Below are 144,179 nucleotides of genomic sequence, written 5' to 3'. Positions count from 1 at the left end.
TGACTCTGACACTATGTCTATAAGTCAAAGTATCATTATTGTTACAGGATAAATCATCTGACTGTGATAGATTGATTCTGACAACTATGTCTATGGGTCACATTATCATCATTGTTACAGGATAAATCGTCTGACTGTGATAGATTGACTCTGACATCATGTCTATAGGTGACAGTATCATTACCGTTACAGGATAAATCATCTGACTGTGATTGATTGACTCTGACACTATGTCTATTGGCCACAGTACCACTAGTGGTACAGGATAAATCATCTGACTGTGACAGATTTACTCTGACGCCATTTCTATTGGTCAAGGTATCATTACTGTTATAGGATAAATCATCTGACTGTGATAGATTGACTCTGACACCATGTCTATAGGTCACAGTATCATTATTGTTACAGGATAAATCATATGACTGTGATAGATTAACTCTGACATCATGTCTATAGGTCACATTATCATTATTATTACAGGAGATATCATCTCACTGTAATAGATTGACTCTGACACTATGTCTATTGACCACAGTACCATTGGTGGTACAGGATAAATCATCTGACTGTAATAGGTTTACTCTGACGCCATTTCTTTTGGTCAAGGCATCATTATTGTTACAGGATAAATCATCGGACTGTGATAGATTGACTCTGACACCATGTCTATAGGTCACAGTATCATTATTTTTCCGGGATAAATCATCTGACTGTGATAGATTGCCTCTTACACCATGTCTATAGGTCACAGTATCATAATTATTACGGGATAAATCATCTGACTGTGATAAATTGACTCTGACACTATGTCTATAGGCCACAGTACCATTATTGCTACAGAATAAATCACCTGACTGTGATCGATTGACTATGACACCATGTCTATAGGCCACAGTACCATTTTTTATAAAGGATAAATCATCTGACTGTGATAGATTGACTCTGACAATATGTCTATAGGTCAAAGTATTATTATTGTTACAGGAAAAATCATCTGACTGTGATAGACTGATTCTTACACTATGTCTATAACTCACAGTATCATCATTGTTACAGGATAAATCATCTGACTGTGATAGATTGATTCTGACACTATGTCTATAGGTCACAGTATCATCATTGTTACAGGATATATCATCTGACTATGATAAATTGACTCTGACACCATGTCTATATGTCACAGTATCATTATTGTTACGGGATAAATAATCTGACTGTGATAGATTGACTCCGACACCATTTCTATTGGTCAAGGTATCATTATTGTTACAGGATAAATCATCTGACTGTGATAGATTGACTCTGACACCATGTCTATAGGTCATAGTATCATTATTGTTACGGGATAAATATTCTGACTGTGATAGGTTGACTCTGACACCATGTCTATAGGTCACAGTATCATTATTATTACGGGATAAATCAACTGACAGATATGTCTGTGTCATTTTGTCTTTTGTGGATGGTTGTGTCATTGGCAATCATACCACATCTTCTTTTTTATATAATGCTTCTTACCCCTAAACTCATTTTACAGTTCTAAAGTTATGTCCCTTTATAACATTATATGGTAGCAGGGGCATCGTGCTCCATTAGTACTTGAATTGAGATCATTTTTGGAAAAAGGGAAAGGGGAGGTGAAAACAAATGTGGGGGGGGGGGGGTTAAATTTTTTTCAGAAATTAAAAAAGAAAATTTTTTCCAATTTTTATACGACCGCAAAAATTGAAAATGTTTTGGTCGTATATTGGTATCACGTTGGCGTCGTCGTTCGAATACTTTTAGTTTTCGCACTCTAACTTTAGTAAAAGTGAATAGAAATCTATGAAATTTTAACACAAGGTTTATGACCACAAAAGGAAGGTTGGGATTGATTTTGGGAGTTTAGGTCCCAACATTTAAGGAATTAGGGGCCAAAAAGGGCCCAAATAAGCATTTTCTTGGTTTTCGCACTATAACTTAAGTTTAAGTTAATAGAAATCTATGAAATTTTGACACAAGGTTTATGACCACAAAAGAAAGGTTGGGATTGATTTTGGCGTCGTCGTCCGAATACTTTTAGTTTTCGCACTCTAACTTTAGTAAAAGTGAATAGAAATCTATGAAATTTTAACACAAGGTTTATGACCACAAAAGGAAGGTTGGGATTGATTTTGGGAGTTTAGGTCCCAACATTTAAGGAATTAGGGGCCAAAAAGGGCCCAAATAAGCATTTTCTTGGTTTTCGCACTATAACTTAAGTTTAAGTTAATAGAAATCTATGAAATTTTGACACAAGGTTTATGACCACAAAAGAAAGGTTGGAATTGATTTTGGGAGTTTTAGTTCCAACTGTTTAGGAATTAGGGGCCAAAAAAGGGCCCAAATAAGCATTACTCTTGGTTTTCGCACAATAACTTTAGTATAAGTAAATAGAAATCAATGAAATTTAAACACAAGGTTTATGACCACGAAAGGAAGGTTGGGATTGATTGTGGGATCTGAAATCTGAACAGTTTAGGAATTAGGGGCCAAAAAGGGGCCCAAATAAGCATTATTCTTGGTTTTCTCACCATAACTTTAGTATAAGTAAATAGAAATCTATGAAATTTAAACACAAGGTTTATGACCATAAAAGGAAGGTTGGGTTTGATTTTGGGAGTTTTGGTACCAACAGTTTAGGAATTAGGGGCCCAAAGGGTCCAAAATTAAACTTTGTTTGATTTCATCAAAAATTCAGTAATTGGGGTTCTTTGTAAAGCCGAATCTAACTGTGTATGTAGATTCTTAATTTTTGGTCCAGTTTTCAAATTGGTGTACATTAAGGTCCAGAGGGTCCAAAATTAAACTTAGTTTGATTTTAACAAAAATTGAATCCTTGGGGTTCTTTGATATGCTGAATCTAAAAATGTACTTAGATTTTTGTCGAGCCTGCAACTTTTGTTGCAGAAAGCTCGACATAGGGATAGTGATCCGGCGGCGGCTACGGCGGCGGCGGCGGTGTTAGCTCACTTCTTAAAAGCTTTATATTTCAGAAGGTGGAAGACCTGGATGCTTCATACTTTGTATATAGATGCTTCATGTTATGAAGTTTCCGTCAGTCACATGTCCAATGTCCTTGACCTCATTTTCATGGTTCAGTGACCACTTGAAAAAAAAGTTCAAATTTTTTGTAATGTTGAATTCTCTCTTATTTTAAGTAATAGGATAACTATATTTGGTATGTGCGTACCTTGCAAGGTCCTCATGTCTGTCAGAAAGTTTTCACTTGACCTCGACCTCATTTCATGGATCAGTGATCAATGTTAAGTTTTGGTGGTCAAGTCCATATCTCAGATACTATAAGCAATAGGGCTAGTATATTCGGTGTATGGAAGGACTGTAAGGTGTATATGTCCAACTGGCAGGTGTCATCTGACCTTGACCTCATTTTCATGGTTCAGTTATTATAGTTAAATTTTTGTGTTTTGGTCTGTTTTTCTCATACTATATGCAATAGGTCTACTATATTTGTTGCATGGAATGATGGTAAGGTGTTCATGTCTAGCGGGCAGATGTCATCTGACCTTGACCTCATTTTCATGGTTCAGTGGTCAAAGTTAAGTTTTTGAGTTTTGGTCTTTTTATCTAATACTGTATGCCAATCATAGGTCAACTATATTTGGTGTATGGAAATATTTTATGATCTTTATGTCAGTCGCGCAGGTTTTATTTGACGGTGACCTCATTTTCACGGTTCATTGCACAGTGTTAAGTTTTTGTGTTTTGGTCTATTTTTCTTAAACTATAAGTAATGAGTCAACTATATATGTAGTATAGAAGCATTGTTAGCTGTACATGTCTGCCTGGCATGGTTCATCTGACCTTGACCTCATTTTCAAGGTTCATTGGTCTTTGTTTAGTTATCTTGGTTAATGTTAAGTTTATGAGACAGTTGTAATAAAACTAAGCTTTATACTTAGGACTATCAACATAATATCAATGATTAGTATAGAAGGCGAGACATTTCAGCGTGTGCACTCTTGTTGATTATTGGCCCAGTTTTCAAGTTGGTCCAAATCGGGGTCCTAAATTAAACTTTGTTTGATTTCATAAAAAAATGAATAATTGGGGTTCTTTGATATGCCAAATCTAACTGTGTATGTAGATTTTTAATTTTTAGTCCCGTTTTCAAATTGGTCTACATTAAAGTCCAAAGGGTCCAAAATTAAACTAAGTTTGATTTTAACAAAAATTTAATTATTGCCCAAGAGAAAATAAATCTGGAATTCCACTGGAATCCCGGCTGGAACTTTGATGGGATTCCAAGTGGGATCCCACCTAATTCCACCGGGATAAAATTTCGAGAATCCCGCCCAAAATCCGGGAATTCCGATGCAAATCCCGGTTGAAATGTACTGGGATCCCACTGGGATATTGTGGGATTTCAATTGGGATCCCACTGGGATAAAATTTCGGGATTCCCGCTAAAGAAGCGGGATCCCGATGTAAATGTACTGGGAGAAAATTTCGAGATTCCCGTTAAAAGAAGCGGGATCCCGATGTAAATCCCAGTGGAAATATACTGGGATTCCCGGAAAAAAAAAGTGGGATCCCAAAAATAAATCCCTGCAGGATATACATGCACCAATTAAAATTGCACTGCCACTGGGATTCCTGGGTTATTTATGCAAAAGGATACATGTCATGTTCTCCCTTCTGTTAATTAATTTGCTGTCTCTGTACTTCCAACTAGTATTGCTGAGTAAATTATGGTAACTGGAATATCTGCATGCAATCTGTTCCGTTGGCAGCTCCATTTAAAAATATCATTTAATCCCCTAAAAGTATCAAAAAAATCCACAAAGAATCATTTGTTCAATACGTTTTGAAGCAACAAATTCAATAGAAATATTATTGCATGTTTATACAATAGCAAATAATTATGAAGTCTTGGAAGGCTATTTTAATTTTTTTGGCAAATTAATTACCCTCCCCCTTTTTAGCTTACCTGGCCTAAAAGGCCAAGTGAGCTTTTCTCATCACTTGGCGTCCGGCGTCCGTCGTCGTCCGTCGTCCGTCGTCGTCGTTAACTTTTACAAAAATCTTCTCCTCTGAAACTACTGGGCCAAATTAAACCAAACTTGGCCACAATCATCATTGGGGTATCTAGTTTAAAAAATGTGTCCGGTGACCCGGCCAACCATACAAGATGGCCGCCATGGCTAAAAATAGAACATAGGGGTAAAATGCAGTTTTTGGCTTATAACACAAAAAACAAAGCATTTAGAGCAAATCTGACGGGGTAGAATTGTTAAACAGGTGAAGATCTATCTGCCCTGAAATTTTCAGATGAATCGGATAACCTGTTGTTGGGTTGCTGCCCCTGAATTAGTAATTTTAAGGAAATTTTGCTGTTTTTGGTTATTATCTTGAATATTATTATAGATAGAGATAAACAGTAAACAGCAATAATGTTCAACAAAGTAAGATTTACAAATAAGTCAACATGACTGAAATGGTCAGTTGACCCCTTTAAGAGTTATTGCCCTTTATAGTCAATTTTTAACCATTTTTCGTAAATCTTAGTAATATTTTACAAAAATCTTCTCCTCTGAAACTACTGGGCCAAATTAATCCAAACTTGGCCACAATCATCTTTTGGGTTAGTAGTTTGAAAAATGTGTCCGGTGACCCGGCCATCAAACCAAGATGGCCGCCATGGCTAAAAATAGAACATGGGGTAAAATGCAGTTTTTGGCTTATAACTCAAAACCCAAAGCATTTAGAGCAAATCTGACAAGGGGTAAAATTGTTTATCGGTTCAAGATCTATCTGTCCTGAAATTTTCAGATGAATCAGACAACCCGTTGTTGGGTTGCTGGCCCTGAATTAGTAATTTTAAGGAAATTTTGCTCTTTTTGGTTATTATCTTGAATATTATTATAGATAGAGATAAACTATAAACAGCAATAATGTTCAGCAAAGTAAGATTTACAAATAAGTCAACATGACTGAAATGGTCAGTTGACCCCTTTAGGAGTTATTGCCCTTTATAGCCATTTTTCAACCATTTTTCGTAAAGATTAGTAATCTTTTACAAAAATCTTCTCCTCTGAAACTACTGGGCCAAATTAATCCAAACTTGGCCACAATCATCTCTTGGGTTAGTAGTTAGAAAAATGTGTCCGGTGACCCGACCATCCAACCAAGATGGCCGCCATGGCTAAAAATAGAACATGGGGTAAAATGCAGTTTTTGGCTTATAACTCAAAACCCAAAGCATTTAAAGCAAATCTGACAAGCGGTAAAATTGTTAATCAGGTCAACATTTATCAGCTCTGAAATTTTTAGATGAATCGGACAACCCGTTGTTGGGTTGCTGACCCTGAATTGTTAGTTTTAAGGAAATTTTGCTGTTTTTGGTCATTATCTTGAATGTTGTTATTGATAGAGATAAACTGTAAACAACAATAATGTTCAGCAAAGTAAGATTTACAAATAAGTCAACATGACCGGAATGGTCAATTGACCCCTTTAGGAGTTATTGTTCTTTATAGTCAATTTTTAACAATTTTTAACAATTTTCATAAAATTTGTAAATTTTTACTGACATTTTCCACTGAAACTAATGGGCCAAGTTCATTATAGATAGAGATAATTTTAAGCAGCAAGAATGTTCAGTAAAGTAAGATGTACAAACACATCACCATCACCAAACACAATTTTGTCATGAATCCATCTGCTTCCTTTAATATTCACATAGACCAAGGTGAGCGACACAGGCTCTTTAGAGCCTCTAGTTTCATAAATTGTCATCCTGCCTTTTTAGCTCACCTGGCCCGAAGGGCCAAGTGAGCTTTTCTCATCACTTGGCGTCTGGCGTCCGTCGTCCGGCGTCGTTAACTTTTACAAAAATCTTCTCCTCTGAAACTACTGGGCCAAATTAAACCAAACTTGGCCACAATCATTATTTGGGTATCTAGTTTAAAAAATATGTGGCGTGACCCGGCCAACCAACCAAGATGGCCGCCACAGCTAAAAATAGAACATAGGGGTAAAATGCAGTTTTTTGCTTATGATTTACTTAATGAATGGCTATTAATTATTTTGAATTTATTGAACCATAAAACTAATTTTTGACTCTTCACATTGAATAATCCGCAAAGCGGATTATGTAAAATGTGAAGAGTCAAAAATTAGTTTTATGGTTCAATAAAATCAAAATAAATTATTGCCATTCATTATAAATAAATTTCTATCAAAAATAAGGCTCAAAGAACTTTTTTTATTATTTATATTAACAATAACAACGTACACACAAGTTGGCGTATGAATATACAACGTCAGAGTGGGCGTGTCGCAATAAAAAATGACAACATTGAAAATAAAACTAATAATTTTAGCCAATCAGAAGACAGTAAATACACCAAATTTATTTATAAAATTTTAATCTGCTAACCGAGTCCCTGTGATTTAGAGCTGGGAACAGTATATCTAACATATATATTCCTGTTTAAAGTAAACAAACGCTATCTAATTTTGATGGTCAAACATAGAGTAGCCTCATTAAAAGTCTAGATGTCAGCAGTGTTTAATAAACCGGGTGTGAATCAAACACTTTTAAAGTGGGGTGGGGGTAAAGCAAGCCAACATTTGAAGATACTATCAAATAGGTTATTTGTTTCCCATATTTAAAGTTCTTTAAAAGGGGGTGCTTCCTGTCCCCTCCATCCCATAAAAACTAACCCGCCTTGCCAAACAAACTATTAGATGTAATTCATGTAAATATAGCTGTACAGTGGAGCCTATAGAAAGTTGACCATTTCATAACCAAAAATCAACATATTTTTGGAAAATGACGCTTCAGCGGCATTGTTCCGATACCATTGACCAGAACAACAGGAAGTCGATTATTGCCTCCGCCTACCGCACTCGGTTTCATATTTACTATTTTACACACTAACTGGTATCTGCTTGTATTTCGCTACACTTGAACAAAGTGTTGTAGTTGGAAGGGAACCAGTTTACATACTTTGTTTTATTTACAACAAAAATGTTGACCTGTCTATAGAAAGGCTTGTATAGTCCGCGGGTTTATTCTCCAAAATTGGACCTTCCAGAGAGGGTGCGGACTATAGAGTACAATAAGCAAGACATAAGAGAACAAGTTCAATTTCGCGGCGAGGTGGTTGTTTTCGTTCCGCCATCATTGATATTGTAGAGGGCGCTCTCATCATTTTTCAAACTAATAATTTTAACTCATCCATATTAATAAGTTATTTCTATTTAATATCAAATTAAAACTGATTAATATAAAAACTAAACCTTTCATTACAAATTTCTCGTTTGTTTTCAATGCATTTGAAATCAACTGGTATCTGCTAGATTGAAACGATCCAAACATAGTAAAAAAGACAACCGTAAACCAGCTTAGAATTTGTAAACTACAAAACGTAATCGGTTATTGTTCATTCCGTTTTGGTGTTTCATACCGACTTGTGTGGTTTGTATAAGCTTAAGACCCTTCAAACATTAATGTGATAGGTATAATAAAGACCGTTTTACAAGAGGATGGAACTGTTTTACTTTCAAAGTCGTATTATAGTGATATCTGTTATGTACGGATTCGACTTTCAACGGTTAATTTCTTCTTTAACACGTGCTTTTTAAACTTCCTGTTTAAACATCGCAAGTTTCAGAATTGTTTTTTAAGTGAATTAAACTTATTTTAACAATCATGACGCGTTTAAGAATCATTTTTACGCAGTTTCTACTTCTGTTTGATGATGGAAAACAGCTTTTCTCAAGAAAATACGGCAAACGATCGCAGAGGATTTGAAATGTACAAGTCAAATCGGCACCTGGTTAAATCGGCATCTAGTCAAATCGGCACCTATTTAAAGTCAATTCGGCATCCAATAATATTTGTAATAATATTTTCTATTCAATTGATAAAATAGTTCAGAAAAATAAATATATACAAAATGTACATGAACCCCCAAAAATGTGAAAGTTAATATTTTTGGACAATCCCTTCCTTAGGTATTTAACTCTTTTTGCTTAAATACTGAACAAAATTCTGGCAACCCCTTTCTTATTTTTACTCTTTTTGCTGAAAATACTGTTAAAAATATATGTTTAACATGGGTGACGAATTGACTATATCAGGTGTCGATTTAACCAGGTGCCGATTTGACTATACCGGGTGCGAATTTAACCAGGTGCCGGTTTGACTAGAATTCTTTGAAAACAGTAACAAAAAGATTATTTGCCTAACATTTTGTGGGGAGAAGGGGGTTCGGAATATGTACCAGTGAGAAATATACAAGCCTTTCTACGGTATTTATTTGTACAATTCAGGTAGTCTTGACCTATTCATTTGTCTTTAAAAAAAAACAGCCAGTTGTCATCTTCACTTCACACACACACATATACACATATCAATTATATGCTTACGAGACATGCTGCATTGTTAAACTAATTACGGTATGTGAAAATCAATACTTGCATAAAAATTATACCAATATTAGAGACAGTGGCGTCATTTTTCCTCAGAGCTTTCAGCTCTTTGATTAAACTTTATTTGTTGGTTCTGGGAGAGAATCTTGGTCAATTTAAAATATAGGACAACAGAGTTGGTGTATGTGGGTTCGATTCCCACCTTAAGCAATCATTTATTTCAGCTGGTGCAAAGTGGGCAGTTTAGCTTAGTGGCCCCACACTGACTTTGTTGTTTCTATCAAAAAATTCAGGCGGCCGCGGCCAGGTCTTGACATTTTTTTCTTTTGAATTCCTAAACAACAAAACCATGGTATAATTGTGAAAATTATACCATGGATAGCTATGGTATAATTTTCGGTTATTGAGATTTATACTCGGGTTGCACTCCCATAAGTTACATTGTACAGCTATATGTTTATGATTAGATATTATAGGGAGATGTGATATGAGTGCCAATGAGACAACTCTCCATCCAAATAACAATTTATAGAAGTAGAACATAATGGGCCAAAGAATGGTCTTTAACATGGAGCCTTGGCTCACACCGAACTGTATTTGCTTATCTAGAGCGGAAATTATTCACAGCTTGATTTGACTTCTTGACTTGCAGTTATAAACCCTAAACTGGTCCGGCATTTCATCTATGGCTTCACATGTACAACAATCCCTACGGCTATGCTTTTTGTCCATACTCGGTACAAATGATTGGCAATTGCATAAAGTTGCATTGACTTAAAGACCCAGGTGGTTTAATTTATGAAACTTGATGGGGTAGACCGACTTTTCAATCCCCCTTCTTTAATTCATAAAAAAATCCTACCGTTAGCCTTTGTCCATACCAGGTAAGAATGATAGGCAATTGCCCAAGGTTGCCCGGACCCGCAGACCCAGGTTGTTAAAAATTATAGAATGCTTTAATTGATGTCCAAAGTTAGGGTAAGGTGACCCTACCACCTCCGTTCTTGAGTTCATTAAAGATTTTCTACGGCTAAGCTTTTGTCCACGCTAGGTACAAATGATAGGCATAAGCATAAAGTTGCCTGATCTTTAGACTCAGGTGTTTAAAGTTATGGAACTTTTTTTTGATTGAGGTCTAAATTTTGATATGGGCTGACTTTTTTATCCCCCTTCTGTAATTTATTAAAACAATCCTCACGGCTAAGCTGGTGTTCAAAAGTTGCCTGGACCTTAAGAACCAGGTGTTTAAAGTTATGGAACTTTTTTTTATTGAGGTCCGAATTTGATGTCGGCTGACCTTTACATCCCTTTTCTTTAATTTATTAAAACATTCCCTACGGCTAAGCTTTTGTCTAACTAGGTACAAATGATTGGCTATTTCCTTATGTTGCCTGGACCCAAATAGTTATCAAAGTTACCAGGATTAAAATTTAGTACGCCAGACGCGCGTTTCTTCTACATAAGACTCATCAGTGACGCTCATATCAAAATAGTTATAAAGCCAAACAAAAACAAAGTTGAAGAGCATTGAGAATCCAAAATTCCAAAAAAGTTGTGCCGAATACAGCTAAGGTAATCTATGCCTGGGATAAGAAAATCCTTAGTTTTTCGAAAAATTCAAAGTTTTGTAAACAAGAAATTTATAAAAATGACCACATAATTGATATTCATGTCAACACCGAACTGCTGACTACTGGGCTGGTGATACCCTCGGGGACGAAACGTCCAACAGCAGAGGCATCGACCCAGTGGTGTAAATAGTTATCAAAGTTACCAGGAGACCCAGGTAAATGAAGTTATATAACTTTTTTGATAATGTCCAAATTTTAGGTCGGCTGACTTTTCCAACCCCGTTCTTTAATTCATAAAAAATTCCCTATGGAAAGCTTTTGTACACACTTGGTACTTATGATAGGCAATTTCTTAAAGTGACCAGGAGTGAAGACCTAAGTGGGTATTCATATGGAACTTTTTTGATTGAGGTCCAAAGTTGGTAGGGTGGCCCTACTACCTCCCTTCTTTCCTTCATTAAAAATTCCCTATGACAAAGCTTCTGTGTACAGTGATAAATAGTTTTACAAATAATAGGCAACTGCCTTAGGTTGCCTGAACCCAAAGACCCAGGTGCGTAAAAGTATGGAATTTTTTGAATTGAGCTCCAAAGTTGGGGCAGGGTATCCCTACCACTTCCCTTCTTATAAATTAAAGAAGGGGATGGAAAAATCACCCTATCATAACTTTGGACCTTAATTAAAAAGTTTCATGACTTTATCCGCCCGCGTGCAGTCAAGCTTATGATAACCTTTTATCCACACATGGTACCAATAATAGCCAATTGCCTATGGTTGCTTTGTCCGAACCCCCAGGTGGTAAAAGGTGGGACTATTTTAATTTAGGTCCAAAGTTATGGGTGACACCACCTCATCTATTCTGCAATTCATGAAAAAAATCCCTACGGGAAAGGTTTTGTCCACACTTAGTTCAAATGATAGGAATTTTGTTTAAGGTTGTCTGGACCCAAAGACCAAGGTGGGTAAGGTTTATAAACGTTTTTGATTGAGGTTAAAAGTTTAGGTAGTGTGCCCCTACCACTTCCCTCCTTTAATTTATCAAAAGTTCCCTACGGCAAAGCTTTTGTCAACAATAAGTACAGAGGTTGTTTGGACCCAACGACCAAGATGGGTAAAGTGTTTTAACGTTTTTAATTGTGGTGCCAATTTGGGGTAGGGTGACCCTACCACTTCCCCTCTTTAATTTATAAAAAAAATCCCTGTGGCTAAGGTTTTGTCCACATAAGGTACAACTGATAGGTTATTGCATAAGGTTGCATGAACCAAAAGACCCAAAAGCCACTGGTTTATATTGCCTATGACTCATAAATGGGATTTTCTGTCTTTGTTTTTTCCTGTAAAAACCTTGTTTTCTTTAATCCCGTGCAAAAACTTTGTTTTTTTCAATAAATTATAAAAAATTTAGGTACGGCATGACGTACGAACGAAAACTATTGGTACGGCAGCTGGCTGCTACGCCCCTGTAAATCCAAACTATAGAGACGCAGGTTAATTTGTGAAAATACAGGGAATTTTTGTGACACTATTTGTGCAATTTCGTAAGAAACCAATTCGTTTTAAATTGGTTGCCAAAAAAACGCTTCTTGCAAAATAGAAAAATAAAATTCTTTTGGAAAATGATACGGGATATAATTTGCTGAAAATACATAGTACAAGCAGTCTTTGAAAATCAGGCAGAAAATGATTTTTGAAATGGAATTAACATAGTAGAATAATACAATTGTCTGGTTATTTTGGCACACAACTTTTCCACTTTTGGAATATTATTGGGCTGTACATAAAATATGGTTCTTGAAGCTTGTAAAAATAGATTGCCGATACTGTAATCTTAAAAATATAGTTTACACAGGACAGCAACATCGGAATGAGGAAAAAGTTAACAAAGGCCTGTCATTTTGGGATGTCAACACTTAATGCGCATCCGTTGGGATGAAATAAAATTATATCTCTCAGACCCTGTTACAACAATAAACGAATAATCGCATAATTATTTCAATAATTGTCGAAGGTAAACCAAGAAAAGCGCTCCGATCGCCAAAACGAAATGAAAGAGATATGTTTGTTTGATATATTTCTTCAAATGCAGAAACAAACTGAAAACACGTAAACATATTAATATCATTATGGTTCATGTTAATTTACACTTGGTTGTACAGGGATGGGTGTGTTTTGTTGTTGAGTTGGACATGATTTACAATTGAGATTTCTCAACTATATTCCACTATGATCTTTAATATAAATATATATACCAAAAGTACGCATATTCAGAGCACAGAGTCTGACTTCTTCCTTCTACAGTGTACAATTTCAAGGTGGAATTTTTATATGCACCAAGTGTTACCTATAGAGGATGCATGTATGTTCTCAGATTTTTTTTATTATATCATTTTTCACGAAAGACAGAATGTTAATTGAACTTAAATTTAATACATACAATTTGCAAGGTTTGTCTGCAACTATGCACACTACCCAAACGTTTACATCATATACAGAGAATATACTACATTAAAACATGTATTATTTTATCTTTCACTTTTACAACTGATGGGATGTTTTTTGTAACCTTTTTGATGGCTGCATTAGATCTATAAATGTGTGGTTTTTTTTGACACAATAATTTCAAAATGTATTGTATGGTCCTGAACATGCCTGAAATATTTGCCACCGGACATTTTGCAACCTCAAATCAACAATTCAAATTGTACTTGAAAATCACTGTTCATCCAATGAAATTTTGAAAGCTGAATCTCAGATCCACCCTGTTAGTTGGAAATAAAACTAAATCAGTTAGAATTGATAGGAAATTTACGAAACCAGACAGGGGAAATAAAAAAAAACGTTACTCTATATTAAGTAATGTCATCCTTTTTCTGCCAAATTCTATGCATATCGGTCAACTTTGAAGCAATTTATCTAAAAAATATATAAGGATGGTGACATGTGTCGCCATACATGCACAGGCTCACAATAAAATCCTGGAATTGTTAGTTTTTTTAATTCTTTCTCCATATATAAGAGATCATAATGAATTAGTGAAAAGATTCGGAATATTTTATGATTTGCATAGTTTGTTCTTATGCTGTGCTGTAACAAAACTGTCCCAGCTGTTTACAAGCATGTTAAACGCCACAATATATTGCATGTGCCTGCTCCAACTCAGGAGCATGTAGTTCAGTGGTTGTCGTTTGTTGATGTCTTTTATATGTGTTTTTCGTAATTCATGTTGTTTTAAAATAGGCTATTGTAGCCGATAATACCGTATCTTTTTTTTCATTGTTGAAGATTATATGGTTGCTTTTATATAATTGCTCACATCCTCTACATTTGAACTTTGTGGGATAGTTCACAGGGGCTTGTTTAGTGGGTCAGACGAGGTTTTACTGTCAATGGCGATCGCTATCCTATACTAAACAAGCCCCTGTGGATAGTTGACTCATTTGCATTAATACCAAATCTCCTTATTAAAAGTTGAGGGGTGTGTGTATTTCTTTGGAAAATTTCAATGTTTTTCTCACAGGTCACCCAGTTTGAATAGAATATTTTGACATTTTACTGTGCTCTTGGATTTAAGTTAAGAGTCAACCAAAGCTCACAGCCTGTTGGTGGGTAGTTGATGACTATATGGTAAGCTCTGGATGTCTTTTTGAGTATTGCATACGGTGATTTGGTGATGTCTTCATGCCATGCATTGTCCCATTACTTTATATAGACAGCTTATCAGTCAACCTGATTTATCAAAATTGCTCTCCTCGCCTTTTGTATAGTCAGACGAAAAACAAGATATAAACTGACTTAGCTTGGTATAAACATGTTTATTTAATATACTCATATAAATATAAAAAAGAAGATGTGGTATGATTGTCAATGAGACAACTTTGCACAAGAGACCAAAATAACACAGAAATTATCAACTATAGGTCATCGTACGGCCTTCAACAATGAGCAAAGCCCATACCGCATAGTCAGTTATAAAAGGCCCCGAAATGACAATGTAAAACAATTCAAACAAGAAAACTAACGGCCTTCTTTATGCACAAAAATTGAACGAAAAACAAAAATGTAACACATAAAAAAATGTAAAAAAAAATATTTTAATAAATGTTGAAAATATTATTGTGTTTGTGAGTGGAAAACTACTTAAAATTGTAGAAATATTCAAAAGTAGCTCTCGCGTTTTGTTCTGCGGCTACGTTAACGGAACACCAATCAAGTAATCGATCTTTATGACTATGGCTTCAATATTCAATGGTATAAAATATCATGTTCTGCTTGTCGTAGACTCAAAAAGACTTCAAGTTGGAATAGATCTACGAAGACTAAAGAAAGTTCATGTGTGGTTTGGCATTGTACATGCCCACGACACCGATGTCCAGATATTGTTCGGAAGATGTTTTGAGAAGTAACGATGCTACCGGACATGTAAAATTAAACTGTTACAGTATATTACAGAACACAAAACTGGCTATCTTTGCTGTAAATACAAGTTAAAACCGGACATGGTTTACATTAAAGCTAAAAATCCCAATCCCACGGCATCAAATAATTTAAAAAAAAAACATATGATACTACCATATACCTCTAGTAGGCAGTAAAAGTGCTATATGTACGTTTTGTTTGGGTCTAGCCCAAGAATAAGTAAGTTCAAGTCTTTTTAGAACGTTATCGGAAGGACATACTAATACAAAAACTTGTACCAGTGTTATATGAACGTTATCGGAAGGACCTACTCCTACAAAAACTTAGTAAATGAATGTTTTGGAAGAACATATTCCCACAAAAATTGAGTACCAGAGTTATATGAACGTTATCGGAAGGACATTTCATACAAAAACTTTGTACTAGTGTTATATGAATATTATCGGAAGGACATACTCCTACAAAAACTTAGTATCAGTGTTAAATGAATGTATCCGAAGGACATACTCCTACCAAAATTGAGTACCAGTGTTATATGAACGTTATCGGAAGGTCATCACATGTATGAATTTTCGCATACCACACTTGTAAAGATCATAACATTCATGATTTCTCGTGTATCTATTGTCACTTAATCCTTCACTCAACACATGTGTCACACATTATTTTGGTACCGTCAATTTTATATTTCAAACTGTCTAACTATATTGATTTCTATTATGTACATTTCGTTTACAGCATGCATATTTAATGTATTCAATACTAAGAATGATCTAGAAAGTCGCTATGAATTTACATGTCCGAAATATTTGTTTACATCTGAAACATGTAAGATTATAAATTTCTATTTGTCAATAACCTTTTAAACTGTAAGCTAATCCAAACATCTTACAAGTTCGTTATGCAACTTTTATACGGTCATATCAAATACACACTTAATTTAATTTACCGATAGATTGATCACCTATCGTAACTCTCTTTGATAAACGTAATCAATCTGTTATCTAATTTCTGTTGACGAAATGACCATTACAAACTGTGTTGCAATAGCAACTTCTATTTGGTATTTAAAGAAAGATAAATTTGTATATAAGGACTCCGTTTGGATATGCCAACGAGAGCACATGAACTGCGTTCGGATTTTCCATCGCAATCATATACATTGTTTTTGGTTTAAATTAACTAAGTTGTAACACTGATACTTTATATTTGGACTTTATTAAATGAATTTGGACTTTACCAATTTGTTTATGTTTACTGTATTGAACTGCCGACTTGTGTGTAAATAAAGAGCAAGTACCCCGCATTGTGAATCGTTCCCAAAGACGGAATCCCACTCGAAGCCATTTGGCAATATTTATCTGGAAAGGTACAAAATCTGTCTTCATACATGTACACCACTTTTGTAAATTTCATGAATTCTCGTGTGCCTATAAAAGTGACTTTTTTCACTAAATTATTTACCGATACAGGTAAATGTGCATGCAATTATTCATCACAAGTATGGGTTATAATGTCTTTACGATAATAACCGTCGGAACTAAAGCTTGTACCCATACGTCACATTTTAGGTCTTCTTTTATCAGTATATGTTTTTGTATGTCTCAGACAATTACTGATTCTGCCAACTCTTTTTCAAAATATCACATCTTATATTTCCAAGTATGGATTTTCATGTGTTTATTACGATTGCTTTTGTGACCAAATGCTTTACCACATACATCACATCTGTAAGGTTTTTCGCCAGTATGTGTTATCATGTGTGTACGACAAGAACTGCTTTGGCCAAATTCTTTCCACAAATATAACATGCGTAAGGTTTTTCGCCAGTATGTTTTTGCATGTGTACATTATAGTTGCTCTTGGTACTAAATTCTTTACCACATTCATCACATTTGTAAGGTTTTTCACCAGTATGTGTTCTCATGTGAATTAGACAATTATCTTTTTTGCAAAACTTTTTTTCACAAATATCACATTTGTAAGGTTTTTCGCCAGTATGTGTTCTCATGTGAGTTAGACAATTACTTTTTCTGCGAAACTGTTTTCCACAGACATCACATCTGTAAGGTTGTTCACCAGTATGCTTTCTCATGTGAATTCGAAAGGCGCTTTCTCGTTGAAACTCTTAATCACAAAAAACACATTTAAAATGTTTTCCCCCAGTATGAATTCTCATGTGTTCATTATAGTTGCTTTTCTGACCAAATTCCTTATCACATACATCACATTTGTAAGGTTTTTCGCTAGCATGTGTTCTCATGTGAATTTGATAAATATTTTTTTGGCAAAATTCCTTTCCACAAATATCACATTTGTAAGGTTTTCCACCAGTATGGATTTTCTTGTGTATATTATAATTGCCTTTATGACCAAATACTTTTCCACATTTATCACATTCGTAAGGTGTTTCGCCAGTATGGATTTTCTTGTGAACTTTACAGTTGCTGTTTTGGACAAATCCTTTTCCACAAATATCACATTTGTAAGGTTTTTCGCCAGTATGGATTTTCTTGTGTATATTATAATTGCCTTTGCTACTAAATTCTTTACCACATACATCACATCTGTAATGTTTTTCGCCAGTATGTGTTATCATGTGTGTACGACAAGAACTGCTTTGGCCAAATTCTTTTCCACAAATATAACATGCGTAAGGTTTTTCGCCAGTATGTTTTTGCATGTGTACATTATAGTTGCTCTTGGTACTAAATTCTTTACCACATTCATCACATTTGTAAGGTTTTTCACCAGTATGTGTTCTCATGTGAATTAAACAATTATCTTTTTTGCAAAACTTTTTTTCACAAATATCACATTTGTAAGGTTTTTCGCCAGTATGTGTTCTCATGTGAGTTAGACAATTACTTTTTCTGCGAAACTGTTTTCCACAGACATCACATCTGTAAGGTTGTTCACCAGTATGCTTTCTCATGTGAATTCGACAGGCGCTTTCTCGTTGAAACTCTTGATCACAAAAAACACATTTAAAATGTTTTTCCCTAGTATGAATTCTCATGTGTTCATTATAGTTGCCTTTCTGACCAAATTCCTTATCACATACATCACATTTGTAAGGTTTTTCGCTAGCATGTGTTCTCATGTGAATTTGATAAATATTTTTTTGGCAAAATTCCTTTCCACAAATATCACATTTGTAAGGTTTTCCACCAGTATGGATTTTCTTGTGTATATTATAATTGCCTTTATGACCAAATACTTTTCCACATTTATCACATTTGTAAGGTGTTTCGCCAGTATGGATTTTCTTGTGAACTTTACAGTTACTGTTTTGGACAAATCCTTTTCCACAAATATCACATTTGTAAGGTTTTTCGCCAGTATGGATTTTCTTGTGTACATTATAATTGCCTTTGCTACTAAATTCTTTACAACATTCATCACATTTGTAAGGTTGTTTACCAGTAAGATTTTTCATTTGACGTAGACAAGAACTTTTTCGGTGAAACTCTTTGTCTGCAGTAGCCTCTTTACTGGACATAACTAAGTGTTACAGTCTGTTCACAGATGTGTTTTTTATCTACAACATACAAATACCAATTTATTTAAAGATGGTAGGTAAACTATGTTATAATTACAACTATAAGCAGTATGTATTGTGTACATACATTTGTACTAGAAGTCTGATTTTTTTCATTTATCCCTGTTCAGGAGCACCTGAGAGCACCGCGTTTTTTTTTTTGTGGGATTGGTTTCCCTTGATGGACCGCTGTTTATCTTGTCGTCGTTTCGTAGTTTTCCAATGCTCGCCGACTCGCTTTCGACTTTATTGAGAGTGAATGTTTCTTTGTCATCATTGGTCTCTCTTTTAACAAATAAACTAGAATATTGTGGATACCTTTTTTTTTTTTTTTTTACAAAAACAGATTATGTCATTACTTTTGTTTGAGTACCTCTTAAAAAACTTTGTGACAACATACTGGGAACATAATTTCAATGTTCCAGGAATGTCCCTCACAACATAAAGGTACAAAACTTTGATAATGGGACGAAAAAGATAAAAAAAGAAAAAAAGAAAAAAAAAAAGATTATCAAAAAAGTATTAGGCCTAAGATCTTGCATGCCAGACGCGGGTTACATCTTCATAAGACTCTCAGTGATGCTCGAATAGAAAAAAGTTAAATAGCCAAATCAAGTATAAATTAGAAGAGGGTCAATAATTTTTCACAGATTTTTCCAAAATACGACTACGGTAAATAGTTTTGCTTGAGTTAAAAAAATCTTTAGGATTTACAAGAATTCAGAATTACGCCAACTGTAAGTTTAAAAATATGACTATGTTTACATTTACACTGTGTCTAAACCACACCGACAAAATTTGTTCGGACTCGATGGTATCTAACATCGGGCACAATGACGGAACATCAATAGACAGAAGAAAGATAGATTTCTCCTTATTTTCTTATTTTTTTTCATGATATCAAAGAATATATATACATATACAACTATTTTCTATTGTGATATGCAATATTTTCTACAACTGTTCTATATTAACGGAGAAATAAGTAAAAATGCATGTCAAAATGACGAATTGAGTGAACCTTGCCTCGAAATTGTTTAATTTCTCGTTAAATTGTTCATTTTGTACGGAAAGAAAGGTACGGGAAGATAGATACTGACACAGAGATTGCAAAACTAGTCATTATGAGCATCTCAATACTTGTATTTCTGTGTATGGAACGAAAGAAATGGGTCATGTCAAAATAGAACTGGCCGGTTTCGTCAATGTTTACCACCCGGTTTCGTCATAGATTTCACAATGCATAACCCGGTTTGGTCAAATAAAAAGAATCATAATCGCATTACATTATAATTAATTGATTATTTAACTTCAGAGTTGAAAAGGAGTTTTGTGGGTCGTTGGAAAACAACTTCTTTCACCGGACAACGGCTTATTTTTTATATGAGTCTCAGATTCAAATAAATAAGAAGCAAACACTTGAATTCCTACTCTCATAGAACACAAATATTTTTATTTTACTTTGCATTCCGAAATTTTTTAGCAGGAGATTGAGGTTAAAGCTCTCTAAATATGCGTTTTCTATATGAGTTATGGGAAAATATTTTGAACAAGTTTAAACTTGAAATTAAAGTTTACGGTCTTAAAAATCGAAACACACAATTGATATGTGATTTTCTCGCACAAAAGGATGGGCACCTTTATAAGTAATCTAATCATTCTATGTATGTAATCTTTTCTATCATCGTTAAAAAATAAATCTTCTAAAGGATAAACGTTGATATTAAGACAAATGTATATGCATGCATAATCGAATAGAAAATGAATGTAGGATTACAACTACCATGCATTAAAATAAAATTTATTTATCACTAATTGTAACTATACTGCTATGTACAAATTAGTATAATGGTCTCAGGTCATCGACAAAATTCAATAATAATTATTTTGTTAACATTACTAAAAAAAACCGGGTCTGTACTGTCGCCATTGTGTTATGATGATCGTACACTGACGTTGGTCAATATATTTGACAATATATACGGACAGACGGATTCAGTTTATTTCAAAGTGGACGTTATTCGAACAGCTTTTACATACTGTCGAGTTGAACAATATTTTGATTATTTTTTGCTTTACAAAACCGTTAAATACATGAATCAATATAGTTTTGGCAACCAAAGCCGGTGGGGTCGGGGGCGTGCAACCTATACGTCTTCCAGATTCGCCACTTATCTTATAAAGTGTATACCGAATTGAAATATTGTAAGAAATGAGAAAACAGGGACACCCGGGAAATCGGATTATGTGAGTTGGATTATGCTTATTATAAACATTCTCCTTGATATTTGTAAACAAGCGAGACATAGTGATTCGAATTCATAGCGTTTTGAACTATTTGTATAAAGCTGCATATGTCAAAAGTTAGAAGGTTTGACTGGAACATATACAAGTATGGTACACAGATCTGACGATTTCTTTCTTGTTTATAATAAACATAATCCAACTCACATAATCCGATTTCGCGGATGTCCCTGTTTTCTTATTTCTTACAATATTTTAATTCGGTATACACTTTATGAGATAAGTGACGAATTTCAAGTTCTTTTTTTCGATTTCTATACATTTTTTTCAAATATATATAAAAGTTATATAGCAAAAATGATAAGGAAGACAAAATATACAAATAAGTCGACTTGGCCGACATCCTAATAAAACTTATTGACCTTTAATTACGAGTCTTTTTTTCCATTTCTTTGCGTTTTTACACTCCCGTTACAATTTTGACAGGACGTATTATTGTATACATCCGTCTGTCCGTCTGTCCGCCCACCTGTCCGTCCGTCCTTTCATCCGTCCGTTCCTCCATCTATCAGTCGTTCGGTCCGTCCGTCCGTGTATCAATCCGTCTATCCGTCTGTCCAGCATAAACATGTCGCACCGTAACTTGAGGACAGCTTATCTTATTTCTTAAAATTTAACATAGTTATTTCTTATAATGGTCAAACGATCTGTAAACCTTTTAGTGAAAATCAAATTAAATCTTTTTGAGTTACAGGAAATGTAAGTGAAACAGGAATGTGGGTTTTTTAACATGTCGCGCCATATCTCAAAAACGAAGTATTATAACTACATCAAACTTTACATACTTCTTAGTTATATAAATCTTTTAAACTTCTGTTTACTTTTTGGTGATGTTTAAAATTTTGGTTTAATAGTGCTTGATTTTTTTTTGGTAAAACAAAAGGGGGGTCACTTATTGTGATGTATCTCAAAACATATTTATGATTATTGTTTACATTTTACTCACTTCTTATTAATATTAATCCGTTAAGATCTCTGTACTTTTTGGTGATGATTCAAACTTTTATTTTAGAGTTATTGAGTTTTTTGTAAAAATAGAGGTTTTCACATGGTGCGCCCTATCTCAGAAACTATTTCTGATTATTGCATACAACTTCACTCATAAGACGACGGGCGTATCATGCGGTCATGGCGCAGCTGTTTATTGCCAATTATGATACAAAATTCCCCTCTTTGACAAATTTAAAATTAGTTTGAAGTTAAGTGAAATAAGGGATACACCTTTCATTTGGGGAAAAATGTGTATTACCATAATAACCTATGCCCAAACGTGCCCGTTTAAAATAGATTTTAACACGCGAAGTTTACTTTACAATAAATATATATTTAAATTCTCGAAAGAAAATGTTCAGATCCGTGTTAACGCTGCTTTTAATTAATTTGTTTGTTTAAAAAAAAAAAAAAAAAAAAAGGTGATATATATATAGACGAAACCGGGTGATTGCATAGTAAACAACATTGACGAAACCGGTTTATTTTAATTTGACATGACCCTTTTCTTTCGTTCCATACACAGAAATACAAGTATTGAGATGCTTATAATAACTAAATTTGCAATCTTCGGGTCAGTATCTATCTTCCCGTACCTTTCTTTCCGTACAAAATGAACAATTTAACGAGAAATTAAACAATTTCGAGGCAAGGTTCACTCAATTCGTCATTTTGACATGCATTTTTACTTATTTCTCCGTTAATATAGAACAGTTGTAGAAAATATTGCATATCACAATAGAAAATAGTTGTATATGTATATATATTCTTTGATATCATGAAAAAAATAAGAAAATAAGAAGAAATCTATCTTTCTTCTGTCTATTGATGTTCCGTCATTGTGCCCGATGTTAGATACCATCGAGTCCGAACAAATTTTGCCGGTGTGGTTTAGACACAGTGATTTATATCAGTGATATATCATGATAACGCAGAAATGTTGACTACGTAGCATGTAATAACCTCGGGGAGTTAACTTCAACCAGCAGATGCATTGACCCGATTGATGCGGGAAAAAAAATAATAAAATTTATTTCATATCGGTTGAGAATCAGATTCTCTTATTGGATTAAAAGGGGTCACATGACATTCATTATTCTTCAGTAATAAATTCCATCTGTCATTAACAGAAAAAACGGACCAGAAAACCGGTCGTTAACGAACTTTTACATGATAATGACCGATGGGGCGTGGTTTCCGTCTGATAATGACCGTTGGGGCGTGGTTTCCGTCTGATAATGACTGTTGGGGCGTGATTTCTCTGTTAATGACCGGTGGGGCGTGGTTTCTCTGTTTAGAGAGATGTACCTTTAACTTAAAACTTGTACTTTATTCTTCCATAGATATAAGCTTATTGACCCTTTAAATAAACTTATTCTAAATGTTAGCAATTCATCTCTGTATTTGAATATTGGTTTTATGTCCCATTTATGCCATTATGTTTTCTGGTCTGTGCGTCAGTCCGTCTGTTCGTTTGTCCGTCCATTCGTTCGTCCCGCTTCAGGTTAAAGATTTTTGATCCAGGTAGGTTAAAGATTATGGTCGAGAAGTTTTTCATGAAGTTGAAGTCCAATCAGCTTGAAACTTAGTACCAATGTTCCTTGTGATATGATCTTTTTAATGCCAAATTAGAGATTATACCCCATTTTCACGGTCCACTTAACATGAAAATGATAGTGCAGATGGGGCATCCGTTGACTTAGGACACAACATTTTGTTATTGGTATAAATATAGATTTTGTTACCGTAAATTAATAGCAGACTAGACATATGCACTTTAATGGATCTACCATCTGTCGACGCATGTATCTTGGCGTTGAACAAGGTAATGGTTTTCTCTAACTGTTTATATGACGTCTTTCCACTGCATCCATCCATTGTATGTTGGATGTGATTGATAATTTAGTCTTGATGCACGATTTTTTTTATTGGCTTTGAACTAGCTGTCACTGACTGCGAGTCTTCTCAGATATGTACTTTTTGTTGTTGGAATGTACAAGTACCATGTCAGGTCCATGTGTTTTGTTATATGTATTTAGCCTTTTTCAACACAATTTTATAAAATTGAGAATGGACATATAGTTCGTTCATATGCTATGCTGTTACATCACTGTCCGAATTAAGGATAGGGTTGAGATTCCGCTAACATGTTTAACCCCGCCACATTTTGTATATATTTGTCTGTACCAAGTTAGGAGCCTGTAATTTAGTTGTCGTTTGTTGCTGTGTTAAACATTTGTTTTTCGTTCAGTTGTTTTTACATTAATATACATGTAGTTTTGTCGTTTGGTTTCATATTTGTGATTTTGGGGTCTTTCAAAGCCGACAATGCGGTATGGGCTTTGCGTATTGTTGAAGGCTTTACAGTGACCTATAAAGATCTGTTAATTTCTGTGTCATTTGTTCTTTTGTGCAGAGTTGTTTAATTGGCAATCATACCACATCTGTGTTTTTCTGCTTGTTTATTTTAAATATGATGGCATACAAACCATCAAAGTTTGAAAGATATTTGTCAAACAGTTTCACAGCATTCGCGTTCAAAACGCCTTGGGCAGTTGGAGTGACGGATAGATACTGTTACTATATATATATATCTATATTCAATAACATTTCAGCACAGGCACTTGTTTCTGTCAATATGTGGTTTACTATCCATACCCGTACTAAAAAATCACTCGATTTTTAATTTTAGTACGGGTATGGATAGTAAACCCCATTTGTTTTTACTTGCTCTTGATGTAAACGTGTTATATTGGTCCTTATGGTATTTTGCTTAAGGTATATAATTTGATTCTTTTGTGGCCAAGAAACGTGACCGTCACGCGTTCGGCTAAAATAGAAAATAAGGATAACATGCAGTTTTTGACTTATATTTCAGAAACTAAAGTAGTTATAGTAAAATTGATAAGGAGTCAAATTATTCAACAGGTCGGCACTAATTCTGAAAAATCCGAAAACCCAATGTTGGGTTACTGCCCCTGAAATGCACAGTAACTTGTTTCTGTCAATATAGGGTTTACTATCCATACCCGTACTAAAAATCACGAGTTTTAGGGCCTTTATTGTACCTTTTTCTTCCTCAATTGGAGATATAACCCAGAGCCCAGAGGTAGATTAAAGGGTGAGCAGGGTTTTATTTCTAAAAAAAATGGTTGAATATAGAGGAAACGCAGGCGGATCAATCCATTTTAAAAAAGGGTTCCTAACCCAGGACAAAAAGGGGGGATTGTATAGGGAACAAAAAATCTTACCCCTTTTGAATCCGCCACTGTGGAATCACTGAAGAATGAGAAGAGCGGGCCCTTACTTTATGAAAATTTCTAAATCTACGCTAAATAAGCTTTTTTGTCAACAAATCATCTCGCCAACAATTACAACTAGATGCATTTACTACCTATCTATTATATCTATTATACTGACAATGAACAAATAATACAAATAAAATTCTATTTGGAAGTCTCATACCTTGATAAACTCGTAACATAGTACAAGTGACGTATTTGATCACGTGAGATTCATTGCTAGAAAAAAATACCTTTTAAATTAACTAAGAAAGTTGGTTTTATATAATTTAAACAAAAAATTAAGGTATTTTACACTTTATCTATTTCATAAATAAAAAGCAAGATATACATGTTTAATTGAGATATATATGATTAAAGACCGTACACTTAAGTTATAGTTTGAAGCAAGCGCATAGGTCATCATATATATACGTCTTCAAATTTCGAAGTGTCGGCATTTTACTAAAATAAACGCAATTGAGTTAATTTTTGGTGCATCTGAAAGATACTGTAAAAGCCTTTAAGAATAATACCGTAATTCAATGAACAAATAAGTTTTTCATAGAAAAATATAATATGTTTGTAGGAAATGCATACTTAAACCCCATGCCTACTTTGGTGAATATATATACTTTTCAATTAACCGGAAACTGTTCATGAGAGAAATGTAAAAATAGTTTTGATGAAACCTTTTCAAATTACGTCAACGAATAAATATCAGGAAATAAGTTAAAACTCAAATGAAACTAAAGCAATTGATATGTTTGTACAATTCAATTGTATCTTACCTCTATATCCATAAGTTGTGTCTTTGTTTATTCACTTTGAAAAAAACACACAGATTTGTCAAATTCTGGAAATTCTGGAAAACCCAAAAATAATTGTGAGGCTGTTTATTTTATTACGTCATGTAGAAATTATGCGTATAAATATGTGACAACTTAACGAATCGAATATGTATGTTGTTTATACAGAGCAAACGCCACATTTATTTTTACTATACATACAATTCTTACTTTAAGTTAACAATATAAATTTTAGAACTGTATTTTCTTCAATTTAAGAACCTTGCTAAACTGCAAAAAAAGATATGTTTTAGGAAAACAAAGTTCTCAATCCCAACTTCGAAGATATTTATAAATATCTTAATTTTGGACTAATTGGTATTTTTTGCAATTTATTTAAATGTTATGATAATGTACTTCAAAGGTTAGTTTTATTTATAGACGAGTTTAAAAAATGCAGAAAAATATAAGCTCTCTAAATATAAAAAATTCGTATATTATATTCCCGTGAAGCAATTAAAATAAGAAAAACAAAACGTGAACCTCGTTGGCAGTTTAACTGTCGGTCTGGTATATTTCGTCCCTCTTTTTTTGATCTATTAATATATAGATATCCATGATTTATCCTCATTCTGTACATGGGATTTGGAAAACTGACATGTATTCTTTTAACTTTGGACCTCAATCAAAATATTTCCATAGCTTAACTCACCTGGGTCTTTAGGTCCAGGAAACCTTATGCAATTGCCTATCTTTTGTACCTAATGTGGATAAAAGCTTAGCCGTAGGGAGTTTTGTATGAATTAAAAAAGTGAATGGAAAAATCAGCCTACCCCACCTTTGGACATCAATTAAAAAAGTTCCTTGAATTTACCCACCCGGGTCTTAAAGTCCAGAAAACCTTAAGCAATTGCCTATCTTTTGTACCAAAGGTGGACAAAACCTTTGTCGTCGGGAATTTTAAATGAATGAAAGAAGGGAGTCGCTATGGACACCCTACCCCAACTTTGGACCTCAATTGAAAAACGTTCCATAACTTAACCCACCCGGGTCTTTTGGTTCATGCAACCTTATGCAATAACCTATCAGTTGTACCTTATGTGGACAAAACCTTTGCCACAGGGATTTTTTTTATAAATTAAAGAGGGGAAGTGGTAGGGTCACCCTATCCCAAATTGGCACCTCTATTAAAAACGTTAAAACACTTTACCCATCTTGGTCGTTGGGTCCAAACAACCTCTGTACTTATTGTTGACAAAAGCTTTGCCGTAGGGAACTTTTGATAAATTAAAGGAGGGAGGTGGTAGGGGCACACTACCTAAACTTTTAACCTCAATCAAAAACGTTTATAAACCTTACCCACCTTGGTCTTTGGGTCCAGACAACCTTAAACAAAATTCCTATCATTTGAACTAAGTGTGGACAAAACCTTTCCCGTAGGGATTTTTTTCATGAATTGCAGAATAGATGAGGTGGTGTCACCCTACCATAACTATTGTGTATTAAAGGGCATGAGTGGGGTGTTAGATGTATATATTATATATGAAGGTGTGATAGATACAATAGAATCATTATTACAAAGATATGATGTCTGTATGTATTATATAGTTGATTGTGTATGACTAGAATGTCACAAATGCCTGACTAGGGTGTTACAAGGGCATGCCTGGGGTGTTAGATGAAGACATTATAAATGAAGGTGTGATAGATAGTTGAGTGTGTACGACTAGGATGTCAGAAATGCCTGACTAGGGTGTTACAAGGGCATGACTTGGGTGTTAGATGAAGACATTATAAATGAAGGTGTGATAGATACAATAGAATCATTATTACAAAGATATGATGTCTGTATGTGTTATATAGTTGATTGTTTATGACTAGAATGTCACAAATGCCTGACTAGGGTGCTATGAGGGCATGACTGGGGTGTTACATGAAGACATTATAAATGAAGGTGTGATAGATACAATAGAATAATTATTACAAAGATATGATGTCTGTATGTATTATATAATTCATTGTGTATGACTAGGATGTCACAAATGCCTTACTAGGGTGTTACAAGGGCATGACTTGGGTGTTAGATGAAGACATTATAAATGAAGGTGTGATAGATACAATAGAATAATTATTACAAAGATATGATGTCTGTATGTGTTATATAGTTGATTGTTTATGACTAGAATGTCACAAATGCCTGACTAGGGTGCTATGAGGGCATGACTGGGGTGTTAGATGAAGACATTATAAATGAAGGTGTGATAGATACAATAGAACAATTATTACAAAGATATGATGTCTGTATGTATTATAAAGTTGATTGTGTATGACTAGGATGTCACAAATGCCAGACTAGGGTGTTTCAAGGGCATGACTGGGGTGTTAGATGAAGACATTATAAATGAAGGTGTGATAGATACAATAGAACAGTTATTAAAAAGATTTGATGTCTGTATGTACTGTATAGTTGATTGTGTATGACTGGGATGTCCCAAATGCCTGACTAGGGTGTTATGAGGGCATGATTGGGGTGTTAGATGTAGACCTTATATATGTAGGTGTGATAGATACGATAGAACTATTATTACAAAGATGTGATGTCTGTGTGTATTATGTAGTTGATTGTGTATGACTGGGATGTCCCAAATGCCCGACTAGGGTGCTATGAGGGCATGACTGGGGTGTTAGATGAAGACATTATAAATTAAGGTGTGATAGATACAATAGAACAATTATTACAAAGATATGATGTCTATGTATTATATAGTTGATTGTGTATGACTGGGATGTCCCAAATGCCTGACTAGGTTACTATGAGGACATGACTGGGGTGTTAGATGAAGACATTATAAATGAAGGTGTGATAGATACAATACAATAATTATTACAAAGATTTGATGTCTATGTATTATATAGTTCATTGTGTACGACTAGGATGTCACAAATGCCTGAGTAGGGTGTTACAAGGGCATGACTAGGAGGTTAGATAGGACATTGTAAATAAAGGTGTGATAGATACAATAGAACAATTCTTACAAAGATATGATGTCTGTATGTATTATAAAGTTGATTGTGTATGACTAGGATGTCACAAATGCCAGACTAAGGTGTTTCAATGGCATGACTGGGGTGTTAGATGAAGACATTATAAATGAAGGTGTGATAGATACAATAGAATAATTATTACAAAGATATGATGTCTGTATGTATTATATAGTTGATTGTGTATGACTAGGATGTCACAAATGCCTGACTAGGGTGTTACAAGGGCATGACTGGGGTGTTAGATGAAGACATTATGAATGAAGGTGTGATGGATACAATAGAACAATTATTACTAAGATATGATGTCTGTATTTATAATATAGTTGATTGTGTATGACTGGGATGTCCCAAATGCCTGACTAGGGTGCTATGAGGGCATGACTGGAGTGTTAGATGTAGACCTTATATATGTAGGTGTGATAGATACAATAGAACAATTATTACAAAGATATGATGTCTCTGTATGTATAATATAGTTGATGGTGTATGACTAGAATGTCACAAATGCATGACTAGGGTGTTATGAGGGCATGACTGGAGTGATAGATGTAGACCTTATATATGTAGGTGTGATAGATACAATAGAACAATTATTACAAAGATATGATGTCTGTATATATTATAAAGTTGATTGTGTATGACTAGGATGTCACAAATGCCAGACTAGGATGTTACAAGGGCATGACTGGGGTGTTAGATGAAGACATTATAAATGAAGGTGTGATAGTTACAATAGAACAATTATTACAAAGATATGATGTCTGTATGTATTGTATAGTTGATTGTGTATGACTAGGATGTCCCAAATGCCTGACTAGGGTGCTATGTGGGCATGACTGGGGTGTTAGATGTAGACCTCATACATGTAGGTGTGATAGATACAATAGAACAATTATAACAAAGATATGTTGTCTGTATGTATTTTAAAGTTGATTGTGTATGACTAGGATGTCCCAAATGCCAGACTAGGGTGTTACAAGGGCATGACTGGGGTGTTAGATAGGACATTATATATAAAGGTGTGATAGATACAATAGAACAATTATTACAAAGATATGATGTATGTATGTATTATATAGTTGATTGTGTATGACTAGGATGTCATAAATGCCAGACTTGGGTGTTACAAGGGCATGACTGGGGTGTTAGATAGGACATTATATATAAAGGTGTGATAGATACAATAGAACAATTATTACAAAGATATGATGTCTGTATGTATTATATAGTTGATTGTGTATGACTAGGATGTCACAAATGCCAGACTAGGGTGTAACAAGGGCATGACTGGGGTGTTAGATGAAGACATTATGAATGAAGGTGTGATAGATACAATAAAATAATTATTACAAAGATATGATGTCTGTATGTATTTTAAAGTTGATTGTGTATGACTAGGATGTTACCAATGCCAGACTAGGGTGTTACAAGGGCATGCCTGGGGTGTTAGAGGTAGACCTTATACATGTAGGTGTGATAGATACAATAGAACAATTATTACAAAGATATGATGTCTGTATGTATTATATAGTTGATTGTGTATGACTGGGATGTCCCAAATGCCTGATTAGGGTGCTATGAGGGCATGACTGTGGTGTTGGATGAAGACATTATAAATGAAGGTGTGATAGATACAATAGAACAATTCTTACAAAGATATGATGTCTGTATGTATTATAAAGTTGATTGTGTATGACTAGGATGTCACAAATGCCAGACTAAGGTGTTTCAATGGCATGACTGGGGTGTTAGATGAAGACATTATAAATGAAGGTGTGATAGATACAATAGAATAATTATTACAAAGATATGATGTCTGTATGTATTATATAGTTGATTGTGTATGACTAGGATGTCACAAATGCCTGACTAGGGTGTTACAAGGGCATGACTGGGGTGTTAGATGAAGACATTATGAATGAAGGTGTGATGGATACAATAGAACAATTATTACTAAGATATGATGTCTGTATTTATAATATAGTTGATTGTGTATGACTGGGATGTCCCAAATGCCTGACTAGGGTGCTATGAGGGCATGACTGGAGTGTTAGATGTAGACCTTATATATGTAGGTGTGATAGATACAATAGAACAATTATTACAAAGATATGATGTCTCTGTATGTATAATATAGTTGATGGTGTATGACTAGAATGTCACAAATGCATGACTAGGGTGTTATGAGGGCATGACTGGAGTGATAGATGTAGACCTTATATATGTAGGTGTGATAGATACAATAGAACAATTATTACAAAGATATGATGTCTGTATATATTATAAAGTTGATTGTGTATGACTAGGATGTCACAAATGCCAGACTAGGATGTTACAAGGGCATGACTGGGGTGTTAGATGAAGACATTATAAATGAAGGTGTGATAGTTACAATAGAACAATTATTACAAAGATATGATGTCTGTATGTATTGTATAGTTGATTGTGTATGACTAGGATGTCCCAAATGCCTGACTAGGGTGCTATGTGGGCATGACTGGGGTGTTAGATGTAGACCTCATACATGTAGGTGTGATAGATACAATAGAACAATTATAACAAAGATATGTTGTCTGTATGTATTTTAAAGTTGATTGTGTATGACTAGGATGTCCCAAATGCCAGACTAGGGTGTTACAAGGGCATGACTGGGGTGTTAGATAGGACATTATATATAAAGGTGTGATAGATACAATAGAACAATTATTACAAAGATATGATGTATGTATGTATTATATAGTTGATTGTGTATGACTAGGATGTCATAAATGCCAGACTTGGGTGTTACAAGGGCATGACTGGGGTGTTAGATAGGACATTATATATAAAGGTGTGATAGATACAATAGAACAATTATTACAAAGATATGATGTCTGTATGTATTATATAGTTGATTGTGTATGACTAGGATGTCACAAATGCCAGACTAGGGTGTAACAAGGGCATGACTGGGGTGTTAGATGAAGACATTATGAATGAAGGTGTGATAGATACAATAAAATAATTATTACAAAGATATGATGTCTGTATGTATTTTAAAGTTGATTGTGTATTACTAGGATGTTACCAATGCCAGACTAGGGTGTTACAAGGGCATGCCTGGGGTGTTAGAGGTAGACCTTATACATGTAGGTGTGATAGATACAATAGAACAATTATTACAAAGATATGATGTCTGTATGTATTATATAGTTGATTGTGTATGACTGGGATGTCCCAAATGCCTGATTAGGGTGCTATGAGGGCATGACTGTGGTGTTGGATGAAGACATTATAAATGAAGGTGTGATAGATACAATAGAACAATTATTACAAAGATATGATGTCTGTATGTATTGTATAGTTGATTGCGTATGACTAGGATGTCCCAAATGCCTGATTAGGCTGCTATGAGGGCATGACTGGGGTGTTAGATGTAGTCATTATATATGTAGGTGTGATAGATACAATAGAACATTTATTACAAAGATATGATGTCTGTATGTATTATATAGTTGATTGTGTATGACTGGGATGTCCCAAATGCCTGACTAGGGTGTTACAAGGGCATGTAGTTGAGTGTGTACGACTAGGATGTCACAAATGCCTGACTAGGGTGTTACAAAGGCATGACTGGGGTGTTAGATGAAGACATTATAAATGAAGGTGTGATAGATAGTTGAATGTGTACGACTAGGGTGTCACAAATGCCTGACTAGGGTGTTACAAGGGCATGACTGGGGTGTTAGATAAAGACATTATCAATGAAGGTGTAATAGATACAATAGAACAATTATTACATAGATATGATGTCTGTATGTTTTATAAAGTTGATTGTGTATGACTAGGATGTAACAAATGCGAGACTATGGTGTTAGAATGGCATGACTTGGGTGTTAGATGAAGACATTATAAATGAAGGTGTGATAGATACAATAGAATCATTATTACAAAGATATGATGTCTGTATGTATTATATAGTTGATTTTGTATGACTAGAATGTCACAAATGCCTTACTAGGGTGCTATGAGGGCATGACTGGGGTGTTAGATGAAGACATTATAAATGAAGGTGTGATGTCTCTGTATGTATAATATAGTTGATGGTGTTTGACTAGAATGTCACAAATGCCTGACTAGGGTGTTAAGAGGGCATGACTGGAGTGTTAGATGTAGACCTTATATATGTATGTGTGATAGATACAATAGAACAATTATTACAAAGATATAATGTCTGTAAGTATTATAAAGTTGATTGTGTATGACTAGGATGTCACAAATGCCAGACTAGGATGTTACAAGGGCATGACTGGGGTGTTAGATGAAGAAATTATAAATGAAGGTGTGATAGTTGCAATAGAACAATTATCACAAAGATATGATGTCTGTATGTATAATATAGTTGATTGTGTATGACTAGGATGTCCCAAATGCCTGACTAGGGTGCTATGTGGGCATGACTGGGGTGTTAGATGTAGACCTTATACATGTAGGTGTGATAGATACAATAGAACAATTATAACAAAGATATGTTGTCTGTATGTATTATATAGTTGATTGTGTATGACTAGAATGTCATAAATGCCTTACTAGGGTGTTACAAGGGCATGACATGGGTGTTAGATAGGACATAATATATAAAGGTGTGATAGATACAATAGAACAATTATTACAAAGATATGATGTGTGTATGTATTATATAGTTGATTGCGTATGACTAGGATGTCACAAATGCCAGACTATGCTGTAACAAGGGCATGACTGGGGTGTTAGATGAAGACATTATAAATGAAGGTGTGATAGATACAATAGAATAATTATTACAAAGATATGATGTCTGTATGTATTATAAAGTTGATTGTGTATGACTAGGATGTCACCAATGCCAGACTAGGGTTTTACAAGGGCATGACTGGGGTGTTAGAGGTAGACCTTATACATGTCGGTGTGATAGATACAATAGCACAATTATTACAAAGATATGATGTCTGTATGTATCATATAGTTGATTGTGTATGACTGGGATGTCCCAAATGCCTGAGTAGGGTGCTATGAGGGCATGACTGTGGTGTTGGATGAAGACATTATAAATGAAGGTGTGATAGATACAATAGAACAATTATTACAAAGATATGATGTCTGTATGTATTGTATAGTTGATTGCGTATGACTAGGATGTCCCAAATGCCTGATTAGGGTGCTATGAGGGCATGACTGGGGTGTTAGATGTAGTCATTATATGTGTAGGTGTGATAGATACAATAGAACAATTATTACAAAGATATGATGTCTGTATGTATTATATAGTTGATTGTGTATGACTGGGATGTCCCAAATGCCTGACTAGGGTGTTACAAGGGCATGTAGTTGAGTGTGTACGACTAGGATATCACAAATGCCTGACTAGGGTGTTACAAAGGCATGACTGGGGTGTTAGATGAAGACATTATAAATGAAGGTGTGATAGATAGATAGTTGAGTGTGTACGACTAGGATGTCGAAAATGCCTGACTAGGGTGTTACAAGGGCATGACTGGGGTGTTAGATGAAGACATTATCAATGAAGGTGTGATAGATACAATAGAACAATTATTACAAAGATATGATGTCTGTATGTATTATATAGTTGATTGTGTATGACTAGGATGTCACAAACGCCAGACTAGGATGTTACAAGGGCATGACTGGGGTGTTAGATGAAGATATTATAAATGAAGATGTGATAGATACAATAGAACAATTATTACAAAGATATGATGTCTATGTATTATAAAGTTGATTGTGTATGACTAGGATGTCACAAATGCCTGACTAGGGTGTTACAAGGGCATGACTGGAGTGTTGGATGAAGACATTATAAATGAAGGTGTGATAGATACAATAGAACAATTATTACAAAGATATGATGTCTGTATGTATTATATAGTTGATTGTGTATGACTAGGATGTCACAAATGCCTGACTAGGGTGTTACAAGGGCATGACTGGGGTGTTAGATGAAGATATTATAAATGAAGGTGTGATGGATACAATAGAACAATTATTACCAAGATATGATGTCTGTATGTATTATAAAGTTGATTGTGTATGACTGGGATGTCCCAAATGCCTGACTAGGGTGCTATGAGGGCATGACTGGGGTGTTAGATGAAGACATTATAAATGAAGGTGTGATAGATACAATAGAACAATTATTACAAAGATATGATGTCTGTATGTATTATATAGTTGATTGTGTATGACTAGGATGTCACAAATGCCTGACTAGGGTGTTACAAGGGCATGACTGGGGTGTTAGATGAAGATATTATAAATGAAGGTGTGATGGATACAATAGAACAATTATTACCAAGATATGATGTCTGTATGTATTATATAGTTGATTGTGTATGACTGGGATGTCCAAAATGCCTGACTAAGGTGCTATGAGGGCATGACTGGGGTGTTAGATGAAGACATTATAAATGAAGGTGTGATAGATACAATAGAACAATTATTACAAAGATATGATGTCTGTATGTATTAAGTTGATTGTGTATGACTAGGATGTCACAAACGAACGAATAATTAACAGGATATCAGTGTAGCGATGAAACGGGTACATATGCGCTAATATGGGTTTTTCAACTCAGAGAACACATAATTACCACCAGAGACATGAACACAATTAAAAAACGATTTATTTCAAGGTGCAACGTAAATCACGCGTATTAAAAGCGATTAAGGAACGAATAAGTAACAGGATATAAACCGAGCGGGTCATTTCATCTCTAAGAACACATTTCATCTATAAGAACACATTGTTATCACCAGAGACATGGACACAATTGAAAATCCTTTTCTAAAAGGTGCAACGTACAACAAACGTATTATAAGTGAATAGGTACCGAATAGGTAACAGGGTATTAACCGAGAGCTGGAATGGTACATGCACGCTAATAGTGTCATTTCATCTCTAAGAACACATTGTTACCACCAGAGATATGATTACAATTTAAAAACGATTTATTTCAAGGTGCAACGTATACCCCGCGCATTAAAAGCGAATAAGGAACGAATAAGTAACAGGGTATTATCCGAGCGCTGGAACGAGTACACACGCGCTAATAGGGGTATTTCATCTATAAGAACACATTATTACAACCAGAGATATGAACTTAATTGAAAATCCTTTTCTAAAAGGTGAAACGTACATCAAACGTATTATAAGTGAATAGGTAACGAATAGGTAACAGGGTATTAACCTAGCGCTGGAACGGGTACATGCACGCTAATAGGGTCATTTCATCTCTAAAAACACATTGTTAACACCAGAGACATGGACACAATTGAAAATCCTTTTCTAAAAGGTGAAACGTACAACAAACGTATTAAAAGTGAATAGGTAACGAATAGGGAACAAGGTATTAACCGAGCGCTGGAACGGGTACATACGAGCTAATATGATAATTTCATCTCTAAGAACACATTGTTACCACCAGAGACATGAACACAATTAAAAAACGATTTATTTTAAAGTGCAACGTATACCCTGCGCATTAAAAGCAAATAAGGAACGAATAAGTAACAGGGTATTAGTTGAGCGCTGAAACGGGTACATATATTCTATAAGGGTAATTTCACCTCTAAGAACCGACAGTTACCACCAGAGACACAAAAATATTTCTTTTTTTTAAAGTGTAACGCATAAAACACGTTTTAAAAGCGAATAAGGAATGAATAAGTAACAGGGTATCAGTGTAGCGGTGAAACGGGTACATATGCGCTAATAGGGGATTTTTAACTCAGAGAACACATAATTACCACCAGAGACATGAAAGCAATCGATAATCGATTTATTTCAAGTTGCAACGTATACCACGTGTATTAAAAGCGAATAAGGAACGAATAAGTAACAGGGTATCAGTCGAGCGCTGAAACGGGTACATATGTTCTATTTCACCTCTAAGAACCGAAAGTTACCACCAGAGACACAAAAATATTTCTTTTTTTAAAGTGAAACGCATAACACACGTTTTATAAGCGAATAAGGAACGAATAAGTAACGGGGTATCGGTGTAGCGGTGAAACGGGTACATATGCGCTAATAGGGGATTTTTAACTGGCATGAAAATACGGATTTTTTGTGTTATTAAAATTTGCTGTTACAAAATATTATAAATTATTATAAATTAAGGAATGTATCTCCCTCATGCAAAGCTCTGATTCCTTTCACGGGTTTGGCTATACTTTTTGGACCTTTTGGATTATAGCTCTTCATCTTTTATATAAGCTTTGGATTTCAAAATTTTGGCCACGAGCATCACTGAAGAGACATGTATTGTCGAAATGCGCATCTGGTGCAAGAAAATTCACTTTTAATAAACCGACAGTTACCACCAGAGACACAAAAATATTTCTTTTTTAAAGTGAAACGCATAACACACGTTTTAAAAGCGAATAAGGAACGAATAAGTAACAGGGTATCAGTGTTGCACTGAAACGAGTACATATGCGCTAATAGGTGTTTTTTTTCACTTCAGAGAACACATAATTACCGCCAGAGACGTGAAAGCAATAGATAATCGATTTATTCCAAGGTGCAGCGTATACCACGCGTATTAAAAGCGAATAAGGAACGAATAAGTAACAGGGTATCAGTCGAGCGCTGAAACGGGTACATATGTTCTATTAGGGTTATTTCACTTCTAAGAACCGACAGTTACCACCAGAGACACAAAAATATTTCTTTTTTAAAGTGTAACGCATAACACACGTTTTATAAGCGAATAAGGAACGAATAAGTAACAGGGTATCACTGAGTCGAGCGCTGAAACGGGAAGATATGTTCTATTAGGGTTATTTCACCTCTAAGAACCGAAATGGGTACATATGCACTAATAGTTTTTTTTTCAACTCAGAGAACACATAATTACCACCAGAGACATGAACACAATTAAAAAACGATTTATTTCAAGGTCCAACGTAAACCACGCGTATTAAAAGCGGTAAAGGAACGAATAAGTAAACCGAGCGGGTCATTTCATCTCTAAGAACATATTTCATCTCTAAGAACACATTGTTATAACCAGAGACATGGACACAATTGAAAATCCTTTTCTAAAAGGTGCAACGTACAACAAACGTATTATAAGTGAATAGGTAACGAATAGGTAACGAATAGGTAACAGGGTATTAACCGAGAGCTGGAACGGGTACATGCACGCTAATAGGATCATTTCATCTCTAAGAACACATTGTTACCACCAGAGACATGGACACAATTGAAAATCCTTTTCTAAAAGGTGCAATGTACAACAAACGTATTATAAGTGATAGGTAACGAATAGGTAACGAATATGTAACGAATAGGTAACAGGGTATTAACCGAGAGCTGGAACGGGTACATGCTCGCTAATAGGGTCATTTCATCTCTAAGAACACATTGTTACCACCAGAGAAATGAACACAATTAAAAAACGATTTATTTCAAGGTGCAACGTATACCCTGCGCATTAAAAGCGAATAAGGAACGAATAAGTAACAGGGTATTATCCGAGCGCTGGAACGAGTACATACGCGCTAATAGGGTTATTTCATCTATAAGAACACATTATTACAACCAGAGATATGAACTTAATTGAAAATCCTTTTCTAAAAGGTGTAACGTACAACAAACGTATTATAAGTGAATAGGTAACGAATAGGTAACAGGGTATTAACCGAGCGCTGGATAGGGAACATGCACGCTAATAGGGTCATTTCATCTCTAAAAACACATTGTTACCACCAGAGACATGGACACAATTGAAAATCCTTTTTAAAAGGTGCAACGTACAACAAACATATTAAAAGTGAATAGGTAACGAATAGGTAACAGGGTATTAACCGAGCGCTGGAACGGGTACATGCGCGCTAATAGGGTCATTTCATCTCTAAGAACACATTGTTACCACCAGAGACATGGACACAATTGAAAATCTTTTCTAAAAGGTGCAATGTATAACAAACGTATTATAAGTGAATAGGTAACGAATAGGTAACAGGGTATTAACCGAGCGCTGGAACGGGTACATATGCGCTTATAGAGTCATATCACCTCTAAGAACCCAAATATACCACCAGAGACAACAAAACAATGGAAAATCATGTTTTAAAAGGTGCAACGTATGATACACGTATTATAAGCGAATTATAAGCGAGTAATGGAACGAATTACACAAGGTAATAGCATGCTCCGAAACGATGTACACCCTGCTAACATGTTTAACCCCACCACATTATGTTAGTATGTGCCTGTCCCTAGACAAGAGCCTGAAATTAAGTAGTTATCGTTTGTTTTTGTGTTACATATTTGTTTTCCGTTTATTTTTTTGTGTATGAAATACGGCCGTTAGTTTTGTTGTTTGAATTGTTTGAGATTGTCAGGTCTGGGCCTTTTATAGGTTTGGGCTATGCTCATTGTTGAAGGCCGTACAGTGACCTATAGTTGATAATATCTGTGTCATTTTGGTCTATTGTGGGGTGTTGTCTCATTGGCAATTATACCACATCTTCTTTTTTATACAAGCGCTAACACGGTGATTTCATCCCTTCGAACCAAGATCCATCTTCAAACATACGGACATAAAGCAGTTAAAAGGTAGAACGTATAAAAATCAAATAAGGAACAAATGAGTATCGAACATAAAGTAAAAGGATCGGTTGAGCACAAACACATATAAATAGGTCATAAAAAGATCATTTTACCTCAACAAATTTAGAACTATTACCAGATATAAGAGTATAAACAATTAAAAAGGGGGAAGGCTATCAAAAATCGAATAAGTAACGAATAAGGAATAGGGAATAAGTAACGAATAGGTAACGATAGGGAATAGGGAATAAGTAACGAATAGGTAACGAATAGGGAATAGGGAATAGGTAACGAATATGGAATAGGTAACGAATATGGAATAGGGAATAAGTAACGAATAGGTAACGATAGGGAATAGGGAACAAGTAACGAATAGGTAACGAATAGGGAATAGGGAATAGGTAACGAATAGGGAATAGGGAATAAGTAACCAACTTGACGTCCATATCAAAATATAAGTATACAAAATATAAAAACAAAGCAAGCAGACAAACCAAAGTGTTGATCTACATACAGTAGGAAATAAGCTGTAAGTTTCAGTTAGATATCATTTCTCCTTAAGACAATTTGAAATGAAACAAATGACATACAAAAATGATCCTTTGTCATCATTTTATTTTTACTATAAGATTTTGTCAAATAAGCAGTGTAAAAAAATTCTAACTTCATTGCAGAGGCTTGTATAGGGTATATTGGGATACGGAATATTTGCCATTTTAATCTTAGGGATATGGGATATTTGTCCTAAAAGTAAATGGGATATGGGATATTGATGCATTTATAAGGATATTGAACTTTTAACATGAAAAAAAATATGTGGAATTTAAAAGTTAAGTACAGAAATATTTACATCTCACTTGATAGTCCTTGATAAAATTGCCCAAAAAAGTTTAATATTAAAGGTCATTTTAGTGCTTTGTTGATTTTAATTGAGTTTATGGTCGTTTTATTTAAAAGTCATCCAAACCCAAGCGAAAAGTATTGATTTATATGCTCATGTGTAATGATAACTTTAAAAGTATTTGTTTTGCTTTCCATACTTCGTTCCTTGTTGTTAATTTTCCTTTTTAGCTCACCTTTCCAAAAGGAAATGTGAGCTTTTGCCATCACTTGGCGTCCGTCGTCGTCCGTCCGTCGTAAACTATTTCAAAGATCTTCTCCTCTGAAACTACTGAACCAATTCAAACCAAACTTCATCTGATTGATTCCTAGGGTATCTAGAATAAAGTTTGTGTTTTAATTCCCATTTCATCAAAAAACATGGCCGTCATGGCTAAAAATAGAACATAGGGGTAAAATGCAGTTTTTAGCTTATAACTGAAAAACCAAAGCATTTAGAGCAAATCTGACGGAGTAAAATTGTTTATCAGGTCAAGATCTATCTGCCCTGAAATTTTCAGATGAATCAGACAACCGATTGTTAGGTTGCTGCCTCTGAATTGGTTATTTTAAGGAAATTTTGCTGTTTTTGGTTATTATCATGAATATTATTATAGATAGAGATAAACTGTAAGCAGCAAAAATGTTCAGCAAAGTAAGATGTACAAATAAGTCAACATGACCGAAATGGTCAGTTGACCCCTTTAGGAGTTATGGCCCTTTATAGTCAATTTTTAACCATTTTCTGTAAATCTTAGTTATCTTTTACAAAAATCTTCTCCTCTGAAACTACAGGGCCAAATTTAACCAAACATGGCCAAAATCATTATTAGGGTATCTAGTTTAAAAATTGTGTCCGGTGACCCGGCTAACCAACCAAGATGGCCGCCATGGCTAAAAATAGAACATAGGGGTAAAATGCAGTTTTTAGCTTATAACTCAAAAACCAAAGCATTTAGAGCAAATCTGACATTGGGTAAAATTGTTTATCAGGTAAAAATCTATCTGCCCTGATGTTCCTTTGGTACTATCTTACGGTGTTTGTATATCACAACTCCTCCGCTTTGCCCGTGTATGTTGTAACGTTTTGGATTTTAATGAACGAAATATATGTATTACTGGTAAATTATTAAGTCAGGGATTTCGTTACCACAAATCACTTAAAATCTTTACTAAATTCTAGATTTGGTTTTGAAGTTTGGTTCTACCTGTAGAAAACTTATTTCCAAAGGGATAGCACATCCTCATTTTTACGGAGATGTTGTTTACCGTGCTGCTGGATGTGTAATGATTGATAATTTAGTCTCAGATGCATTACTTTTTATTAGTTGTAATTGGCATTGAACTAACTGTCAGTAACTGCGAGTACTCTCAGATCTGTACTGAGTGTCTTTTTTTATGGGATGTACAAGTACTCGGTCACGTCCACTCTCTGTTTTTGTTAGATGTATTTCTATTTGTATCTATCTGATGAGTTAAGCCTTTTTCAACTGATTTGTATAGTTCGTTCTTATGTTGTACTGTTACACCACTGTCCCAGGTTAAAGGGAGGGTTGGGATTCCGCTAACATGTTTAACCTCGCCACATTCTGTATGTAGGTGCCTGTCCAAAGTCAGGAGTCTTTAATTCAGTGGTTGTCGTTTGTTGCTGCGTTACATATTTGTTTTTTGTTCATTTTTTTTATACATAAATTAGGCCGTTAGTTTTCTCGTTTGAATTGTTCTACATTTGTCATTTCAGGACCTTTTATAGCTAACTATGCGGTATGAGCTTTGCTCATTGTTGAAGGTCGTACGTTGACCTATAGTTGTTAATTTCTGTGTCACATGGTCTCTTGGCAATTGGCAATCATACCACATCTTTTTTTTTTATATTATATGCTCATATGCATTGATAATTTTCTTGAAATAATCATAGATTTTTGTTAGATGTATCCATCTGATGAGTTAAGCCTTATTGTTGTCAATGTTTTTATTTGTTTTGATGCTTTATATGATTACAGGATATTTTCTAGTGTTTTATAACATCCTCTTGTGTAACATCAACCCGGGTACATGTTGTATGTAAGGTGTATAACATCCTCTTGTGTTACACCAACCCGGGTACATGTTGTATATAAGGTGTATAACATCCTCCTGTGTTACATCAACCAGGGTACATGTGGTATATGGTGTATAACATCCTCCTGTGTTATATCAACCAGGTTACATGTGGTATGTAAGGCCGTGTTCACATTGACCTAAATTCGGTGTTGTGTTAGTGTAACTCACACGTAAACTAAACACAATTGCGTTCCCATTGATAAAACTCAATGTTTACATGTAGTTTAAATCATGTTTTACCTACACACAGTCGATAGTCAATGTAGGCCTTGTGTAAGTTAAGTGTACACAAAACTAGGCATTTAGGACATTAGTTTTATCGTGTATATATTTAAGGAGGAAACTATTTTTGAGTAAAATTGATATTTTTGATAATTATTAGTTGTCTAAATTTTACAGATTGTTTTTTTGTTAAAAAAAAACGTACTTTATTAACCCCTAATCAAGACTCAAAGCAGCATCATTGCCAAACCCAAAAGGCAGCAACCAATTGAATTTCGGGGGGGGGGGGGGCTATTATAGTTGAGTATAAACATAAAGGCAAGGGGGTGGGGGTGGTGAGCTTTGGATTTTGTTTTGGAAACAAAAAATGTTTCCAGTTTTTGGCCCTGAAAAAAAATTTGTTTCACCCTAAGCTGCCTAAAATTGATTTCGACTTGTCACCAAAATTTGCCCTGAAAAAAATCAATAGCTCACGCCCCCTCCCCCTCCACAAAAAATGAAGTAAATAGTTGCTGCCTAGTTCATTTGAAAAGGTCTTCCCGAATCGACTTGACGTATACAGAAATATTCGCCACTAGTCTTTACTCAAAAAACGATTCACACATAAATGCATGACTAAAAAAAGTGTGAGGTAAATGATATGTTTGTCTAGTATTTCAGATCCGTTAAATAACTCGTAAAATAAAAAAAAAAAAACGTTACCCTATTCCTTTATCAAATACTCCTTGGAGAAGAAATACAATTTGAAACGAACAGAAAAGACAAAAATGTAGTGATCCCTAATATCTCTATCCTTTTTTTTTTCGGCTGTAAGCACGCTGTTGCAGCTAACGTTTTCTAATGCGTTATCGAGACATCTCTAGTATATTCAAACTAGTTCAAATTATAAAAATGGCTTTCATAAAGTAGCAACCACTTAACTTAAAAAAAGGGGGAGGGTTATTTTTTTTTTATCTGAGTCAGATTTTTTTTCGCCCGTACGTTTTTATTCCTTTTTTTTTCGATGCTGGTGATCAAATACTTTTTTTTTTTCAATATTTAACACTTTAATGTATGGGGAAACTCTTGATTCAGAATAATTTTTTTTTATCATCTGTATGACCATTTTTTTTTTTATCAAATTGGGGATCGGAATATTTCCATTCCCATCCCCCACCCCACTTTTGAAGTCAAATGGTTGTTCCCTTACCGCTAGAAAAATTTTCCAAAAATTTTGAATTCAGTTCTACGTAATGAACATTTAAATGACATATAGTTTACAAGTGGGAACAAATCTTATGTACAGGTAGCTAAACAAGGTGTATAGATGTGAACAAATGTAATGTGAAACCAGTATACACTACACTAAACTAATAGTAAACATGTTTACTCTACACGGCGTTTGGTGTGAACACGGCCTAAGGTGTATAACATCCTCCAGTGTTACATCCACCAGGGTACATGTGGTATATAAGGTGCATAACATCCTCCTATGTTACATCAACCGGGGTACATGTTGTATGTAAGGTGCATAACATCCTTCTGTGTTACATCAACCCGGGTACATGTGGTATATAAGGTGTATAACATCCTCCAGTGTTATATCAACCAGGTTACATGTGGTATGTAAGGTGTATAACATACTCCAGTGTTACATCCACCAGGGTACATGTGGTATATAAGGTGCATAACATCCTCCTATGTTACATCAACCCGGGTACATGTGGTATGTAAGGTGTATAACATCCTCCTGTGTTATATCGACCCGGGTTGATGTTGTATGTAAGGTGGATAACATCCTCCTGTGTTACATCCACCAGGAAACATGTAGTATATAAGGTGTATAACATCCTCCTGTGTTACATCGACCAGGATACATGTGGTATATAAGGTGTATAACATCCTCCTGTGTTACATCGACCCGGGTTGATGTTGTATGTAAGGTGTATAACATCCTCCTGTGTTACATCAACCAGGGTACATGTGGTATATAAGGTGTATAACATCCTCCGGTGTTATATCAACCAGGGTACATGTGGTATATGAGGTGTATAACATCCTCCTGTGTTACATCAACCGGGGTACATGTGGTATATAAGGTGTATAACATCCTCCTGTGTTACATCAACCGGGGTACATTAGGTATATAAGGTGTATAACATCCTCCTGTGTTACATCCACCAGGATACATGTGGTATATAGGGTGTATAACATCCTCTTGTGTTGCATAAACTAGGGTGCATGTGGTATATAAGGTGTATAACATCCTCCTGTGTTACATCCCCCAGAGTACATGTGGTATATTAGGTGTATAACATCCTCCTGTGTTACATCCACCAGGATACATGTGGTATATTAGGTGTATAACATCCTCTTGTGTTACATCAACCAGGGTACATGTTGTATGTAAGGTGTATAACATCCTCCTGTGTTACATCCACCAGGATACATGTGGTATATTAGGTGTATAACATCATCCTGTGTTACATCAACCCGGGTACATGTGGTATATAAGGTGCATAACATCCTCCTGTGTTACATCAACCAGAGTACATGTGGTATATAGGGTGTATAACATCCTCCTGTGTTACATCAACCCGGGTACATGTTGTATGTAAGGTGTATAACATCCTCCTGTGTTACATCAACCCGGGTACATGTGGTATATAGGGTGTATAACATCCTCCCGTGTTACATCAACCCGGGTACATGTTGTATGTAAGTTGTATAACATCCCCCTGTGTTACATCAACCCGGGTACATGTTGTATGTAAGGTGTATAACATCCTCCTGTGTTACATCAACCAGGGTACATGTGGTATATAAGGTGCATAACATCATCCTGTGTTACATCAACCAGGGTACATGTGGTATATTAGGTGTATAACATCCTCTTGTGTTACATCAACCCGGGTACATGTGGTATATAAGGTGTATAACATCCTCCTGTGTTACATCAACCAGGGTACATGTTGTATGTAAGGTGTATAACATCCTCCTGTGTTACATCAACCCGGGTACATGTTGTATGTAAGGTGTATAACATCCTCCTGTGTTACATCCACCAGGATACATGTGGTATATAAGGTGCATAACATCCTTCTGAGTTACATCAACCCGGGTACATCTTGGATGTAAGGTGTATAACATCCTCCTGTGTTACATCCCCCAGAGTACATGTGGTATATTAGGTGTATAACATCCTCTTGTGTTACATCATCCCGGGTACATGTTGTATGTAAGGTGTATAACATCCTCCTGTGTTACATCCCCCAGAGTACATGTGGTATATGAGGTGTATAACATCCTCTTGTGTTATATCATCCCGGGTACATGTTGTATGTAAGGTGTATAACATCCTCTTGTGTTACATCCTCCAGGGTACATGTTGTATGTAAGGTGTATAACATCCTCTTGTGTTACATCAACACGGGTACATGTCGTATATAGGGTGCATAACAACCTTCTGTGTTACATCAACACGGGTACATGTTGTATGTAAGGTGTATAACATCCTCCTGTGTTACATCCACCAGGGTACATGTGGTATATAAGGTGTATAACATCATCCTGTGTTACATCAACCAGGATACATGTGGTATATAAGGTGTATAACATCCTCCTGTGTTACATCAACCAGGGTACATGTGGTATATAAGGTGTATAACATCCTCCTGTGTTACATCCACCAGAGTACATGTGGTATATAGGGTGTATAACATCCTCCTGTGTTGCATAAACTAGAGTACATGTTGTATATAAGGTGTATAACATCCTCCTGTGTTACATCCACCAGGATACATGTGGTATATAGGGTGTATAACATCCTCCTGTCTTACATCAACCAGGGTACATGTGGTATATAAGGTGTCTAACATCCTTCTGTGTTACATCAACCCGGGTACATGTTGGATGTAAGGTGTATAACATCCTCCTGTGTTACATCCACCAGGATACATGTGGTATATAAGGTGTATAACATCCTCCTGTGTTACATCCACCAGGATACATGTGGTATATAAGGTGTATAACATCCTCCTGTGTTGCATAAACTAGGGTACATGTGGTATATAAGGTGTATAACATCCTCCTGTGTTACATCCACCAGAGTACATGTGGTATATTAGGTGTATAACATCCTCCTGTGTTACATCCACCAGGATACATGTGGTATATAAGGTGCATAACATCCTTCTGTGTTTCATCCACCAGAGTACATGTGGTATATTAGGTGTATAACATCCTCCTGTGTTACATCATCCCGGGTACATGTTGTATGTAAGGTGTATAACATCCTCCTGTGTTACATCCACCAGAGTACATGTGGTATATTAGGTGTCTAACATCCTCATGTGTTACATCAACACGGGTACATGTGGTATGAAAGGTGTATAACATCCTCCAGTGTTACATCAACCCGCGTACATGTTGGAAGTAAGGTGTATAACATCCTCTTGTGTTACATCAACCCGGGTACATGTTGGATGTAAGGTGTATAACATCCTCTTGTGTTACATCAACCCGGGTACATGTTGGATGTAAGGTGTATAACATCCTCTTGTGTTACATCAACCAGGGTACATGTGGTATATAGGGTGTATAACATCCTCCTGTGTTACATCAACCGGGGTACATGTGGTATATAAGGTGTATAACATCCTCCAGTGTTATATCAACCCGGGTACATGTGGTATATAGGGTGTATAACATCCTCCTGTGTTACATCAACCGGGGTACATGTTGAATGTAAGGTGTATAACATCCTCCTGTGTTACATCAACCAGGGTACATGTGGTATATAAGGTGTATAACATCCTCCAGTGTTACATCAACCAGGATACATGTTGTATGTAAGGTGTATAACATCCTCCTGTGTTACATCCACCAGGATACATGTGGTATATAAGGTGTATAACATCCTCCTGTGTTACATCCACCAGGACACATGTGGTATATAGGGTGTATAACATCCTCCTGTGTTGCATAAACTAGGGTACATGTGGTATATAAGGTGTATAACATCCTCCTGTGTTACATCCACCAGGATACATGTGGTATATAAGGTATAACATCCTCCAGTGTTACATCAACCAGGATACCTGTGGTATATAAGGTGTATAACATCCTCCAGTGTTACATCAACCAGGATACACGTGGTATATAAGGTGTATAACATCCTTCTGTGTTACATCAACCCGAGTACATGTTGGATGTAAGGTGTATAACATCCTCCTGTGTTACATCCACCAGGATACATGTGGTATATAAGGTGTATAACAATCTCCTGTGTTACATCCACCAGGATACATGTGGTATATAAGGTGTATAACATCCTCCTGTGTTGCATAAACTAGGGTACATGTGGTATATAAGGTGTATAACATCCTCCTGTGTTACATCCACCAGAGTACATGTGGTATATTAGGTGTATAACATCCTCCTGTGTTACATCCACCAGGATACATGTGGTATATAAGGTGCATAACATCCTTCTGTGTTTCATCCACCAGAGTAAATGTGGTATATTAGGTGTATAACATCCTCCTGTGTTACATCATCCCGGGTCCATGTTGTATGTAAGGTGTATAACATCCTCCTGTGTTACATCCACCAGAGTACATGTGGTATATTAGGTGTATAACATCCTCATGTGTTCCATCAACACGGGTACATGTGGTATGAAAGGTGTATAACATCCTCCAGTGTTACATCAACCCGCGTACATGTTGGATGTAAGGTGTATAACATCCTCTTGTGTTACATCAACCCGGGTACATGTTGGATGTAAGGTGTATAACATCCTCTTGTGTTACATCAACCCGGGTACATGTTGGATGTAAGGTGTATAACATCCTCTTGTGTTACATCAACCAGGGTACATGTGGTATATAGGGTGTATAACATCCTTATGTGTTACATCAACCGGGGTACATGTGGTATATAAGGTGTATAACATCCTCCAGTGTTATATCAACCAGGGTGCATGTGGTATATAGGGTGTATAACATCCTCCTGTGTTACATCAACCGGGGTACATGTTGTATGTAAGGTGTATAACATCCTCCTGTGTTACATCAACCAGGGTACATGTTGTATGTAAGGTGTATAACATCCTCCTGTGTTACATCAACCAGGGTACATGTGGTATATAAGGTGTATAACATCCTCCAGTGTTACATCAACCAGGATACATGTTGTATGTAAGGTGTATAACATCCTCCTGTGTTACATCCACCAGGATACATGTGGTATATAAGGTGTATAACATCCTCCTGTGTTACATCCACCAGGACACATGTTGTATATAGGGTGTATAACATCCTCCTGTGTTGCATAAACTAGGGTACATGTGGTATATAAGGTGTATAAGATCCTCCTGTGTTACATCCACCAGGATACATGTGGTATATAAGGTGTATAACATCCTCCAGTGTTACATCAACCAGGATACATGTGGTATATAAGGTGTATAACATCCTCCAGTGTTACATCAACCAGGATACATGTGGTATATAAGGTGTATAACATCCTCCTGTGTTACATCCACCAGGACACATGTGGTATATAGGGTGTATAACATCCTCCTGTGTTGCATAAACTAGGGTACATGTGGTATATAAGGTGTATAACATCCTCCTGTGTTACATCCACCAGGATACATGTGGTATATAAGGTGTATAACATCCTCCTGTGTTACATCCACCAGGACACATGTGGTATATAGGGTGTATAACATCCTCCTGTGTTGCATAAACTAGGGTACATGTGGTATATAAGGTGTATAACATCCTCCTGTGTTACATCCACCAGGATACATGTGGTATATAAGGTGTATAACATCCTCCAGTGTTACATCAACCAGGATACATGTGGTATATAAGGTGTATAACATCCTCCAGTGTTACATCAACAAGGATACATGTGGTATATAAGGTGTATAACATCCTCCAGTGTTACATCAACCAGGATACATTTGGTATATAAGGTGTATAACATCCTCCTGTGTTACATCCACCAGGATACATGTGGTATATAAGGTGTATAACATCCTCCAGTGTTACATCCACCAGGATACATGTGGTATATAAGGTGTATAACATCCTCCAGTGTTACATCAACCAGGATACATGTGGTATATAGGGTGTATAACATCCTTCTGTGTTACATCCACCAGGATACATGTGGTATATAAGGTGTATAACATCCTCCAGTGTTACATCCACCAGGATACATGGGGTATATAAGGTGTAAAACATCCTCCTGTTGTACATCAACCAGGATACATTTGGTATATAAGGTGTATAACATCCTCCAGTGTTACATCAACCAGGATACATGTGGTATATAAGGTGTATAACATCCTCCAGTGTTACATCAACCAGGATACATTTGGTATATAAGGTGTATAACATCCTCCAGTGTTACATCCACCAGGATACATGTGGTATATAAAGTGTATAACATCCTCCAGTGTTACATCAACCAGGATACATGTGGTATATAAGGTGTATAACATCCTCCTGTTTTACATCCACCAGGATACATGTGGTATATAAGGTGTATAACATCCTCCAGTGTTACATCCACCAGGATACATGTGGTATATAAGGTGTATAACATCCTCCAGTGTTACATCCACCAGGATACATGTGGTATATAAGGTGTATAACATCCTCCAGTGTTACATCCACCAGGATACATGTGGTATATAAGGTGTATAACATCCTCCAGTGTTACATCCACCAGGATACATGTGGTATATAAGGTGTATAACATCCTGTTGTACATCAACCAGGATAGATGTGGTATATAAGGTGTATAACATCCTCCAGTGTTACATCAACCAGGATACATGTGGTATATAAGGTGTATAACATCCTCCTGTTGTACATCAACCAGGATAGATGTGGTATATAAGGTGTATAACATCCTCCAGTGTTACATCAACCAGGATACATGTGGTATATAAGGTGTATAACATCCTCCTGTTGTACATCAACCAGGATACATGTGGTATATAAGGTGTATAACATCCTCCAGTGTTACATCCACCAGGATACATGTGGTATATAAGGTGTATAACATCCTCCAGTGTTACATCAACCAGGATACATTTGGTATATAAGGTGTATAACATCCTCCTGTTGTACATCAACCAGGATACATGTGGTATATAAGGTGTATAACATCCTCCTGTGTTACATCAACCAGGATACATGTGGTATATAAGGTGTATAACATCCTCCAGTGTTACATCCACCAGGATACATGTGGTATATAAGGTGTATAACATCCTCCTGTTGTACATCAACCAGGATACATGTGGTATATAAGGTGTATAACATCCTCCAGTGTTACATCCACCAGGATACATGACGGTGATGCGCCCTTACTACTATCTACACGATCGCGCTACGATCGTCAAAATTTGCATTTTTTCACAGATCGTAGTGCGATCGTGGTTTATAATGATGTGACTGCGGTATAAATTATTTATTTTGCATTCGGTCAACTACAAATGTTCAAGTTCATATACATGCTTTATAAATATAATTCCGACATACCATAAAATGAGAATGGAAATGGGGAATTTGTCAAAGAGACAACAACCCAACCAAAGAGCACATTACAGCCGAAGTCCACCAATGGGTCTTCAATGCAGCAAGAAATCTTGCATCTGGCGGTGTGATTCAGCCGTCCCCTAAACAAAAATGTCACGATACTTGTTCATCAGTGATAATGGCTTTTTTTTGTTTGAGGGATTACATGAATATACATGGCATATTTGCCACTGGACGTCTAGCAAATATCAATCTATCAAAAAAAGTTTAAGCAAACAGTTATATCCAAATTACTGTTCATGTTGCAGGCCATTTTCCAATTGTATACTTCTTTGAAAATCCTCGGTAACGATTGGAAACAAGCAAAACTATATATATGCGGTAAGAGTCAACATACAATTTAATATAATATGAATGAAAGCTTTACTCTAACGTTGACGAAATAAAAATGTATATGTATATATTTTCACAAAACAATATAAAAACTCGACAATATACATATATTTGTTTATGAAAACGTAAATGCATTTTATGAAATCTACAATACTTTTAAATTAAAAAATTCCATATACATTGGTAAAATGTACTCGTGGATAGTATGAAAGCTTATTTGGGTTATTATAATATATATGATTATATGCTCTAGAGAAAAAAAATGTTAGGACGCATGCGTTAGATATTGCTACTACCACGAAAAATAGCGCTAACTAACTAATTGACGGGGAAATTTTTTAAGAAATGCTGAAATTAATATTTCAAATTATATATGAAAAGAAAGATTGCTTCGTAAATTTTCTCATTATTATAGAGAGAGAATAAAAATATAATATTATTAGGCTTCGGAAGACACAGATTATCAGAAAACACGTTTACTTAGCGTTGTCCCATGTAACAAACTCGAAACATAAAACTCGAACAATTAAAAACTAAGTCCATTGATAAGTAAAATACGGAAAAAGTGAATTTTTTTTTTACAAAATTTACTTCTGAATAATATCTTATGATCAGAAATATGACGTGATATATTTCAGTATTGGTTTACTCCATTTTAAATTTGCATAGATATTTTGAAAAGAATATGATGTACGGAAATGTCCCAGGGGAAATTTAGTTTGGACACTTGAATCATTTCAGTTAAAAAAATAAAATTTTGACAGATATAATTTATTGAATTGTAAACACGATCGTTTTATACTAAATGTAAGCTCCAAAAATTCAAATTAATAAACAAATTGAGCTACATATTCAATTTAAAACAATAGGTTTGCAATGTCTTGCGGAAATGTCCGAACGGTTAAACTTTCATGCCTTTGAGATTTGATTTCGTGAAGATTATTTTTCGGCTTTGATTACTATACCAATAAAAAGTACTTTAAAAGTTGAAGTTAGTACACCAAACTTTATTAAGATTACAGGGTTATCTACAAAAAAACAGATTAATGAAAATGTCTTGCAAGGTTGTCCGTTAACATTATTTGACGTCGACACAAGCGTAACATGTTAGGAACGGCATGAACTGCATTCGCGGGTTCCTTCCTTCACTTTGATAATGTAAATGTCCTGCTTTCAACAAAAACGAAATGATGCATATATTACAAAAATATACACATCAATAAGTCAATCAAAAAGTAAGAACACTTTAGTATCATAACTATAAGCCATTGTATTGTCTCTTGTATCACTGCTTAAATAAAATCATACTCGGGTTGAATATACGTATAATGCGGCAATACCCCCCCCCCCCCCGGGTAAAATTTGATATCCTATGTTAATTATAAAATCATATTATTTTGGAATCTCACGGCATTTATACTTGTGTGTTAGCGTTTACCTAACAAGGAAAGCAGGAAAAATTCGAAAGTGCGCGTGTTTCCAATTTAACGTCAGTTTTCTGCACTTAATGGTAGCATTGTCCGTGGCCACGACACATGACCGTTGCCAAGACTTACTTGTCCGTGGCCACGGCTTGCTTATCCGTGCCCACGACTTATTTGACCGTGGCCACGACTTATTTGTCCGTGGCCACAAATTACTTGTCCGTGGCCAAGCCTTATTTGTCCGTGGCCACGATAAGTTATTCTTTGCCACGTTTTACTAATTCGTGGCCACGACTAACTTGTCCGTGACCACGATTTATACTTCTCCGTGGCCACGACTTACTTGTCCGTGGCCACGATTTACTTATTCGTGGCTACGAATTACTTATTCGTGGCTACGAATTACTAAGTCGTGGCCGAGAATTACAAAACTGTTGCATGAAATTGTTAAATATATATATATACTTATATACAAGGATCCGTGTTGAAGGCCGTACATTGACCTACAATGGTTTACTTCAATGGACGCAACGTCAGATATTGCTACCATTTAGTGTAACAGAGAAATGACGTTAAATTGAAAACGCACACTATCTAATTCTTCCTGCTTTACTTTTTTGGTAAATGCAAAGTATAACACACAAGTGTAAATGCCGTGAGAATCCCATCCAATACTGATGATTTTATAATTAACATAGGAAATGCAATTTTACTGCTAGTAATTATGTGTTTTTGGAGGAATATTGCTGCATTATATATTCAACCCGAGTATGATTTTATTCAAGCAGCAACATACAATAGCTTATAGTTATGATACTGAAGTTTTCTTACTTTTTGATCGTCTTATAGGTGTGTATTTTTGTAATGTGTGCATCATTTCGTTTTGTTGAAAGCAGGACATTTATATTTAGTGGAGGAAGGACCAAGCGAATGCAGTTTATGCCGTCCATATAGCTAGCATTTATAACGCTTCTGGCGACGTCAAATTATGATAACGGACAAACTTGCAAGACATTTTCATTAATCCGTACTTTATATAGGTAACCCTGTAATGTTAATGCTATTTGGTGTACCAACTTCAACTTTAAAAGTACTTTTTATTGGTATGGTTATCAAAGCCGAAAAATAATCTTCACGAAATCAAATCTCTGTTTATTTGGCTGTAAAAGGTTTGTGAAGGCATGAAAGTTTAACTCGGACATTTCTGCAAGACATTGCAAATCTATTGTTTTGAATTGAATATGTAGCTCAATTTTATTTTTCAATTCGAATTTTGGAAGCTTACACTTAGTACAAAACGATCGTGCTTACAATTTAATGAATTTTCTGTCAAAATTTTATTTTTGAACTGAAATGTTTGAAGTTTCCAAATTAAATTTCCGATGGGACATTTCCGTACATCATTTTCTTTTGAAAATATGTATGCATATTTTAAATGGAGACAGCCATGTTAATTAATACTGAAATATATCACGTCATAGAATGTTCATGCAAAATTTCGAAGAGTTGCGTGAACATTTCGCGAATTGTGCGAGTTTTATGTCCCGAGTTTGTTACATGGGACAACGCTAAGTAAACGTTTTTCTGATAATCTGTGTCTTCCTAAGCCTATGAATATTATATTTTTATTCTTTCTCTATCATAATGTGAAAATTTAAGACTTTCTCTTTATTTTCATGTATAATTTGATATATTTATTTCAGCATTTCTATAAAAAATTTCCAGTCAAATATTTACTTAACGCTATTTTTCGTGGTAGTAGCAATATCTAACGTTGCGTCTTTTATAAATTGTTATTTGGATGGATAGTTGTCTCATTGGCACTCATACTACATCTTCCTATATCTATATATATGTTGTGTACATTTTATTATTTTGTACAGGTTATTACTTGTCCAAAATATTTGTACAAGTAATGACTTGTATGATGCCATCATACAAGTCATTACTTTACAACTATAATTGTACAAGTAATTACCTGTAAAATTTTTGTGGAGAAAAAGATAATAACTTGTACAACTCACTATCTGTTAGTTATATGTGTTTCTTCTCATTCAAAAGTTTCTCTCTTTGGGTTTGTTATTCTGGATTTTTTTTTGACAATTTGTTGTGTGTTTATCTTTTTTTTTTTATGGACTTGTACAATTGTATTTTTACAAGTAATACATTGCATGATGGCATCATACAAGTAATTACTTGTATAAAATGTTTGTACAAGTCATAACCTGTACAAAATAATAACATGTACACGACATATATAATCATTATTAAAATGCTATTGTATTTTTATAAGACATACTGTATTACATGATCTGGGCCTTTGACACATATCTTTAAGTCCAAACATTTAGTAAATTATTGTATGAATATGTTTATTATTTTAAGTCCCACATATCATGCTATGCATGAGTCAACATTTATCAGGACATGAATGGGGTTTACATAGAGCATGGAAGTATTATATTGACCGTCATATAATACTTCCATGCATAAAGATAATAATGTGCAAAAATAGGTAAGGAGCGGGACCAAACCTATAGATAACATAATAAAGAAAGGATGAAATATAAAGAATACGTTGATTGGTTTTTTTTTTGGTTTCCTAATGACCAGTGGCAAATATTTCACGCATGTTTAGGACAAATATAATAGAGATCAAAGGATAAAGAATAAAGTGAATTGGTAAAAAATAAAAGATAAAGAATTATAGAAACGATGATAATAATTCCCAATCCCGCTTTCCGAACACACACAACATAGCCATTACTGCCAATACTATTGATGCCAAAGTTAAAAACGTTAATATTGTTATACAAATAGACAGGCAAATACGAAAAAAAAAAAATGAAAAAAAAAAACATAGATAAAAAACTGTTAACCGAGTCCCTGTGATTTATTGTACATAAATGAAGCCGTTATTTTTGTCGTTTAAAATGTCTTATGCATATGGTGTATATATAGCAGTCATATTTACGATATTTGAGATCTAGAACAGTTCTTAAGTACGTGGTACCCAACACCTTCACTAAAAATTAGTTTGGCTCATTTAATTTTCATAAAATTTTGACAAAGTATTTACTTTGACCATTTGACAAAAGTATAAAAATTTCAGAAACTTTGAACCAACCATTTTATCAGAAAAATTACACTGGTTATATAGCATTTTGACAAAGACTAATTTTGATCATTGAGAAGTAGGGATGTCAAAACATCTGAAATTTAATACTCGGATACTCGATCATGATACTCGAGTACTCGCAAGTACTCGGATAAATCTGAAACGTCTATTGAAAAGTTTAGATTTTAGTAAGGATGCAGTGTTTTGTTACCTTTCATAACATATTAACGAAAGACAAATGTACTACAAACATTGCTTGATCCTCTTTGTGTCATTTAAACAATGATTTACCGACCGCCAGTTTTTTTTTTACAAATAACCTATCATAACAGCAATCATTGTTTGTTTACCTGTTCATGAACCAAATTCCAACAAAATCAAAAATATTTGCATGTAAAGTCCGGCAAAGTACACAATGTATGTGTCATCTGTTCCTGATGAGTTGGTATTTTTTATGATACAACATATGTCCATTAATTTGTCAACAGCAATGTTGGACTTAAAATAACTTGTGCTTTTTCGTTTTGCTCAGTCTTACTTTTGCTGTGTTTTGTTTTTTTGAACTATCGTTTGTCTGATTTTCTTTTTTTTATTTTAGCCATGCCGTTGTCAATTTATTTTCGACTTTTGGGATTGAATGTCGCTCTCGTGCTTTTGCCTATCTTGAAATTGTAAATTAAACAATTATAGATAAGCTTCAAATACAGAGCAATTAGATTAATTTAAATGTACATCTCATACCAATCACGTTTACATAGAAGTCTTGATTAACAAACAAAGGTAAGTTTGTTCGGCTTGTGGTGAGTTAATTTTTACTCCAAAGTGTTGATCCGTGTACAAACACCGTTAAAAATGTCTCTAATCAGTTGCATAGGATTCCCCGCAGTTCACTTTGATTTTGTTCTTGTTTGGAATATGTTCTAGTCAACAATTTCAGACGAAAAACTGTATGACTTTTTATTTTGTGTTACAAGTTGTGCACATGAAAAGGACGTTGCTGGTATTATTAAAACAAATAGTATCCACAAGATATACATATTTATGTTGTAAATTAGTTTTAATTAGTTTTTCGAAGGGGATATTTCAACGGAACCAAAGTGATTGGAAATGTGAAGAGAAATATCTCAAGATGTTTAACAGGCAAACGAGTATCCGAGTACTGAAACTAGAGTACTCGTTGCCATCCCTATCGAGAAGCTTAATATATTATTAACAATTCAACGTAATTAAAACGTTTAGCTGATTTTAAAGAGTTATCTCCCTGTAGTGTTAGGTACCACCTTAAAAACACCGTAGACATCAAATGTGGGTTCGTGGCCTAGTAGTTAAGACAGATGGCTACAGTGCTGAAGGTCCCGGGTTCGATCCTGACTCGGGGCGCTGGAAATTCAGTACCATTAGTAGGGTGATTTTTACCCTCCCACACACATCTCTGAGACCTAGACCGGAGATAAAACTAGAATGGGTACTTTGGGGGCCTTGGTTGGTCAAAGTGGTCCCCGACTTTGACCTGGAGATCAATCTATAGATATCTCATCGGTTTGTCTGTTCCTGCCGAGAAGCCCGGTGGTTTTCTCCGAGTTCTTCGGCTTCCTCTACCACAATAACAGACTGCCCTGTGTCTCCTAACACCCCCCTGTGTTGGGTTGGGGATTGTCCTGGTGGTGGGTTGTATATACATACATTGTACTAAATTAAATATGATCCGGAACATTACCAAACGAGTATAATTCTCATATGGTCCAACCCGGTACGCGTATGTCGGACTATAATAGTATTCGCATATAGCTATGAACATACGTATGATTCATGTACTCAGTATTATGGTCCGGAAAATATTTTTTTTTATCTTCCATATCCCCTGCGAAGACCGAATCCCTGGCCCGAATACCCATCTAATTATACTCGAGTGTCTTTCAACAGTAAACATATATTCTTGCGTCTGTCCCAAGTCCAGAGCCTCTGGCCAGTAGCGGATCCAGAAGTTTTCATAAGTGGGGGCCCACTGACTGCCTAAGAGGGTGCCCGCTCCAGTCATGCTTCGACTCAAAAACCAGTTGTTGGCATGACACGGGTTATGTTCTTCTCATATATGTTATGATGGTATGATATTAAACCCCTAACGGGAAGGATTGTGCCTGATGTTCATATGATGAAATCATAATCTTTCAATCAGTTTAATTGAAGTCTGGAGCTGGCATGTCAGTTAACTGCTAGTAGTCTGTTGTTATTTATGTATTATTGTCATTTTGTTTATTTTTTTTTGTTACATCTTCTGACATCAGACTCGGACTTCTCTTCAACTGAATTTTAATGTGCGTATTGTTATGCGTTTACTTTTCTACATTGGCTAGAGGTATAGGGGGATGGTTGAGATCTCACAAACATGTTTAACCCCGCCGCATTTTTGCGCCTGTCCCAAGTCAGGAGCCTCTGGCCTTTGTTAGTCTTGTATTATTTTAATTTTAGTTTCTTGTGTACAATTTGGAAATTAGTATGGCGTTCATTATCACTGAACTAGAACAAAAATGCAAAATACATGTATGGATAAAAATCACCATTCATTGGAAATAACTTCTACATGGAGTCAGTTGACAATCTGTCTGTCTGTCTGTCTGTCTGGAAGCATATTTTTAAAGCCAAAAAAAATCAATAGAATCTACATTTGAGTCAACACCAAATTAAAAAGTGTTGGGTATGTGCAGATAAACCATAGGAGGGGCTAAATTTCACGAGAAAGCTTTGTACAAGACTAATAAAGGCCAGCAGAGGTGGATTTAGAAAGTTTTTCAGGGGGCCCTGACCCCCTTTTCTGGGGAAAAATTGGTTGATTATATAGGGAATCACTGAATAAAATTGAGAATGGAAATGGGGAATGTGCCAAAGAGACAACAACCCGACCATTGAAAAAAACAACAGCAGAAGGTCACCAACAGGCCTTCATAATAACATGCGGACTGATTCTAACTGTTATCAACATAAGTGCTGTGGTACTTACTGTTTCTCTCTTTGTATCTATTATAGTTTAAAGTGTTTTCAAAAACTTAAACCAAATGCTCCACAGGGTGCAGCTTTATACGACCCCAGAGGTGGAACCCGGAACAGTTGGGGCAAGTATGGACACAACATTCAAGCTTGATACAGCTCTGAATTTGGATTGTGATTAAATAGATTAAATACAATATAAGAGAGATCCATACAGTAAAACATAAGTTACTGTCCTAAAACTTCAAAAATGCTTGTTTTTGGCCCTTAATTCCTAGACTGTTTGCCCCATAACCCTTAAATTAGATCCCAACCTTCTACTTAATGGTATGGACATTGTGGTACAATTTCAGAATAATTGAAATACTTATACACAACTTATTGTCCTGAAACTAGATAAATGTATATTTTGGGCCCCTTTGGGCCCCTAATTTCTAAACCGATGGGACCATAACCCCATAAATCAATCACAACCTTCCTTTTGTTGTTATAAACATTGTGTTAAAATTTTATTGATTTCTAATTACTTATATTAAAGTTATTATCCGGAAACCATCCGTCTTCGGATGACGCTATCGATGACGACGTGATACCAATATATGCGGTCGTATAAAAAGTCTAAAGAGCCTGTGTTGTACACCGTATTCTATTATAGTTAAACAGTTGACAAATATTGTAGACAAAAAGTAGAATTTATGACAAAATTTATAAGCTTCTGTCCAAGTTTGGTACAAATCCAGAATAGTTTAAGAAATTTATAAAAAAAAATTAAAACTTTAACCAGAGTGAATGTATTTGTTAACTGGCAGAAAAATAAGTAATTCTAATACTGATAATCAGGATTTTTTTTTGTACAAAATTTACTTCCTGATACTTTCTTATGATTGTATCCAAGTTTCTATCCAAGTTTGGTAGAAATCCAAGATATTTAAAAAAGAATATAAACATTTCGAAACTTTAACCACAGAGTGAATGTGATGTTTGTTGGCAGAAAAACAAAGACCATTTATAAATAAAATGCTGATACACAGGATTTTTTTTAACGAAATTTACCTCTGGATACTATCTTATGATCTTAAACAAGCTTCCGACCAAGTTTGGTAGAAATCCAGGATAGTTTAAGAAAGTTGTTAAAATTTCAAAAACTTTAACAATAGCGTGAATAATCATGGACCCCGCCGACACAGAATGTAGGCATGGTAGGATCGCTATGTCTCGCTTTTACAACAAAAGTCACAGGCTTGACAAAAAATGCAAATACATATATAAATAAATTTGGACAGTCTATTTGATAAAAATTCAATATATAACTACGCAATAAGCATGGTAAGATTCAGTATTATATACCAAGGAACTCCATAAAATAAATTTTTGCTAAAAAAATAGAACAAAGTTTAATATGGACCCTGTGGACCAATTTATAGGTAAACAAGAATGTGTCTATAGTACAGTGATACCCCACTTGCACTATAATTTTTCATGTTCAGTGGACCGTGAAATTAGGGTCAAACCTTTGCTTTGGCATTAAAATAAGAAAGATCATATCACAGGGAACATGTTTCAAGTTGGTTGGACTTCAACTACATCAAAAAGTACCTTCAACAAAAAACTAAAACTTCAACCTGAACTTCACACTATGATTTTCTATGTTCAGTGGAAAGTGAAATTGGGGTCAAAATTTTGATTCAGCATTGATTTAGAAAAATCATATCATGGGGAACATGTGTACTAAGTTTTAAGTTGATTAAAATTCAACTTCATCAAAAACTACCTTGACCAAAAAATTTGACCAGAAGCAGGACAGACGGTCAGGAAAAAAAACCCCAGCAAACAGAATACCCTTCTACTATCGTAGGTAGGGCATAAAAATCAAAAATCTAACAACATTGTAAGAATCAGCATAATAGTTTAAGTTTTTTTTTCGGCACCTATTTAACCCTCAAAATTAAATCAATCCTAACATTCCTTTTTTGGTTGGGAACCTGTGGTACAATTTCATAACGATCCATAGACTTTTGCTCAAGTTATTGTCCCCAAACATGAAAATCATATTCCTAAATGGTTTGGGCCATAGCCATGATAGCCCCAAAATTCAATCATAACCTTCCTTTTGAAGTTTGGAACAATTTCAGAGGAACATTCACTTATACACCAGTTATTGATATGAGTAACATGGCTGTGATATAATCAAAGAGCTGAAAGTTCTGAGGAAAAATGACGCCACTGCCTCTAATATTGGGATATTTTTTATGCAAGTCTTGATTTTCACATACCCTAATAAGTTTAACATTGCAACATGTCTCGTTATCATATAATTGATATTCGTATATGTGTGTGTGAAGTGAAGATGACAACTGACTGTTTTTTTTTTAGTACAAATGAATAGATCAAGAGTCAAGACTACCTGAATGATCTTCAGTATCCAATGACCACTAGCTGGTTTTTTTTTGGTACAAATAAATAGGTCAAGACTACCTGAATGATCTACAGTATCCAATGACTACTGGCTGATTTTTTTGTACAAATAAATAAGTCAAGAATACTGGAATGATCTACAATATCCAATGATTATTAGCTGTTCTTTTGTACTAATAAATAGGTCAAGACTATTTAAATGATCTACAATATCCAATGACTACTGGCTGTTCTTTTGTACATACTAAATAAAGACTACCTGAATGATCTAAAGTATTCTAAGTAATGTGTAATTTTGTTCTTGCAATTACAATTTTCTAAATCAAGAATACAGACTACTAGTATCCTTTTCAAACCAAATAAATATGAAGAGCCTGTTGTAACAAGCTCTCATACCCCACTAGTCCTATAACATATGACTTCGCATTCTCATTCAATTTTTAACGTTTTTATACTGATATTTTCATTTTTTAAATTTTTTTTGAATGCAAAGTGTGGCACATTGATAGTATTTTTTTTTTATCAGAACAGTAAATAGATATAATAAATAATGCTCCCGAGGTCATATGTTATAGGACTGATTACCCTCATACTCATTAAATAAGTTACTAGTGACAGTTATTTCTGTTACTTGAAGCAAATTCTATTTCTGTAGATTTACACAATAGCATACTATTGTTATACTTGTTTTATTTCACCTTGAAGATTAGACAAATAGGGATACTCCTTTGATTTTTTATTTCATGTCAGTCAGGTCACTTTATATGAAACTTGAAACCATTCTCTGCCATATTGATATTTTATAACAACTCTGCCCATGACCCATATAATTGATATTCATTCTTTAATCATATATCATAGTAAAGCTAGTTTTTTTATTTTACACTAATCCACAATCTTTCATGTCAAATTTTTGTCTCCATTTAAGTTTATGCCATTGAACCATCATGGTATTAAACACAATTCCAAGTAATTAATATGCTGTTATAGTGGGTCACCATATATTCAACTTGGGTGGCATTCCAGTTATTGAAATTTGTGTCAGATTGGATAATGAACTAGACCTTTAGGAATTGATCTCATAATTTAATATGGAGCCATAGTATGCAACCCCTACCCGGTAACAAAAATAAACATGTCAAGCGGCAAAATTTATCACCAGAAATTACAAGTCAAGATAGGATGGATAAGTCTCCAAAATGCTTGCCAAACTGGAACTACAACAAGATCTCCAGACAAGGACGAACAAGGCATTGAAGCCAAAGTTAGTTTTTATGTGAAAAGTAGTTGAGGGGCTGATTCACGCTATTGAACCAGATGAATTCCTCTAAAAAGCATGACCGAAGAGAACCATAACTGCTGAGAAATTCAAAGAATACCACGCAACAATTATTGTGGAAAAGCAAGTGAAGAATAACTCTAACTGTGAGTGTATTGACATTCCATCAAGTAAAACACCGTACAAAATTCAAACTCATCCTTTGTAAGACAGTGATCGCACCGAATCAGCTAGACGACACTGTTTTGCACGCATCAAACGTAGAGAGCTTCAAATCTGTTCTCCCGACCCGCCAATAAATGAATCCAGGTCCGTTCGCCCCCTACATGTTCGCGCCCAATTTTAATTGGTTTTGTGTTTAATAACTTTGTAATCAAGTTTTGGCAAGTAGTATTCTTATAAGTATAATTGTTTTCATGGTCTCAAAATAAAGTAAGACAGCATTTTTTTTTGTGTTGAATAAATCTTAATCATGTTTTGGATAGTGTATTGTTAAAAAAAATTATATTCCTTTCTAAATAAAGTGGGATTCTGTCAACGTTTTATTTTGTGTTGAATAACTGTTTATCATGTTTTGGTTAGTGTATTGCTATAACTTTTGTTTCATTGACTTGTTTCAAAATGAAGTCAGATTCTGACTACGTTTTTTTTTTTTTTTTTGTGTGTTGATTAAATTTTATCATGTATAGTAATATATAATAGTGTATTGTTTCATTATTTCAGATCAAAGGGACCAAGCTGTTAAAAACAATTATCTTTTGTGTTTTTCATTTAAAATCTTCAATCTTTTACTCATACCAAGCTATAAATACATTCAGTATTTACACGAAAGCAATTAAAAACAACAATCATGATTTTCCAATTATTCAACTAGAATTTGAATTAAAATTGGGCGCGAACGTGTAGAGTGCGAACGGCCCTTGGGTGCGAACGTGCGAGGTGCGAACGTTTAGGGTGCGAAAGTATATTGGGCGCGAACAGACCTGATACCCCAATAAATCGGCGGCACTCTCTCAAACCGTTGTATTAAACCCAGCATCGATATCGATAACTTATTCACATGTCATACAGATTCAGTCTGTTACAGACTGTTGTAACTTTGTAAACAAAGATTGAGTCGGTACTTACTTCTGTCTTATAACCAGTAGAAAGTGGACCAACACGGACACATTATATTTTCTTATAATAAAGGCAATTGTTTGTAAAACGAAAAGACTATCAAGTTTTCCCTGATTAATTATATATCTTTGTTTTTACAATGTTTTAGTTTTACTTCACATAATCAATAAAGTTATAAAAATAGATTTATGAGTATCTTAACAACATCGTGTTGGTACACTTCGATCTTTTTGGTAATAAGAAGGAGCGGAGACCCTGTGTCATCAGATGATTCATACGCACTGCGTTGGTATTAATTTCCGATTATTCAAAACTTCGTAAATCTGGATAAAGACCAGTATCTATCCAATGGATGTCAAGATGATTCTGATTAATACTTTCTTAATGGTTGTTAAGTGGAAAGGGTAAGAAAGGCTGACATTATTTAGGAGAACTATTTTGTCTAGAAAAGTCCAGAACCATGTCAATACGGATCTATTTGTTTATTACGTTAAAAGCGAAAGCTTGAATAAATATGAAAAATATAACTAAGGGAAAGCTCAAAATACAACTGTGGTAAAAATAAACATATGAACAGGTCAAAATGTTTTATTCTGTAAATAAAGTATGTAAACTGGTTCCCGGTTGATTACTACACAATAATGATAATACAAGCAGATTCCAGTTTGTATGTAAAATAGTAAATACGAAACCAAGTGCGGTAGACAGAGAAATGTAATGGAAAGTAAATACGAACCAAGCGCGGTAGGCAAAGAAATGTAATGGAAGTTCAGGTCAATAGTATCGGAAACATGCCGCTGAAAGCGTCATTTTCCAAAAAATCCAATTGAGACATTTACTTTTATTAACAAGTAAAATGCATCTACTGTACATGTACATGAAGCTGTAGCCTTTTGCTAATGATGTTCATTTCCAGCATGATTTTCTGTTCTGCTAATCCACCAATCGTCTATGGAACTTTGCTGTATTATGCATACCAGTGGATTGAGAAAAGTGCAGCAGATTTTACAACAATGCTGACTGTCACCATGCTCAAACCAGTGAATTTGCATTTCATTGATACACAAAACTTGAAGTCTCAATCTGTTGAAAAATTAAAATCATCATTATAAACAACTTAAATAAAATTTAAAAAAAATACTGTAGAAGATTCTATTTATACATATATGTACAACAACAACACTTTAAGAATGCTCCAGTTATTTATTGGGATCAACATGTTTTTAATGGCTAGACAACACTCATTAGCATGATTAGGATGAAACAAATAATAAAATCCTGATGATGTACAAAATCCGGTTGAGAAAAATTAAAACCTCACAATCTTTCTATAAATAGCAATCAAAAGAGAAAATGAATGTAAGTTAATATATACTGATATATGGAAGTAAACTATAAAAAAATAAATAAATATATTTATCATATGTTTAGTAGTAAATACAGTAGTTTTGCATATTTGATAAATAGCCTGCTGATAAATCAATATCGCGCAACTTTGATGCGCACCCTATATCGCATACCCTTTATCTCACCCCTACTTTTTTTTTTTGCTTAAGAAAAATTTTCCTCAAAAAGGTCAATTTTTTGAATGACGACATTGTTTGGTATGTGACGTCACGAATGTCAAGTTTTCATATTGTATGCGACATCACAAACGTCAAGTTTTCATATTTTTTGGCACACTAAACATGCTAAATGCAACTATAAAAATACAAAACACACAAATAAATACAATAATAAACAAAATATTATTAAAACAACAGCACACAAAATGTAAGGTACCCATGGTGCTTCGGATAAGTAATTGAGCAGTTCTTTTAAGGCCTTTGAAACAAGACAAAAGTAGAACTGAAGGTAACCCAGTGCTATGGATCAGAAAACAGTTCATATAATATAATACTCGTCTGTTGAAATATATGATAAAGCGTATTTACTACTAAACATATAAAATAAATTATTATCAGTTGTTTTCTGTCATGTCTGTGTAAACTTTGTGTGTTCAATCAGGAACCAATTAAGGTTCATTATAAGGAATTGAAAAATATGGCTGTGTTTACACCTCAAAAGTTACTATGAGTACAGACAAACTGCAACGTCTAGGAAAAATTTAAGGCATGGCAGGAACTAGATATATACTAGTATATAAGTTAAATATAGTATACGTTTCAGAAAATTAAAAACTTACTTGGATTTTTATGTGCAGTTTTTTTCCAGTCTGTAGAAGATAGCAAAATAAACAAACATCTGAGTTTCATTTGATACAGTCAACTCATTTACAAAGTTTAAATCACTTGGGGGCCAGGTGAGCTAAAAAAACCATAAATAAAAACAAAAATTGTCTTCATATCAAATTGTTTTCACGGAAAGTGTCTTGCAAGAAGCAAGTTCTCTTCACTCTCTGATGTCGTCCCTGCATGTTTTTCGTGATCCATGTTTCTATCTTACTTTTAGTTTTCAGAGTGGATGGTCTATTGTTTGTACTTCTGTGTCCCGGGGTTTGTCTTTTGTTCATTTATTGTCCTTCTTTATGACTATAGCTATAGTCTGGGTGTTGATTTTTGTCGAGTCTTCGACTTTAGTTGAAAAAGCGAGACTAAGCGATCCTACATTCCGTCGTCATCGTCGGTGGCGTCCACAAATATTCACTCTGTGATTAAAGTTTTTGAAATTTTAATAACTTTCTTAAACTATACTGAATTTCTACCAAACTTGGACAGAAGCTTGTTTATGATCATAAGAAAGTATCCAGAAGAATATTTTGTAAAAATAAAATTCCATTTTTTCCGTATTTTACTTATAAATGGACTTTGTTTTTCTGCGAGGAAACATTACATTCACTCTGTGGTTAAAGTTTTAAAAATTTTAATAACTTTCATAAACTATCCTTGATTTGTACCAAACTTGGACAGAAGCTTGTTTATGATCATAAGATAGTATCAAGAAGAATATTTTGTAAAAATAAATTTCCACTTTTCCGTATTTTACTTATAAATGGACTTAGTTTTTCTGTGAGGAAACATTACATTCACTCTGTGGTTAAAGTTTTTAAAATTTTAATAACTTTCATAAACTATCCTTGATTTGTACCAAACTTGGACAGAAGCTGGTTTATGATCATAAGATAGTATCAAGAAGAATATTTTGTAAAATAAATTTCCACTTTTCCGTATTTTACTTATAAATGGACTTAATTTTTTGCCAGAAACAAAACATTCACTCTGTGGTTTAAGTTTTTAAAATTTTTATAATGTTCTTAAACTATCCTGGATTTCTACCAAACTTAGACAGAAGCACAACATTTATTAGATTCATAAACTATCCTGGATTTTTTACCAAACTTGGAAGCTTCTTTCCATCAAAAGACAGTATCGAGAGGGAAATTTTTTATTGATGTTTTCCTCATTTTGTTGAGTCTGCGATTAACAGCAAAAGTAGGCGAGACACTGGGTTTCGCGGAACCCTTACGAATTTTTATTTGTAAACGTGTGGTTTTGCAATGTTGCATGTCCACCGATGTCCAGACATTGTGCTAGAAAATATTTGAAGAAATACGATGCTACTGGACACAGAAAAAAATGGTCATTTCTGCATGGCGTTGGCCGCGTCAGTTCATACCCCAAATTGATGTCATGATTGCGGCCAAGTGTGGATAAATTTGGGCTAGTGGTTTCAGAGAAGATTTTTGTAAAATTTTACAGACTACGACGGATTATAAACCACGACGAACGCCAAGTGATGAGAAAAGCTCACTTGGCCATTTGGGCCATTTAAGCTAAAAATGGCTACAGAAGGGGTCATAAACCTTACTGATTTAAGGAAAATGATGAATGCCTTCTGTGTGTTGTATAAAATGTGAGTTTATATATTACATGTAGTGATGCTGGGGGGGTGTATTTTGAGGTGTAAAAAGCTCCACGTGGACATTAGTCATTAAAAAATTATCATATCGGATACACATACATGTATAAATCATTGTCATATGAAAATATATGAACAGCCGACTGATCTTTGAAATGTTATAGTTTATTCCCTGCATCTAAAAAGTATAGCTCAGACGATCGTCTAGTCTTCTTTTAAATTGTCTTCAGTTAAAATTCGCAGATAAATTACTTCCATGTTGTCAATCGCCGATCCAATCATGACACTTATTTGATTGCATCCAAAGGGAAATAACTGGAAATGGTATTACAATGTTCTAAAAGATAGCTAGCGGAACCGATCTTAAATTGCGACAAGTTTTAGCTTTCTAAAAAAGTATAGACTGCTTTGCTCTACACTAATTTAAGGTTATATGTGTGCATGTGGTTGTTAAATTAGTATTGGAAATGTGGTATTTTTAGATATTGATTGATATTAAATGGCTGTACTTTAAGAGTGTGCGTTTTACACCCATGCTTTTGCAATGGCCACTCAAAAGATATATAATCTTCTACATTTTAAAAAATACTTACATTGTATTTTCTGAATTTCATCTTCAAGTTGAGATCTTGCATTGGTCAACAGTAAACATTTGGAGCAGTAATTCTGATGTTGATGGTCACATTTTTCTTGAAGCAGAACATTTCCTGGATTGCTCAATGCATACTTGATACAATGGGTTTGGCATGAATTAGACATAGTTACATGGAACTTGTACTCTGTTTTTAAATATAACTTGAAATTTGCCAAGGCTGTTTTGAGGGATGAAAGTACTGTGTTATTTGATCCCAACCTTTAGAGTTTCTGTCATTCTGATAAGATTTTCAATTGCAAAAGTGCCATCAGTAGTAATATTATCAAGTCCACATAAATTAGACTGTTTTGCTGCTGAACAAGTAGTCAAAATTTTGAAAAGAGTACTGTCTGACAGAGGAGTAAAATCAGCTTCTGTGCATACTGTCTTGTACATATGTATCAGTGCAGAATGACAAGTTCTTCGTAAACTTGGGGTATATTTATGACATCTCCATTATCAAAATGCAAGTCCTTATTTCCAAAGGAACAAATTTGTATAAAATTAGGATCCAGAAAAAATGCCATTGCATGCTCTAGTTTTTCCTTATCCATCTTATCTCTGTAGTTTGGGGTCTTTTCAGTTTGTATTGTCCCAACACCAAAGCGTGTTGCATGGCTTCTACTCTGGTCAACTTTCCATTTTGACATTCCAGGTTTTAATTCTAGCAGCTGTGATTTACTGTTTAATGATGTGGTTGATATTATTGAAAGTAATTGCATTTTTAATGCATTACTGTCAGCTTCATCATATAATCTCAGTATCAAATTCAATAATTCATCTTTGCTCTCATTTTGCTTGTCAACAGCATTATTATTACAGATGTCTTCCACGAGTAGATCAAGAAGTTTTGATGACTGTCCATGTGCAATATGGTCAAGCACTGTACAAACTGCTTCTGAGGCTTTTCTTCTTACATACCTGCGATTGAAATTAAAAAGGAGTTAGTATTACAAAATAAATGGGAATGGGTCTATGAGACACAGATGATGCCCCTGCTTGCATATTGTATGCATAACTCAGGAACAGCTAAAAAAAAATTGTAATCTATATTTTGTGGTACTAAGCATTGTGTATTCATAACATTTGGTTGAGGCAAATTTTAGTTAACTCAGAGAACAGGTAAAAAAAACCTGTTTTTCCATTTGTAAAGGGGCATAAGTCTAGATTAATATAAGTGACATGACCAAAATTCAATCTTGATCTGTATTTTGTGGTAATAAGCATTTTGTATAAGTTTCATAGCATGTGCGATTTGGTTGAGACAAAATAAAGTTCAAGAATGGATACGAGAATTTAGCAATTTTTGAATTTGTAAAGGGGCATAACTCTAGAACAGTTAAAGTGACACCACCTAAATTCAAACTTGATCTTGCATTGATAAGCATCGTGTATAAGTGTCATACCATTTAGTTGAGGCATTCAAAAGTTTTAGAACGGAAATCAACTTAGACAAGGGTGTAACCTAATGCCCTTCTTTTTGAGTTATTGTCGAAAATTGGAAAACTACCCACAATTTCATGAATAAAATCCCACAACTCCATGAACTCAGCAACCTTAAATTTAAAATTAATAAAAATGAAAAGGGAGACAACATTAATAAATTTAAACAATTAACCAAAGTTTCATGAAAACTGCTCAAACATTTTTGAGTTATTGTACTAAAAGTGGAAAATCCCACGTTTTGTAATGAATAATAACAAGGCAATGTAAAATAGAAAGTTAATAAAAATGGAAAAGGGAGCTGACGTCAATAGATATAAACGATTTACCAAAGTGTTATGCAAATTGGTTTAAGTAATTTTGACATGTTGATGACAGATGGACAACAGTATACCATATTATTGCATAGCAATATAATATTTCTCACAAAAAGTAACCAAAAGTTAGCGTGCAATAAACGTCAAAATTCATGACATCATCAACGACAAAATCTTAGTTTAAACCAATTTTTACTTCCAAATATCATATTGCTATACAATAAAAGGGTTATTGCATGAATATTGGTGAATATTGTCCCTCGCAAGCTCGTGTAATATAAAATTCTACTCGGGGCAATATTCCCCAATATTCATGCAATAACCCTATAATACTTCACGTAAACAGGCATATACAAATAAAAAGAACTGTCCTTGGACAGATGAGAAAATTATAGATCTTCTTTGCCCTGTTCAAGTAAAAATAATTCAGGACTGTGTGTATAGTTATTTTCCATTAAAAAAACTGTTGTTATATTTGTTTATTTAATCCTTGGCTATTGCTCTGTATGAAATTTAAATATAATATATGCAGTCAATGATTATATGATTTATATGCCATGAATTGTTTCTATAATGACCTCTCTGTTGTTTAAAAACTCTTAAAAAATACCTCTTAGTACTATCTTGTACACATTCCAATGGCTGTTGAAGTATGTATTTGATAGGACTCATGTTTCCACTACTTAGATTTTGAAGTGGCTCATTCAAAACATGTATTCCGCTGTTGAGATGCTTTTGACCATCTGAAGTTAGGCTCCAACTGGATTCTTGTGACAATGATGGTTCAGACTGAAAAACAAATGTTTACAATTTTGCTTTCTATCAAATTTTGACAACTGTTAACCATTTCAAATACTAAGAAATAAAACATTTTAATGGACATAATAGTTGTTGGTACATATGAAGGGACAGGTTTTAAAATATTCAAATCAAGTTGAACTCCATGAAATATTTATGTGCCTGCTGTAGGCCAGGAACATTTATATTTTTTTAGTGTTCCTCATTGTTTAATTATGAAACCAAAACTTTTTTTAAAGCTTTTATGATGAACAATTTTTTAATCGAATCTCTTATCAGATTTCATCAAATTTTTTAAGAGCATTATCAGACTTAAGAATTATTTTTTAATTTTGTGGCAATAGGGCCTAGCTGGCAATGATTGATCACATTTTCTTTGAACCTCAGTGGTCATTAAGTCCACTCACATTTAAACCAGCCTTGCAGTAGTTTATTAAATAATAATTTGTATAAAACCTTCAATGCGGCTTCATTGGTCGTGTGGTCCAATTATTAATAAAAAAAAAATTTAAGGGTCCCTGGAAACCAGTGTCTCGCCTACTTTTGCTGTAACCACAGAGTGAATATTTGTAGATGTCACCGCCGCCGCTGTAATGTAGGATCGCTCAGTCTCGCTTTTTTGACTGAAGTCGAAGGCTCATTAAGAATCCCAGATCCTGTCTTATTTTACTTGATGTTGACTGTGTAGACTGTGTAGTATTCTTTTTTTTTTTTATATTCTTATATATTCAATGTTTTAATTTGTTTTTTGTCTCATGGACATTTTTTCCCCACTACAATATTGAAATGTAAATAACATTTTCACCAAACTTGGGTATGGGAACACTATATTTACCTGTGATGATACTTCATACAGTCCTGGTGTATCAAAACAACTGACAATTTCTCTGCGTGGTCTTTTCAATACAGGCTCTTCATTCTGATAAAATTCAATGTTTGCATTCATGAAATTAAGAAAATCCCTAAACATTAGACATACATCATTATTGATTGAATCAGCTAGAATATTAAGCAAGCTTGCTGGGGCAAGCTGATGAAGTGTATAAATAATAAAATGTCATTATAATTTTGGTGGCAATAAGTCTATTTTTTTGTTGAAAAAACAAGTGAAACTGCGAGCTACTGCTCACTGATGATACCCCCGCCGCAAGTGGATAATATTAATAGTGTAAAAATATGCAAGTGTTCGGTAAACAGGAAGTTGTCGAGTGATAAATCTGAAAACGCATCACACGGTATAGCTGACTTATATAAATCCTGAAACCAAATTTCAGAAATCCTTGTATTGTAGTTCCTGAGAAAAATGTGACGAAAATTTTCAACTTGGCTGTCATGTGTAAAATCATACAAGTGTTCGGTAAACAGGAAGTTGTCTAGTGATGAATCTGAAAACACATCACACGGTATGGCTGACATATTTAAATGACAGAAAGGGTCGATGTGTAGTTCCTGAGAAAAATGTGACGAAAATTTTCAACTTGGCTATCATGTGTAAAATCATACAAGTGTTCGGTAAACAGGAAGTTGTCAAGTGATCAATCTGAAAACGCATCACACGGTATAGCTGACTTAGATAATCCTTGTATTGTATTGTAGTTCCTGAGAAAAATGTGACGAAAATTTTGAACTTGGCTATCATGTGTAAAATCATACAAGTGTTCGGTAAACAGGAAGTTGTCAAGTGATGAATCTGAAAACGCATCACACGGTATGGCTGACATATATAAATGTTGATACCAAATTACAGAAAGGGTGGATGTGTAGTTCCTGAGAAAAATGTGACGAAAATTTTCAACTTGGCTATCATGTGTAAAATCATACAAGTGTTCGGTAAACAGGAAGTTATCAAGTGATCAATCTGAAAACGCATCACACGGTATAGCTGACTTAGATAAACCCTGAAACCAAATTTCAGAAATCCTTGTATTGTATTGTAGTTCCTGAGAAAAATGTGACGAAAATTTTCAACTTGGCTATCATGTGTAAAATCATACAAGTGTTCGGTAAACAGGAAGTTGTCAAGTGATGAATCTGAAAACGCATCACACGGTATGGCTGACATATATAAATGTTGATACCAAATTACAGAAAGGGTGGATGTGTAGTTCCTGAGAAAAATGTGACGAAAGTTTCATGGGACGGACTGACGGACGGACAGACAGAGGTAAAACAGTATACCCCCCCCTTTTTTAAAGCGGGGGTATAAAAAAACAGTTTGCAAAACTACTTTTAATCATACAAAATATTGTGATAGTTACTAAGCTGTATATATATATATATATATACGGTATGTATGTATGCTGCTGTACTATTACGTACATAGTATTGGGTTTACACATTGATATCGTAAAATATCAGCCGTTAGCCACATTGAATGTGAACCTTTTTAGTGATTGAGTGCAGCAACAAATTAATAATCAAAGTACTGAAGTACTGAACATTGGATGACCCAAGTTCTTGTGGATTGTCAAAAAAGTACTTGTCTTAGAAAAAAAATCACATCTCTATTCCTGAGAGTGAGTCTCTCGTGCGTGGATGATAAAAGCCACTTTACGCTGGCGTATTGGGGAGCAGCCATGTGTGTGTACAAATATATATATATATATAATTTCAATTTTTCTAATAGAATGGATTTGGGTAGGCATTTGTATCTTCCTGCAAAAAATCTGTAATCATCCATGCAGAGTTATAGTTCCTTGAGATTGCAAAGATACTTACATTCTTAAGATACTCTTCTGCATGCATGTACATAGATATTAATGTTTTTTTACTTTATAGCAAGCGGTAATGAATGTTTGTTTGCACTTGATGATGTTAAAGCTGTGATATTAATAGAATTTCGGAGCAACTGAGCAGACGACTATAGGAAGGAGGATAAATGACATCATTGCCTAATATTTTCGAAGATTATTGACCTGTAAATGTTTACTTTTGACATAATTAAAGAACCTTAGTGAGCACGCTCACATACCCCACGTCCCCACATTGTCATTGGAGAAATTAAATAAGTGTAAGAAAAAAAAAATTGTATAAGAAAAAATATTGAATAATAATTTCCTGTCAATATATATGCACATCAACATAGTATGTCCTTATTATCTACAAAATTTCATGAAATTCTGTTGTGTGGTTTCAGAGGAGTTGAGATGACAAACTGTTGCAGAAGTATATTGAAGCAAATAAGTTCAAAGGGGCGTAACTCCTAGAAAAAAAAATTGAATCGTAATTTCCTGTTGATATGCACATCTACATAGTATGTCCTTATTATCTACAAATGTTCATGAAATTCTGTTGTGTGGTTTCAGAGGAGTTGAGATGACAAACTGTTGAAGTAGTACCTTAAAGCAAATAAGTTCAAAGAGATGTAACTCGTAGAAAAAAAATTGAATCGTAATTTCCTGTCGATATGCACATCTACATAGTATGTCCTTATTATCTTAAAAGGTTTCATGAAATTCTGTTGTGTAGTTTCAGAGGAGTTGCGATGACAAACTGTTGCAGTAGTACAATAAAGTAAATAAGTTCAAAGGGGGGTAACTCCTAGAAAAAAAATTGAATCGTAATTTCCTGATGATATGCACATCTACATAGTATGTCCTTATTATCTAAAAAGGTTTCGTGAAATTCTGTTGTGTAGTTTCAGAGGAGTTGCGATGACAAACTGTTGCAGTAGTACATTAAGCAAATAAGTTCAAAGGGGCGTAACTCTTATAAAAACAAGAATGTGTCCTCAGTACACGAATGCCCCACTCGCACTATCATTTTTCTATGTTCAGTGGACCGTGAAATTGGGGTAAAATCTCTAATTTGGCATTAAAATTAGAAAGATCATATCATAGGGAACATGTGTACCAAGTTTGAAGTCGATTGGACTTCAACTTCATCAAAAACTACCTCGACCAAAAACTTTAACCTGAAGCGGGACAGACGGACGAACGAACGGACGGACGAACGGACGCACAGACCAGAAAACATAATGCCCCTCTACTATCGTAGGTGGGGCATAAAAATTGAATCGCAATTTCCTGTCGATATGCACAACTACATAGTATGTCCTTTTCATCTGAAAAGGTTTCGTGAAATTCTGTTGTGTGGTTTGAGAGGAGTTGCGATGACAAGAAACAGGACTGACGGACGGACTGACGGGTCAAAAACATTATACCCTCCGCAACGGTATAATAAATTATGACTAGGAGGAAAAGTTGTCTCATTGGGACTTATACCATATCAGTCATCTTCTCATATCTACATGAATATACATGTAATCATGATAATAAAAAAGTTTTAAGTGCATCATCTACAAAAAGTTTGAAATAAATTTGTTTGTAGACCAGAGAAGTTTTACATATTTTGGCAACATAGTATAGTGTGTACAATAATGAAGGTTTATACCTTTAATAAGCTATCTGGCTTGAAGTCTTTATTTTCTTCTACAGGATCTGCTCTACTTGGTGCTACAAATATCTGAAAAATAAAATAGAAAAAATATTCTTCAAGGCCTTACAAACATTGAAAATAACTAGAAAAACAAGAATATGTCCATAGATCACATGAGCCCCAATTGCACTATCAATTACTATGTTCAGTGGACAAATTGGCATTGAGATTAAAATATCATATCTTAGGCAAGATTGGTACTAAATTTTAAGTTGATTAAATGTACTTTATCAAAAACTTCTTTGACCTGAAACTGTAACCTGAAGACAGACAAACAGACCAATGGACAGACAGATGAACGGACAGACAAAAAAAATATAATGCCCTTTGTCAGGGCATAAAAACCTACAATCATAAAATATTTGAAGAAATGTTTACATTAAATCAATATCATAACAAGCTGATCACTAAAATCAATATATCCGTCTAATGTGCAACTCCTTTTGACAATGTTTGACAGGTCTCAGAATAACTTTTGTTCATTGTTAAAATGTAATACATGTACATGTTACTTACATGTATACTAGTCCTGACATTATATCTTATTGTCATGAAAAAAGCATGATTTTATAAACATGTAATGTAAAACTGGTCCCGGGTTAGAAGTAAGGTTGGGATCCTGCTAACATTTTTAATTTTGACTCATTCTGAAGTTATGTGCCTGTCCCAAGTCAGGAGCCTGTAATTAAGTGGTTGATATATGTTGCTGTGTAACATATATTGGTTTTCCTTAAAAAAAGAAATTTTACCCTAATTATAGGCCCTTATTTTTCTAGTATGAATGGTTTTACATTTGTGATTTCACGGCTTTTTATATCTGACTTTGCTGTATGGGACACGGGGGGTCTCAACATGGGATTTTGGGTACAGGTGTGCAGCTGGGATTTTAAAAACACCCCCCCATTCATATATTGAATAATTGTGAAATCCCTACCTATACATATATTTCACAGCGAAATCATAACCCATTCATATATTTATCAGCTCAAATAGTACCTATATGCATATACAATCTTATTATACATCAAAAACACTTTTCAATTATACAATACACTTTAATTTATATGAAACATTGAACTTTTCAAACAATAACAAGTAAAAACACTGTTTTGAAGGTGCAATAGAACAAACAATATGACTTCACAGCTGGTTATAATTATGAGCCAAAAACACGCAGTTTTGAGGAAATAAACCTGTATTTAATGCATTTTTTTTGCTCTATGAGCAATCAGTTGAAAAGTTAAGCAAATTCTGCACAATTTTTTGAAAAATTTAATTTAACAAACAGTAATAGAAGTTCCGTGTTGAAGGCCGTACTTTGACCTATAACTGTTAACTTTTTATACATTGTGACTTGCATGGAGAGTTGTCTCATTGACACTCATACCACATCTTCTAATTTATAAGTAATAGAAAACTCTTTGGTGGTTTTGCACCTATGTAATGTAGTGGATTTGTTTCTGTATCCTTGAACTTCGGCGATTGTCCGATTCAGAATGTGACGGGATAACAACTTCAGCAAATCTCCCGTCAAAGTCCTGAAATGCATGTTGATGTGAAACTGATCTCTTCTGTCCTGTAGCTCTACCTTCTTTTGTTTTACCATGGTTTGTGTTCATTAACTTTTCGACTGATTGCTCAATAACAGATAATTCTTCTGCAGAAAGAATTAATACACCAGATTGAAATGTTAAATTGACATGGCATATGATATCAGAGGCTGTTATTGAGACTATTTCAAATATGTTAATCTTGTACGTGTCTTCACTTATCCTCTCGTACTTTGAAAATGTAATTTGTAAGTCGTTTAAAAAGTCTGCCGAAAAAGAAACCTTATCTTTATGTCCAACTGCCTTTTGTTTTTAGCTACAATTGTTCTTTGCATCCTTTGGATGCGTCCAATTTGAAAAGTCTTTGCTGTCCTATCAACATAGGCGAAGTCCTCAAAAAGATTAATGCTGTTGTCTGTTCCTAATTGTGCCGATTTGGCCATATTTGGTAAGGCAGCCTGTCGTACACGCACTAACCTGTAACAAATATAAATCGTCAATTTTCGAAATTAAATCCATTTTTGGAGGCTTTTTTTAAGTTTCAAATGCACTTAAAATTTGCCTAAATTAAATATTTCATAAATATTTAAAAAACTAGTTTTCCTATGCATGTAGGAATTCATAAGCATGATGCCATGAAAGAGGGTTTATACACTGGGTTTATACATAAAAAAACATTGGCCTTCTTTTACTTTAGGGATCCCAACCCATAAAGAACTCTACAAAACTATTCTTAACCTCAAACCTCAAACCTTGCCGTAACCCATACTTAAACCTAACACTAGCCCTAACCCTAACCTAAAACAACCCCTAACCTAACCATAACCACGAATGCTCCTTAACTCTAAAGTATAGGGACCCTTAAAGTAAAAGAAGGCCAAAACATTAGATATGCTATGTTGCCAATGACCAAATGAGACACCTCTCCGTCCAAGACCCAAGTTATTTAATGTATGCAATTATAGGTCAGAGCATGACCTTCAATGTTTCGGTTGTCATGATTCTCACAAATCAAATCAAGACAGCCCCAAGCATCGCTTTACTCTGTACTATTGATTAAAATAAACCACAGTTCACCTCCTTGGTCTCTACCCGCCTTTATTCATATGTTTTGCATTGCGACCACAGGAAAATGTTATTATAAATTTGTAAGTCATTTCCGTATGTATTTTAAAAACAAATCGATTATTCCATTGTTTTTTTTTAAAAGGTGTATGCATCAATGACCCACTGCAAGGACCCCTCATCAATCTTTTTGTAGGCAGCTGACATTTTTGCCGGCATCGTGCTATTTTGCCGGCTATGATTAAAATTTCTTATTTTTCCGCTTTGTCAGTTCTTTGTGTATAACGACTTATACATTGTATATGAGTGAATTTGTAAAATTATTTTTTAAATTCTAAGACAATCTGCATTGGTTTTGTTTTTGATTTTTCTTAAAAGGAAGATTGCTTTAGAAATATGCTATTTTGCCTGCTATAATTAGATATTTTGATAAATAGCCACTGCCTTTTTGTATGGCTTATATCTAAGGGCATGAAAGATATCTGACAAAAATTAATGTATCTGTAAGAATTAACTGCATACCTGTCTTTTGATAAATTTGGGTCTTCATTTAGAAGTTTTACAAGAGTTGTCTTATGTTGGATGCCATGTTCTGGAACCAGAAGTGTTGCGTCTATTCTTTGTCTAAAAAATATTAATTGTCTCTGAAATTCCATTGAATTAAGTGATCTTTTGTACATCTTTCATTAATAGTTGTCATGGTTGTATTCAGTAAAAGTATGTGAAGAATCTTATCATAATTCCCATGCTTAACTATAACATTTATATAATATAAAGATGTTTTTACTTATTGGGTTTGTTTTTTGTGCATATAGCACTGGCTAGCAACACACATTTTCGGGTACTGATGGGGGTGATTCAAGCATAGAATCACACCTGGCAATAATTTGATTGGTTGATTCTGAGTCCTTTGATAACGTTGTGCGAGCCTCATGTAACTTCTTTTAATGTCTTATTTCCTCAGTGTTTGTTACAGTAAAGGTTATCTTTCTTCTTAATTAATTCAGCGTACTCAAACATAAATAAATATAAGCAACAGTAGTATACCGCTGTTCACAAAGTCATAATACGATAAAAAGTGAACAATCCGTGAAACACACCACAACCGAGGGAAACAACCAACCACAAGAAAACAGCAAACACATAATTACACAAAGCCTAACACCAAAACACAGAAACGGACTGTCTGATTTACAGTTGCCAATTCATGACTTGGCACAGGACATTATTCCGGAAAATAATGGTCGATTTAACCTGGTTTTATGGCCAGTCAAACCTCCCGCATGTATGGCAAGTGTAAAAAATAACACATACATCACACCACTGTAGACTAAAAAACAGACATATCAGTAACATTCACCACAAAGAACAACTGTGACATAGATAAATAATGCGTACATTACATGTCATCATGTGTACAGGTTTTATGAGAGAGAGAAAATGCATGTCCCATGACACGGTAAATCACTATCGCCTTAGAATTCCTGAATATATATATATTAAATATATTAAATTACCGTTTCTGTAAAGAGCTCGGTATACTGTCATCAATATTAAAGCTATTCTGGTCAGAGTGTTCTTCAAAATTGTCGATTGCTACATCTATACATTCATGCATTTCCATGAATTCTGAACTTGTTGGTTCAAAAATGTCTGAAATATATTGATAAAGGTTACATTAGATACAAGTAAAAAAAATCATCTCTGTTTTATATTAAGAAGCTTTGATTTTTGGATAAAACAATACATTTGTAGTTGTGTTTGCTTTTATTGTTTTAACAAGTATCCAATCAAAAAAATAGAATATCGAATAATATTAAAAAAATGACAATCAACAATGATATTAAGGTGTTGTTCCATGTCACGATTTTTTCTTCTTAGACATTTCCATTTTCGTGAATTTCTAAGACATCTACATTTTGTATTCACATTATGTAATGAATAAACTTGTGCAATTTAAACCTATGCTATAATAGTCTGTTTTTTTTTAAACATTCAATGGAACTGAGGTCGTGTTGACAAATCTCTTGACTAGGGATTTCAAAAAATGTTTTATATTAATAATATATTTTTATATGTTTATTAACTTGTATTTATTCTTTTTGTCAAAAGGCAAGAAATCATTTTAACACCTATGCATAATTAATTCCACAGAACAAACTATTGTTTAAAGAACATGTAGAACTATAAATTATTGTTATTGGAAACAAGTGACTAAAAATTGTTTCATGTATGATGACATATTGATCGCAAAATTTGTCTAAAAATAGTTCGATCTTACAATTTAGAACCTGAAGAATACTTTTAAAAGAATTATGACCATAGTCTGTCATATATACTTTCAGGCACACGTGTTTTCAGGTGCCTTAAGTCAATAGACTGTTTTGAACATAATGTACTTACTCATTGGCGTATATGTAGAGTTCTCATCTTGACTATCATCACTACTATCATGTCTTTCCTGAGTTTCATCCGTAGCAATACATGGATCCAAATCGTCGTCATCGCAATATTCATCAGAATCTGATAATATCTGCCCAACTGCATAAACATTTGCCAAATGTCCCCTTGAACTGGCATGAAATTTAACATTTTGGATTTTCTTTCCAAAATCTCCCAACTTGTAATTTTTGTTGCAAAGAGAGCAAGAAAACATAGATTTTCCATCTTCCTCAACAACTTTAAATTTACAGCTTACATTGAATTTTTCATTTTCTTCTTTCTCTAGTTCACTAATAAGACTCTCCAATCTTGAAATCCCATCATGGAAAATGCTATCATTAACTGCAAAAGAAATAAAATGCATTATTTATAAACACTTAAATAGTAACAATAATGCACGCTGTGTCGTGCTAAGAATACTTCCTCTCTTGATTTAAATGGAAGTATCGGCAGACAGTAGGTCGGTGTCTTTATTATAATCACACTTCATATATACAAAGTTCATGGGACGGACTGACGAACGGAGTCGCTCGCTCGAGTTTTACCATATATTACCAATCAATCGATCTTCACGAAGATCTTATCAATCAAATCATGATTCAAAATAACAATGTAATCAACCATGCATGATCAGGCATCAATCAACCGAGTACATTGTGTAATACGGGCCACATTGCCGTTTTACAGATTGCCAGTCAATCGATCGAGTTTTACCATGTATTACCAATCAATCGATCTTCATAAAGATCTAATCAGTCAAATCTTGATTCAAAATGACCATGTAATCAATCAATCAAGTACACTGTGTAATACGGGCCCCATTGACGTTTTACAGATTGCCGATCAATCAATCGAGTTTTACTATTAATTACCATTCAATCGATCTTCATGAAGATCTAATCAATCAAATCATGATTCAGAGTAATCATTTAATCATGATTAGAAATTTATTTATCAAGTACACTGTAATACGGGCTCCATTTATCTGTGTTACAGATTGCCTATCAATCAATTTACCAAGTACAATGTGTAATACTGGCCCCCATTTATCTGTGTGACAGATTGCCGATCAATCAATAAAAATAATGATTTTTGCAAAATAACCAACCAACTAACCAATGGGGAAAGACCACCACCATCAATTGTTCTCTGAACAATTGGTTGAAAACAATTGGTTATATCATTTTAAATGACTTCATTCTTTTTATTAAAATGAAATCAAGGAATTGTATATTTTTGATATATAATAAGATTCTGCAGTCATTTTCACAAAAAATCTTACGACTACAGTTGATCGTAAGTCATGAACAAGTCAGTATACTTATGATCAATCTTAGTCTTAAGTTTTTTTGTGAAACTGACTTCTGAACACCAGACATGTACAGTCTTATTTTAATCTTTATATTGACAGTCTTTTACACAGTCTTCATCAGATTACGTTACACTTGTCAGACTTTAAAAGGGTCAGTTAATGTTTATATTATGTAAACATAGTTTTTTTAAAAATGGTTTCACATTTCATCAATCTTGCAAAATTTAACCAAATATCACATAAATAAATTAGTTCAAAAGTCTTTTCTTTACAAAACATCATATTTAATGGAAATATTTAAATTGTAATTGATATATTGCCAAGGAGGGGGAGGAGGATTTTGAAAATAAATAACCTGTCCTGGAAAAAGCTGAAAATAAATAGTTGAGCAGCGAAGCCGTGAAAAATAAATAAACTGGTTAAGCATAAAGTGAAAATAAATAACTCATCAGGCAGGATTTTGAAAATTAATAACAGGTTTTGAAAATAAATAACTTGTCCTGGCAAAAGCTGAAAATAAACAGTTACGCGGCGAAAAATAAATAACGTTGGATTGGCATAAAGTGAAAACAAATAACTCATCCGAAACAAAAACTCCTGCCCCCCCCCCTCCAGAATATCAAAAGGTCGTCCCCTAAACGTGAAACGTTGTTTATTATGGACGAACAAATAAAAATACAACACTTGGTTGAAATTAAGTTTGCACATACCATTTGAAACTTCTTCTACGCAGTTTTCTTCTAAATTCTCGAACCCACTCGTCAGTGATGTTAATCCTACATCACTATGACCACTATGTTCCAAAGTGTCCAATTTGAAATGTTTGTTTGATTCATCTCCCGTTATAGCTTCCTCCTCTTGTTTTCGAATGTGTTTTGCAGCTACACAGTCACAATAATCACATCTTAAAGTTCCAGTAAATTCCTCACATTCATGACAATTTAAACATTTCCCTCTGTCAATGCTTCGTATGTCTTTCATTTTGGCAATCAAATAATGACAAATTCTTTCAACAAATTAAAGTGATTAAGCAAGACACACAATGTCGATGAGAATAGACGCAACAAATTAAGTGCAAATAAATCGATGTGTTACGCAACTCATGTGACGCAACTAGTGCAAAAGGTTCAATATCTACTGGGTAATTTACTGAAGATTATTAATTGTGACAGTGTAATTAAATTTAATCAATATCAAAACTTGTGTAAATAAGTTTCAGCAGATGTGGAAATTTTAATGACAAAGAGTTTGGGAAATTCAGTGAAGATCGTTGCACAACAAACTGAAATTTATGACCCATTGATATATCACAATCGGTCAATTACTACCTATTGATATATTTCCTCGGTAAAATTGCACCCCATTGATATATTTGACGGATCAAAAAAGGGACCCATTCCAGCAGCACATATGTATATACCTTTATATAGGAAGAGACACCCCCCCCCCCCCCCCCCCCCGTGGTATGGGATTTGCTCATTTTTGAAGGTTGCGTTTAGTTCTCTGCAGAATGTCTACAATTTATAACCTTCAGGCCTGTTGTTTTAAATTAAAAAAAAATGTTTTGTGTCAATACAAATAAAATGTTTTGATTGTTTTGGTTTTTTTTGGTATGCATTTACATGTATATATATACACCATATCAGTATTTGGAAATCTGTTCCCCTTGACCAAAAAACCTCTTTTGCTTAAACTTATGAGATAATACAACAATAACTTTTCCATTGTGGTGTCAGATATATTATCTATCATGTCAGACGTTTAAATTTTACTGGAATTTTTGCAGTAATGGCAGATAAATAGTGATAAGGTTTATTGCTTTGATTATATAATACATGTACACATTTAAGTTGTACCTCAAAATTTGGCCAGATAGATTCTTCCATTTCTCTGGTAACAATCTGTCTGCAATTTCTGCACAAACCTATATAAAAAAAAGAAATAATTTTGATACTTGCACTTTCAAGCTAATTTTTGAATTTATAAAAAAAGTACAAATGTGTGTGATAAATTTTAAAATTTTGTACATTTTATTTTAAATTTAATAAGGGTATCATGTCTATGGGCCTAGGGATAATATAATTTTATTACTACAATTGTTTTATTCTGTGAAAAACCAAATCATGCAATGAACAGATTGTCAAGAAATATAAAAATAATGAACATGTATATGGGGAAATCATTGTTGCATTCATAAGTTTTGATTGTTTTCTAAATTTTTTACAGTAACACTTGTATGCAGGGATTGAAGTTTAAATTTTGGCACATTCATAAATGTATGACATGTCACAGAAGACCACATCTTAAATTTTGTCCCAACTGTATATATAGTTCTATTCAAGAAAAGCTGACATTTCAGTAGACCCTGTACCATATTTTTGTCGGTATTACATTGTATTATATCATAAAAAACAACCATTTTTGGAGTAAATGTGTACATGGTGTACACATATGGTTTGAAAGGCACCTAAATTACTCCAAAAATGGTTGGTTTAAATGATATAATACAGACAAAAAATATGGTTCTTCAGACCTTGGAAGTTCTATATTGACAATATATTACTTTCATGTTCAGACTTTAAAAAATTGCATACATGTAGCCACTAGTACTAGCAAGACAAAATGTAAACTTACTTAGATTTTTTTTTAAAAATACATGTTTAGCATAGCTCCCCCCCCCCGCCTGAATATCTGAATAAGTTTATTCAACTTCGATGCCCTGAATATTAATATTTTCTAGAAAACGGACTCAGGGCAAATGTGTTATTAGGGCGAACAGACATGATACAGTTCAGACTGAAAATTAAGATTAATTCACTCTACCCCCACATTTGTCCCACATTACTCTTTAAAAAAATTGTCAGTACTACACTGCAAATTAAGGGCTTGGGTTCTGAAGTTTTATTAAGTTATCAAACAGCCTCCTAATTATCTTTAAACTTGAGATGATTACCTGATCCTATTGGAAGCACAACTCCTCTGGTTCTCAAAAGGTGGTGGCTTATCTGAGGCGTGACTGCCCGGTCGGATTCAGGCTTGGATTTACCCTTGTGGTCAGGATGACCACATAATATGCTGCTCCTCCTCCATTTCATACCGAGAGAATACCTGTGGTTCGGACACCCCAAATATTCTCCCATGACAGAAAATATTCCAGCCCGAAAGCAAATTAAATGTCCCTCATTTAAATTTGTAAATTTTCCCAGTTTGTTAGAAATTAGGTGATTTCTTATATCCTTAATGCATTCCTTTTTCAAAATCACAGCGTTTTCAGCGGGATAGAAGATTGATGTATCACATTTTACATTACTAAAGCATGAGAAACTGCATCTCATCTCAACGTCTGCTTCCATAGTTGTTGATATGGAATATAAACAATAGACCTTTTATGGTTTTCAAGTAAGAGAGCTCCATAATTTTACGGGAAAAGGGAGATAATTTCAGGCAAACTAACAAATTTTCAAATTTCTTTTTCTACACTTTTATTAAAAAAAAACACACTTTTACCATGTTTACATGATAAACATAGAAAAGTTATAAAACTTCAATTTGGTGTATAATTATACTGGGTTCTTAGTTGTTCATCCAAATAAGCATCATTCAATAGTGTGCAATTTACAAAGGAATGATAGGAACAACTAGTGATTTAATATCATTATTTTTATTTGTATTACTATTTGTTGGTGATTTTTTTTGTATATTCTTATCTTTAATACTGCAGTGAAGATATTTATACACAAAAAACTGAGAATTGGAATATTGGATGAATCACTTTTTTTAAGATCTGCCTGGTTCTAAAAATAGCTGTACTTTAAAATATGTTATTAATAAAAGCTTTAATAACTGTCAAATCAGAAAGTAGTAAATATACACTTTAATGCTACATTAGTTTTATGCACTAAATGTGCATATTTTGAATAGTGCTTGAAAGCAAAAGAATTGATAATCTAAATAAATACACTCAAATTGAGCACTAACAACTGATAAGTGGCCTCCAGTGGACAAGTCAAACCATGGAAAAAAAAATTACCTGCCTGCCTGGTTTGTTTACAAAGAGTAGACCCGGGGGAGGGGAAACAGACATTCTTTTAAATGTGGCCTCAATGGTACAGAACATGCATATTATATACATATACATAAAATTGAGAATGGAAATGGGGAATGTGTCAAAGAGACATCAACTTGCCCATAGAGCCAACAACAGTGGAACGCCACCAATGGGTCTTCAATGCAAAGAGAAACTCCAGCATCCTGAGGAGTCCTTCAGCTGTCCCCTAAACAAATATGTATACTAGTTCAGTGATAATGTATACAATTATAGATAAATACTTACGTTGCTTCTGTGAAGGTAAACTTATCAACTCCAAATACTTTTCCCAGAGGATCTTTTTTACAGAACACGATACTAGGGTCATTCTGATTATACAACTGTCTGCTACCAATGTAATCCTTCAGATAACTACAGACCTTCAATTTACACATAAACCAGTTGAAATTAAGAATGCAAGTTTTTATAGTGTCAAAATTGATATGGTAGCATTTTTACAATAACATGTATAATAATAAAAACTTGACATAAATTTCTTCATTTATTATTATGTTTACAGTATTTAAATATGTTGATTGCAATAAAGATAAAATCACTACTGAAAATATGAATAAAAGCTTTAATTATTGTGAAACCTGGTGCTGTGCAGTTTTGGCATTAATAAAATCATGGAAATAATTTCTGAATTCAGAGAAATTTTTACCTCTTTTCTGGTTAACACTTCCCATGACATGCATGATGCACCTACTTGTTTAAGTACAATGACGGTCAAGAAATTCACGTCTGGGTCTGACCTACAAATATAAGACGAACATTAATTTTGACATTTGCTTTCAATACAATTCTCATGTTTACAAGTTCTACTATAGATAGATAAAAAGATTACAAATTAACAAATATCCAGAAAACATAATTCCCTCTACTATAGTAGGTGAGGCAAACAAATCTCCAACGTTTTAAGAAACTGCCAACACTCTCTGATAACTTACCATAGGATAATTGACTTCATATTCTTCAGTTGTTATGCAATGGGACTCTGTGAGTTGCTTCAAAGTAGATACATTTGATCCTGCAGGTGTGCTGTATGAATCAGGAGACTGTCGTACAATTAAATTTGGATTATTGCACACGTTTACTTGGCTTGATGTTACTTGACCACTTACAGTGTAATTGTGCTGAAATAAAATGAAATTATGAAAATATTTAAATTGAATTAAGGATGCACACCTCTGAGTGATTTTTGGGTTTATAAGTCTTGTAAAGACATTATAAATCATGTGGTGGTGCACTTCTTTTTTAGCAATGTTTAGCTACAGCCCTTTTAAAGTATCAAATTTTCATGATTTTCCCATTTTTCATCAATTTTTACCTATTTTTGGGCTATTATCATGAAAAAAACACCCAAATCCACAATTAAACTTTTTTTCATCATTGTTCATACTTTCAATTAAGATGAAGAGGACCAATCTGCAGTGGCGGATCCAGGGGGGGGTTCCGAAAGTTGGAATCCCCCCCTTTTTTTGGCCGATCAATGCATTTGAATGGGAGCATATAGTTAGAATCCACCCTTTACTCTGTGTTGGGGAACCACCCCCCCCCTTTAAAATGGCTGGATCCACCACTGAATCTGAATAAGTTTAAATTAAAATTACTATACATAGGTAGGTATTAATATAAGAAAGTTTTATCATATTTTGATGCTTTTTGAGTCAAATTCACCATGCTGTCGATTTTGTAAATTTGTGTGTTTGAAGAACAAAATGCATATTTTTTTAACTTCTTTGTTATAAATGATTGAGAAAATACATATCTAAGAAATTTGAAAAGAAAAAAGAGATATGGGATGTACATGCTTCTGGTAAAATCATTTTTTGTACCCCTCACCCATTTTCTAAAAATTTTGCCTAAAAAGACTGACTGGATAATGTTGATTGGTAATAAAATTTTAAAAATTGATAACTCAACCAGATGCTCCGCAGGGCGCAGCTTTAAACGACCGCACAGGTTGAACCCTGAACGGTTGGGGCAAGTATGGACACAACATTCAAGCTGGATACAGCTCTAAATTTGGATTGTGATTAAATAGTTGACACAGCATAGGTTTCTGACACAGAATGAATGTGGTCTAATGAACTTAAAAATTTGTTTTTGCCTTTGAGCAAATGAGAAAAATTTAACCCGCCCCCCCCTTTTTTTCACACACCCCTTTCCCTTTTTCCAAAACTGATCTCAATTCAAATTTCTAATGGAGTTTGCAACAATAACTACTCATTTAAATACATCATAAAATATTAAAATGTAACAAAAGGTGCTTGTTATCACTGAATGGTAAAGATTGTTTTAATTTATCAGTTGGTAGTAAAAGTGAATATACATTGTATATTGTATAAAACAATGATTTAAGTTGACTCAATTACTATTCTGGACAAAGAAAGATAACTCCAATCAATTGAAAATTTCTTGCTATTGCACAATATTGTGCAATTAGATATTTCTGGCTATTGCGCAATACTGTGCAATTGAAAATATTTACTATTGCACAATACTGTGCAATTGAAGATTTCTTGCTATTCAGTCAGAGCTCAGACATAAATAAGTCTGAATCTGCTTTTGACTCATAGAGGTCTAAATTTGTAAGTTTAAGGATTTGTCTCCCTTTAATGCAAGACAAAATACGACTTCAATAAGTCAAATATTGTTTAGCAAGAAATGATTGACCAGAATCGTAAAGTTGCAAATATAGACTCCTACAAGTCGATAAGTTACCAAAATTGGTTAACTTCAAGACCCACGCATATTTATAAAAAGGTCATGCATCTAAATCAAATAATGACAACATTGAAAGCCAATGCTTTGTCTTCTAAAGAAAAATATGAATGAGAGGCTAAAAAATGGGGGAATCATGTTAATTAACCTTACAATGCAACCACCTGGATCCACACTTAATGAGGTAAAACATCTGTGTTTAGTAAGGATGTTCAATTAGATAATTAAATATAGATAGCTCACGTCCTTGTGAACTCTCAGACAGATTTTTGCTGTCATAGGTGATGTACTTTGGCCACCAAGTCAAGTTATGTTTTTTCATCAACATAAATAGACCTAAACAAGTCTGTCATTTTGTGACTTATATAAGTCTTAAATTGAAAACACATTTTTATAATAAATACATGTTTTGACTTCTTTAAATAGACTTGTTTATGTCTGAGCTCTGACTGCTATTGCGCAATACTGAGCAATTGAAAATTTCTTGCTATTGCACAATACTGTGCAATTGAAGATTTCTTGCTATTGCTGAATACTGTGCAATTGAAAATTTCTTGCTATTGCACAATTCTTAACCCTTTCGCCGATGAGTCCCGGTTTACCGGGATTCACGCTTCAGACAGCTGACGATGAGTCCCGTTTTACCGGGATCGGAATACCTCTTTTATGTTTCCCGCTTAAAACAGTGCAAACATGAGTTATCTTTCTTTGATGAATACCCGGATGAAAGTGTAAACATGGCGCTTCCGTTTGTTGAAAACCGTGTCAAAATCAGAGGAAACTTACGGAATTTACGAGAATTTGAAATGAGGGAACATTTTTTTTGAAAGAATATGGAAGAATTGAAGCCAAACTAGTATACTTTTTTGACATAAAATGTCGTTTTAAGTACAAAACACTTGGAATGGACATCGTTCAGTGTGAGGAATTTGTACAGCCTCATAAAAATTTTCAAAATTTTGCCGTTTTGGGTTAAAAAATTTCTATTTGGGGTCAAAGAGCAGAATTTTGAGAATTTCACCTAGAAAATGCCGAAAATTTGAAAATTTGAATATTTTAAGAAGAAAAAATTATTAAAACATGAATAAAACTGTGAACATGGTGTAAGTGAATGAAATAAATACACAAATAACTACAAACAAGTTTTTATTGACATTTATTATGAAGATCTCCCACTTGAGTAACAGTAGCCAGGGAAGCCGTCGTCTCAGAGTAGCTTCTGTCTGGGCAGAAATCGGTGAAAGGGTTAATATAATAATTTTGGATCCTGATTTGAACAAACTTGAAAACTGGGCCCATAAACAAAAATCTAAGTACATGTTTAGATTCAGCATATCAAAAAAGCATAAGAATTCAATTTTTGTTAAAATCAAATTTAGTTTAATTTTGGACCCTGTGAACTTTAATGTAGACCAATTTGAAAACGGGACCAAAAATTAAGAATCTACATACACAGTTAGATTTGGCATATCAAAGAACCCCAATTATTCAATTTTTGATGAAATCAAAAAAAGTTTAATTTTGGACCCTGATTTGGACCAACTTGAAAACTGGGCCAATAATAAAAAATCTAAGTACATGTACATTTTTAGAACAGTAGAATTTTATTACATAATCTGAAAGATGAAACCTTGAACTTCACAGGAAAAATACTCCCACTGCTGTCAAAAATCTTTTAAGAAAGTATCAGTTCATTATGTAAAGCCATTATTATAGCATTTTTTCAACTAAAATAGAATTTTCAGGTAAATGATAGCATCAAAGGCATAAAACTTGCTACTTAAAAGAAGCAAAAAGTTCATATTTTTTAATTTTACTAATTAAAAGATGTTATTTAAACCTATGTGTTTAAAATTTTGAAAAAACTACAAAATCCCAATTTGTGACAAAACCTCGAATTTGCTACTCAAATAATTAAAAATCACTTATTTCAGTAAGTCCCCTGACTGCTAAATAAATATATATGTAAACCTCAGGTCTGTGTACGACCTCAAATCTGTGTCTGTTTCTCAAATTTATGCCCCATTGTGACGTCCATCGCTAATCTATGTCCGTAAAAAAGATTCGGCCTCAAATCTGTGTCCGATTTTCAATCGTGACGTCATTTGCAAATCTATGTCCGTTAAAAAAGATAAGGCCTCAAATCTGTGTAATGTTTTAAATCCTTTTTCCAGTTTGTTTCACCATGTGCACATTTATGCCCATCTAATAAGTTCGGCATTGTAGGTTTTTTGTTTTATAAAACGTTTCTCAACATCATAGTTTACGAACGAACGAAACTCTCCAACGTATTGTTATGGAGTAGTAATTATGTAAAAATAAAATCCACGATAAATTTCTTCCGATATACCTGTGTGTTTAAAGACAACAGTTATTAATTTCTTAGTCTTTTTGCAACCTTGCATTTTATTTTTGTGGGTAAACATTAGTGTTCCAATTTGTTTTCTATTGTTGAATGTTACATATTCTTACGTTGAGTTTCGTTTGTTTACATGTCGTATATATGCTTTTCATTTTCTGCCTAATCCATTTTAAAAGATCATTGTTATGTAATGTTAATGTTAAAAACAATTGGCGCGTCTGGTTTGTATTTGATTGATTGTTTGATGTTAAACGTTCAGTGGCAAGTATTCCATGAATTTCACGACAAGATTAATTAGCGTTTGATAACGGATTGAAAAGTGATTAATATGACACAAGTTTAGTATTTTTCTTTTATTATATTGACACATCCTTTATAAATATGGAACGAATAAAGGAGGATTGTTTGGGTATAGACTGTCTCCTAAAATAAAGAACCGAACAGGATAGTCTTAAGGTGCACTAGGTCCAAGTAGTCCGACTTGCTGATACGCATGAGCGTATGCATGAGCGTCATTTACATGCTCAAGAGTATCTTGGATAAATATGTCGTGAACACCACTATTTATTTAAAAGAAAATTATCTATTAGGAAAAGGTTACAGAAATATACAGGAGCACTCGACCAATCGTAAAGTAATAGTTTTGTGTATTCTTGTTGAAAGGTGCATATTTTTATAAATGTCCTTGGTCTAAATATTTTATATTCTTTCACAAAATTTTTCAATAAATAAGATTTCCAACTGTCATTGATTGAACCATAAATTGTATATTATATGATATATATCAAGTCAGTATGATATGTCTACGACTCTAAACATGCTAAATGGTCTTAAAAAATACAGCATGTATATATTCTTTTTTAAATAAAAGACATTTCAAAAGGAAGAAGAACACAGCCGATAGTCCAATATTATTAAATAAATTATTTCTGCCTCTTTTCTCGTTATGGCAAGTAACGTTAAGTTAGGGCAATTTTCGTTCGTTCCTAAGATGTTGAGAAACCTCCAATAATATAAGTCATTTCCCTTAATTTAATATTAAGTTGGTATGTGTTCTCCATGTGTGTGCAAGGGCTCAAATATAGTTTATGGTTAAGTAAATCTGGCTAAATTATTTCGCTGGTATTTATAATATTGTTTAAAGTACGGTCTTATGACTTTTTTTATTAAGTCATTTCTCCATGTATGTGGTTAAAATCTTTACATGACTTATGTGTTAATATTGTATGCCGCCTTCAAAAATGAAACCACACATATTTATTTTACTAAAAAGACAGTAAAGGATGAATATTTGGAACGTCTATGACGCAATATTAAAAAGGACATAGATTTGCTGAAAGGACATAGATTTGAGGCCGGACATAGCTTTGAAGCTTACATATATACTAGTTCAGTGATAATTAACATTAACAATGTACACAAAGCAATGGATGCCGGAAGTGGTATTTTGTGAAGTTCTAGAATGTTTTTAGACAAAAGGAAATCAGGATCGAAATGAGCATTAGAAAATTGGCATTTTTTAGCAATAATTGGGAACAACAATACACCTTATCGCTATTTGTCTGCTATTACTGGATATCACACAGGTTCCCATAAAATTTTGACTTCATAAAGCAAAATATCTGACACCACAATGAAAAAGTGATTGTTGTTGACGTCAAAAGTTCAAGCGGCCGGGTCAGCCGGGATTAGCGATAAGGTGTATGAAAACATACATTAAGAAATGTTTTTTTATTCAAAAGTGCAGAAAAAAACGTATTCAACACTGTTTTTCTACGCTGTAGTGACGTCAATGCGTAGTTTCCCCATGTCTTACATTATGTAAGTTCAAACACAAATACCTAACGAACTGACAAGATGACCGATTTTAGACTACGGTTGGATACCCATTCCGGTCTAGGTCCCCGAGATGTGTGTGGGAGGATGAAAATCACCCTACTTATGGTACTGAATTTCCAGCGCCCCGAGTCAAGATCGAACCTGGGACCTTTAGCACTGTAGCCATCGATCTTAAATACTAGACCACGAACCCACATAATTAATTTTAAACAAAAACTGCCCAAATTATCCGCATAGCGATTATATTGCCTTCCGACAGAATTTCGGCTGTAAAATCTTGTGAATATGAGTTAGTAATTGTATTGTAACTGTATGTAAAAAAAATTGTTTGTATCCATGTATCTATGCAAATCAATGTTCTTTTTCCTTATTCATGTATGCTCTGTATGCCCCTTGTGGGCCCTTAAGGAGGCTCGCGGGTATAAGATTTTCAGAAAAAAATTAAACATTAATTTTTCATTACAAATTTTATTGATTACCTTAAGTAGCTGTTACTTTATCATATGGTACAAAAATCATTCCAAAAAATCAATTCGTGTTGGCCCCAGCAGACTTTTAAAATGTAGATGCCATTGAAAAAGCTTCAAATTATCTCCCTTTGGTGCAAAAATGCCATTTTTTGGCATAAAAATTGAAATATCTTTTTTAACTCATCGGTGACCTATATTTTTTATTGTTTTCGAATAAGCTGTACATAGACTAAATAATTGTAAAATTTTAGCGATTTCTGTAATTTAGTTATTTTTTTATTTCGATATTGCCGCTATTTCTCCTATTAGTTCAACAGAAAAAAAGGACATTAACAAAAATGTATGCTCCTTTCGAAGGCAGATTGTGAGCGTAAATGAACGGTGACCCCATTTTCTTATTTCATTTTTCTATTAAGTATAAGATAAAGTTCATTTATAGAAAAATATAGAGAAATCCTAAATTTCATAAATAAAAAAAATTCAAATAATTTTAGACCCGCGAGCCCAAAATATGTTCTGTTCTGTTCTGTTCTGTCTCTGCCCACATTTCAGTCCTAACCTTTTGAGATATGATGTAACATCCCTCTGGCAATCAAACAACTTTACTAAATAATTTTGCGCCATGTGGATGTAATTTACTGAAACTATACTCTGTATGCACAAAACAAATCAGCATCCATGCTGTATACAGCGCCACCTATAAATAGTTCTGGAAGGGAGATAAGGTAAACTTCTTCTTTTAAATCTTCACATCCTTTGTAGGACAACCATACCGCTACGGCGTGTAGAACAAAACCCACCACCACGAATGTAGGAATATAAAATGTACACTATATCCTCCACTAATATATACAGGATCACTTTCTAGTTGCACGTATAGCTTGTAGTATGTATTCTTAGTTGCGTTTAATAGGCTAGTTACCGGACATATATACAGGGGGATTATATATGTTTACGTAGTAAAATAGTAAAATAGTTCATTCTTAAAGATAAATGTTGTAAAATAAATTACTTCACTCACGCTCACGTTCGCACTGGTAAAAAGAATAACAAGCTTGCAGCATTAAAATCTAAAATAGTTCGCCTTTCACAATATAGACCTGAGACTACTATATATAACACAGTCACAGTATAGACTAAGGCTCTCAGTAAAAGCTAAAAACACTTTGTCTTTTCATCAGAGACTCTGTTTTCATCAAAAATCGAATAAAACGTTCATAGTGTCTAAAAACTTAATCCACGCATAGAATTTGTCGTTTTACATCATAAAATCTAATAAAAAGGTTTTTAAGACATCATCGTATCTATATATATTATAGCACTTTGTGCGACGTTAAAACTGATATCTTTTTTCTATAATTCAAATAACAGTTTCATGATTTTTGTTTGTTTGTTTTTTTAATTTTTTTTTATATGTGCTCAAGTGTTTCAGCGATGATCCTTTTGTGCTGGATTTTGTACTGAATAAACTTTAGTTAGTTAGTTTCTATACTAATTTTTTATTAAATGGCTATCCGCAATATGTTTAATGAGATCATTTAGTCTGAGTTGTTTGGGTTGAGTATCAAGAAAGAAAACAAATTCTGCTGTGTGCAGCATAAACACGAAAATTTTGATAATTACATGGCAGAGGGAGAGGGCAGGACTTTTTAGGGACGTCGGGATCGGGTGTTTTTAAGCTCGGAAAATTTTGATAATTACATGGCAGAGGGAGAGGGCTTGACTTTTTAGGGACGTCGGGATCAGGTGTTTATAAGCTCGGGATTTCGGGATTGACCCTTTCGGGATCCAAGATTTATTTTTTCTAATTTCGGGATGTCGGGATTTAAATTTCTGTAAATTCGGGACCTCGATTATTTAGATCTAGAGGGTTTTTTTTTTTTTTTTTTTTTTTTTTTTTTTTTTATTACAGACAGTTTTTGTACTAGTGTAAATTGATTTTATATTTTTATGTTATATATTAAGTAAAAATATGTTGAATTTATATGTAGTAGTTTTAGACAAAACCGATTGAAAATCTGATTGAAAAAAAATACCATTTACCTGAATGGTCTCAAATATTAGATAGTAATAGATAGTAGAGAAACAACAGTCATATCACATCCCATATAATAAATAATAAGAGATGTTTCTGGAATTACGTATATCAAAATATTTAAGTTTAGTGCTTTTCGGTAAAATCCTATTTTTAAAAGAAATTCAATCTAAAACAAAGACATCTTTTTAAATAACAAGATACCTAAGTCGGAAGAATGAATATTCTAATTAATGATTAAAAAAAGGAAGCTGAAAATATCCAGTGGCGTAGCTTGCCTTCTGTTTATACCGAGGCAGGGGGTCAGGGGGGGGCACAGTTGCTGTTCAATGTTATTTCATCATAATAATGTTTATTATATGCCTTACTATCTATACTCAAAGCTATAAAAATAACAAAATACGACGGTGAAGGTATCACATTAGACAACCAATGAAAAGTCAGTTTCCTGACTTGCTAGCAGTTACAAAAAGCAGGAACATATGTACATATATATATGTATATTGACATACTGTTCCCAGCAGAAAGCCAGCTCAAATGCCTAATGTCTCCCAATATATTTCCAAGCCGTAGTACACTCTAATATAGTTGGCTGTACATCACACGTCATATCACAAGATATCATGACCTTGCTCGGTGGATAGAAGAAACCTGTACAAAATGTTCAATACAGAAAAAAAACGCAAATATTAAGGTTTATTTGTAATAAGTTTAGTGATGATAATATGTTTGGTCGTAGGTCACGAATCAACGAATTATAGATAATCACCACAAAATGACTGCTGGATTGAACAAACGAATTTCAGGATAAACAAGGAGAAAAACATATGCTATATGTAAAGTGTAGCACGGCACTTGTTTTGGTGGTGTATTCCTTCGAAGGTCTTGAAATTACATATTGAATGATTTTTAACTTTTTTTTCATTCACGATGAACATGCCAACCGGGGAATAACTAAGATTTACTTTATTCTGAAGTCTTCATTATAAATGAACAGCATTCGGTTGATTTTTTTTTTATATATATACAAACTGACATTATGTATTAACTAACAGACATATTTCTCTGGAATTAGTGATTCCTTTAAATATTTTAAATTCCCTGCTTGTGAAAACGTACTATGAATTTAAAAAAGCGAGAATAAAACTTGAGAACCACAACATATAAATTATTTTCTGTGCACTATAATATATATATAAATGTAAATGCATATTTTGTTTTGTTTAGTACTAAAGTCAATGAACATAGTCGTAGGGGAACATGTCAACGGTTATAAATGAGGGTTTGAATGCTTAGAATGGGATTATCAAATATTTATTTTTTAATCATTGTCGCCAATAATTTGATTTTCCTTTATTTTATAAGTTAGCACCATTTTAAATCCATATTCTTTCAAATTTAAATTAATTTCAGGACCGATTTTTCTGTTTTCTTAAAACCTCACCCAGGCCCTCATATACTAGAAATTATTCTGACACAAAATAAACTAATTGACCTAATTCAATGGTAAAGTGATTTGATCGGGTGACTCGTGAGTTGCATCCTCATCTATTCTACTCACTGTTTTCGCTGCAATGGGGTAGGACAAAATAAATCTGTTGTCGATTTCCTTTTACTCCGACAAACTTGAATTACAGAAAACTACCGTAAAGGCTATTTCCAAGTAGAGGAGGGAAAGTTAATTCAAATGTTCCCATAAGTCTTGAATAATTCGTAAAGGGTATGAATCAACAACCACGCCAACAAGACATAACAAGTTGCTACATTATTGTTTAGTAGCCAGTTTGCTGCAATAATCATTTAAAAGAAAATACAGTGAAGGATTTTTTTTTACTGAGGCAGTTGCATCGGTTGCCTCAACGTAAGCTACGCTCCTGAATTATCTATTAAAGGTCTTTTATAACAGCGGTATTTGTTAAAGGGACTGTAACGATTAGACGCGTGCTCAAAATCAGCATGCATGATGAATTGGTTACCGTTATGTGGTTAAAAGCTTGATAAGTGAAATGACAGCTTTATTGTACCTACGCCTACGCAGGTCAATTCAGTTCAATGATGCACCGTCTAAAGTTCTCGCACTTATATCATTAGCAACGACTAAGTAAATACATATCAATTGAGTTAAACATTTATATGCAACAGTTTTATCAAAAGGTGCGAAGAGATGTAATTTAGTATTATGATTTGTATTTTTTTAAGCTTTACATCAGTAAGATACAGTCTTGCATGATCTGAGCCGTTGAGATTTTTTCTCAGTTTTTAAAAGGCAAAGTAAAGCTATTAATCTGTTATGGCATGCAGATAATAACATATGCTAAAACAACAAGTTCTAAGGTTTTAGGATTTTCTGATAACCACTCAAAGATAGAAAAATATAGTACATGTTCTAGGAATGGGACAACTTTGACAAATTATCTATACACATACATTTAATGCATTAAAAAAGAATGAAGGAAATTGAAAAGAAACTTCAGTTTTACATATAATATTAGGTTTACACATGCATTTAATAATCTAACCATACTCATTTTGTTCTAATAACCTATAGTGAGACTTATAAAACAATATTAACTGTTGGTTTTTTTTTTTTCAATGTAATAATGTCAAACTGTTACCAACACAAGAATGACGTTTAGATTTAAACCGAAAAAAATGACTATTGGATGGTTTTGATTTCTTGCGTTATGATATAATAGACTAAATATCAAAAACAATGTATGGATATAAGTTGTTTGCTTCACGTCCACTGGACAATATTTCATGAAATTCAGGACGATACTAATTAACAAAAACTTGCAGATGTATTAGCATTAGCAAAACTCATATCCGTGAATATTATATGAATGCATGGTCGATTTTGAAACTTTTGCTTATATATTATATATACTTTCAATGTTGAAGTTGTGATTGAATGTCTGTCAATCAAAGATGGACCCATATAAAGCTGCTCAGTCATAATATTTGGTATGCAGTTGAAATAATATTAGAACATCTCATTTCTATGCCGCAGAGTATGGCCCAGTCGCCACAGTCCGCATAGTGGACTGTTCATCGACTGGAACTTTTCGTCTATGTTACTGGCACGATTTAAAGTTTGATTATCATGATTATAGGTCCCTTATATTAATGATATATGGTACGCAATTGGATAAACATCGACATATCTAACTTCACTGAGATAATTTAACTCTACAATCCATGAAGTTTTTCACCAGTTATTTAACCGTGTAATCGTTCGGGGTTTCCCTTACAAAACATGCTTAACTAGTATATTTATATAGGAAGATTTGGTATGATTGCCAATGAGACATGGTCAGAGAACAAATGCACAAAAATTATACAACTATTAGTTAACGTACGGTCTTCAAAAATGAACAAAACCCACACCACATATAGTAAGCTATGAAAGGCCTCAAAATGGCAAAATGACAAATATAAAACAACTTATGTACAACAACAGCGGAAAAATATTATGATACATAGCAATAAATGCAAGAATACAGATTTTTACAGGCTACTAACTTGGTACATGCACATATAGAATTCCCCATATTAAGTTTTTTTCTGGTGCAATTGACTACCTATAAACTGGTATTTAAAAAAAATGAATACATGGTATGGTTGCCAATGAGACAACACTCTACAAGAGACCAAATGACGCTGAAATTTACAGATTTACATTAGGTCGCCACGTGCGCACGGGCTTCAACAATGAGTAAAACCCATGCCGTACAGTCAACTATAAAAGGCTCCAAAATGACAAATAAAAAAAATGACATATGTACTAAAACAATGAACGGAAAACAAATATGATATACAGCAATAAATGACAACCACTGGTTTACAGGCTCCTAAATAAGAACAGACACACATATATATATATAGATATATATACATAATGTGACAGGGTAAAATCATGTTTAAGGCGCCAAGCATTCATGACTTTGGAAAATGGTGTAACGATTGTAATATTCGATTAAAGAAAAAATAAAACAATTAAAAATGAGCTTTCCAAGATTTTCTGTACTTATAAAACGACGAGGTGGTGTGATTACCCTCCACAAGAGACAAAATGACACAGAAATAAACAGAACAATGATCGAGATCTTCATAAAACGACGAGGTGGTGTGATTACCCTCCACAAGTGACAAAATGACACAAAAATAAACAGAACAATGATCGAGATCTTCATTTGTACTTGTGAGAGAACGACACGGATGCAATCAACTGAAAACCAAGATATCTTATCCTAATCAATTAATAAATCAACATGTCTACGACATCTTTAGAATTTCACTCATTTCAAGTGTTTATTTCATCGCATGTTATTTAATGCAAATGTGTAACTTCTTGAGATAGCGGATAACTGCAAGCTATTTTCTTCTAACTAGAATACTAATATAGAAACACTTGTATGAGAAATCTGACAAGGGCAGAATAGCCCATCTCCGAACCGTAACCACCAACAGAAGTTTCATCCTTAAAGACATTTATGCAGCAACATAATAATGAGAAAATGTAGTATAATTGCCAATGAAACAATTAGTACAGACGAGAGTCAGATTTTGAACTTTTGTTTGATTTTGTAGACTGGGTATCACAAATCTTTTTATCTAAAAAAACAAATGCCTTTAGTGGGAACTCTCGAGCTGAAACCTACACTATTCAGGCTAGCAGGGACAATATACTTTGTTCTTTAGTTTTGTCATTTTTGAGCATGGGATCGTTAAAGAGACCGTTGTCAGTGGTTCAAAGTATTGCTAGTCAAAGACATAAAATTGAGAATGGAAATGGAGAATGTGTCAAAGCGACAACAACCCGACCATAGAGCAGACAACAGCAGAAGGCCACCAATGGGTCTTCAATGTATCGAGAAACTTCCACACACGGAGGTGTCCTTTAGCCGGTCCCTTAACAAAATGTATATTATATATAGTTCAGTGATAATGGACGTCATACTAAACTCCGAATTATACACAAGAAACTAAGAATAAAAGACTCATAGAGGCCAGAGACCCCTGACTTGGGACAGGGGCAAATTGCGGCGGGGTTTAACATGTTTTTCGAGATCTCAACCCTCCAAACATGTCTTCTCAGTTAGCGAATGCTCCTTTTGAATAGCGATTGCTTTATTTATTCTCAGAATTACTCTTTTCTATTGGAAATAGATATTCTACATTATTAGGTGTCGACTTTGAGTAAGAAATGTAACCTTATCCTTGGAAATCTTATATATCTTCTCATTACTTATTGCTTTCCTAAAGGTAGCTGACAAAACATTAAGATAGTTTTGCTTTAAAAATATCTATTCCACTAGTTGTTGAAAATTATTAAAGTTTGAGCCCGTTTATATCCAGCGGCACATATTACAGTGTTATCCGGATTCACCATTAAACGATTCGAGGAAATTTCTATTGTCAAATTCAATTTCAAATAATAATATTTATGTTTAACAAAACTATGATCTGTTTGTGAAACGCGAAGGATATCTAATGATTGGTGTGTTCATTGTTGGTCTTTAACGCCACTTTTATCATTATTCGCTATTTCATGGCATGTAGAGAAAAAACTTGGACGCCCGGAGAGAGACACTGACCTTCGACATGGAATCTGTCCATCTTTGTCAACTACGAATGAAGTGAAACTAAGCACCAAGTGTTCAAACTCTGAAATAAGTAAGGAAGCAGTATTTTTCACTAATGAAAGAAACTTGTTTCTCACTTTATTCAGTTTTCGTTTGATATATAGTTTTATTTTCTATTTTTCAAATTGGAGAAACAAAGAGGTTTTAAAAACGAACTGAAGAATAAAAGGTAGCAAAATGCTAAGTTCTTTCAAAATATTCTTTTATCGCTAAGAGGCTGGCTTGTCATGCCAAAAAATTGCCTCCGTTGAAATTTCAAACATCCCATAGAGCAAATTACATCGATGATTAATATTGACTTTATGGTATATGGCCGTTTTCTAAGCGATACGTGCATGCAGGTCATAAATTAAATTAATTTGTTTAGTAAAATCAAATCTTTAACTACTTATAGGTGCCGTAGGAGGTCATGCAGAATTTTTAGCAAGGATTTTTTGGCTAGATCAGACAATTTAAGACCAGAAAGCATTGCACTGATGTATGTCCATTATTAATTTTTCAGTAGTCAAAATTCAATGTTAAGGGATGTATAATGATTAATGATATAGTTTGTATTTCTGTTTTCAAGATAAAAAGTGAAGGTTAAATGTATGGACGACCTGAAAACCAAGACATATATAAGATTAAGGTTATTTTTAAATATGTATTTTCACTTGACATTTGCTGTTATTTATCCACTGATTATAAAACATGTCGATTGTGTCACAATGATTGCTACATGGGTTACGGAAAAAACACGCAAGACAAGGAAGAAATGGCCAATTTTGATTATAATGGAATGGATATTTTAAGTAATGGAATGGACTGCAACGACACTTCAGTCCCTAATTACAGATATACTTTATATATACCTTATTCAAAAGTTTATTAATTGAGGAAAAAAGGTACATAGTTACTGTGTTCCACAACGCATATTAGAGGAGTAACGATACCTTCATATCGAAATACGCATTAACATTAAGTAATAGATTAAATTCTCTTAAATGATGGAATGAACTGCTGCGACATTTCATCCCTTAATTCAGGAAAACGTTATGACCATTTGAAAGTTCATTGCTGTCGCAATGACCATTAGAAGGGTTACGGAGGATCTAATTGACAAAAATACGCGTGAAAAGAAAGAATTTTGAATGAAAGCATGGATGAATAATGTCATGATCTGTTGCCACCCTTCAGCCCCTATTTAAGAAATACCTTTAACCTCATTCGAAAGCTTAATTATAGAGGAACAAAAACTGTATAGTTAAAATGTAATGCGGGGGAGTAACGAAAGACAAAAAATCGAAATACATGCGAGCATTAAAAAATACAACTGTAGCTTATTTTAGATATAACATGTACGCATGGAATGGATTACTGTGACCCTTCAACCCCTAATTACAGATATACATAATACCTCATTAGAAAGCCTATTAATAGCGGAACAAAATGTATGTAGTTAATATGTTCCGCAACGCATATTACAGGAGTAACAAAGGATCTTAATGTCAAAATATACATAAACATTATGAAATAGCTTTTTTAATAATATAATGAACTGCTACGACTCGTCAGTAATAGTATCGTTATTCAGAGGCAGCAACTCATGCCCTTATTAGGGAAAACTTTATAGACAATGAGACAGTTTATTGATAGAGAAACCACAATGACGTTTTAATAGGGTTACAGGGGACCAAAATGCCAAAATACGCGTGAAAATAAAAAAAGCCAATTTTTAATAATGGAATGGATTGCTTCGATAGTTCAGATCCTAATTACAAATAAACATTTTACCTCATTCGAAAGCCTATTAAAAGAGTAACAGAACGTATATAGTTAATATGTTCCGCAACGCATATTGGAGGAGTAAAGAACTACCTTTAAAAAATCGAAATACGGGTGAACATTATAAAATAGCTTATTTTAAATCATGAAATGAACTTCTGCAACCCATAAGCCCCTATAATTAAGGAAAACTTTATACACCATTTGCAAGGTTATAAATAGAGGAACAAAATGTTTATAGATAATATGTGCGGGGACTGCCCTAATGACAATTAAAAGGGTTATGGAGGACCTAAATATTAAGTAATAGACAATTTTGAAAAATTGAAATGGATATTTTTAATAATGTAATGGACTGATGTGAACCGTCAGACCTAATTCCATATGACTTTAAATCTCATTAAAGCCTACTACAAGAGGAACAACGTATATTTAGTCAATATGATCTGTAATAAAATTGAGAATGGAAATGGGGAATGTGTCAAACAACCCGACCATAGAAAACACAACAGCCGAAGGTCACCAACAGGTTTTCAATGTAGCGTATATCAGAGGAGTAATGAAGGACCTAAAAAATCGAAATACGGGTGAACATTATATGGTTTTATTAATAGCTTACTCTGAATAATGGAATGGACTGATGCGACCTGTCAGCCCCTTATAAAAGAAAACTTTATACACTACGTGAAAGCTTATTGATAGAGAAACAAAATGTATTAGTAATACGTCATTCAATGACCATAAGAGAGGTAACGGAGGACTTAAATGAGTGAAAAGAAAGAAATTGCCAATTTTGAATAATGGAATGAATATTTTGAAATAATGACATGAGCTACTGTTACCCTTCAGCCCCTAATTACAGAAATACCCTTAACCTCATTCGAAAGCTTAATTATAGAGGAACAAAAGGTATATAGTTAATATGTTCCGCAACGCATATTGGAGGAGAAATGAAGTACCTAAAAATCGAAATACGGGTGAACATTATAAAATAGCTTTTTTTGAATCATGAAATTAACTCCTGCAACCCGTAAGCTCCTACTTAAGGGAAACTTTATACACCATTTGCCAGGTTATAAATAGAGGAACAAAATGTTTATAGCTAATATGTGCCCCAATGACAATTAGATGTGTAACGGAGGAGCTAAATACCAAAATACGCGTGAAAATTAAGAAATAAACAATTTTGAAAACTGGAATGGATATTTTTAATAATGTAATGGACTGATGTGAACCTTCAGCCCTAATTACATATGACTTTATATCTCATTTGAAAGCCTATTACAAGAGGAACAAAAGATATTTTGTCAATATGATCTGCAATAAAATTGGGAATGTGTCAAACAACCCGACCATAGAAAACACAACAGCCGAAGGTCACCAAATGTAGCGTATATCAGAGGAGTAATGAAGGACCTAAAAATCGAAATACGGGTGAACATTATGGCTTTATTAATAGCCTACTCTGAATAATGGAATGGACTGATGCGACCCGTAAGCCCCTTATGAAGGAAAACTTTATACACCATGTGAAAGCTAATTGATAGAGAAATAAAATGTATAAATAATATGTCCCTCAATGACCATTAGAGAGGTAACGGATGACTTAAATGCGTGAAAAGAAAGAAATTGCCAATTTTGAATAACGGAATGAATATTTTGAAATAATGACATGAACTGCTGTGACCCTTCAGCCTTATAATAACAGAAATACCTTCAAGCTCATTCGAAAGCTTAATCATAGAGGAACAAATCGTATATACTACGCAACGCGGAGAGTAACGAAGGATCTAAAAATCGAAATACAATGTACATGTAAACATTAAGAAATACAAATGTAGCTTATTTTAAATAATGAAATGGACTGCTGAGAACGTCAGCCCCTAATTAAGGAAAACGTTATAACCATTTGAAAGTCCATTGACCGCGAAACAAAATGGTTTAGGTTATAAATAATATGTGCCGCAATGACCATTAGGGAGCTCGAGATTACGGAGCACAAATTAAAATAACCGTGAAGATTAAGAAATAGCCAATTTTGAATGATGCAATGGATTGCTGTGACCCTTCAACCCATAATTACATATTTACATGATACCTCATTCGAAAGCCTATCAATAGAAGAACAAAATATATGTAGTTAGTATGTTCCGCAACGTATATTAGAGGAGAAACGAAGGATCTAACATGTCGAAATATACATAATGCGTATTCTGTGTCATTTAAATCTCTTATGGACCGTTATCTCATTGGAAATCATACCACATCTTTTTTATATAAACATTAAGACATAGTTCTTTTTAATAAAAGAATGAACTGCTGTGACTGGTCAGTAATAACAACTTTATTTAGAGGCAATGACTCAGTTCCTAAATTAGGAAAACTTTAAAAACTCCATGTGAAAGCTATTGATAGAAAACCCACACGGTTACATAGGACCAAAATGCCAAAATACGCGTGAAAATTAAGAAATAGCCAATTTTGAACAATTGAATGGATAATTTGAATAATGGATTGGATTGCTGCAACACTTCAGCCCCTAAATACAAATATACCTTTTACCTCATTCGAAAGCCTATTAAAAGATGAACAAAAGGTATATAGTAAATATGTTCCGCAACGCATATTAGAGGAGTTATGAAGTACCTGAAAATCAAAATACGGGTGAAAATTATAAAATAGCTTATTTTGAATCATGAAATAATAAAAAAAATTTCTAAATAAAAACCAAATATTTTTTAGCCCCAATATTCATCTTTTCAAGGGGGCATAGTTATATTTGCTTGGAACAAACATTTGTTTTCCAAATCGAAGGATATAAACACCCTGGAACAAACTAACATATTCTTTTTTTCAATATACATGGTTTCTTTTAAAAATGAAAAGATGGTCGATGTGTTAAAATAGTTAGAAAAAAGACTTAAAGTATCATATTATTAATGAAAAAAGATTTAAAGTATCATATTTATTTAATAATTTTTTGATTTTTTTTATATCTAATCCTTTATCGGTGACGTAAAATACTTAAGAATGATGTCGAGCACTGTCGATTAATTATAAATTGCAGCGGAAACTAGACGATGGAATGTGTACTTGTGGTTGAGATGATAAAACAACGACCTTCCCTGTATCAAATATCCGTGAGAAATGCGTAATCAGCATGTTATGTATAATTGCTTACAGTTATATTTCCCGCTTCTGTCGCAACATTTTTCGACACTATCTAAATAAACATGTTAGTTGGGTTAACACATGATGATTTATAATGTATAGCTTACAGTTACATTTCCCGCTCATTTCTTAGTCTCAAAACAAACCAAAGTGTTTGTATCCGAGTATTAATTTGGAAATAAAATTTTGTTTTGGTATTAAATATATGGTTTTAATAAAACACTTTGAACTGGGAAATATCATTCAAAAACATGCTATATAGACATGATAGAAAGATCTTCTGATCTGCACAATTATAATAGATGCATTTCTTATTTCTTTTAATATTTAGACATTTGTTTTAAGGTGACTTCTGACACACATGCCCTTTTAGCATATCTATATCTTTTAAAAATCTGAATAATAGGTGGTGTGGAAATACATCGACGAAACAGTTATCTTTCTATCTGACAGGTTTTCTGTCCATTCCGTTATTCACAATAAGCGATTTCTTAATGTTCAAGGGTATTTCGATGATTAATTCCTTCGTTACTCCTCTAATATGCATTGCTGAACATATCGCTTAAAGTCACTCTATTCCTCTATACATGTTACCTTAATAAAGACTGAGGGCTTGCAGCAGTCCATTTCATTATTCAAAATAAGCTATTTCTTAATGTTTAAGCGAATTTCGATGTTAAGATCCTTCGTTATTCCTCTAATATGTGTTGCAGAACATATCGACTTTATATTTTTTTCCCTCTCTTAATAAGCTTGCGAATGAGCTATAAGGCATATCTATAATTAGAGGCTAAATGGTGGCAGCAGTCCATGCTATAAATCAATATCCATTTCATATACATAATTGGCTATTTCTTGATTTTCTTTATGGTCATTGTCGCACATATCGTTTATACTCCGTTTATTCCTCTATCATGCGTATTTTGGACATTAGGTCCTTCCTCACCACTTTAATGGTCATTACGGCACATATCAATAATACTCAATTTTTTCCTTTATCAATAAGCTTTAATTTGGTTATTAATTTTGCATAAATAAGGGGCTAACGGCTTGCAGCAGTCCATTCCGTTATTCAAAATAAGCTATTTCTTAATGTTCAAGCGAATTTCGATGTTTAGTTCCTTTGTTACTCATCTAATATGCGTTGCTGAACATATCGATTATATACCTTTTGTTTATCTCTTCATAAGCTTTTGAATGAAGTATAATGTATATCTATAATTAGTTACATGTACTAAAGGGTCGCACCAGTCCATTCCACTATTCAAAATATCAATTTCGTTATTCAAAATTGGCTATTTCTTAATTTTCACGCGTATTTTGGAAATAAGGTAATCCCTCTAATGGTAATTACGGCACATATTGTTTAAACTAAATTTATTCCTCTATCAATATGCTTTTATTTCGTGTATTAATTTTGCCTTGATAAGGGCTAACGGCTTGCAGCAGTCCATTCCGTTATTTAAAATAAGATATTTCTTAATGTTCAAGCGTATTTCGATGTTTAATTCCTTCGTTACTCCTCTAATATGCGTTACTGAACATATCGACTATACACATTTTGTTCATCTCTTAATGAGCTTTCGAATTGAGTATAATGTATATCTACAGTTAGGGACTAAAGGGTCGCACCAGTCAATTCCATTATTCAAAATATCTATTTCATAATTCAAGATTGGCTTTTTCTAAATTTCACACTATTTTGGAAATAAGGTCCTCCGTAACCCCTCTAATGGTTATTACGGCACATATTGTTTAAACTTAATTTATTCCTCTATCAATAAGCTTTTATTTGGTGTATTAATTTTGCCTTGATAAGGGCTAACGGCTTGCAGCAGTCCATTCCGTTATTCAAAATAAGATATTTCTTAATGTTCAAGCGTATTTCGATGTTTAATTCCTTCGTTTCTCCTGTAATATGCGTTGCTGAACATATCAACTATATACCTTTTGTTCATCTCTTAATAAGCTTTCGAATTGAGTATAATGTATAGCTATGATTAGGGACTAAAGGGTCGCACCAGTCCATTCCCTTATTCAAAATATCTATTTCATAATTCAAGATTGGCTATTTCTAAATTTTCACGCGTATTTTGGACATTGGGTTCTTCCTAACCACTCTAATTGCATTACGGCACATATCATTAATACTCAATTGATTCATTTATTAATAACCTTTAATTTGTTGTATTAATTTTGCCTTGATAAGGGGCTAACGGCTTGCAGCATCCCATTCCGTTATTCAAAATAAGCTATTACTTAATGTACAAGCATATTTCGATGTTTAATTCCTTCGATACTTCTCTAATATGCGTTGCTGAACATATCGACTATACACCTTTTGTTTATCTCATCGTAAGCTTTTGAATGAAGTATAATGTATATCTATAATTAGGGACTAAAGGGTCGCACCAGTCCATTCCACTATTCAAAATATCCATTTCGTTATTAAAAATTGGCCATTTCTTAATTTTCTCGCGTATTTTTGAAATAAGGTCCTCCGTAACCCCTCTAATGGTTATTATGGCATATATCGTTTATACTAAATTTATTCCTCTAACAATAACCTTTAATTTGGTGTATTAATTTTGCTTGATAAGGGCTAATGGCTTGCAGCAGTCCATTCCGTTATTCAAAATAAGCTATTACTTAATGTTCAAACATATTTCGATGTTTAATTCCTGCGTTACTCCTCTAATATGCGTTGCTGAACATATCGACTATACACCTTTTGTTTATCTCTTCATCAGCTTTTGAATGAAGTATAATGTATATCTATAATTAGGGACTAAAGGGTCGCACCAGTCCACACCACTATTCAAAATATCAATTTCGTTATTCAAAATTGGCTATTTCTTAATTTTCACGCGTATTTTGGAAATAAGGTCCTCCGTAACCCCTCTAATGGTTATTACGGCATATATTATGTATACTAAATGTATTCCTCTATCAATAACCTTTAATATGGTGTATTAATTTTGCCTTGATAAGGGCTAACGGCTTGCAGCAGTTCATTCCGTTATTCAAAATAAGCTATTTCTAAATGTTCAAGCGTATTTCGATGTTTAATTCCTTCTTTACTCCTCTAATATGCGTTGCTGAACATATCGACTATACACCTTTTGTTCATCTCTTAAAAAGCTTTTGAATGAAGTATAATATATATCTATGATTAGGGACTAAAGGGTCGCACCAGTCAATTCCATTATTGAAATTATCCATTTCATAATTCAAAATTGGCTATTTCTAAATTTTCACGTGTATTTTGGACATTAGGTCCTTCCTAAGCACTCTAATGGTCATTATGGCACATATCATTAATACTCAATTTATTTCTTTTATCAATAAGCTTTAATTTGTTGTATTAATTTTGCCTTGATAAGGGCTAACGGCTTGTAACAGTCCATTCCGTTGTTCAAAATAAGCTATTTCTCAATGTTCAAGCGTATTTCGATATCTAATTCCTTCGTTACTCCTCTAATATGCGTTGCTGAACATATCGACTATATACCTTTTGTTCATCTCTTAATAAGCTTTCGAATGAAGTATAATGTATATCTATGATTAGGGACTAAAGGATCGCACCAGTCAATTCCATTATTCAAAATATTCATTTCATAATTCAAGATTGGCTATTTCTAAATTTTCACGCGTATTTTGGACATTAGATCCTTCCTAACCACTCTAATGGTCATTACGGCATATATCATTAATACTCAATTTATTCCTCTTTCAATAAGCTTGAATTTGTTGTATTAATTTTGCCTTGATTAGGGATTAACGGCTTGCATCAGTTCATAATGCTATTCAAAATAAGCTATTTCTTAATGTCATTGGACAAAACAAAAGTTGCATCAGTCAAAAACTTAATACGGTTTTACAAGATATTTTTCGCTGGTGCGATGACAATAAAATGGCTGTAAATGTATCTAAAACGAAAGCTATATGCATTGGATCTAAACAAAAGCTTTCCGTTACATCAAATGAAAACATCAATATTGCTTTAAATGGACAACAAATTATAGAAAGTACATGTGAAAAAGTCCTAGGTGTTTTTATTGATGCATCTCTATCTTGGTCATCTCATATCGATTATATAATCAAAAAAGTTAACTCTTCTTTAGCTTTACTAGAAAGGATAAAGAAATATTTAAATCATAAAGCTAGACAAATGTACTATAACGCTTACGTTTTACCTCACTTAGATTATTGTTGTTCAATATGGGGAAACTGTAATAACTTTCTATTAGATAGTTTACTAAAACTGCAAAAAAGGGCAGCAAGAATAATTTTAGACGAACATGATTACACCAAACCTTCAAGAGAATTATTTCACGAATGTAACATTGTGCCAATCACACAAAGAATACTTTATCACAAATCATTACTAATGTATAAGGCAAAACATGGCTTAGCTCCAGAATATATGTCCAGTCTTATTGTATCAGCTTCTGCAAACCAAAAATATAATACGAGATTTTCATCCTCAGATAATTTTATTATTCCAAAACCAAATACAGAGTTGTATAAGTCTAGTTTCTCGTACAATGGACCAAAAGTGTGGAATGCTCTTCCTAATTCAATAAAAAAATCAAATACAGTATCAGAATTTAAACATATATACAAATCTATGTACTTTTAACATTACCATCATATTTTTACTGTAATGCCATATCATAATTGTTTATTGTATTTTAAATTGTACATAATCTTTATTTACCATTTTTATTGATGCATTGTTTATTTGTTATGTAATTATTATTGTATTAAGAGAGCCTTATTGAAAATTGGTGTAATCCAAATGAGTTACTCTCTCTAAATAAAGATATTATTATTATTATTATTATTATTATTATTATTATTATTATTATTATTATTATTATTATTATTATTATTATTATTAATGTTCAAGCCGTATTTCGATGTTTTTAAATTCCTTCTTACTCCACTAATATGCGTTGCTGAACATATCGTCTATATATCTTTTGTTCATTTCTTCATAAGCTTTTGAATGAGGTATAATGTATATCTATAATTAGGGACTAAAGGGTCGCACCAGTCCATTCAACTATTCAATAATCAATTTCGTTATTCAAAATTGGCTATTTCTTAATTTTCACGCGTATTTTGGAAATAAGGTCCTCCGTAACCCCTCTAATGGTTGTTACGGCACATATTGTTTAAACTAAATTTATTCCTCTATCAATAAGCTTTAATTTGTTGTATTAATTTTGCCTTGATAAGGGCTAACGGCTTCCAGCAGTCCATTCCGTTATTCAAAATAAGCAATTTCTTAATGTTCATGCGTATTTCGATGTTTAATTCCTTCGTTACTTCTGTAATATGCGTTGCTGAACATATCGACTATATACCTTTTGTTCATCTTTTAATAAGCTTTCGAAAGGAGTATAATGTATAGGTATGATTAGGGACTAAAGGGTCGCACCAGTCAATTCCCTTATTCAAAATATCTATTTCATAATTCAAGATTGGCTAATTCTAAATTTTCACGCGTGTTTTGGACATTAGGTCCTTCGTAACCTATCTAATTGTCATTACGGGACATATCATTAATACTCAATTTATTCCTTTATCAATAAGCTTAAATGTGTTGTATTTATTTTGCCTTGATTAGGGGCTAACGGCTTGCAGCAGTGCATTCCGTTATTCAAAATAAGCTATTTCTTAATGTTCAAACGTATTTCGATGTTTAATTCCTTCGTTACTACTCTAATATGCGTTGCTGAACATATTGACTATATACCCTTTGTTCATCTCTTTGTAAGCTTTTGAATGAAGTATAATGTATATCTATAGTTGGGGACTTAAGGGTCGCACTAGTCCATTGCACTATTCAAAATTGGCTATTTCTTAATTTTCACGCGTATTTTGGAAATAAGGTCCTCCGTAACCCCTCTAATGGTTATTACGGCACATATTGTTTAAATTAAATTTATTCCTCTATCAATAATCTTTAATTTGGTTTATTAATTTTGCCTTGATAAGGGCTAACGGCTTGTAACAGTCCATTCCGTTGTTCAAAATAAGCTATTTCTCAATGTTCAAGCGTATTTCGATATTTAATTCCTTCGTTACTCCTCTAATATGCGTTGCTGAACATATCGACTATATACCTTTTGTTCATCTCTTAATAAGCTTTCGAATGAAGTATAATGTATATCTATGATTAGGGACTAAAGGATCGTACCAGTCAATTCCATTATTCAAAATATCCATTTCATAATTCAAGATTGGCTATTTCTAAATTTTCACGCGTATTTTGGACATTAGATCCTTCCTAACCACTCTAATGGTCATTACGGCACATATCATTAATACTCAATTTATTCCTCTTTCAATAAGCTTGAATTTGTTGTATTAATTTTGCCTTGATTAGGGGTTAACGGCTTGCATCAGTCCATAATGCTATTCAAAATAAGCTATTTCTTAATGTTCAAGTCGTATTTCGATGTTTTTAAATTTCTTCTTACTCCACTAATATGCGTTGCTGAACATATCGACTATATACCTTTTGTTCATCTCTTCATAAGCTTTTGAATGAGGTATAATGTATATCTATAATTAGGGACTAAAGGGTCGCACCAGTCCATTCCACTATTCAATAATCAATTTCGTTATTCAAAATTGGCTATTTCTTAATTTTCACGCGTATTTTGGAAATAAGGTCCTCCGTAACCCCTCTAATGGTTGTTACGGCACATATTGTTTAAACTAAATTTATTTCACTATCAATAAGCTATAATTTGTTGTATTAATTTTGCCTTGATAAGGGCTAACGGCTTCCAGCAGTCCATTCCGTTATTCAAAATAAGCAATTTCTTAATGTTCATGCGTATTTCGATGTTTAATTCCTTCGTTACTTCTGTAATATGCGTTGCTGAACATATCGACTATATACCTTTTGTTCATCTTTTAATAAGCTTTCGAAAGGAGTATAATGTATAGCTATGATTAGGGACTAAAGGGTCGTACCAGTCAATTCCCTTATTCAAAATATCTATTTCATAATTCAAGATTGGCTATTTTAAAATTTTCACGCGTGTTTTGGACATTAGGTCCTTTGTAACCTATCTAATTGTCATTACGGGACATATCATTAATACTCAATTTATTCCTTTATCAATAAGCTTAAATGTGTTGTATTTATTTTGCCTTGATTAGGGGCTAACGGCTTGCAGCAGTGCATTCCGTTATTCAAAATAAGCTATTTCTTAATGTTCAAGCGTATTTCGATGTTTAATTCCTTCGTTACTCCTCTAATATGCGTTGCTGAACATATTGACTATATACCCTTTGTTCATCTCTTTGTAAGCTTTTGAATGAAGTATAATGTATATCTATAGTTAGGGACTTAAGGGTCGCACTAGTCCATTGCACTATTCAAAATATCAATTTCGTTATTCAAAATTGGCTATTTCTTAATTTTCACGCGTATTTTGGAAATAAGGTCCTCCGTAACCCCTCTAATGGTTATTACGGCACATATTGTTTAAACTAAATTTATTCCTCTATCAATAAGCTTTAATTTGTTGTATTAATTTTGCCTTGATAAGGGCTAACGGCTTCCAGCAGTCCATTCCGTTATTCAAAATAAGCAATTTCTTAATGTTCATGCGTATTTCGATGTATAATTCCTTCGTTACTTCTGTAATATGCGTTGCTGAACATATCGACTATATACCTTTTGTTCATCTTTTAATAAGCTTTCGAAAGGAGTATAATGTATAGGTATGATTAGGGACTAAAGGGTCGCACCAGTCAATTCCCTTATTCAAAATATCTATTTCATAATTCAAGATTGGCTAATTCTAAATTTTCACGCGTGTTTTGGACATTAGGTCCTTCGTAACCTATCTAATTGTCATTACGGGACATATCATTAATACTCAATTTATTCCTTTATCAATAAGCTTAAATGTGTTGTATTTATTTTGCCTTGATTAGGGGCTAACGGCTTGCAGCAGTGCATTCCGTTATTCAAAATAAGCTATTTCTTAATGTTCAAACGTATTTCGATGTTTAATTCCTTCGTTACTACTCTAATATGCGTTGCTGAACATATTGACTATATACCCTTTGTTCATCTCTTTGTAAGCTTTTGAATGAAGTATAATGTATATCTATAGTTAGGGACTTAAGGGTCGCACTAGTCCATTGCACTATTCAAAATATCAATTTCGTTATTCAAAATTGGCTATTTCTTAATTTTCACGCGTATTTTGGAAATAAGGTCCTCCGTAACCCCTCTAATGGTTATTACGGCACATATTGTTTAAATTAAATTTATTCCTCTATCAATAATCTTTAATTTGGTTTATTAATTTTGCCTTGATAAGGGCTAACGGCTTGTAACAGTCCATTCCGTTGTTCAAAATAAGCTATTTCTCAATGTTCAAGCGTATTTCGATATTTAATTCCTTCGTTACTCCTCTAATATGCGTTGCTGAACATATCGACTATATACCTTTTGTTCATCTCTTAATAAGCTTTCGAATGAAGTATAATGTATATCTATGATTAGGGACTAAAGGATCGCACCAGTCAATTCCATTATTCAAAATATCCATTTCATAATTCAAGATTGGCTATTTTAAAATTTTCACGCGTATTTTGGACATTAGATCCTTCCTAACCACTCTAATGGTCATTACGGCACATATCATTAATACTCAATTTATTCCTCTTTCAATAAGCTTGAATTTGTTGTATTAATTTTGCCTTGATTAGGGGTTAACGGCTTGCATCAGTCCATAATGCTATTCAAAATAAGCTATTTCTTAATGTTCAAGTCGTATTTCGATGTTTTTAAATTTCTTCTTACTCCACTAATATGCGTTGCTGAACATATCGACTATATACCTTTTGTTCATCTCTTCATAAGCTTTTGAATGAGGTATAATGTATATCTATAATTAGGGACTAAAGGGTCGCACCAGTCCATTCCACTATTCAATAATCAATTTCGTTATTCAAAATTGGCTATTTCTTAATTTTCACGCGTATTTTGGAAATAAGGTCCTCCGTAACCCCTCTAATGGTTGTTACGGCACATTTTGTTTAAACTAAATTTATTTCACTATCAATAAGCTATAATTTGTTGTATTAATTTTGCCTTGATAAGGGCTAACGGCTTCCAGCAGTCCATTCCGTTATTCAAAATAAGCAATTTCTTAATGTTCATGCGTATTTCGATGTTTAATTCCTTCGTTACTTCTGTAATATGCGTTGCTGAACATATCGACTATATACCTTTTGTTCATCTTTTAATAAGCTTTCGAAAGGAGTATAATGTATAGCTATGATTAGGGACTAAAGGGTCGTACCAGTCAATTCCCTTATTCAAAATATCTATTTCATAATTCAAGATTGGCTATTTTAAAATTTTCACGCGTGTTTTGGACATTAGGTCCTTTGTAACCTATCTAATTGTCATTACGGGACATATCATTAATACTCAATTTATTCCTTTATCAATAAGCTTAAATGTGTTGTATTTATTTTGCCTTGATTAGGGGCTAACGGCTTGCAGCAGTGCATTCCGTTATTCAAAATAAGCTATTTCTTAATGTTCAAGCGTATTTCGATGTTTAATTCCTTCGTTACTCCTCTAATATGCGTTGCTGAACATATTGACTATATACCCTTTGTTCATCTCTTTGTAAGCTTTTGAATGAAGTATAATGTATATCTATAGTTAGGGACTTAAGGGTCGCACTAGTCCATTGCACTATTCAAAATATCAATTTCGTTATTCAAAATTGGCTATTTCTTAATTTTCACGCGTATTTTGGAAATAAGGTCCTCCGTAACCCCTCTAATGGTTATTACGGCACATATTGTTTAAATTAAATTTATTCCTCTATCAATAATCTTTAATTTGGTTTATTAATTTTGCCTTGATAAGGGCTAACGGCTTGTAACAGTCCATTCCGTTGTTCAAAATAAGCTATTTCTCAATGTTCAAGCGTATTTCGATATTTAATTCCTTCGTTACTCCTCTAATATGCGTTGCTGAACATATCGACTATATACCTTTTGTTCATCTCTTAATAAGCTTTCGAATGAAGTATAATGTATATCTATGATTAGGGACTAAAGGATCGTACCAGTCAATTCCATTATTCAAAATATCCATTTCATAATTCAAGATTGGCTATTTCTAAATTTTCACGCGTATTTTGGACATTAGATCCTTCCTAACCACTCTAATGGTCATTACGACACATATCATTAATACTCAATTTATTCCTCTTTCAATAAGCTTGAATTTGTTGTATTAATTTTGCCTTGATTAGGGGTTAACGGCTTGCATCAGTCCATAATGCTATTCAAAATAAGCTATTTCTTAATGTTCAAGTCGTATTTCGATGTTTTTAAATTTCTTCTTACTCCACTAATATGCGTTGCTGAACATATCGACTATATACCTTTTGTTCATCTCTTCATAAGCTTTTGAATGAGGTATAATGTATATCTATAATTAGGGACTAAAGGGTCGCACCAGTCCATTCCACTATTCAATAATCAATTTCGTTATTCAAAATTGGCTATTTCTTAATTTTCACGCGTATTTTAAAAATAAGGTCCTCCGTAACCCCTCTAATGGTTGTTACGGCACATATTGTTTAAACTAAATTTATTTCACTATCAATAAGCTATAATTTGTTGTATTAATTTTGCCTTGATAAGGGCTAACGGCTTCCAGCAGTCCATTCCGTTATTCAAAATAAGCAATTTCTTAATGTTCATGCGTATTTCGATGTTTAATTCCTTCGTTACTTCTGTAATATGCGTTGCTGAACATATCGACTATATACCTTTTGTTCATCTTTTAATAAGCTTTCGAAAGGAGTATAATGTATAGCTATGATTAGGGACTAAAGGGTCGCACCAGTCAATTCCCTTATTCAAAATATCTATTTCATAATTCAAGATTGGCTATTTTTAAATTTTCACGCGTGTTTTGGACATTAGGTCCTTCGTAACCTATCTAATTGTCATTACGGGACATATCATTATTACTCAATTTATTCCTTTATCAATAAGCTTAAATGTGTTGTATTTATTTTGCCTTGATTAGGGGCTAACGGCTTGCAGCAGTGCATTCCGTTATTCAAAATAAGCTATTTCTTAATGTTCAAGCGTATTTCGATGTTTAATTCCTTCGTTACTCCTCTAATATGCGTTGCTGAACATATTGACTATATACCCTTTGTTCATCTCTTTGTAAACTTTTGAATGAAGTATAATGTATATCTATAGTTAGGGACTTAAGGGTCGCACTAGTCCATTCCACTATTCAAAATATCAATTTCGTAATTCAAAATTGGCTATTTCTTAATTTTCACGCGTATTTTGGAAATAAGGTCCTCCGTAAGCTCTCTAATGGTTATTACGGCACATATTGTTTAAACTAAATTTATTCCTCTATCAATAAGCTTTAATTTGTTGTATTTATTTTGCCTTGATAAGGGCTAACGGCTTCCAGCAGTCCATTCCGTTATTCAAAATAAGCAATTTCTTAATGTTCAAGCGTATTTCGATGTTTAATTCCTTCCTAACTTCTGTAATATGCGTTGCTGAACATATCGACTATACACCTTTTGTTTATCTCATCGTAAGCTTTTGAATGAAGTATAATGTATATCTATAATTAGGGACTAAAGGGTCGCACCAGTCCATTCCACTATTCAAAATATCCATTTCGTTATTCAAAATTGGCCATTTCTTAATTTTATCGCGTATTTTTGAAATAAGGTCCTCTGTAACCCCTCTAATGGTTATTATGGCATACATCGCTTATACTAAATTTATTCCTCTAACAATAACCTTTAAGTTGGTGTATTAATTTTTCTTGATAAGGGCTAACGGCTTGCAGCAGTCCATTCCGTTATTCAAAATAAGCTATTACTGAATGTTCAAACGTATTTCGATGTTTAATTCCTTCGGTACTCCTCTAATATGCGTTGCTGAACATATCGACTATACACCTTTTGTTAATCTCTAAAAAAGCTTTTGAATGGAGTATAATGTATATCTATGATTAGGGACTAAAGGGTCGCCCCAGTCAAATCCATTATTCAAAATATCAATTTCGTTATTTAAAATTGGCTATTTCTTTATTTTCAAGCGTATTTTTGAAATAAGGTCCTCCGTAACCCCTCTAATGGTTATTACGGCACCTTCCTAACCACTTTAACGGTCATTACGGCACATATCATTAATACTCAATTTATTCGTTGATCAATAAGCTTTAATTTATTCAAAATAAGCTACATGTATGTCTTAATGTTCAAGCGTATTTCAATGTTTAATTCCTTCGTTACTACTCTAATATGCGTTGCTGAACATATCGACTATATATCTTTTGTTCATCTCTTCATAAGCTTTTGAATGAAGTATAATGTATATCTATAATTAGGGACTAAAGGGTCACACCAGTCCATTCCACTATTCAAAATATCAATTTCGTTATTCAAAATTGGCTATTTCTTAATTTTCACGAGTATTTTGAAAATAAGGTCTTTCGTGACCCCTAATGGTTATTACGGCATATATTGTTGATACTTAATTTATTCCTCTATCAATAACCTTTAATTTGGTGTATTACTTTTGCCTTGATAAGGGCTAACGGCTTGCAGCAGTCCATTCCGTTATTCAAAATAAGCTATTTCTAAATGTTCAAGCGTATTTCGATGTTTAATTCCTTCGTTACTCCTCTAATATGCGTTGCTGAACATATCAACTATATACCTTTTGTTCATCTCTTAATAAGCTTTCGAATGGAGTATAATGTATATCTTTGATTAAGGACTAAAGGGTCGCACCAGTCAATTCGATTATTCAAAATATCCACTTCATAATTCAAGATTGGCTATTTCTAAATTTTCACGCGTATTTTGGACATTAGATCCTTCCTAACCACTCTAATGGTCATTACGGCACATATCATTAATACTCAATTTATTCCTCTTTCAATAAGCTTGAATTTGTTGTATTAATTTTGCTTTGATTAGGGGTTAACGGCTTGCATCAGTCCACAATGCTATTCAAAATAAGCTATTTCTTAATGTTCAAGTCGTATTTCGATGTTTTTAAATTTCTTCTTACTCCACTAATATGCGTTGCTGAACATATCGACTATAAACCTTTTGTTCATCTCTTCATAAGCTTTTGAATGAGGTATAATGTATATCTATAATTAGGGACTAAAGGGTCGCACCAGTCCATTCCACTATTCAATAATCAATTTCGTTATTCAAAATTGGCTATTTCTTAATTTTCACGCGTATTTTGGAAATAAGGTCCTCCGTAACCCCTCTAATGGTTGTTACGGCACATATTGTTTAAACTAAATTTATTTCACTATCAATAAGCTATAATTTGTTGTAATAATTTTGCCTTGATAAGGGCTAACGGCTTCCAGCAGTCCATTCCGTTATTCAAAATAAGCAATTTCTTAATGTTCATGCGTATTTCGATGTTTAATTCCTTCGTTACTTCTGTAATATGCGTTGCTGAACATATCGACTATATACCTTTTGTTCATCTTTTAATAAGCTTTCGAAAGGAGTATAATGTATAGCTATGATTAGGGACTAAAGGGTCGCACCAGTCAATTCCCTTATTCAAAATATCTATTTCATAATTCAAGATTGGCTATTTTTAAATTTTCACGCGTGTTTTGGACATTAGGTCCTTCGTAACCTATCTAATTGTCATTACGGGACATATCATTAATACTCAATTTATTCCTTTATCAATAAGCTTAAATGTGTTGTATTTATTTTGCCTTGATTAGGGGCTAACGGCTTGCAGCAGTGCATTCCGTTATTCAAAATAAGCTATTTCTTAATGTTCAAGCGTATTTCGATGTTTAATTCCTTCGTTACTCCTCTAATATGCGTTGCTGAACATATTGACAATATACCCTTTGTTCATCTCTTTGTAAGCTTTTGAATGAAGTATAATGTATATCTATAGTTAGGGACTTAAGGGTCGCACTAGTCCATTCCACTATTCAAAATATCAATTTCGTAATTCAAAATTGGCTATTTCTTAATTTTCACGCGTATTTTGGAAATAAGGTCCTCCGTAAGCTCTCTAATGGTTATTACGGCACATATTGTTTAAACTAAATTTATTCCTCTATCAATAAGCTTTAATTTGTTGTATTTATTTTGCCTTGATAAGGGCTAACGGCTTGCAGTAGTCCATTCCGTTATTCAAAATAAGCTATTACTGAATGTTCAAACGTATTTCGATGTTTAATTCCTTCGGTACTCCTCTAATATGCGTTGCTGAACATATCAACTATACACCTTTTGTTAATCTCTTAAAAAGCTTTTGAATGGAGTATAATGTATATCTATGATTAGGGACTAAAGGGTCGCCCCAGTCAAATCCATTATTCAAAATATCAATTTCGTTATTTAAAATTGGCTATTTCTTTATTTTCAAGCGTATTTTTGAAATAAGGTCCTCCGTAACCCCTCTAATGGTTATTACGGCACCTTCCTAACCACTTTAACGGTCATTACGGCACATATCTTTAATACTCAATTTATTCGTTGATCAATAAGCTTTAATTTATTCAAAATAAGCTACATGTATGTCTTAATGTTCAAGCGTATTTCAATGTTTAATTCCTTCGTTACTACTCTAATATGCGTTGCTGAACATATCGACTATATATCTTTTGTTCATCTCTTCATAAGCTTTTGAATGAAGTATAATGTATATCTATAATTAGGGACTAAAGGGTCACACCAGTCCATTCCACTATTCAAAATATCAATTTCGATTTCAAAATTGGCTATTTCTTAATTTTCACGAGTATTTTGAAAATAAGGTCTTTCGTGACCCCTCTAATGGTTATTACGGCATATATTGTTTATACTTAATTTATTCTCTATCAATAACCTTTAATTTGGTGTATTAATTTTGCCTTGATAAGGGCTAACGGCTTGCAGCAGTCCATTCCGTTATTCAAAATAAGCTATTTCTAAATGTTCAAGCGTATTTCGATGTTTAATTCCTTCGTTACTCCTCTAATATGCGTTGCTGAACATATCAACTATATACCTTTTGTTCATCTCTTAATAAGCTTTCGAATGGAGTATAATGTATATCTTTGATTAAGGACTAAAGGGTCGCACCAGTCAATTCGATTATTCAAAATATCCACTTCATAATTCAAGATTGGCTATTTCTAAATTTTCACGCGTATTTTGAACATTAGGTCCTTCTTAACCACTCTCATAGTCATTACAGCACATATCATTAATACTCAATTTATTGCTCTATCAATAAGCTTTAATTTGTTGTATTAATTTTGCCTTGATTAGGGGCTAACGGCTTGCAGTAGTCCATTCCGTTATTCAAAATAAGCTATTTCTTAATGTTCAAGCGTATTTCGATGTTTAGTTTCTTCGTTACTCCTCTAATATGCGTTGCTGAACACATCGACTATATACCCCTTGTTCATCTTTTCATAAGCTTTAGAATGACGTATAATGTATATCTATAATTAGAGACTAAAGGGTCGCACCAGCCCATTCCACTATTCAAAACATCAATTTGGTTTATCAAAATTGGCTATTTCTTAATTGTTCATCTCTTCATAAGCTTTTGAATGAAGTAAAATGTATATCTATAATTAGGGGCTTAAGGGTCGCCCCAGTCAATTCCACTATTCAAAATATCAATTTCGTTATTAAAAATTGGCTATTTCTTTATTTTCACGCGTATTTTTGAAATAAGGTCCTCCGTAACCCCTCTATAATGGTCATTACGGCACATATCGTTTAAACTAAATTTATTCTTCTATCAATAAGCTTTAATTTGGTGAATTAATTTTGCCTTGATAAGGGGCTAACGGCTTGCAGCAGTGCATTCCGTTATTCAAAATAAGTTATTTCTTAATGTTCAAGCGTATTTCGATGTGAAATTCCTTCGTTACTCCTCTAATATGCGTTGCTGAACATATCGACTATATACCTTTTGTTCATCTCTTAATAAACTTTCAAATGGAGTATAATGTATATCTATGATTAGGGACTATAGGGTCGCACCAATCAATTCCATTACTGGAAAGTAACATAGTTTATTTAAAATGTCTTGTGAATATGGTGTTTTGCAGTCATATTTACGATATTTGAGATCTAGAACTTCTTAAGTACATGGTACCCAACACCTTCACTAAAATTAGTTTGGCTCATTTAATTTTCATAAAATTATGACAAAGTATTTACTTTGACCATTTGACAAAAGTATAAAAAATTCAGAAACTTTGAGCCAACCATTTTTTCAGAAAAATTACACTGGTTATATAGCATTTTGACAAAAACTAATTTTGATCATTGAGAAGCTTAATATATCATATGTTGGTTCGTGGCCTAGTAGTTAAGACCGAAGGCTACAGTGCTGAAGGTCCCAGGTTCGATCCTGACTCGGGGCGCTGGAAATTCAATACCATTAGTAGGGTGATTTTGACCCTCCCACACACATCTCTGGGACCTAGACCGGAGATTAAACTAGAATAGGTACTTTGGGGGCCTCGGTTGGTCAAAGTTGTCCCCGACTTTGACGTGGAGACCAATCTATAGATATCCCCTCGGTTTGTCTGTTCCCGCCGAGAAGCCCGGTGGTTTTCTTCGAGTTCTACGGTTTCCTACACCATAATAACTGACTTTCTTGTGTCTCCTAACAATCCCTCTGTGTTGGGTTGGGGATTGTCCTGTGGTGGGTTGTATATAAGTGACCGACACATCTCCATTAATCCTGATAGGGATTACATTGTACCCTCGGAGCAATCGGGTGCTCCGTTCACGGAGGGATCTTCGTACATACATTTACATACATACATACAATGGCCAAAAACCTCGGTTTCACTGTACGCAGCTGCAATAACGCTAGATTTTCACTCGCAGACAAAAGGTGTACATGAAAAGGATCTTGCACAACTAAGACTTGCAAATGCAAAAAAGCCTTGTGGAAGTAAATGTCACCCAAGCCTAGTAAGAATGTAACTAGCGATAAAAACTAACTATGACATCAATATTTAATTTTTACGTAGTTTTTGAATTATAAAAATTAACAATTAAATTTTCATGTAACCATCATTGTTTTTTTAGATAAAATTTTTGTATTATTGAAACGTTTATAATGTAATTTGAAAAAAAATACCTATATGGTCCAAATACTCATATGGTCCGGCCCGTTAATAACCAAACGAGTATTTTACTCATATGGTCGGACTATATGAATATACGCATATGGTCATGACCATACACGTATGGTCCTAAACTCCTAATACATTGTACTAAATTAAATATGATCCGGAACATTACCAAATGAGTATAAATCTCATATGGTCCAACCCGGTACGCGTATGTCGGACTATAATAGCATTTGCATATATCATGAATATAGCTATGAACATACGTATGGTTCAAGTACTCAGTAATATGGTCCGGAAAATATTTTTTCATTATCTTCCATATATCCTGCGAAGCCCGAATCCCTGGCCCGAATACCCATCTAATTATACTCGAGTGTCAAGTTTTCATAAGTGGGAGCCCACTGACTGCCTAAGAGGGGGCCTGCTCCAGTCATACTTCAATGATTCCCTATATAATCAACCATTTTTTTCCCAGAAAAGGGGGGGGGGGGCGGGCCCCCTGAAAAACCCTCTAAATCCGCCTCTGCTGGCATTTATAATTTCAGTTTCTTGTGTATAATTTGATGTTTAGTATGACGTCAGTTATCACTGAACTATTACATTTGTTTAGAGGCCAGCTGAAGGACGCCTCCGATTGCGGGAAATTCCCGCTGCATTGAAGACCTATTTGAGACCTTCTACTGTTGTCTGTAAGTGTTCTATGGTCTGGTTGTTGTCTCTTTGACACATTCCCCATTTCCATTCTCAATTTTATGTATGCTATATTGATGACGCACTGTTGACCTTTAACTTTCATTTTTGTGTCATGGTGTTGCTTTCTTAATGATTTTACCCAAATTTTGTAATGCTCTTATTATTTTGTATTAAAGCGAAACATGATAGAAGAATGGAATGAGGGATATAGGGTGTTCAAAAATGGTGATATCGGATAAGATGTGGAACTTGAAAAATGGTGATATTGCAGTATATAGTGTGTAAAAAAGTAGGATCTAAGTAACAGAAGGGAACAAATGAGACAGGAGAAAATTATAGAAAAAGGTGGGATTTGAGAACTTACACTCTTTGTGAAATTGTGCTAAAAACTCTGGTTTGGTATTAAAATAAGAAATATCATACCATAAGGAACATGTGTACCAAGTTTCAAGTTGATTGGACTTAACTTCATCAAAATCTACCTTAATCAAAAACTTTAACCTGAAGTGGGACAGGACAACGAACGGACGCACAGACCAGAGAACATAACGCCCTTCTACTATCGTAGGTTAAAATTAACATATTTCAGGAAATATATGTTTGAAGATAGGCAAAAAGTATCTTGTTGATATTCCAAGTGTCATGAACGATTCTGTGCTTTTTTTTTGCATTATTTATCAGGTTTACCAAAAGAAATGCAAAACCCCCACAAAACATTGGTGTTAAAATGAACAAACATTTGATTATGACACTCACTCATCTTTTTATTTAGCAGTAGGTCAACTTTATTAAACAAGAGGCTCACAGGACACAGACAGGAGGCTCACAAGACACAGACAGGAGGCTCACAAGACACAGACAGACAGACAGACAGACAGACAGACAGTTTGGGCATGTTGACTCAAATGTAGATTCTATTGATTATTTTTTGGCTTTAAAATTGTGCCTCCAGACAGACCTAAATGCTAGTGTGACAATTTGGGCATGTTGACTCATATGTAGATTCTATTGATTGATTTTTTTTTTGGCTTTTAAAATGTGCCTCCATATTCCTTTTAACAAAAATGCAAAATATGGATAAAAATCACCATTCATAGGAAATAACTTCTACATCGAGTTAGTTGACAATTACAGCCATCCAGACTGATTCTGACTGTTATCAACATAAGTGCTGTGGTACTTACTGTTTCTCTCTTTGTATCTATTATAGTTTAAAGTGTTTACAAAAACTTAAACCAGATGCTCCGCAGAGTGCAGCTTTATACGACCCCAGAGGTTGAACGCGGAAAAGTTGAGGCAAGTATGGACACAACATTCAAGCTTGATACAGCTCTGAATTTGGATTGTGATTAAAAAGTTGACACAGCAAAGGTTTCTGACACAGAATGAATGTGGACTAATGAACCTTCAATTTCTTTATTTATTTTGCTTTTGAGTAAAAAACCATGCTGTTGAATATAAATCCCCTCAAAAAAAATATTTGAAGAATTTTTGTTTTAATTTCTGAAATCTGAAATGAGAAAAAATTTACCCCTCACCATTTTTTTTCACCTTCCCCAATCCCTTTTTCCATAAGTAATCTCAATTCAAATTTCTGATTAAGTTGGCAACACTAACTACTCATTAAAATACATCATGAAGTATTAGAATATAAAATAACTTACAGTCATGGTTAAGATTACTATTAACAGTGACTTCTAAAAATAAAATCTTAAGACACTTATCACTTCCTTTAACATAATTTTCAAGCAGTGTAAGGGAGGTAATCAAGTTATCAAACATATATATAACAGTATTCTTTAAATTTTAATTGGAATTGGATTACCTCCCTTACACTGCTTTTAAATTGTCTAAATTGTCCTTTAACCAGAAAAACCCTTGTTTCCCCCTTTTTTGCCCCTAATTGCTTAAAGATTTCATCCATTACCCCTTATAACCACCCCTTTGTAGTATGGAAACTTGTGGTATAATTTCAGGGGGATTTTTACACTTTAACACAAGTTATTGACTAAAAACTACAAAAATGCATATTTGGGCCCCTTTTTTGGCCCCTCACTTAAACCCCCATGTAGCAAGAACCCCAAAACTCAATTCCAGCATTTCCTTTGTAGTAGGAAACCTTGTAGTATAATTTCAGAGAGATCCATACACTTAAACACAAGTTATTGTCTGTAAACTAAAAAAATGCTTCTTTTTGGCCCCCTATTGCTACATGTTCAGGGATATTAATCCCAAACTGACACCAAGCCTTCCCTTTATTATATGGAACCTTGTGGTACAATGTAAGAGAGATCCATACAGTAAAACATAAGTTATTGTCCTGAAACTTCAAGTATGCTTGTTTTTGGCCCCTTTTGGCCCTTAATTCCCCACAACCCTTAAAATAAATCCCAAGCATCTACTTAATGTTATGAACATTGTGGTACAATTTCAGAGTAATTGAAATACCTATACACAACTTATTGTCCTGAAACCAGATAAATGTATATTTTGGGCCCCTTTGGGCCCCTAATTTCTAAACCGATGGGACCGTAACCCCCAAAATCAATCTCAACATTCCTTTTGTAGTTATAAACATTGTGTTAAAGTTTTATTGATTTCTATTTACTTATACAAAAGTTATTATCCGGAAACCATCCGTCTTCGGACGACGCTAAAGATTATGATGTGATACCAATATACGACCGCAAAAATTTTGCAGTTGTATAAAAAAAAGAACAGGCTCTAAAGAGCCTGTGTTGTACACCTTAAAATTGAGAATGGAAATGGGGAATGTGTCAAAGAGACAACAACCCGACCAAATAAAAAACAACAGCAGAAGGTCACCAACAGGTCTTCAATGTAGCGAGAAATTCCCGCACCCGGAGGCGTCCTTCAGCTGGCCCCTTAGTCTATTATAGTTAAACAATTGACAAATATTGAAGACAAAAAATAGAATTTATGACAAAATTTATAAGCTTCTGTCCAAGTTTGGTACAAATCAAGAATAGTTTAAGAAATTTATAAAAAAAATTAAAACTTTAACCACGGAGTGAATGTATTTGTTAACAGGCAGAAAAATAAGTAATTCTAATACTGATAAACAGGATTTTTTTTTGTACAAAATTTACTTCCTGATACATTCTTATGATTGTATCCAAGTTTCTATCCAAGTTTGGTAGAAATCCAAGATATATAAAACAGAATATATACATTTCGAAACTTTAACCACAGAGTGAATGTGATGTTTGTTGGCAGAAAAACAAAGACCATTTATAAATAAAATGCTGATACACAGGATTTTTTTTAACGAAATTTACCTCTGGATACTATCTTATGATCTTAAACAAGCTTCCGACCAAGTTTGGTAGAAATCCAGGATAGTTTAAGAAAGTTGTTCAAATTTCAAAAACTTTAACAATAATGTGAATAATCATGGACCCCGCCGACAACAGAATGTAGGATCGATATGTCTCGCTTTTACAACAAATCTTAGAGGCTTGACAAAAAAATGCAAATACATGTATAAATAAATTTGGACCTATTTGATAAAAATTCAATATATAACTACGCAATAAGTACGGTAAGATTCAGTATACCAAGGAACTCCATAAAATAAATTTTTGCTAATAAAATAGATCTATGTTTAATATTGACCCTGTGGACCAATTTAAAGGTAAACAAGAATGTGTCTATAGTACAGAGATGCACCACTTGCACTATAATTTTTCATGTTCAATGGACCGTGAAATTAGGGTCAAACCTTTGCTTTGGCATTAAAATAAGAAAGATCATATCATAGGGAACATGTGTAATAAGTTTCAAGTTGGTTGTACTTCAACTACATCAAAAAGTACCTTGAACAAAAACTTCAACCTGAACTTCACACTATGATTTTCTATGTTCAGTGGAAAGTGAAATTGGGGTCAAAATTTTGATTTAGCATTGATTTAAAAAAAATCATATCATGGGGAACATGTGTACTAAGTTTTAAGTTGATTAAAATTCCACTTCATCAAAAACTACCATGACCAAAAACTTTGACCAAAAGCAGGACAGACGGTCAAAGGAACACACAGACCAGAGAACATAATACCCATCTACTATCCTAGGTAGGGCATAAAAATCCAAAATCTAACAACATGATGAGATTCAGCATAATAATTTAAGTTTTTTTTTCGGCACCTATTCAAACCTCAAAATTAAATCAATCCTAACATTCCTTTTTTTGGTTTGGAACCTGTGGTACAATTTCATAAAGATCCATAGACTTTTGCTCAAGTTATTGTCCCCAAACATGAAAATCATATTCCTAAATGGTTTGGGCCATAGCCATGATAGCCCCCAAATTCAATCATAACCCTCCTTTTGAAGTTTTGAACAATTTTAGAGGAACATTCACTTATACACCAGTTATTGATATGAGTTACATGGCTGTGATATAAAAAATCCAATTAAGACAAATTTACTTAACAAAAATAAAATGCACCTACTGTACATGTACATGAAGCTGTAGCCTTTTGCTAATGATGTTTATTTCCAGCATGATTTTGCTAATCCACCAATCGTCTATGGCACTATGCTGTATTATGCATACCAGTGGATTGAGAAAAGTGCAGCAGATTTTAAATGCTGACTGTCACCATGCTCAAACCAGTGAATTTGCATTTCATTGATACACAAAACTTGAAGTCTCAATCTGTTGAAAAATTAAAATCATCATTATAAACAACTTAAATAAAATTTAAAAAAAATACTGTAGAAGATTCTATTTATACATACATGTACAACAACAACACTTTAAGAATGCTCCAGTTATTTATTGGGATCAACATGTTTTTAATGGCTAGACAACATTCATTAGCATGATTAGGATGAAACAAATAACTATAGCTATAGTCTGGGTGTTGATTTTTATTTGTAAACGTGTGGTTTTGCAATGTTGCATGTCCACCAATGTCCAGACATTGTCCAAGAAAATATTTGAAGAATATACGATGCTACTGGACATTTCTGCATGGCGTTGGCTGCGTCAGTGAACACATTTTTCAAACTACATACCCCAAATTGATGTCATGATTGCGGCCAAGTGTGGATAAATTTGGCCTAGTGCTTTCAGAGGAGAAGATTTTTGTAAAATTTTACAGACTACGACGGATTATAAACCACGACAGACGCCAAGTGATGAGCCATTTGGGCCATGTAAGCTAAAAATGGCTACAGAAGGGGTCATAAACCTTACTGATTTAATGAAAATGATGAATGCCTTCTGTGTGTTGTATAAAATGTGAGTTCATATATTACATGTAGTGATGCTGCGGGTGTGTATTTTGAGGTGGAAAAAGCTCCACGTGGACATTAGTCATTAAAAAATTATCATATCGGATACACATACATGTATAAACTGATACATCATTGTCATATGAAAATATGTGAACAGCCGACTGATCTTTGAAATGTTATAGTTTATTCCCTGCATCTAAAAAGTATAGCTCAGACGATCGTCTAGTCTTCTTTTAAATTGTCTACAGTTAGAATTCGCAGATAAATTACTTCCATGTTGTCAATCGCCGATCCAATCATGACAATTATTTGATTGCATCCAAAGGGAAATAACTGGAAATGGTATTACAATGTTCTAAAAGATAGCTAGCAGAACCGATCTTAAATTGCGACAAGTTTTAGCTTTCTAAAAAACTATAGACTGCTTCGCTCTACACTAATTTAAGGTTATATGTGTGCATGTGGTTGTTAAATTAGTATTGGAAATGTCGTATTTTTAGATATTGATTGATATTAAATGGCTGTACTTTAAGAGTGTGCGTTTTACACCCATGCTTTTGCAAAAATTAAATTTCTTCAAGTTGAAAATGAAAATTATTATAAATTTATACACGACTCTTGCCTATATTGTCAGAAGTTATAAAATACAGATTATGCATTTCTGTAAATGTTTGTTGTATAGGAACATTGTTTAGCAAAGGAAATCGTGCAAATTGCAGAGTAACATGCAATATAATACGTATTAATAATTGATATTTCAATATTGAAGTTATCAGTGAAATGTATGCATTATAAAACGAACATGAATTAATGACAGTTGAATGGAACTAAAATGTACACAGTTCATTTTCTGGCATTTAATGTCTTATCCTGGACAAGAAAAGTCTGTAAATGTTTATCTCATTTAAGCCAAAAGCTGTTGCTGTATCTCAGTCGCATTAAATGCAACCAATCCGAAGCTATACGTGATAAGTTATTTATTCAAGATGGCGTGTATTTCGACTGAAACTGTTAGCTCCACACCGTGATGCAAAGCAGCAATGCGCTTTAGCTATAAAAAATCCGAGATGGGGTGTAACACCAACATTTATTAGGCAGCAACCATTTGATTTTCGGGCGGGGGGGGGGGGGGGGCTATGGTTTTTTTTGGAAAAAAAAGTTTGTTTCTAGTTTTTGGAGAAAAGCTGCCACTATATGTAATGCTAAAATTGAAAGAAAAAAATTGTTTTCAACTTGTCGCGAAAAAAATAGATTGTTTTTCGCCACAGGCGAAAAAAAAAGTTTGTACAGAAAAAAAAACATAGCCCCCACCCCCCCCCCCCCCCCCAGAAAATCAAATGGTTGCTGCCTTATAGAATACAAGTCATGGTTTCTAAATTCTAATTCACAGCCAACTACAAATTACAAATAAATCATATACTCCTTGATAGTATCAATTATTGCACAAACATTTATAAGTGTCGGGTTGTTGTCTCTTTGACACATTCCCCATATCCATTTGCAATTTTATAATGTAAGGGAATGGCCATTCAATTTTAAATGAATAAAGTGGGTATTTGGGTGCAACGTTTTTTTCTTTCAAAATATATTCTGATCCCTAATATGATGGCTACAAAAACGTTGAAACTAAACAGTAACAAAACATGATTGTTCCATTTCAGTGCAATTGTCAGAATGCAATTTAAGATCAGCAAACATAAATTACGTTCATCTAAAAATTGTTTTCTCCTGTCAGAAAATACTGAAAACGGAGTCAGTTCGCAAAAACCTAACGATTAAGATTGCTCGTAAGTCATGAACAATTCAGTATACTTATGACGTTTTTTTTGTGAAACTGACTCCTGGGTTGTATAATTTTGTTGTGCTTTTCCATTACAGTCATTGGATATAAAAAGACAAATTGAACCAGACATAAGTGATGTACATTAAATAGAGAATCTTAGCAGACAACATAAAACCACTTCATATATTTCTGACAAATCTATTGGAAGAAAACTAAACAATTTTAAAGATAAAAAACACTTGTCATCCAAAACATGGCAGTATCTGAAAGACCGACATTCATTAGCTGCCACATTGCAGTGTTAGTTGTTTGCGATTGATGCCTTTCCAATAAATAGAGATCCTTGGATATTTAAAGATGAGTTGAAACTTATACCTGTAATGGACAGTAAATAGAGAATCTCAGCAAACAGCATAATACCAAATCTTATGTTTTGACAAAATATTTGGATGAAAACAATAATAATTGGAGGATGAAAAAGTAATTTTCATCCAAAGTATGGCAGTTACTGAAAGATATAATTTAATCATAATGGAAAATGACAAAGTGAAATGTTTGACTTGCATTTTAACCTTCTTCACGTACTGCAACATTTGTGTTAGTTGTTCGTGATGACTGTCTTTCCAGCAAATGTTAAAACACATTATTTAATAAACTATCTATAACGTAATTTTTTTTTATGTTTTACTAACGTTGATTGCTGTTGTGAATTTTAATTAAAATTTGTAATGTGCATGCATAATGATACAATTGGTATTTAAATGAATATCTATTATGTTTAATTGATATCATAGGGTTTTTACCTAAATATCATTTTTGACAACATTAGTTTATAATATAAATTTAATGTTTAATAAAATCAACATTTACTTAATATACAATGTTTAATTACTACACATTCTATAACTTAATGTCCCACACTTGTGACATTATTTTTCTAACCAAGAAACTAAGATTGCATTCCTTTACAAGTTGTCTAATGTATAAATGCACAATGAAATATCTCCGCATTTTGATTTGCAAAAATTAAAAAAAAGTGAATTATAATAAGTAGCACTGGCAAACTAACTCATTCAGTTAATTCCCACCAAAGAATTATACGTCTTGTATAAAGATGCATTTCCCTCAAAATGTCAATCCTCATTATCTTGTCCTTAATTTAGTGAAAAGTTTTTTTTATCTTTCAACATACAGCCATACAGGTTTTTATGACTTATAAAATAAGAAATTATGTGCTCATTATGCTAAAAAGTCTGCATTTTTTACTCCCAAAGTATTCCATAATGCTTAAACACATCGCATACATTGTATAAGTTTAAAATGACAAACAAACCTTAAAATTTTTATGTTTTAATAACATAAGTGTAAAATTAAATTCAAATTGTTTTATTAGCAATGATGATCTGACTTACCCCAATGTATTAAACATTAAAATATTATTTTTTGTTTATATCAAATTATTACTTAAAATAGATTGACAAGTTTACCGACTCATTAAGTTTTTCAAAAATATATTTTTCTAGATTTGTTTTTTATTAAAATATATTTTTTTTAAAACAGTATTTCCCATCTTAAATGATAGTTAATCACAAACTAATTTTGAAAATATAATTTTGAAAGCAAAAGTATCATCAACTTATGAAGATAATAAGCCAATTTACAAAGTCACGTTCCAGTTTCAAATAATAACTTTACACTGATTCCCAAAATATATAGTTTCTAAAACCTTTTTCTTAAAATAAGGGAGATAAGTTGTTACTTCCGATTTAAAAAGTTTACTTCTGGTTGACATTTTCAATATCATATGTCTTCCAACCTTATTTTAAAGACACAATGGCTCTATCATGTATAAATAATGATATAGAGTAAAGGTCAAAATATAGAACGTCAAATTTACCTTTCCCCTTGAATTAAATTTCAAAGTCAGATAGCAGGTACTTCAAATCAAATGACCCCAAGTCTCCACTATAATATGGGATATGAGTTCTATCCCAATACAGCTAATTTTAAGTGTAAGAGGGGTGGAAAGTCCCATCAAAAGTAAACACACCCTTTGCAACTAAAATATACATTTTAAGACGTACTGTAACTAACAAAATTAGGACAAAAAAATATGTCAATACCTAATCATTCTTATGCGGTTTCTGAAAAGAAGCAAGGATAAGCCAAACAATTATAACTTGTCATTGACCTTTGACCATGATTAAAGTCACTCAAAAAGGGCAAAACACCTTTAGGGGTCAATTGACAATTTTGGTCTAGATAGATCTTACTTTGCTGAACATTATCGCTGTTTAAATAACACGCCGGTGAGCTATAAACTATAGGCTCTCAAGAGCCTGTGTCGCTCACCTTGGTCTATGTGCAGATTAAACAATGGACACAGATAAATTCATGACAAAATTGTGTTTTGGTGATCATGATGTGTTTGTAGATCTTACTTTACTGGATATTCTTCTTGCTACTATTATCTATATCTATAATGAACTTGGCCCAGTAATTACAGTTGAAAATATATTATAAAAATTTATTCAAGATAATAACCAAAAACTGCAAAATTTCCTTAAAATTACTTATTCTGGGGCAGAAACCCAATAACAGGTTGTCTGTTTTGTCTGAAAATTTCAGGGAAGATAGATCTTGACCTGATAAAAAATTTATCCCTGTCAGATTTGCTCTAAATGCTTTGGTTTCAGAGATATAAGCCAAAATCTACATTTCCCACTATGTACTATTTTTAGCCATGCCGGCCATCTTGGTTTGTTGGAAGGGTCACGCCACTCATTTTTAAAATTAGATAACCAAATGATGATTGTGGCCAAGTTTGGTTAAATTTGGCCTTATAGTTTCAGAGGAGAAGATTTTTTAAAAGAATACTAAAATTTTAGAAAAATGGTTAAAAATTGACTATAAAGGGCAATAACTCCTTAATGGGTCAACTGACAATTTTGGTCATGTTGACTTATTTGTAGATCTTACATTGCTCAACATTATTGCTGTGTACAGTTTATCTCTATCTATAATAATATTCAAGATAATAACCAAAAACAGTAAAATTTCCTTAAAATTACCAATTTAGGGCAGCAACCTAACAACGGGTTGTCCGATTCATCTTAAAATTTCAGGGCAGATAGATCTTGACCTGATAAACATTTTTACCCCCTGTCAGATTTGCTCTAAATGCTTTGGTTTTTGAGTAATAAACCAAAAACTGCATTTTACCCCTATGTTCTATTTTTAGCCATGGCGGCCATTTTGGTTGGTTAGCCGGGTCACCGGACGCATTTTTTAAACTAGATACCCCAATGATGATTGTGGACAAGTTTGGTTTAATTTAGCCCTGTAGTTTCAGAGGAGAAGATTTTTGTAAAAGTTACAACGACCGACGACAGACAACGGACGACGGACGCAAAGTGATGGGAAAAGCTCACTTGGCCCTTTGGGCCAGGTGAGCTAAAAAGTGTATTGGAGATGGGTCAAGAAAAATAAACAATAATAACAATTTTGTCTCAATCATTTTCAGATTGATCATACACATGTGTCCCCCCTTTTTTGTAATTGTTTATAGACACGATTCGCCCGTATTCTATAGATTGTTGCTGAACTATTCAGGCTTATACCAATATTGATAAAAACAATAAATATTTTAATTATCTAACACTGAATTGTCAATCAGAATGAATATAAAGGTCGCAGGATACAGATCTCAGGCCATTGTTAACGACGATCGTTGTTTCTTCTTTCAGGAATTCTGTTGTTTGTTGAAGTCGTTATTTCATAAAATTGAATATAAACTTACATTATTTTACGTATTTCAGTCATTGTAAACCATTATCCGACAGCTAAATGATGATATAGGTCATCGCTTGAACATCCTCCATTTTCTTTTAAAACGAAAACAAACATTCAAATGCCCGGATGTGTATATCTTTTTCAAGCCGATCGAAAACCATGCATATATATGTCAGGATCGATTATATATCTTAGATAATTTCTTAACGAATAAGTTCCGATACTTGTATGAAGTATCAAAAAATAAAAGATATATTAAGCTATCATTTGAGACAAAATTTCATTACATATATACGGGGGAACCAATAATTAATCGTGATTAAAGTTAGTGTACACTTTATCTCGGTTTGTACCGATTTGGTGAAAAGTGACATATATAGAAAAATGGGGGTAGGCCACTTCAGAAATCAATATCTTTCTTATTTCTCGATAGTTTTTTACCATCAAAACCGTTTTGTAATCGCATTATATCGATCTTTCGTGTGGCATTAGTTTGACATAGCTAATATTTATACTTTTTTTTGTACATATACCTACAGTTAAGGTGTACACCTCAACTGTACACTTTACTGAAGTGTACAGATTATGTCCAAAAATACCCCCGAAGTGTGCAGTTTAACCCCTAGATGTAGATATATATATATATATATATATATATATATATATATATATATGTCTCCATACAACTTTCAACATTGTGCAAAAGCAATACCATATAGTAAGAATACAAAAAGGAAATATCAGATATCATATATGTATTATTAAGTGGTGCTCTTTGAATTTGATATAACTTTAGTTGATAACTTCCTGTTGGCTACCTCTTTTCATGTACACAATGTACGTTTATTCCTATTCTTTCAACATAAGATTTTAAAATGAAAGAGTTCTAAATGAAAATAACTTTTCAAAGTTTTTAAACACGACGCGCTTTTCTAGATTAATCTTTTTCATGGACACTTCAAATCAAATTTTGACTTTAAGATCATCTTAGTTGAATGACTTGTAAGATTTCCGTAATGAGTACAGACAAGCCTGGATAACTGGAACGTACAGACAAGCCTGGATAACTGGAACGTACAGACAAGCCTGGATAACTGGAACGTACAGACAAGCCTGGATAACTGGAACGTACAGACAACCCTGAATAACTGGAACGTACAGACAAGCCTGGATAACTGGAACGTACAGACAAGCCTGGATAACTGGAACGTTCAGACAAGCCTGGATAACTGGAACATACAGACAAGCCTGGATAACTGGAACATTTGACATGGTTGGATATTTTGTGCTTTTGTCTATACGCCGCCTCTTGTGACTGAAAACTAGTTGTCGTCTTATGGAGCTACTGAATATCTTGCAATGACAGGACAAGATATGATTTTGGGGCCAAATTGGCCCTATAACATGTATAATAAATTGTATTTGAAAATGTCTCTAGTCTTCAGATTAAAATGTTGAATCTATGAATTTAAATACAACATAGGGGCTTAAGTCACTTTTGCATCATCTAGACTTACCTGAAATTGTAATTTTCTTCTAACCAATTATTATATCATCCAATTTTTTTTTACTTTTAGCAAAATTACAGAGCCAAAGAAGCAAAATTTCGTACATTGTCCTTTGTTCAAAAAGGAACTTGTTATAGTAGTTTTTTGCATATAACTGTATCAACAAGAAAAATGAATTGACAAGGGCATGAACATTATAGAATTGTAATTTGTTTAACAATTCGGATGTTTTTTAATTTGTCCTCAAATTATATTTACTAATTGTGCAAGTTACACTAGAAAATGTTTAAGCACTTATATTCAGTTAACAACGTAGTTAAAAATTCGACTGACTCCCTATGTAGATAGAAAGTACAAACATTATATACAAAATGTGCAGACCGCATTCTATGGGTCCTCTAAGATTGTTCAAGATAATCATAACGTGTCAACGCAATTCCTTTTGACGTTTATGTAATTCCCCTTACTTTTTCACTTGATTTGTTCATTCAAAATGCGTGTACTGTATTCTAACTGGACCATTATTCTGATACAAATGTATAAATCAGTACACCGCCATAAATTACGTGTTAAAAGTTTAAACATTTTGCAAAAAGCATGATGTTGTATAATAACCCCAAAATACAGGATAGTTGTATATTAAACCAATTAAAATTATAGTACAAAATTGACTATCTTCAGAGACCTTATTACAATGTATGATTAATAACATCATATGTCAAAATTTGGAGTACTTTGTTAATTTGCATAGCGGCCATTTTGCATTATCATGACAGCGGCCATTACAATAGGATTATATATGTCCCTTAAATAAAAATGCCAATATGCCAATTTCTATGTAGAATCAACAATTTGTCCGCATATAGGTGAATTGTACATGTTTGTTTGGCTTCTGTATAAATGAACATTGTCTTCTTTGAAAACGTTCGTTTTTTTTAGTTTGAAAATCGGAAGCGTAACCGTAGTATAATTGCTATATAAAATAACGAAAAATCGAGAAAAAAAAACAAGATTCAAAATAGAAATAAAGATACAAGAAGATATTGTGCATGCTTTGTCCGCATATAGAGAAACACCTTGTAGGTTGAATTTTAAAATTAAATATTTTTTAACGTACCTGCTGTCTTAAGTTTTTGGCCAAATTCTTTCAAAAACATGATGATTTCAACATTCCCATTTCGTAAAGGGGCAAATTTAAATAGCCGCCAAAGGAAGTTTTCAAAGACACATTAGTTTTAGATCCATGACGGAAAAGAATTGGATTATCCGCAATTTGATATAATTTATCTTTTCAATCTGAAACTAAGCATGCTGAGGGAAGTAATTTAACCAAAAGGGCCAAAGTCACGTGGTGCAAATCATATGAATAAAGTACCTTGGATTTTGCCCTTTGTTTAATATTTAGAATATTTAAAGGACAGATTAGTTTTAATCGTATTTTATTTAATAAGTTGTATAACTAGTATCATTATCAACTGTTTGTCCCCTTAGGGTATCAACAGCCTAGTTGTTTTTCGGCAATAACATGTTATTGCGGATAATGTTCTTTTTCAATTTGCTGTTATAAAATTTTAAAATTATTTAAATTAAGGAATATATCTTTCTCATGCATAGCTCTGATCCCTAGTCCAATTTGGCTTTTCGTTTGGTCTTCTTGTGTTTTATTTACTTTCAATTTGTGTATAAGGTTTTAAACTTTCAAATAATTTGGCCTTGAACATCACTGAAGTGAGATTGTCTGTCGAATTCTAGTGCAATATAATTGGTATCGTCAATGTAATTAATTAGTCAAAATCCCGTTGTAATAATAATATTTCTAACGATACGAAATTCACTGCACCAGATGTGCATTTCGTTAAATAGTGTCACCTTAGGGACAAAAGAGTCTTTAAAAAGAGCTATTACAACCGAAAAGGAACAAAACATATAGCCAAACGCTGACAAGACATCAAAGTAGTGCATATGAGAGATTTCGACTTGATAACCAAAACTTCCAATCATTGTATCTAAAAAAGAATTTGGTTATGTTTAAGTGGAACGAAATACCTGACTTAATTGTTGACAAAATTAAGTATGTAATGTAAAAGGTATCATATAGTTTACTTATTTTAATGAACTTTGAGGAAAATTCAAAACGGAGAGTCTAAATTGACTCTAACACGAAAAGACGGCAACACAAAGTTTTACAAAAAGCTTGATGTATTTAGTTAATATGTACAAAAAATGTAATATACCAAAATACCAAGCTCCAAGGAAAATTCCAAACGGAAAGTATCTTATAAATAGGCAAAATCAAAAGTTCAAACACATCAAACGAATGGAAAACAACTGTCATATTCCTGACTCGGTACAGACATTTCCTAATGGAAACAAATCTGAATATTTGTTCTAAAACTTAAGAATTTATCTTTGTTGATAACTTTTAAATACGATATTTTTAATTTTTACTTTAAACCAAACAATGATTATGATCAACTTACCCGTGTTTACGGCATTTGGCAAATTGTAAAACGTCGATTACATAACAATAATCTGGAAATTAAATATAATAACACTTAATGACTTGATAGTTTTGACATTAACATATATTTGAAAATATTAGTAATTACAGGATGTGTGTTCGTGTAGATGATTAAATATTATTAGATTAACTTTCAATTTGCCAATTACCCATATAAATATTTCAGATGTTGCGTTATCCAGCTTATAAATAACATCATTAAAGGACATTGTGGTATACAGCATTGATCTGGTGTATTGAGCTCATACTCTTATGAAAACTATGTTGGTTTTGATGATTTATACTGTCACCTTTGCTTATGGTAAGTAAATCTTCTATTTCTGTTAAAAGTCTTTTATATTCTTTTTTTTTTCAATATCGCCTTTACCGACGACTTTGTTGAGTAGTCTTTTTGGGCAAAACATGTCTATTCGTATAATTTATTTTAGTATTTGCTAAACTAGTTTCTCAATTTATGATTATAGACATAGTACAAAAGTTAACATTGATTTCTCTGTGCTTTAACTTAATTCTAGTACTGCAACGGGCTTGCCTATACTTTTGGTCATTTAAGTTTTATCAGCCCCTCAATGCTTGTATCAGGTTTGAGACTTTCAATAATAATTACATTGGGCATTAATGACAAGACATAATTTGTCAAAGATATGTCGAGTTCATTGTTCATTTATAATACAATGATACGTATACCTTGAACTCATTTCTCATTATTCATGCAATAATACTTAGAGCGCATTGATTATTTATTATACCTTAAGCTCATACATCATTCAACATATAATGAAACATCGAGCTCTATGCACATGTATTATATAATGATGATCGAGGGTATTGACCATTTATCATACGAATAAATCTCGTGCCCATTCACAATCTACCATGCAATGATGCGTCGGGGTCATTAGCCAGTTAGCACACATTGATTTTTCGAGCCCGTTTATCTTTAATAAAAAATGTTACCTCGAGTTGATTGATCATTTATCATTCAATGATACCTCCAGCTCATTTGTCATATATCATACAACGATACTTCGAGCACATTGATCATTAATCATACAATGATACAATGTACCTCAAGCTCATTTATGATATATCATACAACGATGCTTCGATCTCATTGATCAGTAATCATACAATGATACCTCAACCTTATGTATCATTTTTTACATAATGATTCCTCGATGATCTTTTATTCTAGATACATCAAAATTCATATTTTTCTACAGCTTTTACTTATCGGAAATTACATCAAGATATCACCTATTAAGTAAATAAGAAAATGCCTGCACCAAGTCAGGAATATGACAGTTGTTATCTTTTCGTTTGATGTGTTTTAGCTTTTGATTTTGCCATTTGCTTAGGGACTTTCCGTTTTGAATTTTCCTCGGAGTTCGGTATTTTTGTGATTTTACTTTTTAATGATAAAGGTCAACGTTAATAGTATTGTTTATTTAATACGAAAATCCATGTAATGAGCGGGATTACAATGACATTTAATAAAAAAAAAATGAATGTTTACATCTTTGGCCAATCATAAACAAAATTGTAATATTGTGCCCCGTATCCAATTGATACAGTATAGATATTCCTCTTCATCTCTTTTTTTTTTTTACTTTTTAACAGGTCGAAATAGTACATTAAGGAAAATAGACAAAAAACTGTATCCCACAAAATCGAGCAACAGAAATAGTATCTGATTAAACGTTATCATATAGTTTCAGGGACAAGTTATGATGTTCCAATTGAATGCAGGCCAGTGTTTGGTTGTTCATCACGTTTCTTAAGTGTTCAAAACTTTTTCTTTGATGGTGATGCATTAAAGAATATAAGTGCAGAAACTGTTGAAGACATATGTGGGTATGTTTATTCTTCTTTCTTCCAATACACATATAGTGAATCATTGGGATAAAATATAATGTGAAAATATGCTTACATCTTAACAATATATGATATCTTGCTTGAATTTTAATCTGAAACTTTTCACCATGAAAAGAAATCATTCAAATTCGAAACTGCATTCTGATGTTGTAGTTGTTCCTCCAAGGGAAAAATCAACAAACATACAAGGCGTATAATTTGGTACAACAAAAGTACATTTTGCCTACCTAAGACTCAAAAAGACGCTCAGAAACAGATGGTCCAATAATTTATCTATCAACCGTCACTTCCTTCATAAAATCTTGTTTTTGTTTGTGTTGTTGTTTTGATATTATAAAACACCCATGCAACCACGCATTCCATTTTGCAGGATAGGACCCTACATTTTAGTGTTTCGGCAGTTAAATCTTTGGATGGTCATCTTAAGATGCATTATTTTAATATAAACAAATATGAAAATTATTCATGTATATATCGATATACTCAAATTTTAATTCTTCATCAATAGATCTAGTTATTATGACAGATCTGCCATCATCAAGATCCAACTGTCAATTTTATGGTAAAGTCTTTAACTTTGATCTACTATATATATCTCCAATACTTTTATGTTTGCTATATGCAACTATTGGTGCAACATTGAATTTTTGTACACAATCTTCGTCAAACTGTAATAAATCCCAGTGTTTCATGATACGTTTCTTTATTTTAAGTATATGAATTGGTTGTATTTAGTTATTAAAACTAACGGAATATATAAAAAAGAAGATGTGGTATGATTGCCAATGAGACAACTATGTTCTTTTCCCTTCGATTTGTTTTGCTGTAATAATTCAATACGGTCAATTGATAAAGCATCAGTAATACCATCATCTATACGACGCTATCATAACCCCTTTCTAATAATTTCACTTTGAAATTAGTTAGATTGTTTATTTATTTGTTATGGTCACTTGTGTTTCTAATCTGTCGTATTGCTTCACCTTTAATAAATCATCGGAATTCATGCTGTGAATGACAGCTATTTCTATGCAGATAGAGATAAGAAGTTTTTTCTTTAAAATGTATATCGAGGTCAAGAATGTCATGTGTTGTAAATCTTTGACATTCAATTACATCGACATCTAAGAACGACATTTTATCGTTTGAGATTTCATAGGTGAACTTTAATATGGGATTATGATTATTTCCTAGATGAATAATACTGTAATTTCATCTGATGTTCCATCATATATTGTGAATCCATCGTATCGATATCTGCCATGATAGAATTTGTTTTGTTAACATAAAACACCCATGCAACCACGCATCCGATATTGAATTCAACTTCCAAGCAAGTACCGAAGCTCATAAACTCGGCAATCAATGTTAAACACAGGACTTCGGGAAAGTCTGGAGAACCGATAATCTTGCTTCGGAAATTGATATCGAAATGACTAAGAGAACATATGAATCAATCATTCTCAACCGCCAATATATGAATGTATGTATGTATGTATGTTCTTCCTTTAGTAGGAGCACCACCATGGGTTATAGTGTAAAGGAGGACATTTAATACACTGTATCTGTACAGATTTAATGTGAACATTTGCCTACTCAGTTCACCAAGCCTGGCCGTGACGGGTCTAACTACCAAAAAGTTAATTAAAAAATTAAAAAAAATAATAATCAATATTTTATTTACTTTGTAAACATTAATTTTGGTGGGTTTAAAATTTTGTGGTTTTGTATCCAAAAGTAAGTTCAATTAACCTATTAAATTCATTGTATGCGTTTATTTTCATCATTTATATAATGTCAATGTGATTTTGTCTGATTAAATAATGTAACGTAATTTTGAATTCAGATTTGGTAAATCTACTGTTAAATTTTCGTTGGGGTATTAATTTCGTTGATAATTCTTATCCATGAAATAAACAAAATTAAATCCCCAACGAAAATTTCTGCGTTTACAGTAGTATCATAAATAATAAGATTAAATATTCAGAACCTGATAAACAAGTAATTATTGGACTTTTTGTAGTTGAATGTGGTCTCTTTTCTTATAATCAACATCTTATATTAACATTCTATGAAATAATATTTTCCACTAGATTTGACACACACAGATTTACTGCTAGATTTTTGCTAAAAAAAGCTACTCTGAATTTTGATTCTAGAATACAAGTATCTAAAATAGATTACATTTAGAGCAAAAAATAACAATATGCCAATGTTTTGTTCCATAAAGCGCTTTAAATTCCTGAATAAAAGTTTAAAGTATAAAACAGTCAGCAATATGATCAGTAAACAAATCACCTTAACCTCTGTATGGTAGTATAAAACTGTCAGCAATATTATAAGTAAACAAATATCCTCAACCTCTGTATGATAGTATAGTTTATCATGATCTGTCTTTGAAAGTACATGTACATGTAGAAGTGGCGGATCATCTTTACTGGTCAGTGTGTCCATATGTCCAGTATCATGGTAAAAATTTGGGTTAAGGTAGTTTATCTTTACGAAGTAACTTGATTAATTCAATTATTATATTACCAAACATGCTCATTATGATGTTGATTGTTTCTAAATATATGTCGAATGATTTTTTTAACCAGGTATTACAATTCGCTATTAAGGTGAACACACTGAATGTGATAGTGCTGGCTGTGTATGTTGTGCTATGGGGACATATTCTTTTTTCATTTCTTTCAAATTGTAACGTTGATATTTTCTTTTGTATTGAAGGCATTTTGTAAGTAACGCCCTTTGTAAAAAGGCAAACACGTGTAAAGAGATGACTTTCGCGACTGATATGATGAAGGAAATGACAAGAGCTGTTTGTGTGGAGTATAAAAACGGTAGGTATAATTATCCTCATCTCAGATACCAGGCTTTCAATTGTGTATGCCAGACGCGCGCTTCGTCAGCAAAAACTTCTCATGACGCTCGAATTAAATTATGTTAGCATTTCTACTAAATAGTCGACTTAAACATTGATATTCTCTTTCAAACTTTCATTTGATAAATGACTTTTTGTTTTGAATTTTTCTTGGAGTTCGGTATTTTTGTAATTTTACTTTTTGTCACGTGAGTTGTCGAGAATTAAGCCATATAGAACTTATATTAGTTTCAATGGTCTCTACATTAATGCTCACCAGAATATTTGACGGTTCAAAT

General features: G+C 33.6%; 2 protein-coding genes and 2 long non-coding RNA genes across 6 annotated transcripts in view; 1 reads left to right on the top strand and 3 right to left on the bottom strand.

Annotated features, from left to right (window-relative positions):
• Positions 1 to 17,439: 17,439 nt before the first annotated feature.
• LOC143046603 (uncharacterized) lies at positions 17,440 to 18,754 on the bottom strand. Its single transcript, XM_076219751.1, has one exon. It carries the CDS (start codon positions 18,508 to 18,510, stop codon positions 17,536 to 17,538), a length of 975 nt encoding a protein of 324 aa, XP_076075866.1. The 5' UTR covers positions 18,511 to 18,754; the 3' UTR covers positions 17,440 to 17,535.
• Positions 18,755 to 69,236: 50,482 nt separating this feature from the next.
• LOC143044309 (uncharacterized) lies at positions 69,237 to 87,061 on the bottom strand. 3 transcript variants are annotated; one of them, XM_076216262.1, is made up of 7 exons: positions 87,035 to 87,061; positions 86,617 to 86,750; positions 84,140 to 84,207; positions 75,870 to 75,941; positions 72,313 to 72,396; positions 71,290 to 71,468; positions 69,237 to 69,840 (listed from the first exon to the last, which is right to left on the bottom strand). In XM_076216262.1, the coding sequence occupies exons 2-7, from the start codon at positions 86,696 to 86,698 to the stop codon at positions 69,321 to 69,323; spliced, it is 1,005 nt and encodes a 334-aa protein (XP_076072377.1). In that variant the 5' UTR covers positions 86,699 to 86,750; positions 87,035 to 87,061; the 3' UTR covers positions 69,237 to 69,320. The 3 variants fall into 3 exon arrangements, with proteins under 3 accessions (XP_076072377.1, XP_076072375.1, XP_076072376.1); XM_076216261.1 differs by lacking the exons at positions 69,237 to 69,840; positions 71,290 to 71,468; positions 72,313 to 72,396; ... (1 more) ...; positions 86,617 to 86,750; positions 87,035 to 87,061 and adding exons at positions 76,478 to 77,941; positions 79,052 to 79,153; positions 80,047 to 80,182; ... (1 more) ...; positions 82,994 to 83,289; positions 85,237 to 86,610; XM_076216260.1 differs by lacking the exons at positions 86,617 to 86,750; positions 87,035 to 87,061 and adding an exon at positions 85,237 to 86,610.
• Positions 87,062 to 87,065: 4 nt separating this feature from the next.
• On the bottom strand, positions 87,066 to 94,456 carry LOC143044308 (uncharacterized). The gene is made up of 3 exons (XR_012968627.1): positions 94,328 to 94,456; positions 87,321 to 87,506; positions 87,066 to 87,125 (listed from the first exon to the last, which is right to left on the bottom strand). It is a non-coding gene; the product is annotated as an uncharacterized LOC143044308 (long non-coding RNA).
• Positions 94,457 to 139,309: 44,853 nt separating this feature from the next.
• Positions 139,310 to 144,179, top strand: part of LOC143044307 (uncharacterized) — an 8,175-nt gene continuing 3,305 nt past the window's right edge. Inside the window, exons 1-3 of the long non-coding RNA XR_012968626.1 lie at positions 139,310 to 139,446; positions 140,858 to 140,999; positions 143,748 to 143,860. This is a non-coding gene — a long non-coding RNA (uncharacterized LOC143044307). The remainder of the gene's footprint in view (positions 139,447 to 140,857; positions 141,000 to 143,747; positions 143,861 to 144,179) is intronic.

This window comes from Mytilus galloprovincialis, chromosome 9, assembly GCF_965363235.1.
Source record: "Mytilus galloprovincialis chromosome 9, xbMytGall1.hap1.1, whole genome shotgun sequence".
In the NCBI taxonomy this organism is placed as follows: Eukaryota; Metazoa; Mollusca; class Bivalvia; order Mytilida; family Mytilidae; genus Mytilus; species Mytilus galloprovincialis.
The sequence above is the reverse complement of the archived record's forward strand: the minus strand, read 5'-3'. Positions and strand labels throughout refer to the sequence as shown.

Coding starts and splice junctions, on each gene's coding strand:
- LOC143046603 (XM_076219751.1), bottom strand. CDS start 18,510: ATGAGAACACATGCTAGCGAAAAACCTTACAAATGTGATGTATGTGAT.
- LOC143044309 (XM_076216260.1), bottom strand. CDS start 85,636: ATGGAAGCAGACGTTGAGATGAGATGCAGTTTCTCATGCTTTAGTAAT. Junction 84,208..85,236: donor TGTGCTTCCAATAGGATCAG/GTAATCATCTCA, acceptor TTTTTTATATAG/GTTTGTGCAGAAATTGCAGA. Junction 75,942..84,139: donor CTATCTGGCCAAATTTTGAG/GTACAACTTAAA, acceptor TTTATTTTTCAG/ATATTTGTAGCACCAAGTAG.